This window comes from Lates calcarifer, linkage group LG7_2 (assembly GCF_001640805.2).
Source record: "Lates calcarifer isolate ASB-BC8 linkage group LG7_2, TLL_Latcal_v3, whole genome shotgun sequence".
Classification (NCBI taxonomy): domain Eukaryota; kingdom Metazoa; phylum Chordata; class Actinopteri; family Centropomidae; genus Lates; species Lates calcarifer.
Window position 1 is genome coordinate 9,458,195 of NC_066854.1, and position 144,179 is coordinate 9,602,373.

Genomic DNA, 144,179 nt, shown 5'->3' on the forward strand with positions numbered 1-144,179 from the left:
TGTGTTCCCTCTACTGTCTTGTTGCAAGTGTGTTATGTTCATGTGATCTTCCCAACTGTTTTAATGCGTTGTTCCTCTCAAGTGTCTTAATTGTGTTCCCTCTACTGTCTTGTTGCAAGTGTGTTATGTTCATGTGATCTTCCCAACTGTTTTAATGCGTTGTTCCTCTCAACTGTCTTAATTGTGTGCTTCCTAGTGTGTTATGTTCATGTGTTCTTCCCAACTGTCTTAATTGTGTGCTCCCTAGTGTCTTATGTTCATGTGTTCTTCCCAACTGTTTTAATGTGTTGTTAATCTCAACTGTCTTAATTGTGTTCCCTCTACTGTCTTGTTGCAAGTGTGTTATGTTCATGTGATCTTCCCAACTGTTTTAATGTGTTGTTCCCCTCAAGTGTCTTAATTGTGTGCTCCCTAGTGTGTTATGTTCATGTGATCTTCCCAACTGTTTTAATGCGTTGTTCCTCTCAAGTGTCTTAATTGTGTGCTTCCTAGTGTGTTATGTTCATGTGTTCTTCCCAACTGTTTTAATGTGTTGTTCATCTCAACTGTCTTAATTGTGTTCCCTCTACTGTCTTGTTGCAAGTGTGTTATGTTCATGTGATCTTCCCAACTGTTTTAATGCGTTGTTCCTCTCAAGTGTCTTAATTGTGTTCCCTCTACTGTCTTGTTGCAAGTGTGTTATGTTCATGTGATCTTCCCAACTGTTTTAATGCGTTGTTCCTCTCAACTGTCTTAATTGTGTGCTCCCTAGTGTGTTATGTTCATGTGATCTTCCCAACTGTTTTAATGCGTTGTTCCTCTCAAGTGTCTTAATTGTGTTCCCTCTACTGTCTTGTTGCAAGTGTGTTATGTTCATGTGATCTTCCCAACTGTTTTAATGCGTTGTTCCTCTCAACTGTCTTAATTGTGTGCTTCCTAGTGTGTTATGTTCATGTGTTCTTCCCAACTGTTTTAATGCGTTGTTCCTCTCAACTGTCTTAATTGTGTGCTCCCTAGTGTGTTATGTTCATGTGATCTTCCCAACTGTTTTAATGCGTTGTTCCTCTCAAGTGTCTTAATTGTGTTCCCTCTACTGTCTTGTTGCAAGTGTGTTATGTTCATGTGATCTTCCCAACTGTTTTAATGCGTTGTTCCTCTCAAGTGTCTTAATTGTGTGCTCCCTAGTGTGTTATGTTCATGTGATCTTCCCAACTGTTTTAATGCGTTGTTCCTCTCAAGTGTCTTAATTGTGTTCCCTCTACTGTCTTGTTGCAAGTGTGTTATGTTCATGTGATCTTCCCAACTGTTTTAATGCGTTGTTCCTCTCAAGTGTCTTAATTGTGTGCTCCCTAGTGTGTTATGTTCATGTGATCTTCCCAACTGTTTTAATGCGTTGTTCCTCTCAAGTGTCTTAATTGTGTTCCCTCTACTGTCTTGTTGCAAGTGTGTTATGTTCATGTGATTTTCCCAACTGTTTTAATGCGTTGTTCCTCTCAAGTGTCTTAATTGTGTTCCCTCTACTGTCTTGTTGCAAGTGTGTTATGTTCATGTGATCTTCCCAACTGTTTTAATGCGTTGTTCCTCTCAAGTGTCTTAATTGTGTGCTTCCTAGTGTGTTATGTTCATGTGTTCTTCCCAACTGTCTTAATTGTGTGCTCCCTAGTGTCTTATGTTCATGTGTTCTTCCCAACTGTTTTAATGTGTTGTTCATCTCAACTGTCTTAATTGTGTTCCCTCTACTGTCTTGTTGCAAGTGTGTTATGTTCATGTGATCTTCCCAACTGTTTTAATGTGTTGTTCCCCTCAAGTGTCTTAATTGTGTGCTCCCTAGTGTGTTATGTTCATGTGATCTTCCCAACTGTTTTAATGCGTTGTTCCTCTCAAGTGTGTTAATTGTGTGCTTCCTAGTGTGTTATGTTCATGTGTTCTTCCCAACTGTTTTAATGTGTTGTTCATCTCAACTGTCTTAATTGTGTTCCCTCTACTGTCTTGTTGCAAGTGTGTTATGTTCATGTGATCTTCCCAACTGTTTTAATGCGTTGTTCCTCTCAAGTGTCTTAATTGTGTTCCCTCTACTGTCTTGTTGCAAGTGTGTTATGTTCATGTGATCTTCCCAACTGTTTTAATGCGTTGTTCCTCTCAAGTGTCTTAATTGTGTGCTCCCTAGTGTCTTATGTTCATGTGTTCTTCCCAACTGTTTTAATGTGTTGTTCATCTCAACTGTCTTAATTGTGTGCTCCCTAGTGTGTTATGTTCATGTGATCTTCCCAACTGTTTTAATGCGTTGTTCCTCTCAAGTGTCTTAATTGTGTTCCCTCTACTGTCTTGTTGCAAGTGTGTTATGTTCATGTGATCTTCCCAACTGTTTTAATGCGTTGTTCCTCTCAAGTGTCTTAATTGTGTGCTCCCTAGTGTCTTATGTTCATGTGTTCTTCCCAACTGTCTTAATTGTGTTCCCTCTACTGTGTTGTTGCAAGTGTGTTATGTTCATGTGATCTTCCCAACTGTTTTAATGCGTTGTTCCTCTCAAGTGTCTTAATTGTGTTCCCTCTACTGTCTTGTTGCAAGTGTGTTATGTTCATGTGATCTTCCCAACTGTTTTAATGCGTTGTTCCTCTCAAGTGTCTTAATTGTGTGCTTCCTAGTGTGTTATGTTCATGTGTTCTTCCTCTCAAGTGTCTTAATTGTGTGCTCCCTAGTGTGTTATGTTCATGTGATCTTCCCAACTGTTTTAATGCGTTGTTCCTCTCAACTGTCTTAATTGTGTTTTCTGTATTGTTTTGTTGGTTTGAAGTGCATCAATAAAATAATTTTTTCATGGTCCGACTTGCAATATGGTCTGAGTTCCAGTCACTCAACGAGCTGGGTGGTGATGGGTGGGTTCAGGGTAAAAAAAATTTTGATATGCAAATTAGTGTATAAATTAATATCATTTGCATAAAAGGGGGTGTGGTTTAGAGTGTGTAATTACATGCAATTTTTGTATAGAAAACAATAGAAATTTTGGAGGAAAAGTTTTATTCTTAAGTGTTACATTGAAAAAAGAAAAATGTCAAAAATTTGAATGGAAAAATTAAAAAAATGTCAATGGGAAAAAAAACAGAAAAAAATAAAATAAAAAAAAAAACGGGGCGCCCATATAGGCTCATGTGCCCCAGCTAAGTGTTTATTGCATGTTATTCCCATGCTCATCTACACTGTCCTATCTGAGTAAAGGGCTGGGCCAAAGCGTGTCCCATCCCTTTACTCTCATTCCTCTGCTATCTCTTCCTAACAGGAAACACAATACACACACACAATTTATTGTCACACAATAAAAAGACATACAAAACAGTGAACAAATGTCAGTACAACAAGGCAAACAGTAAAACATGGAAAACTGTCAAAAACACTCAAGGCATGAACAACATTCAAAAATGTCATAATACAGTAAAGCATAACAAACAATCATAAACACTTAAAAATACTCAATGTCACAGTAGAGTTGAGTCGTGTTGATTTCAGTGGGAGGAGGGTCAGTCGGACACAGAAGTGATTCTGGATGAAAGAAAACAACAGTATTTAGATGGACAGACTGACAACATGATACTAAGACGACTACTACTGATGAGCTTGGACACTTAAAGATCACCTTTGGCAGTAAATTTTGAGGCTATACAAACAAATGCAAACACTAAAAGAAAAGGAAAAGGAAAAGGTAAAGGGACTGCGACTTGTAATCTTACCTGAAGCAGACAAAGTGTGAACGCCTGTCCGAGCGCTCTTGACTCCCTGGCGTTAGGAGATATGCGACAGCACTGGTGGCGTTTCAGAGACCTGTATGTAGGGTGTTATGAAACAGAGAAAACTTAATTAATAAGAGACAAGAAGAACACTAAACTACACTACACTATATGACACCAGATTATATTCTCTTACACTAATAAATTTTGTAAGTTTCTATTCTGTTCTAAATGACAGAGTCAGACTACAAAGAATAAACACTGACCTTCTGGAAACATCTTCATGTCTGTCTCTTCTCTCTGTGATTGAATGGTTGAAGTTTGAATTCTGTGGAGAAAAACACAACAAACATGTAACTTTTAACACATCAACATAAAAGCGTTTCTGGGTATTGAACGCTCGATAGAAGTAAAAGACACTAAATTCTTCTTGTTCTGGATTCATCAGTTACATTTGTTTTCTACACAAACACAGAAGAAGCTGCTCTGACTGGAGAAGTCACAACAGCAGTGGATTGAAATGTTTATTTCTCCATCGTAAGATAAATTTTAACTAAATTTGGTCAAGAGATGCAGACAAAACGAGAGACACATAACCAAGATGATATATAATTTAATGGCAGTGCTCTGTGTTGGACAGGTGATGAAGATGTTTGTGAATTACCTGGAGGCCTCTGTCCTGGTCTAAACAATTCCTTCATTGTTCAAAGATTCTCTGATCGTGGACGTGAAGTGGAGACACCTGGAGGACATAAAGAGAGAAACATACAAAGCACAATGATCAATACACTGTGACCTGTTCATCAACACTTTAACCATGAAAACACAGAAAAGTATTCAACATTACATTTTCAAAACATAAGAAAACTGTCTCATAAAATGAGCTGTCACATATGACAAGACAAAGCATCACATCTTTGAGAACCAATCACAAGAACTATTTGGGAAATCATGTGGAATCATGTACATTACTGTGAACTTTGTTTTTCATGCTCTGCATTCTCCACTTTTAATTTTTCAAATTTGTAATTTTTCTTTCTCACACTCAAGCAGCAGAATTTAGCATCATTACTGTTGCATATTATCGATTTCAATAATCCTTTAAATGTGGCTGGGGGTACTATTGTCCTGAGAGACAATATAATGCAGCAGGCTGTTGTAAATGTAGCACAAAGGTGAGTCAGAGGTTTACAGTTGATAATGAAGCACGGTAAGCTTTGTGGAACACACTGGCAGAGAGATGCAAGACAGCAGAGGACGTGAGACTATTACACGACACTACGATTGTATTAGACGACTACAACAGCAGCAGAACTGACTAGACTAGACTACTGGATGACAGTACTATAATAGACTACTATTATATTAGACTACTTCAACAACAACAACAACAGCAGAACAGACTAGACAAGACTACTGGATAATAGTACTATATTAAATGACGCTACTACAACTACAACAGACTAGATGACAATACTGTGGTAAACACCACTACTATATTAGACTACTACTACATCAACAACAACAGCAAAACAGACTAGACAAGACAACTAGATAATAGTACTATATTAAATGACACTACTACTATATCATACCAACACATGCAGTATTAATGATGGGAAATATGAATGTGTACCACTTTATAGAATCTTGTTACATACTGTTAACATGAAGTTCATACGTATACAGCCAGAGTGTTCCAGGCAGATCGTCATTCACAGTGAGTAACAGCTCATTCTCAAACATGTGACCCACGTGTTGACTGTAATCCAAGTATCTGAAAAACCATCTCATATTTTCCGTGTCCTTACAGCTCATATTACAGATTAAGAATCCAGAGAACGTGTGACCAGTCTCCCTGGCTTTGTTGACAGCTGCGGTTTTACATTGTGTCGTTAGAGTCTCTTTAAATTCCTCGTAAACCGACAGAATTAACGTGCGCTCGTCATCTGACAATTACGAGAATTAGGTCGACACTGACTCAACTTACTGACATCTTCACCGTCGCCGTAGTTAACGCAGATCGAGGCAGCCGACGTCTGTCAACCCCGATGTTCCTTGATAACCCGAGTTAAATCACAGTGGGTTAAACTCCCTTCGTAGTCCAGGCCTCTGTTTGGTTTTTAAGGTGGGAGCTGGTGTTTGTGTCCAGGCTGCAGCAGCTGAACCAGTAAACCTGGAAAACACAAGTCCAAAAAAAAAAAAAACAGTTCACCTCCAACACCTGAACAATGTAGAAGAATACAACACTGAAAACTAAACACTGCAACCAACAATCACACTTTGACTTTTGACGTGAATAAATTCATCATGTTACTACAATAGTACTTCATTGATCTCAGAGAGGAAAGCCATTTTTAAAATCTTTTTTATAATAATTTCAGTCACGACAAACAAATGGTGAGGGGATCGATCAATGGCTATGGATAGATTACTACCACAAAGCTATAAAGACACACAAACGCCAAAGAGGCAAAAAACTAAATTGCAAAATGATCAATGCCACACTGAAAACCGCTAGACCCGCAACTAGAAGAAACGTGACGACGATAATCCACCATAAACTGACTTAAAATGACCAAGCTGGAGCTACAAACTACAAAGAAGCAGTAAAATGCTACGGTATGCTAATGGCGTGCTAGTAATGGTACAGAGATGCAAACAGTTGTAGACAAACACACTAAAACAGTTTGCAACGACGTGGCAGGGACGCATTAGCCACAGAAACACAAACACACTTTAACCCAAACAAACAACAACACGCCAAAAAGGGAGCATCGCCAAAAACATCCTCAAACGATAAGGCTAATGCTAACACCCATGCCACGTGTTAGCATAGTAATGCTAACACCCAGGTGTTAGCCTCACCTCGTCGCCGCAGAACAGCTCCACAAAAAACAGCTCCACAGTTTGTTTTAGCATCCCACCTGTGCTCGACAAAAAGTTTAGGCATCTGGAGGTTCGGCGGTGACGTTCGCTCGCACTACTGGCAAACGGAGGCGACGTTTCGAACGTGGTTCATATCTGACTCGCCTCTCTGAACAGCTCCTCCCAGAAGCTCGTGACCAATGACGACATACGTCAGACACGGAAGGAGCCTCATTCCCCTCTGTGTCACTCAGTTCGGCTTCCGGCTCTACCTCCCGGCGGCACATAGCCCGGGTCACCGCACAGGTTGTAAAAACACCAGGAAAACACTGCGCACTTTCATCGGGTGTCTCTGCAACAGAAGGAGAGGAGGTTACCACTGGAAGCGGAGGACCCTCGGCCCACACCCGGCGACCAGCCAGGTCATTCCCCAGAATGACATCCACGCCTGGGATTGGCAGCGCAGGACGTACGCCCATCACCGCGTCGCCCTGGACCAGTCCACAGTCCAACTCCAGTTTGTACACAGGAGTAGGTACTATGTTTAACCCCACTCCCCGCATTAGGATGTAATCACCAGTATCAGTGCAGTGAGAAAAAGGCAGAACAGAGCTAACAATAAAGGAATCGAAAGCCCCTGTGTCTCTTGACAATGACACGTGACCATCAGACACAAACGCTGAGAAATCCCGCTGCCCAGGGCTGCAATTCACTGCAGTTTCTACCTGTGTATCGAAAGGAAGGCGAGAGAGAGAAACGGAACAGGGAGAGATGACACTAGAGGAAATACTACCAGGCGACTCGACCGCACTGAAATACCTGACCGGAGCAGCAAGTGCCACAGGCTTCACCTGCGCATTACTGAACCCGCCTTTAGGTCCAGCCTTTGCGGGACACTCATTTTTCCAGTGCCCTCTGCCTTTGCAGTAATTACATCTCTTACTGGAATCATAATACAATTGACTCCGGGCGGCCTTTTCTGACGTAGTATGGCGACGACCGGCCGTCTCCTCCCACCGTTTACCAGCTGGCCGAAACTTACTACTATCGCCCCTGAAACCAAATTCAGTCCGCACCCTGTGCTCATGGTCCACACGGTGAGTCAGCACATACTCATCTGCCAGCGCAGCAGCCTCAGCAGAGGTCTTCACCTTGTGTTCCGCAACAAATGTAGCAATATTACTAGGCAATGAGTTTTTAAACTGCTCCAGCACAACCAGGTCACACAATGCTTCATAAGTATGAACACCAAGCGAAGTACACCAACGATCAACGATCCCGAAACAACTGCTCCAACCACTTTCGTCACCACACTACAAATCCCCCCCCAAAATTCTCTTTCCGCTGAATCAACAGCTTAAGGATGTGATGGAAACATTCGTTCATGTTTTTTTTCTTTTTAATGTGTTTTTAAATGATTTCATACTTAATTTATAGAACTATTTATTTAAAAAGCAAAATTTTGAAGGTTGATTTTATACTTGATATTTTAAGGCTTTCAATTTATCAATTTATTAAAAGGTTTCAATTCTGTTCTAAAGTTTTATATTTTCTGTCAAACTGCAGCTGAGATAATGACAGAGTCAGACTAAAAAATCAACACTGACCTTCTGGAAACATCTTCATGTCTGTCTCTTCTCTCTGTGATTTAATGGTTGAAGTTTGAATTCCGTGGAGAAAAATGCAATAAACATGTAACTTTTAACACATCAAAATAAAGTGTTTCTGGGTATTGAACTTCAAACTGTACAGATAGAGATAGAAGGACACTAAATTTACAAAGAAACCAGACAAGACTGCTGGATGACATTACTATATTAAATGACACTACTACTGTATCAGACCAAAACATACAGTATTAATGATGGGAAATATGAATGTGTACCACTTTATAGAATATTTCTATTTCATCCAGGTTCAGATTTCCACTGAGGCTGAAATACTGTTAACATGAAGTTCACACTCAACATAACAGCATTACATTCATACATACATTTTCTGTGTCCTTACAGCTCATATTACAGATTAAGAATCCAGAGAACGTGTGACCAGTCTCCCTGGCTTTGTTGACAGCTGCGGTTTTACATTGTGTCGTTAAGAGTCTCTTTAAATTCCTCGTAAACCCACAGAATTAACGTGCGCTCTTCATCGGAGAATTGAGTCGACACTGACTCAACTTACTGACATCTTCACCGTCGCCGTAGTTAACGCAGATCGAGGCAGCCGACGTCTGTCAACCCCGACGTTCCTTGATAACCCGCGTTAAATCAGAGTGGCTTAAACTCCCTTCGTAGTCCAGGCCTCTGTTTGCTTTTTAAGGTGGGAGCTGGTGTTTGTGTCCAGGCTGCAGCATCTGAACCTGGAAAACACAAGTACAAGGCATGAAAAACAAAGAACCTTATTAATAAAGAATAGTTCATCTCCAAAACCTGAACAGTATAGAAAAATACAACACTGAAAAGTAAACACTACAACCAACAATCACACTTTGACTTTTGAGGTGAATAAATTCATCATGTTACTACAATATGACTTCATTGATCTCAGAGAGGAAAGCCATTTTTAAAATCGTTTTTATAATAATTTCAGTCACAGTCACCACAAACAAATGGTGAGGGGATCGATGAATGGCTGTGGATAGATTACTACTACAAAGACACGCCAACGAGGCAAAAAACTAAATTGCAAAATGATCAATGCCACACTGAAAACCGCTAGACCCGCAACTAGAAGAAACGTGACTACGATAATCCACCATAAACTGACTTACAATGACCAAGCTGGAGCTACAAACTACAAAGAAGCAGTAAAATGCTACGGTATGCTAATGGCGTGCTACTGATGGTACAGAGATGCAAACAGACGAACAGACTAAAAACAGTTGGCAACAACGTGGCAGGGACGCCTTAGCCACAGAAACACAAACACACTTTAACCCAAATAAACAAAAACGACGCCAAGAAGGAAACCCCACCAAAAAACATCGTTAAATGATAAGGCTAATGCTAACGCTCCACGTTTATGCTAACGTTAACATTAACGCTTGCTACTAATGCTAATTGCCTCGGAGCCGCAGGTGTGCCCACCGTTCAATCTCACCCGTGTTCGACAAAAACAGCTCCAGAATTTGTTTTAGCATCTCACCCGTGTTTGAAAAAAAGTTTAAGCATCCGGACCTAGCAGTACTGGCAAACAGAGGTAATGCTACAAACATGGTTCATATCTGTCTCTCCTCTCTGAACAGCTCCTCCCAGAAGCACGTGACCAATGACGACATACACTTTGTGCCTCTTATTTTGAAACGCCGTCAAAACGGAAGTCGTCTCGTCACTCTCTCTAACTTGACGCAGCTTCGCTGGGTCACGCTGCAATCCAGCCAGTATTCCGTGCAGAAAAATGCAATAAACATTAATATAAAGATGTAACTTTTAACACATCAAAATAAAGTGTTTCTGGGTATTGAACTTCAAACTGTAGAAATAGAAGTAAAGGACACTAAATTTACAAAGAAACCAGACAAGACTACTGGATGACAGTACTATATTAAATGACACTACTACTGTATCAGACCAAAACATGCAGTATTAATGATGGGAAATACGAATGTGTACCACTTTATAGAATCTTTATATTTCATCCAGATTCAGATTTCCACTGAGGCTGAAATACTGTTAACATGAAGTTCATACTCAACATAACAGCATTACATTCATACATATACAGCCAGAGTGTTCCAGGCAGATCATCATTCACAGTGAGTAACAGCTCAATTTCAGACATATGACCCACGTGTTGACACTAATCCAAGTATCTGAAAAACCATCACAATGCCACACTGAAAACTGCTAGACCCGCAACTAGAAGAAACGTGACGACGATAATCCACCATAAACTGATTTAAAATGACCAAGCTGGAGCTACAAACTACAACGAAGCAGTAAAATGCTACGGTATGCTAATGGCGTGCTACTGATGGTACAGAGATGCAAACAGACGAACAGACTAAAAACAGTTGGCAACAACGTGGCACGCACGCCTTAGCCACATAAACACAAACACACTTTAACCCAAACAAACAAAAACGACGCCAAGAAGGAAACCCCACCAAAAAACATTGTTAAATGATAAGGCTAATGCTAACGCTCCACGTTGATGCTAACGTTAACATTAACGCTTGCTACTAATGCTAATTGCCTCGCAGCATCTCACCCGTGTTTGACAAAAAACAGCTCCAGACTTTGTTTTAGCATCTCACCTGTGTTCGACAAAAAGTTTAAGCATGCAGACCTAGCACTACTGGCAAACAGAAGCAATGCTACAAACGTGGTTCATATCTGCCTCTCCTCTCTGAACAGCTCCTCCCAGAAGCTCGTGACCAATGACGAGCCACGTCGTGACCAATGATGACATACACTTTCTGCCTCTTATTTTGAAACTCCGTCAAAACGGAAGTCGTCTCGTCACTCTCTCTAACTTGACGGCGGCGGCGCTGGCCAGGTGAATACCTGCGTACCGCGTTAACCGAGTGGACTTGTTCGCCGGAGGAGCTGCAGGTTGGTGTAGGGGAAAGCTGCAGGGAGGTCGTGACGATGTTGGTTTGCAGTGACCGTGCACGCCCCTGCGCGCTCCCCCCAACATCTATAATATAGTATTGTGTACATTGTGGCTCCTTCAATGCTCGATGCTCTTGGCTTGTTTGTTATCTTACGGAGACGAAATACTGTTGGGAAATGTTTTTAAGCGAGAGGAGAGGCAGTTTGCTTTGGAGTGAAGGAGGCCTGAGCAAAACGCAAGCTCCCACTAGTTGTCGGTTCTCTGGTGAATCCATGAAGACAGGGAGACAGTGGAGACTCTGTGTGTGAGCACGAGCCACAGCAGCTGTCCCCATCCCATGAGGGTTTTATTTCATCCTCTGCTTTAACTTCTGTCCTTTTTTCCTGACCCCCAAACTTACAGATCCGCCTGCTTCTCCTTTGCAAAAACCCTTTAAACTGCACCTTTCAAAGCCTAATATAAGTCAAATAACCTCTTTTATAAATCCACAAACTCATTCATAAGGTTCACTCGCAGAGATAAAAAATCTCACCCTTCATTTCATTGTGGTGGCGGTGTCTCGGCTCTTTGGCTCTCCACAAAGGCTTCATCTGTTTAGTTTTTCCATGGCATAAATATTGATTTGAATGACAGGCGCGTGCAGCGCACACACACTTCGAGTTGGTGAGTGTTGCCACGATTATCCTAACTTAATCTGCTCTGGCTGTTTCGTGTGTGTTGTCAGTACCGAGGTCACAAGTCAGGTCAAGAGGGCAGAGGGTCTCTCTCTGTTGCTGTGAGAGACCTGGGGCGGATGGTGCACGCAAATCGTTTTTAGTGTTTGTTTTAACCTCCCAGATCAATCTGTTACAGACAGATTATTTTGATAACTGTGGAATTGTTAAGTACTTTTTCGAGCTTCAGTTTTGAGGATTTGCATATTCTTGCTTTTTTAAGTGACTGTAAACAAATACACCCTCTACTGTATGTCTCTCTATGTGCTCTTTAGCTTAGCTTTGTTGTACGTGCATTCAGCGTTACCAGTCTCCAAACAGAAAAAGCATCATCCTGTTGCTGCTGCAGTTGCCGGGAAGCATGACACACACCTGTTTGCTGCGACAGATGGTCTACAGAGCGCTCCTCTGTCCGTGTGTTTGGATACGGTCAGCTGCTGTATCTTCTCCACCTCGTCGTCGTTATCTGACTCGTCAAGCAGACACAGAACACATTCTTATTTAATCAGGCAGTTGTTTCCCTATTGAGCCACTAAGCTGGAAGAACTCTTATTTTACTTGGCAACTGAGAACACACGCTAAAGCACACCTCTGTTGCTCTTTATTACACACTAACCTGTTTGTGCCGAGATCAATTCTGCTGGATATTAAGCCTCATCTTTTTATCCTCTGGTGTTATTTATAACTTGGTGGTGGGACTGTACCCCTTCTGATTTATTCACATTTTTATTCATCTTTGATGAATTCTTTACTAAATAAAAATGGCCTGTAAACTTTTTCAGAACCTAAGGTGTCATTTTTAAATATTTAAATTGGAGCTGTAATGATCTGTTAATCTGCAGGTTTTCATTCATTCATTTTGGCTGTGGGGCTTTTTATGAACAAAATGATTCAATGATTAATTGAGAAAATAATTAGCAGTAATCAATAACCATTACATTTGATTTGCAGAGCTGTCTATCGCAGAGCTGACATATAGAAACTAACAGCTATTCACACCCACCTTTACAAAGTAACCTAACCTGGAGAAGGCCAGAGTACTCAGGGAGACTGCAGACTCCACACACAAAATACCTGGGTGAACCAGGGTTCCAACCTCCATCTTGCTGCACCGCCGTGCCGCCCCAAAACAAGAAATGATTATTGATTGGTTAATTGATTTCTGTTAAATGATCACCACTACCTGCACACCATCATGTGAGCTAATATTACTTACAAAAATACATTTCTTGTGTTTTTATAAAAGCTTTTTCTCACTGTGCATCAATATCATCATCATAAAAATGCTTAAACCACCTCAACTGGCTTCTTGCAGCATGAAGCCCCTCACTCCTATCCTCCTTTCTAATTACAACTCACCTGATTATGCACAATGTGTCCAGCTACTCTGAACATGGTGTCTTTCTTTCCCTGTCACTAGTGAAACCTTGTGACTGCAGCTGTGGGTGGGAAAAAAAGATCAGCAGTGACAATGAGAGGTTTGTTTTCTGGCTAAGCTTGGTGCCATATGACACCAACATTACTCGAGCTGAAAACATTAATGCACATTTATTGTATAATGTGCATAGAACTATGAGATTCCTCTTGCACAAGTTAGGTTTTAGATTTGCTGTTAGATTTTCTACCTCAGGTTTGTAAAAACGTCTACTTTTTGGCAAGTGTTTGTCATGTTCTGACCATAAACACAGACATTTATTGTGATAATTACTGAAAATTTTTTAGTGAGAAAACATTTGTCACCGCTTTAAAATCAACTCTTAACATGTGAGCAAAAGCAAAAGCACAAATACATTGCTGCATTACTTTGGATTCATACCAATGAAGATGTGGTCGTTTTATTTTGTTAAATTTATTCAAATTCTTAAAATAAGGGCACGGGCTGCATAATGACATAAAAGACAGAAAGGTGAAGATTTGTGCTTGTGTGTGTTGGTGCACGTTCAGTACGCATGCCTTAGGGAAACTAGGTGTTGCATGAAAAACAATGGAAAAACAGTCAAACACTCAAATACTGTAATAGTACAGTAAGGCATGACAAACAGTAATAAACAGTCAAAAAATGTCATAGTACAGTAAAGCATGAAAAACAGTGGAAAAACAGTCATAAACACTCAAATACTGTAATAGTACAGTAATGCATGAAAAACACTCAAAAAAGGTCATAGTAGACTAAGGCATAACCAACAGTAATAGTACAGTAAGGCATGAAACACAGTCATAAACAGTCAAAAAAAATGTCATAGTACAATAATGCAGGAAAAACAGTGGAAAAACACTCAAATACTGTAATAGTACAGCAAGGCATAACAAACAGTGGAAAAACACCCAACAACACTTAAATAATGTCATAGTATAATAACGCATGGAAAACAGTTAAAAATACTCAATGTCACAGTAAAGTGTCAAAAGTTTTCTCCTTTGAGATCAGTAGAGTCGGGTTGATTTCAGTGGAGTGTCAGTTAGAGACAGAAGTGATTCTGTCTGTTGGACATGATACTACTATATAAGACAACTACTGCTGAGCTTGGACACTTAAAGATCACCTTTGGCAGTACATTTTGACGCTGTACAAACAAATGCAAACACTAAAACAAAAGGGACTGCCAGTTGTAATCTTACCTGAGGCAGACAAAGTGCGAGAGCCCCAGCTTTGGTTTACAGGTTCTGTGAACGCCTGTCCAAGCACTCTTGACTCCGTGACGTTACGGGATAACCGTCGATACGCGACGTCAGAAGCTGTTCTTGTGAAACTGACGGCACTGGTGGCGTTTCAGAGACCTGTACGTAGGGCGTTATGAAACAGAGAAAAATCAACAGCTTAAATTTTACAAAAAATAATTAATAAGAGACAAGAAGAAGACTAAACTACACTATATGAGACCAGATAGACACAATTATATTCTCTTTGACTAATAAATTTTGAAGTTTCTATTCTGTTCTAAAGTTTTATATTTTGTGTCAAACTGCAGCTGAGATAATGACAGAGTCAGACTAAAAAGAATAAACACTGACCTTCTGGAAACATCTTCATGTCTGTCTCTTCTCTCTGTGATTTAATGGTTGCAGTTTGAATTCTGTGGAGAAAAACACAACAAACATTCATATAAAGATGTAACTTTTAACACATCAACATAAAAGCGTTGCTGAATGTTGAACGCTCAAACTGTACAGATAGAGACAGAAGTAAAAGACACTAAATTCTTCTTGTTCTGGATTCATCACTTAAATTTGTTTTCTACACAAACACAGAAGAAGCTGCTCTGACTGGAGAAGTGACTCCACCAGCTGCTCATATTCACACAACAGCAGTGGATGGAAATGTTTGTTTCTCCATCGTAACATAAATTTCTACTAAACTTGGTCAAGAGATGCAGACAAAATGAGAGACACATAACCAAGATGATATATAATTTAATGGCAGTGCTCTGTGTTGGACAGGTGACGAAGCTTTTTGTGAATTACCTGGAGGCCTCTGTCCTGGTCTAAACAATTCCTTCATTGTTCAAAGATTCTCTGATCGTGGACGTGAAGTGGAGACACCTGGAGGAAATAAAGAGAGAAACATACAAAGCACAATGATCAATACACCGTGACCTGTTCATCAACACTTTAACCATGAAAACACAGGAAAATATTCAACATTACAGCTGAACCACAACATTTTCCAAACATTAGAGGAGTGTCTCAGAAAATGAGCTGTCACATATGACAAGACAAAGTATTACATCTTTAAGAACCAATCACAATAAATATTTGGGAAATAATGTGGAATCTTTAAAGACTTTCATTTAAGTACATTTTTGAAAGCAGGGTTTTAACTTGTGGGATTTTTAATTATACTTCACACACAGAAAATTACCTCACAACTATTTAGAGTTTTTATGTATTATTATAACTGCTACTATTTTCTGACACGATTATCAGTCATTATTCAACACTAATCGCATGAAATACAGAGCAGAGGCCTGTACTACGAAGCGAAGTTACTGGGTTAACAGGGTGACGTCAGGTGTACCATCCCAGTTAATCTGTACCACAAAAGGTGGATAGCTTTTACCCGGGGTAATTAACACTGCATCTCTAAACAGCTACTTCTACCTAAGTACCGCACAACAGAGAGAGGCTGACTCTGAAGGACAGGGATTGTCTAAAGACCGTCACTCCCCTCACCCACCAATAAATGGTGATTTTTATGCTCCGCATTTTCCACTTTCAATTTTTCAAATTTGTAATTTTTCTTTCTCACAGTCAAGCAGCAGAATTTAGCATTATTAGTGTTGCATATTATCGACTTCAATAATCCTTTACGTGTGGGTATTATTGTCCTGAGAGACAATATAATGCAGCAGGCTGTTGTAAATGTAGTACAAAGGTGAGTCAGAGCTTTACAGTTGATAATGAAGCACAGTAAGCTTTGTGGAACACACTGGCAGAGAGATGCAAGACAGCAGAGGACATGAGACTATTAGACAACTACAACAGCAGCAGAACTGACTAGACTAGACTACTGGATGACTACTATATTAAATGACACTACAACAACAGATTAGATGAAGCTACTATATTAGACTACTACTACAACATTAGATGAGACTACTGGATGACAGTACTATATTAAGACTACTATTATATTAGACTACTTCAGCAACAACAACACCACAACAGACTAGACAAGACTACTAGATAATAGTACTATATTAAATGACAGTACTACTATATCAAACCAACACATGCAGTATTAATGATAGCGAATGTGTACCATTTTATAGAATCTTTATATTTCATTCAGATTTCCACTGAGGCTGAAATACTGTTACCATGAAGTTCATACTCAACATAACAGCATTACATTCATACATATACAGCCAGAGTGTTCCAGGCAGATCATCATTCACAGTGAGTAACAGCTCATTCTCAAACATGTGACCCACGTGTTGACTGTAATCCAAGTATCTGAAAAATCATCACATATTTTCCGTGTCCTTGCAACTCATATTACAGATTAAGAATCCAGAGAACATGTGACCAGTGTCCCTGGCTTTGTTGACAGCTGCGCTTTTACTGCGGTGTCGTTAGAGTCTCTTTAAATTCCTCGTAAACCCACAGAATTAACGTGCGCTCTTCATCTGAGAATTACGAGAATTAAGTCAACACTGACTCAACTTACTGACATCTTAACCGTCGCTGTAGTTAACGCAGATCGAGGCAGCCGACGTCTGTCAACCCCGACGTTCCTTGATAACCCGAGTTAAATCAGAGTGGCTTAAACTCCCTTCGTAGTCCAGGCCTCTGTTTGCTTTTTAAGGTGGGAGCTGGTGTTTGTGTCCAGGCTGCAGCAGCTGAACCAGTAAACCTGGAAAACACAAGTCCAACAAATAACCTCATTAATAAAGAACAGTTTACCTCCAACACCTGAACAATGTAGAAGAATACAACACTGAAAACTAAACACTGCAACCAACAATCACACTTTGACTTTTGAGGTGAATAAATTCATCATGTTACTATAATATGACTTCATTGATCTCAGAGAGGAAAGCCATTTTTAAAATCGTTTTTATAATAATTTCAGTCACGACAAACAAATGCTGAGGGGATCAATGAATGGCCGTGGATAGATTACTACCACAAAGCTATAAAGACACACAAACGCCAACGAGGCAAAAAACAAAACTGCAAAATGATCGCAATGCCACACTGAAAACTGCTACACCGACAACCAGACGACGAGAATCCACCATAAACTGACTTAAAATGACCAAGCTGGAGCTACAAACTACAAAGAAGCAGTAAAATGCTACGGTATGCTAATGGCGTGCTAGTGATGGTACAGAGATGCAAACAGTTGTAGACAAACAGACTAATAAACGCTTGGCAACAACGTGGCAGGGACGCATTAGCCACAGTAACACAATTACACTTCAACTCAAACAAACAAAAACATGCCAAAAAGGGAGCAACGCCAAAAACATCCTCAAACGATAAGGCTAATGCTAACGCTCTATGTTAATGTTAACGCTTGCTACTAATGCTAATGCTAACATCCATGCCATGTGTTAGCATGGTAATGCAACACCATGGTAATGCTAACACCCATGTGTTAGCATTAGCATTATGCTAACACCATCGGTAATGCTAACACCCAGGTGTTAGCATTAGCATTAGCCTTACCTCGCCGCCGCCGCAGAACAGCTCCAAAGTTTGTTTTAGCATCTCACCTGTGTTCGACAAAAAACAGCTCCAGAGTTTGTTTTAGCATCTCACCTGTGTTCGACAAAAAAACAGCTCCAGAGTTTGTTTTAGCATCTTACCTGTGTTCGACAAAAAGTTTAAGCATTCGGACCTCGGTAACGACGTTCCCTCGCACTACTGGCAAACAGAGGCAATGATTCGAACGTGGTTCATATCTGATTCGCCTCTCTGAACAGCTCCTCCCAGAAGCTCGTGACCAATGACGAACCACGTCGTGACCAATGACGACATACGTCAGCTAACAGGAAGATGCTCTACTACTATTGCGAATCTGAGACTGAGACGGTAAACACATTTAAGCACCAAAACACTTTAAGACACGGTTAAAGGTGCGTTTTCACAAAATGTTAAATATCGAACCATTTTTTTAAATTATAGGAGGTTAATTTAAAGAAGATGTAAAAATCGAGAATATAGCATCAGACCCCCAAGGGTTAATGATAAACTCTGCAATATATCTCGAGGTTAGAACCCATATATACATTATAAAGAGAGGTTAAAAATCCATCACATGTACCCGTGAGACTCATATATTGTGGAGAGGTAGGGGACTTGGAATGCCAAGCTCAGCATTTTCTTAAGTCATTATGCATAAATAGTGTGTGATATAGCCAATATATATTTTCCCTACCTGAGATGAAGGGGAGGTGTTCACGCTTCTAAAGGGATTCAGAATCAGTGCTACATACATCTAATGGAGTATTTCGTCAAACCACTGCTACATTTTCCCCCCAAAACTGACATTTTGTTTACGGGTGGCTCATCCACATTAAATTACTGAGTAATTTAGCTGTTATAGTGTGACAGGCTTTTCTTCCATAACTTGAGAAATGAGCTTGAGTTTGTGCATTTTTAAATTGTCCCTCCAGATATTGACTTTTTCCATAAAGTTTACAGACTTGTTAGAGACAGATTAGAGATAATGAGTTTTAGCCTCTTGATTTCCAGAAACCCTGCTCCTACACTTCCCATAATGCTACTGGATGGTGTCTTTCATGATGCCATCGTTCAAACCGTGATTACAGTTCCCGTTCCCGACCTGCAGATTTTACCATCTTGGAATAATGTGAATTCTCCCAAATCCCATTTTGATGATTTTGTGTGAAGGCAGCATTAGATCTTTGAAACTCCACATACCCAGGCCTTTGTTAAAAATGAACCTAACGTTATGATTTGTCAAAGCAGTGAAATCACAGTGGCTGACTTCTGTTGAGTGCCTCAGTCAGCCATGTGTACTGAGAAACAAGTCTGCAGCTTGTTGTCAGTGAGACTTTTCCTGACGATGCCAGCACTGCAGCTGTTTGAATGGCTGCCTCTTCTTTGAGCTCCCTGCTCAGTAGGTGCTGAATTTGCTTAGAAAACATGTTTTACTGTTTCGCTGCTGTCACCCACATGTAAGGCAAATCCCACCACAGTGGTTCCCATCTGTATCTTTTTACAAGTGATTCCTTAGAGACTGCACTACAGGAGACACTCATCCTTAATGAATTGCATTGCTCAGATTACCTATGTACACCCAGCTGGTGCTTAAAGTTAATGAAATGCAATGTATTATTTACAGTTACTAGTTAACCCCGGGTTGGTTTCTGTGTATCAGCAGGATTGGCAGCGCTGTTAGAATAATCACGTTGAGATATAGATTTAGGTGTCTGAGCTGTGATGGAGTTGGTTTAGAGGGGGGTCTATTCAGTAATAACATTTTATCTTTCCTGGGTACGGCTACATGATAGGCGTGGTCTACGTAATGTTTCTGTTGAGTTCTGGTGCTGCAATAGCTGAAGAACTAATATTACCTCCTGACCTAGGCTGTCAGGGACGAACGCGGTCTGAACGTATAGACAAAGAGGCAGACAACTTTAGCGTTCACAAGCGTTAAACTGCAGGATTCACTCTGCAGTTTCTGCCTCCTGGGTTATCATGCTCCTTACAGGAGCAAGGCGCCCTCTGTTGGCATGTAAGAGTATAGCGCTAACAAAGTAACAAGCAGTGCAATGACAAACATGCATTTTAATGGTTTTTAAGACACAATGAAATAAAAAATATTTGGGCGGTGTTTTTAAAAAATCACATTTAACCTTTCCTCTCAACCAATAATGAATTATTCAAATGATTCAAATTCAAATATCCAAAATTTCTGGTATACCCTTAATCTTTTAGTTCCTTTATAACATCTTTTAACCCTTTTACACTAACACCCAAAATGACATTAGAACACCTTTTTTTTCTACGCTCTGTGTAAATGTGCTGTTGTGTATTGATGCTATCAAAATAGCTCTGTGTGGGTCCCTTTGGTGGCTCTGACCTCCTTCTAATGCCCTAATTATAATCATTAACTCTCTCGCTTTAAACTTTCTTTGTAAATACACATTACACTCTATAGTTGTGGAACTCTGGTATAGCTTCCTCTCGCTAATCTGCTGTTTGAAATAGTGATCTTTAGTGATCTTTGCAGGATTCTTCCAGTAGGGATGCCCAAAACTTTGCATTTCCTTCTCAGCAGTCACACTGATTTTAACAATTAAGCTGAGAGAGAATCATTCAGTGAAATCACATCTTACAGTGATTAGCGGGAAGACACTGACGTAGCGTAGCATGATGGTACTCCACTGATTAGGAGGTTCATCAGCTGAACCTCTTCATCTTGATCAAGGTAGCTGGTGGCTGAATGAAGATTTTCATGAGGTATTCATCTTTTTGAGAGCATTTCCAAAGGACTGTATCTGTACCTACCTACCTAGTTTTGATTAGTTTTCTGTAATTATATAACATAAACGTGAGTATAATGAAAGCAAAATGAACTCCTCCTCCTGACTAAAAGTTAAGCTAATGTTAAAATCAGCATTAAATCACGTGGTTGTAACTTTAGTTAGTTACTCTTCAGTCGTCAGTTTTCGTGTTTATATTGACGGATTCAGAATGAATGCTAGAGTAATGTCAGCTGTTGAATATCTAAATGTTAAAACAAAGAGGTACAAGAAGAGTTGAACCCTTGATATTAACTGAAAAGAAAGCCCCCTGAGCAAAAATAAAAAACTTTCTCATAGTTAAACACTACTTTTTTACCACTTGTACAGACAAGCCGCCAAGGGAATCATGAGCTATGTGGCACCTGAGTAGGATGAAAACCTGACAGGTTACGATGCCCAATAATAACCTGCTCCTACACATTGTCTTTCACTCGCAGTCTGCAGTACACTTACACAGCAACACTCTGGCACACATTCATAAAGTTCCCTTCATAAATAAGATACTGTATCCAACTGGGAGTTGCAAACTACAATAAAAAGTCTTCTACTGTCAGTCACTGGGATAGATGGGGATTAAGTGTCTTGCTCAAGAGTACCTGAGCGGCTGAAGATGAGATATTTACAACAAGTCTTGGGATTTGCACAAGCAAGCGTTTAATAGCATTTCAAACTTCTCAAGCTTTATTAAAATATGTCTTATGATTTATTGGATGTTTGAAACTGCAGTTCATTGTATTGTATTATCTTACTATACATGTACAGTAGTCTTTGTGGAGTGTTATGCATGCTTGCAATATCAAATACACAGGTACAATGTATATCCTTTATTTGATGGCTTAACATGATAATCTAATGAAAAAGGAGGAGAAACATACAAATCTAAGCCTAAATACATTTTGTGGCAGCACAGAACATTTCACATTCCATTATGGGACCAAGGCCATACAACACCTGAAGTCTTTGATTACTTTTTTTGTGACTTTTTTTTCTTTTTAATGTAGGCTCACATGGCATAATGTCATCTCTAAAGTGAGCAGTTGGCAGCTCTTGTATGTGAGTTTGCAAAATATCTTTTTTTTAATCTTCCCAAGTTACGAATTGTAGTTGCATGCACGATAAACAAATATCTAGAGTTTGTAACAGTTGCCTTCTCTTTCACTTTTCAACCGCACTCTGTAATGTGGTAATTAAAAAAAAAAGAATCATACATTGACCAACTGCAAGAACTCCTTTAAATCAAAGTGAACCAGTAAGCCACGAAGATCTTATGACTTGCGCCGTAAATCAGTTATTTTCTAGCTTTAGTGTTCTTTATCTGTCTTTTTAAATCTTATTTACACAACACCGAAGCTCCAGCAATCATTTAGACAAAGCACCTTGAAACATCTTTGGACAAACTGGTTCCGAGACTTTAACAATGCTTTACCTTGAATGCATGAGATCACGAAACATTTCTTTGTGCCCAAAACTGGAGCCAAGACATCCTGTGAGTGTTCGGACAGAACGCCAAGAGAAGTTTAGCTGAGAGATGTGATTAGATGCAAATTTGCCGAGGGCAGCATCTCAAATTTCATGAATTCACTCATGAAATGCAAGGAAAAGGAAGAAACTGGAGACGCCGCTGCTAGCTAGCTTACAGCTAACAAACATTTGGTACGATGATCGTTTCGGAATGTTGCGAATAATGCAATCTAGCAGATAAGATGAAAATTCACTTCACGTTCTGGCTTAACACACTTTTGGCAGGATGTTTTGAGTCATTTTATATATATATATCTAACTTGAGCTTTCTTCTTTGTTGGACCCAGTCATTTTTGCACTTTGCCCCGTCTACACAGTAGAAAACAGGACAAAAAAAACCCAGCAAGACTCAGGGTCACTTGAATGTGGAATCAACTAGAGCCCTATATTAATCAGGGTTGAGGTCAATCCTGTTTTCCAGAAAGTAAATTGCATTTGTGCAGCAACAATCCCAGTACAATACATTCATTTCTTAAGTCATACATCAGACTGTACACATAAAACTTTACAATTTTTCATTTCAAAGTTAAATTGATCCCAACTCTGTCAGTGACTCTTGTATATACCAAGCTTCTCAATCACAACAACCTTGCTTCTCAATCACAACAGCACCCACTGTTATCAAGTAGTCATTTTTTTTTCTACATGTATTCTTGTACATGCACAAATAGTGGCTGTATGTCATGTTTCTATGACAAGAATGCTTCAGATTTACATCATTGTCCGTGAGTTGTAACCAGTTGATTGCTCTGCGACCTTAGGGTGGAGTGGCACAGTTTATCAGAAGAGTCAAACAGGAGAGCTATTTTTATCCACAAAACTATTACACGTTGACATTTGTCCATAGTCGAGCAAGCAGCACAGAAAAATAATGGTCTACCCGTGCCCTTCCTCTCTCGAGCTCTCCTTATCCATTTCCCATCTCTCTCACACGCACATGCACATGCACACACTCGTATAACACCATCCCTTCTCTCTCTTTCCTCATCACTGGCAATGTAAGAATGGGTGTGTTACATTCTGATGGAGAAATGATGACCATGGCTCATTATCCTCTCCCTGAAGAATGGATCTGATACATTCAATGCTAGTATGTGCTTATTAGTCAGCGGGCCGGTTACCGGGGTCCGTCTGCAGAATCAGTGAAATCCATTTGCGTCACTTGCTGCTGAATGGCAGAGCATACAGTAGCTCTAAAATGCAGAACTGAACGTACATACAGTGTCTAGAGTAGAACTTCAACATGGTTGGATGTTTGAGGAGAAATTACTCAGAGTGCCCCACAAATGTTCAAAAACTAAACTGATGTGTGAAACTGACCTGTTGGTTCGTTTGTTTAGTCCTCGTCTCTTTTTTTCTTCTTCTTCTTTTTTTCTTTTTTTGCACTAAATAGTCTGACAGTTAATAGCCAGTATGACAATCACAAAATGCTCAATATTTGATCATTTTCATTTTGGGTTGTACACACAGTATATATATATACATTTATGTATATACACACCTATGTACTTATGTACAAAAAATGGGTTTCATTCCTCCACTCTATCTCCACAGCAGAGTTAGTGTTGAGCAAAAGAAAACAAGACAGATTAGGAAATCAAATGAATACCTGAAGACACAGAGTACAAAAATATTAGAATATTCCATGGGTTGAGTAACCGTGTCGCCCAAAAGGCCCTTGGCAGTTGTTTTAAATTAAAGTAAGACAGTTTTTAGAGGAAGTTTGAGAAATTTGAGTGCAATTCTGTCATGCTATCACTTGAAGCGCTGTTGTGAGAAGTTAGAGGTGAAAAAAAATGGCAGTCGTATTAGTATTTGTGCTTTTTTTTCCATATCAAATTACCAAAAAGGAAACTTCAGTGACACTTTTCTTTGTCAAGAAAAAGATGCCAAATAGTAAAACATTCAGAACCTGAGTCGCAGTCATCCTGAACAGAGGACAAAGTCCTCGACTTTAAATTATTGTGTTTGGGTAAAGGTTTACCAGATCAATGCATGATATAGTTAATAGCAAGTATATTGTATATTATCAACACTATAAACAAATACACATCAGCAGCCTTTCTTCTGTAAGGTTGTGCCATAACCCAAGGAGTCATTACTTTTCCACAATGGCTGATCATTACATGCATTAACAGTGCATAGGGTACCAGTCAAACATACATTAGTTTGTCTAATGGATTTTTAAAAATTGCCTGCACTTATCTGACCACCTGTGTAGTATAAAGTTTTCTTAATTATTTTTTGATTAGAAAAATCTTTGCATCAACTGCTTTCATGTTTGTTTGTTTTTTGCAAATACTGTATTATTTATTCAATTGCTGGCTTTGTATCTCTCTATTTACACGTTACCGAGAGGGAAAATGTTGGGAAATGACTTTCACAAGTCCCAAATACAGTACAGACTTCAGAAAATAAAAAGACCTCAATACTAAGGATTCAATGACTTCAAATATAAAAACAATTTTAACGAGAACGTGGTCCAAAACTCTGTAGTCTTTCTCAGTCTTTTTTTTTTTTTTGTCGTATTGTTGCAGTCTTTAACCTGACATATTCCAGACATATTCCATCATGTATAAAAGCAACAGAAAAAGGAAGAAAAAGAAAAGAAAAAAAAGTCAAACAACATCAAACACCTCAACAAAACAGTCCAATCAGACATAGTAGAGCCAGTAGACAAGGTTGAACAGTGAGAAAACAGAGGGGAAGATGATCCGTGACCAGCGGTCGATGGCGTTCACATCCGTCAGGTCGGGGATTTTGATTTTGAGCTGCGAGGACCGCCTCCGCAGGCGGCTGCGTTTCATCTGGGCCGAGCGGTCCAGAGAGTGGCGGCTGGTGGAGCGCGGGCCGATTCCGCCGCTCTGCTTGCGGTACTGGATGTGCGATGAGGCCGTGCTGTCCAACTGCACCATGGACTGAGAGTTCCTAATGTCCGCCACGCTGGTGGTGATCTCCCCTCCTGCCACTTCATTATGGATCTCCAGGGTGGTTAGCAGGATGTTCCCATGGCCGTGTGGTTCTGCCTGAATGGATAAAGAAATGAGGAAACTAATTAACAACATTATGGGCAAATAAAAGGAACAGCTAAAGAGGGCACTACCTGAAGTTTTAAGGCACTCTCCCTGCAGTACGCTCAAGATAATGAAATGTGGATGTCACCCAGGAAGGATTACTGAAAGGGTCCCCACGGGGTCAGAGGGCCAGAGTTTGAGATGACTGCTAACAGTTCTTGTTGAAAAGTCACACAGCTACAAAGAGACTCAAAATGGCAACAAAGGAAACACAAACCAAATACAAAGAGACTGGAAATGATAAAGAAGAGACTCAAAATGATAACATAAGTGTCTCAAAATGGCAGCTGAGACACATCAGGTTACATTTTGTGTCTATTTCAGTCTGGGTGTTTACTAGCTGTTACTATGCAGGAGGTGTTTTTACACATTCACATTCAAAAACTTGATCAAATTATAATTATGGAATTGATGTTTTTTTGTAATTGCTTCCAATGCAATGAAACACTGACATTTTTCTGCAATATCAATGTGTGCTGAGCCTTTGCTCCTGACATGTAAATTACAGTTATATGACAGATACACGCTTGCGCCTTTACATGATTACCTGTCTGTAATTTGACATTAATTACATTTAAAATTATTTTGCGTCATCTCCAAGAAAAACCTTTTTGGGTGTGTTTTTCTGTATTAAAAAGTAAAACTAGAATAGTAGGCACAGTCTGTCACTCAAGTCCATGAAGGCATTGTGTCAGTGGCAGTTGTTAATGGCAATCATTCTTAGTACGTTGTCAAGAAGACAATTTGAGATTGGTTTTACTACAGGTCTGCTGCTTTGTACAACTGAGGAACAGGTGGTCAATTACCATCGATAGGAAATTTTCTTTTCCTCTGAATGATTAAAATAATCCAGAATGGCAGGGTGAGAGACACAGAACAAGTCACAGTAATGGCAGACCTGTCAAAATATCTACTGACTGAACTAGGTTGTCTACTGTTACAACCTGTGGACCTCCCCCATGAAGATTTTTTTTCCCCTTGACTGAAGCAATATGAACTCACATCATCACTTTCAGCAATTTAATCAAACACAGGAAATCCATCATACTCCATGCCTAAGATGTGTGCGTCACAAAACAAATCAACACTAATGGTCAATGACGATCATTCATGCAAATGGAGCAACTGGGAAGTCCCACATTTCCCTTTTAAAGTGGTAGATTTTGCACAAAAGCAAAGCAAATTTTTGCCTTGCGTTATATGCACTGGATTTGTGCAGCATGTGTGTGGTTGGTGCATGCCTCTGTATGTGCGGCAGCCCAGACTCTGACTGATCTCAAAAAAATGATTTCAATTTACATCCTAGATGCGCCCATTCGCATCTTCCCATTAACTTTGAATTTACAGACTGTCCCTGAAAGTGTGATGTCGAACAATACAAATAAAACTGACTGACTCAACTATATCCACTCGTGCTGCATCTTCAATGTGCTTCACTTTCTGTCTGAACACACATTTAGAGGGAAAGCGGTACTTGTGGTAAGATTTGTGGCATGTTATTCCGTGTGTTTCATTTCAAAATACTAAAATATATACACATTTTTTGAGAATTGTTACTTGACAAATGACAAAGTCCTCTAAAATGTAAATATTACTTATATTCCATTAAATATTTTCAGAATATATCACACTTTTCAAATAAAAATGTCCATTTTAAAAAGAATCCTGGGGGACCTCTGCAGTAACTACCCACTCACAGTCAGACTGATTTGCAGCATCCTGACATGCACAATGTCACTTTATGAAAGCTGTGTGAGAAAATGTGGCTTTTAATGATGATTTCAATGAGAAAAGATCCACAGACAGCATGCATTCAGGATGAGCTCTGAAAGGAGAAACAAGTTTATATCTGCAACACCAATATTACAATGTAAGATCAAGCATGAGCATCATTTCAATGCAGCGGAAACTGCAATGAAAAAGTCAAAGTCAAAATGAATTCTCCCGAGAATATGGCAATGTCATGGAAATGTCTGTTGCTGCTTGATTCATTGCATGGATGGAGAAATATTTTGCATTAAGGCAAAACAAAATAAAAAAAAAACAAAAAACATCCATGTCAGCGAATGACAATGACTCGAGGATATTGAAGAGTCTCACTGAACAAACAACTCACCGAGCGTGAGTGGCGAAGACCTTTAACCTGATTGGACCGTTTTAGGGACGCGGTCCTACTACCTGCCTCCTGAGGAGATGAAGATATTCAGCCACATGTGGGGAACAAATACCTGAAATGTTCTTTTTTTAAACCATCATTTTTTGGCTACTGCAGCCTCCACTGGGGATACAGATGCCTATGAATAATGCGATAATGTAATACAGTTCAATTATGCAGAACATTTTTCTGTTGCTGCTTCTGCTGTCAAGAGCTGACAAAAAAGTTAATTTTAGAATAATTGCAGTGTCAAGGTTGTTTTATCATTCGTGTCCTGTTGGGAAGAAGGAAAATTAAGGTTTTTGAAACTTTGTCCACTCAGAGAGTCCTTTCTAAAGTGCTGCACTGCTGCATTTTCTGTGGAAGTGACCAAGAGTCAGTCTTGATTCAAAATAAATCTGACACACCACTGTAAAAGGATATGTCCGCTAAAATATTTCTACAAAAATCAGAAACAATAAGCTCAACATTCTCACCTTGAACTGTTTATTTATTGATCTACTATTGATACTGTTTAATTCTGTCTTCTGCCCCGAAAAAATCACCTCACACATGGCCACTCGTCAAACCCCAACTCACCCTCGCAGCGTCGTACTTGGCCGCTTTCTCGTTGTTGGCCTTCTCTGCCTTCTCCGCTAGCTTCTTTTGCATCTGAGGGCCCCGCCCGAAGAAGATGTAGTTCACGAAGGCGTACTCGAGCAGGGCCAGGAAGACCATGACGAAGCAGCCCATTAGGTACATGTCAATGGCCTTGACGTAGGGGATCTTGGGCAGCGTCTCCCTCAGATGGGTGTTGATAGTTGTCATGGTCAGCACCGTGGTGATCCCTTTGAAGAGGGGAAAGAGATAAATATGGTGTTGTTAATCATATGTATCGCTATTACTAAAAAATGCTAATTATGTCCACGGGTGCTGGAGCTGCCATGAATGTGTCTGGATGTCTGGAGCACATGGAGTCTGCATGGAGGAGCATATGCACAATTTGGATCCACTGATAATGACATTTATATCACTCTGACCCTAACGGACACTCGTACAAGTATAACCACATTAAATAAGTAACTGTTTTCTAACACATTTTGTAATTAAGTGTTTGATGCCAAAACTACATGAAATTGTAATATATGTATTTTATTGTATTATTATATTGTATAAGTACTAATTTATAATGAAAATAATTAGCAGTTGCTTAGATGCTAAGGTCAGAATCAATAGGTTATATCAGTATCCATTGAAAGCACTAGTATTGGAGTCAGGTTTTGTAATATGATTATTAGTATGAGAACTGGTACAATATTTGTATTAAAATTCATGTTTGTACCAGTACCGGCATATTTCAGCGCTAGCTGCTCTAAACCTCCTGAAAACTTTATTTTGAATCCAAACTCTCTACAACCTTAAATATATATGACAAAGTTCGAAACAAGGTAAGTTAAAGTTTGGTGGAAAAACACCCTTATGTATTATTAATCTAGAGTTTAATAGTCAAAAACTTTTTTCCACCTGAGCCTCCTCCATCTTACACCAGCGAGAAAAGCTCAGACAAATACACAAATACAGAAAGTTCGCAGTTAAAATTAAGAAAACGTAACATTTTAAATTCATGTCGAACCCCATCGCTCATTGTAAAATGCTGCTTAAAAAAACAGGTATTCACAGGCCTGTTTCTATTTTACAGGTAGGATAATATAAGCGTCTCCACACAAAGAGATGACATTATAGCTATGATATAATGTCCACTGACCCTTCCAACCTCACAACATAAAGGGCACACTACTTCCAGGAGTGGACATACATCTGAACGTGGTTCCCTCTGTGCTGTTTTCACTGCCATAGTAAATGGGCTGCACTTGTATATGCCGCTCTCATCTAAAGTGCTGTATTTTTACATTATATGGTATAATATAACATGAATATCAGAGCATAAGTACTTATGTTGTCTTCCTCTTAAGGTAAGCTCAGAGTTAAGACAAACTCTTACATCCTTGCATCCTGTCCAGTTCTTTCATCTGCCTCTCAACTGATGCTTTTCAACAAAAGTGTGATAAATTCTACCCTGTTTGGATCATTCAGCCTCATTTAAAGGATAAAATGTGAAACTAACAGTTTTTTCTCTCATCACCAGTCTTGGCAGTCTATCCTGGATGGTAAATTTGATGCTTAATTAGTTCAAACCTGTCATAGCATAAGCTCATCTTTAAGGAGTGCCCCACCACTCTAAGCAGATGCTGCTATCTCGTCAGTAACCTCAAGGTTATGTTGGAGAAAACTCCAACAGATGTCTTAGGTGTTACTATAGAAACAAGGATATTTTTATAGAAAACATGTTTCTTCTGTGGCTATTTCCTCTGCTAGTTAAGAGGAGGATTGACCCAGCGGAGAAAAAATAATTATGTTCCTGTGGGATTGCCTTGTTTAAGTGTCATAGAAACAGTGAGGGGGAAATAAAGTAAACACTGTATGTATTTTGCTTGAGCACTCTTACGAAACAATTTTCTGATCGATCTCATGTCTGATCTTACTTTACTTGCATGAACACACATAGTGGTAGGTGAGTGCATAACCTCTGCTTCATTTAAATTCAAAGGTCTGCCTTGAAACCTCCAACTGCCCCTTAGCCATCAAGCAGAAATAACTCATTAGAATAGTGCTGCATGTATCTTGCCCCCAGCTCTTAGTAACCTTAACCACTAGGGGTACAGAGTGGCGTGGTTATTTGCTATCAGCCAGTAAAGGCACCTTCACACCTTGTGTGGTTCAGCGTAACAGAAGGAGAAAGAGACATTAAGTGAGACTCATAACATTACAGACAAATAGATGAGGGGGAAATTGAATTGGCTGCAGGGTCTACTGCGGCCTTGAGAGCTTGACGCACTGCAACTTAAACACATGCAAATAGGCAAAACACAAGCGAATAAAAAAACATCCTCGCCAAATTAACAGCATGCGGTGCATTTAGAAAAAAAGCTGCAAAATGAGGAAACACAACCACATACTGAAACAAACAGAAAGTAGAAAACTAAAGAACAGGGACGCACTGTGAAAACAGATACGATGCACTATAAAACATTTTAAAAACTATAAAAAACATTAAACACAGACAAAGAACTGCACTACAAAAACAGGAAAATGCTCCAAAAAGGAATCACAACCAAACACAGAAAGTCGCACAAAAAAGAATGTGAATTGGCTACAAAACAAAAGAAGTTTCCAACGCTCAAAAGTGATGACTACACATGGACTAAACTTCTGTTGTTTTGTAGCTCATTTCCATTGTGTCTTGTGTGACTTGCAGCATTTCTGTATTTGCTTTTTTTTGCAGTGCCATTCTGTATTTGCAGCTCCATGTATTTTCCAGGGCCACTGTACATTTACCATGTTGCAGCAAATAAACAAATGCATCAGCAATATTCATGCTAATCCTGACCTACGATGCAATAACACCATATCTTATCTCATTACAGACATATGGGAGATATATCTCTACTACTTTGTCTGTCCGTGTTGCGAGTAAATGGAGCCTATCAGTGGCCGGGCTGCTCACAGAACACACACGGGCAAGGCTTTTGGAGTGTGCGTGCGTGCGCATGTGTGTGTGTGTATCATAAAGAACAGTGAGGAGACAGGGAACAGTCAGGGGCTCGGGAAGAAGGATAGGGATAGCTAAGGTCAATCTAGCCCTTAGTGTGATTTATTGGCACATTACAAGGCTAACACCACTCATGTGTGTGAATGTATGTGTGTTGTCAGAGGCGGCGCAAGGAGCGGGTGTGAACGTGCATGAGCTTGCCGGCACGTGCACATGCTCCGTGTCACTGCCCCTATTGGATGGTGCAATCTCTGGGCTCTTTTTCTCTCTCTCTCTCTCTCTGGCTTAACGACAGCCTTGTTCTTTATAGGTGTTCTCTCAGCTGTGCCATTACTCTCTGTCCTTTACTCCCTCTCCCTCCCTCCATCGCTCCTTCCCTCCCTCTCTTTTGCTCCCTCTCTCGCTCCCTTTTCGGACAATTTAATCAAGGGGCCGCGCGCCCATGGGCCTCCCTCCTTTTTCATCACGCTGTTACGCTCTCCGGGGAGAAATATAGTTTTATGGGGTTTCTCTTGCTCTCTGTCTTTTTCTGTCTCTCTCACCCTCCCTCTCTCTCTCTCTCTCTGTCTCATCCTATTGTTCTCTTCTTCCTCCTCTTTTCTCTGCCTCAATGTCTCCCCCTCTCCCTCTTCATTTATCCTTTATCTCTTTTTTTCCCTTGGATCTCACCATCATTTAGTGGTGGTTTCCCTCTTTGCTCGCACTGTACCTCTTTCCGTCCCCTCCCCCTACTCTCTCTTGTTATATGTCCCTGAGTCTCTTTTCCACCTTAACAGCTGGAACAAAGGCACACAGCAATCAAATCTCCTCTAATCACAAGCCAATAGGCCATTAGCAACACGGCTCAACATTAGAAAAAGGAAAAGGTATCATGTAGGATGCACTAAAGCGCGTGAATGTTAACTGTGAGAACAGAGGCACGGCCAGTAAATCAAAGAAGTGTTAATTGAACACTTCCATTCATCACTTGCAGACGGCACAAATTGTCAGCTATCTAGTTAACATGTACATGTTTCACCACTTGTCATTTTGGGAGTCTGTAATTGAACAAAAACGTGGTGTCCGCGGGCGGGAGGAACGTACAGCGAACTCCAACTTGTGTGTCTGCCATTACGCTCAAAGTGCCCCCGTACCAATTACAGCTAATGCCCACACCTTGACTGCTCATATAATATGGTTATGAACGAAGGCCATGACTGTGGGAAATGGCTTGCAACCAGATTAGGATGCGAGCGGTGTCGTTTGTAACTTTGCAATCCTTCGAAATTGCTCAGGAAAATGAGATTCTCCTTCAAACAATTCAATTGTTTGCCTGCTGCCTCCTTGAATTGATTTCTCCCTGATCATTACACTGCTCTTACTGGCAGGTTTGCACACACAAAGGGGAACGACGCACACGCGCGCACACACACGCCCATATCCACACGCACGCACTCTTCCACCATCAAGGTACCTGCTGAAAACTCATAATGATCCATCAAGACGAGTGAATGGACCTCCGGTTGCCTCTCGGCTGAGGAGGCTCATGGCGGATATTGCAGTTAGAAGGCCTTCGCACATATACATCCATGCACGCTACACACACACATACACGCAAGCAGACATCCACTTGAGGGTGCCTTAACGAAAGAAAGCCAACCAGTTTGAGCAGATAAATGATATGAGGTGGATGTAAAACAAATGAAAGTATGTGCACACACATGCTCACACACACACACACATGCTGATCCACTCCAGTCTCAATAAGCTTTATGTGTCTGTGGATAACAGGGGAAGAGATGGAGATAACAGACAGGTAATGGATCAAAGCATGTTTCCAGAAAGCATTATGATGTGTTAAGGTCATTACTGTCCCATCTAACATATAAAGATGATCAACACAGCAATCAATTGGCAGGGCCAGATTAAAATGTTAGACACATGAGAACAAAGAACAGACATTTCGACATGCTAAGCTGTGTTTCAAGTACTCCTTTACTTGGCATCAATAGTTTGGTGTAACTTAACTTGGAATATGGTGTTTTGGGAAAGGTTTGCCAGTTGCGGGGGCCGTGCTGCATGAATGACTGGATTGTTGCCAGTTCAGAAACAGCCTTCTCTATTCAGTGGACAACTATTGTGAATTAGTCTCTGAAGGAAATCTGATAATATAAGGTTGTTCTAAACTCCTACAATATCCTCGGCAATGAGAAATACTACTGACGTAAAGCACACTTCAGGTGCAGAAGTGTCAACGTGTTACTTGGCTTAGCTTGTAGTGGAGTGCAGCACTGTAAAATAAATACTGACAATTTATTTATTATTATCATGTTAATATAGTTAATGATGTGCTCCTTTATAGTAATATTTCATTACTACCGTAGCTAGTCAGCTAGTTAGCTGGAATTGCTAACAGTTGTAGTTTGCATTAAAAGTAACCGACAAGCACACTCAATCATTTATGAGTGTGTTTATTTTACTTGTGTTTTTGATTTTTGAGAACCTACTAAAAGAAAACATCCTCCAAACCCTCCAGGTGGTGAAATACAAAGCTTGGCCATCTTGCTGTGCCTAGTTACAGTTGCTAAGCTTTTACTGAACCATCGCTGTTCAGAGAAAGGGTTTAGTGAACTGTCAATTACCAATTTAATGTGGTTTAATTACAACTGCAGCAGAAAGTACACTGTCTAAATTGCATTTTTAGTTACTGTCTTGACAACCCTCATATTATGACTATTACTCCTGCCTGATATGTCATCTAGGACTAGCCGCCTCAATATTCAACACAGGCAATACAGTGCTGCAGCCTCCTGTGAGGAATCACAATGATTACAACAGAGTGACCTGCTGCTTCCATCTCTGCCTTGTTTACTGCTCACTGGAGCCCCACAGTGTGTGGGCCTTTGCACCCACACAAGCACTCCTCAATAAGAAGTGAAATTATGCTCATTAGAGACGTGATGTATTTATAGCTCCTGGAGGCCTGTACGTGACCACAGCAACTACAGACACAAGGTTTGACCTAGTTTGGTCCAAGTCAAGGTCGTGGATTCATGATTTTACCCTACGGAGAGGCACGATGGACATCACCATGGACAAAAAATGCTTGCTGCAATATCTCAGCAACAGCTAATTCCAAATTGATTAGCCTATGTCCGAAACAGGGACCTAATTTCTTTTTTTTCTGACTACAGCAGACACAATACAAATGGTCTTCAAATTCATTTCATTTCATTTTGCCCACCAATTTCCAAGCCATTCCCTACAGCCCCCACTAATCCCACATCAGTATGAGGAGTTCAGACTCTCACTCTGTTAATACAAACACATCGCCTTTGGGAATCCATCAGGGACGGAGGGAGTTTGTGGCTCATTTTGTCCCCTGACCTCATCTACAAAAAAAACGAATACCTGCTCGCTCCTGCCTCTTACCTAGAGCCACTCTGGCTGCGGACGCATCATAGTTTATCCAGAAGGAGACCCAGGAGAGGATGGTAATCAGGATCGATGGCATGTACGTCTGCAGGATGAAGTAGCCGATGTTCCTCTTCAGCTTGAAGCTCAGAGACAGTCGAGGGTAGGCACCTAAGAAGACAAGCAGCGCAATTTTAAATCTTCAGGTTGCGAAAAGAAATGTTTAAGGTAGCGTTAATGGTCTATTTAAAAAACAGAAACATAAAATATATAATGTTGACAGTGAAAACAACATCTAACTTATATTATTCCAAGGAGCACGCAGGGACACCTTGTGTTTTTGTTTCAGTTTCCATGACAACTCTGACAGCATGGGTTGGATTTATTGCCATGGTAACAAGTATCCCTTTCACTAGCTTAAACACCCCCCCCCCCCACACACACACACACACAAAACTGTAACCCTATTTCGCGATGATGTGACACAATATTCAGCATGGTGATAAAAATTTCAGCACATTTTGATTTATCAATTCTCCACATCTCATCCACCTCCATAATTCATAAGATGATTCGGAGGGATTCAGCATTACTGCAGGAATAATAGCTGTATAAATGCATGTAGCAGCGCCTCTGATGCTTCATAACTCAAGAATTTGAAATACTGTTCCTCAACATGATTTGCTATGAGAGAGCATTTCCAGCATTACTTTTCCATGACCTGAAATATAAACAGTATCTGTACATGAAACTCCGACATAAGGGCGTTGTGGGACTTCTCATCAGTCTCCCAGCGTATGTCTCTTTATGGATTGAATGTATGGTTCGTTACTCCCACTATTCTTAGCTATTTTTCCATTTTCGTTTTATATTGGAGGAGAAATGGGGGCCATTACGCTGTAATTTCCAATCCGTGGGTTTCAGCCAAAGCTACTTGTGGCAAGCGTGGGTCCAATTGACTGCACACTCGTGTGCAGAGTTGGCTAGAGAGTCACTCTGAAATAACACGCCATCTCATTAAGATTCAGTGCCTACTGTATGTCAGACTGCAATAAAAATCCCAATATGTTATTTTAAAGCTTGACTGTTCGTCAAATGTTATCATCTACGGTAACTGCTATTGACTGCTATTGACACTGATTTATATTTAGAGGACCCAATTTGAGCAAATATATGCATCTATATGGGAATCATATTAGTAAATGTTATTTAATTCATCAGGCACATGGACTTTTCTTCAGGGAAACCTGTTTCTGTAGTGAACCACAATGTACTTGAGTGTCACTGTGCATATGCAGTTCTTTTCTTTTTGGTTAAATTCTGCTTTGCATAAAGCTCTAAACTGTACTAATACACCGCCGTTTACTGAGAAAAATATATGCATAATTAAAGCCTGTACCAAACATCAACAAACACTCTTGTGTCACAGTTTGTGTTGAGCATCATGAATATTATACTGTATCCTGTAATCATGCAAGATAAAGATTTCACCTTATTAATCCAGAGATGTCTTTGCTGGATGTGGCGTGATGTGTATGCATGTGCATGACAGATGTCACAAATACATAAATGTAATATCAGTAGTGTTATAACCCAATAATTTATCCAATAACTGATTGCCTTCAAATGTCGTTTTCAAATGTCCAACCAACAGAACAAAATCTAAACAGATAGAAAAGATAAAAGCAGAAAATTTTTGCCATCTTTGCTTCAACAATTACTGAGTAACAAAAAACTGCTGTCGATTAATTTCCCGTTGAATTGACACGTTGTTTTTGGCTAATGAGCTTGACAGTTTTTGTGTTTGGCTCACTAAAAGTCCAAACAGCTAAAAGACAGACAAGAACTTTGCAGAACGTCAAACATTGTAAAACTAGCATAAAGAGATCAGCTCACAGTCAAGCATATTATAAAGCTGGCTGGTAGAAACACTTATATAAACACACAAACAATTCCACACTTATCACACTTTTATGATCCTCCTATATTTGGCTCATGTTTGCTGTCAACACCCAGCTCTGGCAGCCGTGAGCACACTCCCCACACGCTGAACATACACTTCATTACAGTGAATATGGGAACAGACTGTCACAGGTCTTAAAATATCCCATTAACTTCGTTTGATGCATCCTAAACGGTAGCTCTTCCAGCCCTAAATCTGAACTGGGTGTCTTTGCAGTAACAGATGCAGAAGTGGTTTAAGAAAAGAGGAGGCTGAGGTTCACTCGTGTGTGGGTGTAGAACTGCACTGGCTGTAACTGCTACACCAAACAACATCCGCGAGTGGGAGGAACACCATGTGTGAGGCTGAGGAGGAGAGGGAGGAAGAAGAGGAGACGGGATGCAGGGGTGATAATAAAAAGTTGATTTGATAATGACAGTGCAACAATAGAGTCTGGGAGGGCGGCTGGGTAGACGGGAGCGCCGAGGAGTGGGAGGTCTGCTCTCTCTTTTTTTGTCTCTTTTGTCAACCTCATGACAGGGGTGTTGCAGTCAAGTTTTGCATGCAATGACAGACTGTGCTCTAACCAGTGGCAGCTTTCATCTCGCAACAAAACGGGTCTTCGACGGAGCCACCGACCCCATGTGTGCTCAATGTGAGGCTCTCTGGTTCAGCTGGTTAGGGTTTTTGGTTTTTATTATTAGCTTTTCTGAAACCAAAAACTCTAGAGCAAAAGTACAAGGAAGAGATTCAAAGCCTTAGTCTGCTCCAACGTAGCTACAACTGTTAGCATATTTAAGACCTGTTTTACAAGATTCTTTTTTGTAAACTAGGTCAATTTGAAACATTAAAAAGTCACCTGCAGACAGTGTTTTCAACCAACTGATGAGAATAACATTAGCTTAATTGGTTAGCCAGCTACAGTTGCCAGCAACGTTGTAGACAAAATCTACAGTTACCACGTTTGTGGTCAAAATCACAAACATCAAAATCAGTGACATTTCCACTGTTTGGAAAAGTAGTAGTAGTTATGGACTGTGGGCTTTGACAGGCATAGCACATGACTGAACTTAAGCTAAGGAGTACGCAAGGTTCTGTGCTGACTTCTGTGTACTACGGTTGCTGTGGTAGTCGGTGTTACACCATGTTACAAGGTGTTCAGGCGCACAGTGATTACATAACTTGTCCACCGGCCCCACCCATTTGTTTCATTTTCATGTATCAATGGTAGCGTCCAGGTTCATCAAACTGAAAACTCTTACTTATTTGGACGGCTTCAGACGCAGTGTCTGCTGCATGCAATTGTAAAATGTCAGTGTAATCCATAGAACTGACGTTGTCAAAGGTTTATTACTATTACTACCCTGGCATCATTACCCCGTACCCTCCAATTTGTCACTGCGGCTACTGTTCTGCAAGGGCACCAACTGTGCATACGCTCCTGCAAGCAAACTCCTGGGACTAGAGAGAAATATAATTAAAACAACTACACGCCCGTGGTGTCTGCAGCAGGTTGCACATCTGCAAGTGAGTATAACTGAGGCCTTAGTGAGTGGTCAGTTACTGACATTGTCAAAGCCAAAGAAAATACATTCTTTATAATCATTTCCTCAGAATCTATTAGATGGCCATTTGGATTATTGATTGATATATTGATAACTGTCCTATCCCAATCATGAACTCAAGAAGACATGGTTAAATTCATAACACTGTTGCTTTATCATTACCTTTAGGAAGTAAGGTATTCATCTTTATGTGCAGAGGGGACAAGAGTCTAACGGCATATTGATGAATTCTACAGCTATATTAATTAAAGATTTTGCACTTTCGGGGCTATTTTCAGAAGCTGTTAACGAAGCTTTTCATGTTTTCTAAAACCCACAAACTTGATGGAAATTCAAGGCCCGCAATGTCAAATTACAGCAAAAACATGAAATATGGATGTTATTGAATATTTAAAGCTGTTATTATCACAGCTATCTTGACACAACAAGGATGACAATGAGGATGAAGACAGTAAAGATGATGAATGTGCACAATGCACAAAGAACACACACTTAAATGTCACCTAACATAGCCATGTTAACTGGTCATGCATGCATTTGCATACGGGAATGTGTACTGTATGCACACACAAACAGGCAGTGTTTGTATGTGTGCTTAGAGAAGAATAATTGATGTTGTGGGCCTCATACCACATGAATATATAATGTCCTGAATCCTGGGATGTTTTTCTGTCAGAGAGCAGGATAATTGGCATCCAACCACACCTCTTACAAGAGGGAGGAAAAGATATACTAAAGAAGGTTGGGGAGTAAAAGAAGCAGCAGGGGGTGAGAGAGATACCAAGACCGAGCAGAAAGGAGGGATAGGAAGGGAGAGAAAGGGGGAGGGAATTAAAGCTGGCTAGTGGCACATGTAATGGAGGGAACCTGGTCATTAGCCAGCCTTGCTGGGAGCCTTTGATGTGCTTCACACATCCTGCCAAGAGCACGGGAGCAGACCACTGGACACTAAACTTTAATAGTCGCCACCCACAGGGGACATGCTGCTTCTCGCAAACAAGTGCACTCCAGTGTGCTTGCCTTAGCACATTCACATGATTCACAGATGAAGACAGAGACGCGCAGATACTGTACACAGCCAAGGATGACGGTAAACGCAGTGCAGCACATGACAGTGAAAATGAGGACGAAAGGATGAAATATCTCGAGCAGCGACTCAGGCACTTGTGGGAGAGGGATCAAATTCTTTGCTGTGTATCTGCACTCAAAATGTTAAAAAAAAAAGAAAAGAATGATTTACTGTTCATGTCCTTTTCAGACCGGTTGAGGCTCTTCCTCATGAGCATCATGAGCAACTTCTGTGAGAAACGATGTTATTATTAAATGTCACAGAGCTTTTATTTCCCCACTACGGCTGTGGAGAAGCCGCCTCTCTGAATGTGTCTCCACTGACCAGATTATATGGCAGTTGGTTAGGGAGCGTCAATAAAGTTCTGTATCTAGGCCTAAATGTGCACATAAAAATCTGATTAATTTAGGACCCTGGCATACCATACATAAAAACCAAAGTTCACAGAATATATTAGAATACCCCTGCGGGCAATGAGGATTGTTAAATTAGTTTTGTGCACTTCTCCAAGTTAGCAACACAGATTAATTACAACATTAAATATGATACTGCAAATGTTTTTCTTATACAGTGGTTTGACAAATTGCCTTAAGGCGTTGCCCTGTCTTCTAATTATCTGCCACGAGAGATGAAATGCTCTAAAGAAAACAGCCATTGTGAATCTATAAACAACACTTGATTGATGTCTTTCACAACACCAGTTAATGACGACGCCAACGTCAAAGGATTTACAAGCCATTTACACCTCTTCCTTGTGTTTGCATTTATGTTTCATTTTTGACCAATTAATATTCATTTGAAGTAGTTTAAGGTATTGGATTTATAAATTTACCATTAAATGTATCATCTAAACACAATATATAATATAATATAATTAATTATGATGCCAAACTTAAGTTGAAGACAACTGGACTTCTTTTAGCTTCTTGAAGACGTTTCACCTCTCATTCAAAAGGCTTCCTCAGTTCTCAAAAATGGTCGGGGAATCGCAGTATTTAACTTTGAGGAGGTGGTCCTGAGGGGCCATCTGGAACGTCCATCTTTAAACAGAGGTGGTGGCCTACGGTGGCCAGTTGCGTACCAATTTGAATGGAGCAACAACAAAATCAAAATCTGACATTTATGTGGTTATTTCCTTGACTTGCCAGTGCTATTAATCAAATCTGATCGAACCACACTCAGATCAGATCAGCACATCAGCTAACTGCTATCTAACTGACTATTAAATTCGGCATAAATAATACATAAGGATGCTTTAAGATCAACTCCTTACTGTCACACTGATTGATTGTATTGACTGACTGAATTGACCGAGGTCTTCAGCTACTTTCTGTTAACGTCAGCATGTTGGCTGAAAACAATAACCATTAATTCCAACGTCATCTCTCAGAGTCAAGAACCACCTGACATGGCCATGATTTGTTCTGTAAATCACACCGTTTACGGCATGTTTAGGCAAAGTACCGTTCCAACATCCTTGCATCAGCTGCTGTTTGTTGAGGGATACTTCAAAGGCAGTGCATTTCCTCACTTCAACCCAATTAGAAGCACTGACAAACACAACTTTGGCTCTGAGGATTTAAGATCAACAGATCAAGCTTTGGCATGGATATGTTTGCTACAGAAATTGATTAAATAATCAGCTTGAAAATAGGCCAGCGTTTGATATGAACAATATCATCTGAAATGTAATATCCACTCGTCAGCCTGTCATGTATTATTCCCAAAGGAAATCTAGTGTGTGATGGCCAAAGGCCAGAAAACACATACACAACACGTTACAGTACATTATTTACCTGTGGAAAAGACAACGTTTCTGGACACCAACTTGTAATCGACAATGGAGAACTGAGGCAACTCGATCCGTGTCACCCCCGTTACAGCCGACTCGCCTCCTTTCCAGTAGAACTCAATGTCGTCCGTGGTGTAGCCATCTGCACAAGAAGGAACACACATACACCAAGGTGTAACCATCTGTCTAACCATCACTGGAGACCAAGATATTCAGTGTTGCTGATCATCCAACTGGGCTGTCATTTGGGACGAAAAAAAAAAACATGTTTGAAGTTGTTTCCAAGAACCAGACGTTGCTTTGAAAAGAAAGTCAGTTAATAGGTTCATTTGAGTTCACGAAAATGTCAAAAGAATTCAAAAATAGCTGACATTTCCTCTGTCCTTGGTAGCTCTTGCTTCACTTTCTGGATTTTTTACTTTTCTTTTCATTATTCCAAAATAAAGCTATTTACAAAACAACTTAATAGATCGTATACTGTATGTAAGAAATTGGCCTACAAGAACGGCAACAGGATTCATGTGTCCCTGATAATCTTAATCCCTGTTTCCTAACCTACTATATAATTGGTGTACCCTGGTATGTCAGGTTTAAATCAGTTCCTGATTAGGAGGCTAAAAACCCAGCAGCGTTCTTGAGGTGTCTTCAGGACATTCACTCACACTATGCTGGTAGATAGTGGTGCATTGGCATTATGCAAACTTAGAGGAGAGCTTTCCTACGTGAAAACTAAACTTGATATCTCAAACTTCAAGCTGCTCTGAATATTTTTATATTAACAATGGATTGAATCACTATGTGTAATGTGAAAGGTGTTACTCGTAGCGAACTCCCCGAAAATCACCAGCTATCTCTCTGGTTTTAGCATCTTTCAGATAATTGTTTTGGTTTTACAGTAGGCAGCTTTAATGTTTTGATTTACTCAGTGTAATCTTTGTATTATTCTGCATAACATTTATTAGATGAAATCTTGATGTAGGGCTGCTCTCACTCAGTACCAGTAGAGTTAACAATGAGAACCAGAACCAATGATCTACCAGGGACACATGGATGATGGATGGAAATTTCTCAATTCATAAATTTGCACAGGAGACAGTTGTATAATTTCCTCTGTGGCTATGGAGGGAGGTTTCTGAAAAAAATAACCTTTATGATGTCATCAGGGTCATCTCTGCAAGTCCCCAACCTATCAAATCAACGGGATACCCCTTTATGATTTACGTCATTAGTCATAGTATTGTCATGTCAAGTAAACCCCATCCTTCCTGTACAGATTTAAAAGAAATACTACAACACTTAATAGAAAAAAAAACATGAGCCTGGTTTGATACTGCTCCTCTCAAACTGTAACACTTCACACATGAGGCCGTGTTGGTTTTCTTCTCAGCCTGCGCAATGTGCTGGATGTCAGCCCTGAAGGCATTCGGCCTTTCTACTCACAGCTCTCTATCTCCAGAGTGCAGTTCTGTTCATCCAGGGGATACCTCCTGAGATCCATCATACATGCTGCTGTTGTAGTTATCCTACAAAAGACGAGACAAATGGGGGAAGAGGGGAAGCAAGAGAGAATATATTTTAGATACTATATGTGATTTACACAAATTGTATTAAAAGAAGCTGGATGGGAAGGGAATAAGGAAGGAATGCATTACTATAATTTTTCTGGTCCATTTGAATTGTTAATGTAAAAACAGCAATGCAGTAAGTAGTTGCTTAACAGAGACGCATAAGGGACTGAGGGAATACAATTAGATTACAGCATTGAGGTGATAGCACTTGACTTGGTCTTATCGTCTTTAAAGGAAACTAAATGTCCATTTGTCTTAACACTAAGTTCCTTGGTTGGCTTCATATTACTGGAAACTACTGGCATTGTCATGTTAAAATAAGATTATGACATTGCCTCCACAGTAAAATGCTGACTGTGAAACTGTATATATGATTATACTATAGATCCCTGACAGACAAGCTGTCCTCACTCTTGTTTTTAATCAATTCATGCCCCTCTCACCTAAACTGGCTGCCCTCCATCCTGAAATCAAGTGAAAATTTGTGCAAATAAATATCACATTAAGGCAACCCATTTTGGCAGAGTTTAGTGCCTGCTCATCTGAACTGGGTCATGAGGAGGTATCCCTTTGTTTATCAGATGTGTGAGCTCAAACGGCTGATAATCAGACAGTTAAAATAAGCAGCAAAGCGAAATGCAAATTCAAAATGATTTAGGCTAAGTCTGGCCTGATTAAAAGCCGGCTGCTTGGCAGTTAGCCACTGAATGTCTTCATTCAGTTAAGACTCAGATGAGGCTGTGGAAACCCATTAGATGATATTATTATACAGCAAATTTACAATAACACAACATCAGGTCTAGAAAATGTAAACATATGGTGATGCACTGCAGTTTTCTGTTTTGGGTTTTTATTGTATGATGTAACATTTTATATATGATAGTATCTGTGAAGATGGAAGCCAGCTTCACCTTCTGATTCTGAGCACCATCAAAGTACACTTAAAGATGTGTATATTTCATATTTTGAATCATAAGAAACAGTAGAGTTGAAATGATTAGCCGATTAATCAGTTATCAAAAATGCCCCAAGATTCTCTTGTTCCATCTTTTCAAATGTGAATATCAAGTGTTTATCTTAGTCTTCTGTTACAGTAAATTGACTATCTTTCAATTTTGTAAAATATATAAATAATAATTCTAAAACTCAACTAATGATTTGTTGTTTCCCAGTCCTTATTTTCATAATAACTGAGCTTTGGAGTTCATTTTTATTTCATTAAATAAACTTTTATTCAAAAATCCTCTTTCAAAAGTCTGTTTTTGATGTTATTTTTCAGTGACATTTTTATTTCAGGCTTCTATTTGTTTCATTTTTGTCAATTTTCATAACGTCATCTTTTATTTTGTAATGTCACTTTCATTATGTTGTCAGAAGTTGCCTCTTTTAAGCTAGCAGGCTCAACAACTGCTACAAAATTTAGCCTGTTATTTCCTGTTAACAAAAACAAGAACAATATCAAAGTAATTCTAAACTGATGGTTGTTGCTGTAAACAAACCAAAGGTACAGTCACAGACACATAAACTAACCTCTCTTTTTATTTAGCCTAACAAGGCTGCACATGCTACATACCAAGAAAGCTAAGTGGTTAGGCTGAGTTTTGAGATTGGTTTATTGCTCAGCATCACAGTGAAGAGCCAGTGCTAACAGCAGCAGCTAACGTTAGCTAGTATATTCAGACTTCAGTTAATTAATGATGTTCCCGAGAGCAAAGAGACAGGCATTCTTTACGGTTGCTCTTGCTAACTGAAGCTAGCTGGCAGTTAATGAAATAACTAGCTGCTCTTGCACAGCAAGCACCTAGCTGACAATTACACATTAAAAGTGACATTATGAAATAAAAAGTTACATGAATTAATAGTGCCACTGGGAAAATATAAACTACAACAGACCTGTGGAAAGTCTGTCATAAAAACTGTAGTGAAATAACAATGCTCTTGGGACATTTTATAGAATAAATGATTAACTGACAAAGAAAAGAATCATTAGCTGCTGCCCTAACAAACAACACGCATCATTTTAAAGAGTGCATTCTTTGATGCCATGATAGGAATCTGTATTCAGCATGTTACTCAGCCTTACCTGACATACATTTATGTAACAGCTCATATCACAAACACCACGTCACACATCTCCTTCTCCCTTTGATCTCTTGAAAGCATTGAGAGGTCTATAAGTAGCCCACAAGGCTAAGTGCTATGAACTCCACTTGCATAATCAACCATGGCTGTATGACTGTAAAGTATGAACACTGACAGATACAAACACAAGCATGCAAGTACACATGCAAACACACAGACAGACACACACACACACACACACACACAGCACACACTTTTCGCTTTGCACTCTAATAATTCAAAGCATGCATCCATATTCATAGGTCACACTAACTCTTCTGAACCTGCCTGTCGAAAAGATCAATGGAAATTCAAAACAAGGGCTTTATGAAACAAATATCAAACAACAGCTGCAAGCTTAGCATTGCATTAATGCACCTTCAAACCTGTTCATACTTCTTTCCGTGAATGATCTCTGACTGGCCCCTCCCTCACTTAAAAATCAAGTGCTGAGGTGCCCTTGAGCATGCTACATAATCCACTGCTGCTCGTCAGCCAGCTGCAGAGAACTGCCAAGTTCTCGGCTTGGGCAACCACAGTCCTGTAATAGTGCTTTAAACACACAGAATTAACTTGACACTAGGAAACATCTGAAAACAGTTTTGACCCTGAGATTCACTTTGTTGCCTGTTTGTGAGGAGTGCTGCTCATTTGCATGGCCCAGAAATTGCACTCACAACATAAATAACCTCAGTTGTGCCACAGTTCTGGGAAACATAGCAAATGATTAAATCTAGAGTGAGTTTATATAGATATATTTTAAAGGATAAGGCTGGTGTTATTCTATATTATTCTTATTGTCAATAAAACCTGTGAAAAGACCAAAATCAACAATGCATTAATATGTCTTTTGTTATTTTCACATTTCTCTAAGTTGTCTGTGGCTGTCAACACAAAGCTGACTTTTTCTAAAAATGGGTCCCAAACATATAGTTTTTTTTATATCAAAATAAATCTAAATATTGTCATTAAAAAAAGCTGGGCACTGTAGTATTTAGGAAACACTACTAAAACAACAGTAAACAGCGTATTGTCAGGGACAGTTTTCAGTGGTGGACTAATACACGTTTTGTTTTTTAGGAAGCAGGAGAGTGTATGTGGAATTCAAAATAAACTGCAGTGGCCAGGTATAACATGTAATCTGTACATTTTTAAAGAGACATTTAAAATTCTGAGGCTACTACTCACTCACATTCTGATTTTGGAGGTAGAAAATCTAAATTTGGGCTGATAAAAGGAAGGAGAAGACTGACTTATAGCTATCAAGATAGTGGTAAAAAGTAGAATGACAACACATACAAGAGCTACAAAAAATTTAATATGTTGTGCAAAGTAGATATTACCTGAGGCCGTAGAGAACGGTTCCGTCAGGATGTAGGCGGATCATGCGGTTTTTCACTGTGACTCCGTGGACGAAAGACTTCTTGTCATTGAGGAAGTAGGTGTCGGGTACCCAGAGCTGGTCAGCAACCCTGTTATCCAGGGTCAAGTTGAGGGGGATTCCTACATAGGCTAGACGCTTGTCCCTCCAGTACTGCTGGAAATACATGGTCAACGTGTAGTCCTGTGGATACAAACAGAGGAGACGAGACAATGAGAAAAGGTCACACTTGATTAATTCTAAATCTTTTATTCTAATTACTTTAATTAAACAGACAAGCTCGAACAAGCTGCTGCAGACCTAAAAAGCAAACATTAACAGCTTTGAAATGTTTGCTCTGCCCATTCCCCACTGTTAGTGCTCCTAATATTTATGTGACATGACATAGCGTCCTACAAGCTGGAGGGAAAGTGGGCCAACTGGTTCACATGCGACAGCCAAATTCTCCGAACTGCCTTTGCCGTCCCTTCTGGAATACAGTAACCCATACAGTAATGTGCCATTGTACAACAACGTGTGGGCAGGGCTGACTCATGTAGCTGCAGCTTCAGAGGAAAATTTCATATAAAATTTCACCTATTATATCAACAAAATTCTCTCCCTTTGTAGTATATTCCCAGTATAGGCACCGTGATTCACAAAGCCCCAGAGTTGAACTCTAATGGTGCCCAAAAGCTTTTTAAACATATGCTGCCTTTCACTTAATTCAAATAGGCTGCCTCTTGGGCTTAATGGGACATTTTGTTCCTTTCAAAATACAGTAAATTACTGTCAATTCTATCTGAATGCCTGTTTTTATTTTTTATACAGTTTTGTTTTATGCCAAGCTGTAATTTGCACTGTACTGTTATTTTCCCTCCATAGGGGACCAAAATGGAAATATGTGATTTAAGTAACACTTTATTGTGCTATCCTCTGAGGTCAAACCTAATTTGTTAGTCTAATAGTCTATTCCCATTTCCCAAACAAAATCAAAAAGACTGAGTCTCAAAGGCTGTATTGCAGTATACAAGAGTTTTGGAGTTCTACCTTCCTGTAAACACAACCTTAGCTGTATTTGCTGGTCAAGCTAGTTGTTAAAGTTAGACTGTGTAACTTTTGAAAGAAAAATAACACATTCCTAATTCTAAGATGAAAACCAACTAAATTCTGTCATAGTTTTACTGCTGCAGTCTTACTTGGTCTGGATCATTTCCATTATTGATCAATCTACCAATGACTTTTAGGCATACTAGTGGCATGGCTCTAGGCTGGTAATATTGGTCTGTTGGTCCTGAGTAAGTAATGATATTCCCCTCAGCTGTACTTAAACTAGCAGCTGAGGTACCTACCAGCTCAAATTGCATTTTACAAAGGGCTTCACGCCTGAGTTAATTATTGGTCTTCTTTTAAATCAATTAATTGTTTGCAAATATCAAAGTGTTTATGTAAGTATCTTTCTGCGTAACCAACTTTCACCATCTGGCACTGAAGCCAAATGAGTATTGGCATGAGTATTTAAAAGTCCAGCCATGAGGATGCTATTAGTTCAGTGCAAATCGAACATTTTTAGGACAGTTGTGTGAGATTAAAAAATAGGATGGTGAGAAACCAATGTTTTTGTTTCGCCTTGATTTGAGTCGAATTTGACCAGAGCACAAACGTCAGCGGCGATAGAGCACGGAGCCTCTCCCTCCTTCCTCCACATCACATAATCCACTTACCCAAGCTAACAGTCTCCCCCCTCTATTTCTGTCTCTTCTCTCAGTCTGTTTGCACCTCTCTATCTCTCTCTCTCTCTCTCCTCTCTTGCTCTCTCTTCCTCTCTCTCGGGGCAATGCCATGATCTCCCCTCTGCCCTGCTGTGGTGTTGAAATGAAACCAGCCTGCACCAAGCTGGCACTGGCAAAGGCACACATGTCTGTTGGTGCTGCAATTTTCAGGTGCACACCAAACGGGAATAAAGATGAAGATTAAAACGGCCACTGCAATGAGCATGGCTTTCCAAAAAAATAAATAAAAAAAAAATAAACATTCATGTGCGTTACGTAACTGAAATAGTTATTTGTCTGTTGCTCTGTCTCAGCACTGTTACTAATGCTTCCAAAACACTTGAGGTTTTGCATTTTCATGAGGTAACTAAAGAATAGAATGAAATAAAGCTATGCAAATTCAGGCAATTGACTGAGAGTTAATAATTCCATTATTTTTACTAATACTTCATACAGTCATTATGGTTTCCAGGTTTGGTTAGCACACAGTGAACAGGAAGATCTTAGTCAGCACAGGATACAGATTGGTCACACAGCATGCAAAGGAAAGGAAAGGAAAGCTCATTGGCACTGAGCCGGAAATGTATAGTGGTAAAGCCATGGCCTGTTTGGTATCAGCAATCTCCAAACATTGGACAGTTCTGGCTGTGAGGCTCAGAATTCATTCCAATAATGTGGGAAGGAAGGAAATATATTTAAAATGTTAGGTAATAATGTAACCATGACCTACTGTGGCACTACTGTCACCTCTCAGTGACAAAAACAAGCAATGTGAAGATGCTACTGTGGGTTGAAATTGTGATGATCATTCTCTACTATTTGCTATTTATTTAGACATTAAACATGTAATCAATAGATCAATAAGTATTTAATATATTAATCAATGATGAAAATGAGTGTTAGTTGCAGCCCTAGAGGTATGTGTGGCAGATGTGTGTTCTGAAAATAATGGGCTAATATCCCACTGGTCATTTTACTCATTAATAATAAGTAGACCTAATCAGTGTGGTCCAAGCAGCTCATGTTGTGAAGCTCCACATTAACACTTAAGTATACACCATAAGAGCCTTGTATCTGCTAAAAGTGAGTAGTCTGAAAAAGTGGAAAGCCAAGTTAGGAAATGTTATATTCTATTTATAGAAAAAATATGACCAAAAACAAAGTACACTTGGTATAGACACTTTAACACTGCCCATGTTGACATCTTGTCTTGCCTAAAATCCAAATCTATTTGTTTAAAAAATGACTGACGCTGACATATGATTATCAAAATATTTGCTGATTAATTTTCTCCTGTGACATCACTTGAGGCAGTTTATTAGATTTCACACGGCAGAGTTCCCCTTTAATCTGGTAATGACATGGCAGGGACTACTTTGTCTGATTCCAAAGGATATACAGCTCTGGTGGATGAATACTTTGGATTAACTTGGGTTTTCTAGGTGTTAAAAAAACACTAACAACTAATTACAAAGATTAATTTTCTCCCTTTCAAAAACCTGCTCCAAAGTACTGAAGCTGATAATCTACTAGCAATAGCATTGAGTTAACCATTCCTCTGCTCTGTTAAGGGATAGGAAAATAAATCCTTGTCAGTTTCCAGGATTTTGTGACATACAGGGCAATAAGTGTTATCAGTCATGGTCCCATTAAAGTAGCCGATGTGGATTGATCCCAGCATGTGGTGGAAATTAAATTTGCTGTATGAATAAGTACTGTAGACTTGCCCTCCCCCTTTCCTCCATTACCACTGTAACTGTACTCTCCATCAAGCCCTACAAATGACTAATGTCTCTTTCACGCTGCCTTCTTTTGACCCTTATCACATCACCCCCTCCAACCCTTTCCTCCTCCCTCTCCCCAAGTGGTATCGCACTTTGGTTATGCATTTCCATCTCCTGCCAGTTTGTCAGCAGGTGGGCAGCCCAGTGAGCGGCTATAGCGCGCACACAAACACACATACACACACACACACACACACACACACGCCTCGTAAGACATAAATGATTTAAATTAACCATGTAGCCTGTACAAACACACAGCCAAGGAATCCTTATCAATCTTGCATGGAGACAATCAAAATGAATTTCAGATGAGGATGAGTTCAACTTTGCAGTACCTGCCCTGAAACTATTATTTTCTTTAGGGAGGGGGGCTCAGATTTTCTATAAACTAGGACTATGGATTATGAATTATTGACAACTCTCCCATTTCCCACAACACATGAATTCCCAGTACACGCCGCTGTTCAGTTATTAGCATATGTTTTCAGCAGAGATAATAACAGTGACCAGTGGAAGCGATTTCTAGCAAGCCTCAATTATTCAATTAACTCGCCTGGATATTCACTTTCATTCAGGGTGTGTGAGAATTCAGATAAGGAGAGTTTTGGCTGTGAACTGACCCACATTCAATTTAATCTCTCTCTCTCATACTGACTGTTATGTCGTGATACCAGCAGAATCTAGGAAAAAATCCTACTAACATTGTTTGTCACATGGCATGTGCTCTCTGGCCCTAGCATATGCTGCGACCGGTTCATCATCATGCGCTGCGGCACAATGGGACCGAGCAGGAAATGTGTTAATAAACTGAAAAATAAAGAATCGTCGCCATTACATCTGACTGAGGCCGCTCTGCTCAACGGGCAAACATGAAAAATAAATGACCGCAGCTCTGCAAGCCCCCCCCCCCACCGACTTAAGTTCACACAAGAAAAACGATGATATGATATGTAATCACCGTGTACTCCATATGAACCCCCGTTCAGTAAAGCAATTTGAGTCACTTCAATGTAATTTCGGGAGCGTTCCCTCGGGATGGCCCTGAGGTGTATATCACCGCAGTGCGGGGGAATCCCTCAATGACTTCCTGCCCCCCCATTCTTCCTCTGCTGCTATAGACGAGTAAAAATAGCACTGTCCCTTATTGGGAGCAAACACGGGGAGGTGATTGAATTGGGCTTTTCCCGTTAAATGACAGCGTTGGACTTCAATATATAGGATAATTTCCTCACTGTCTAATATTTTATGATGTATTGCTTCATAACAAGGAAAGAGGGAGAGAAAGACAGGGAACAACCAGTGGTAAATGTACAAATAGAACATTTTTCTCTTATATGAGCAGAGCTGTGACACTGCAGTACACACAACTGCAGACAATCCTTCTTTTTTTTAGTCACTGGCATATATCATGTTCTATCCCTTGAAGATTTTGCTTTCTTTAAAGACTGTACTTTTTCAGTGGAAAGCTGATTCCCTATCTTTTACAAATTGATGGATTCTTCAATGAAATCTGTCATGTTTGAAGTATTGTATAGCACTATTTCTAAACTGGCAGTCACCTTTGGGGTTTTAGGGCAAGTGCACAATGTGAATGTAGGTTGTTTTTTTTTAATTTAATGAGGTCCCAAAAGTGTGTCATATGCTTAAATAACAGATGCAGTTAGAGAAGGCAGTACCCAGGGGCGAAACAGGTTTTCAGCAGCCAAAGATTAGGTATCATGTAACCCAGGCCTCAAAAGAAAAAGAACAGTAGATGAGTATGTGCTGGTTCAATCTGTGGCACAATGTAATGCGTAGGGCTTCATGCAAGAACCACTCGTATGACTAATTTAAAGTAACAAGATGTAACTTTGCTGAGCAGCGGTGGCCTCTGCAGCCACGAGTGGTAATTAATTCTATTGGGTTCCATGTCAGAGCGGTTAAGTGGTTTTCATGTACAGAAAACAAAGCCTCAATCACTTGACTGGAGCTTTGACTGCGTAGTCCCACTCAGTGAACTGAAACATGGTCCAGCGGTGTATATTACCCATGATCCTGCGCCAAACTCCATCTAGAATTCTTTTTTTTCTGGATATCAGAGATGAACGCTGGTTTTTAATGACTTTAACTGATCTGCAGTTCAGCATTACTCTTGAACTTGCTGGGCCTGATTTAAGCTGCTCAATATCACTCAGTTAGCAGGAGATCGTATCTGCTCACCAAAGTTACATTGAGCAAGAAGTTTTCAAGGAAGTTGTCGCATTCACCAATTTTCTTGTATTTACAGTTTTCTATTAGGTACAAATGAAATTCTTACTTGTCTTGAGAATTAAAGCCAATTTCATATGTTACCAAAATCAACTTTATATATATATATTTACAAAGAAGGTTGACAACATTTGCTCTTTGATTTGTTTTTTTTCAAAGTTAAAAGTCAAAGTCAACTTTATTGTCAAACCTGCTATATGTTCAGTACATACAGAGGATCGAATCAATGTTTGGACATGGGAAACTACAGTATGCAGTTCTGTACAGCAGCCTCAGGGTCTGTGTGCAAGACGATGTATGGGTGAATATTCTGTTATAAAACCTGACAGGGTAACATCACTACTCTTACCAAGGGTATACGTTTTGTGTCACAGCCAGAGAGGGGAGACAAAAGTTTGGAGTAGGTCACTTTTTTAAGACTTAAGTAGTGTTTGTAGTCTGGACTACTATGGCTGGACAGTAAGAGAATAATGTTCAGAAAGACTTTAATGAGAACATCAACCTGAAACTGTAAAAGTGAAGGAGGTAAAAATAGGATTTTTAAAAGTGAGTGGGACATGTCCCCTTTATCCCCAGTGGAAAGTATACACTAAACCATTATACATACTATAACATCTCTTATCCACCACATCATTTTAACTGTCTGCCATCATGGACACATTTTCTTCAGCAAGACTGTTTTTAGCATCTGACTTCATGTCAAATCATTCACTCTTTATTTCTGTCAGGGTACAGATAATTTCTAATTTTGTTGGGTCCCTTTATACCCATTACTGCCTTGCTAAGTTTGTTACATTTTTGTCTGCTGATATAAAGCAGCAGGGCTTGAAGCTCCAAGGTGTGAAATTCTTCTTTTTACTCATATTGTGAATGAACTTTGCCACAAATGAAGCAGAACAGGCAGCCTTATGTAGCAATTTAGGGCGGTCGTTTATGCTAATGATGAAATCTCTCCAACACACACGTCCTCATGAACAGGTCACATTCATCAGGTTGAGACAAGCAATTTATGACAATTTTGTGCAGTAGAGAGAGTTTAGTGAATCTGACCTGGAAGGAAAGCTCACACGAGTGAGATTTAAGATAAGGGCATGAAAATGATCTTGCATAATCAGATTGCTATATTTAAATAGTTTTCATAGGCTTGAAGAGGTAACATCACCCAAAAATTCACACAAAAGGAAGAGATTAGAAAAAAATTGCTGTAGAAATGCATTTTTTTCCCTTCCCATTCTGCTAATCAGCTTGAGGCGCCTAAGATTTATCTTACGACCCCTTTGGGGCATTTAGACCCCAGCACTGGGCACCACTCCTTTATACTGTAATTAATCCAATTTATAAGCTATTATAATATGCATAGCAAGTATATGAGGATCCTGAATATGACTGTGGCTATTACAGTTATTATTATTTTGACTCAGGGGGACACTGGTGGCCTAGGGGTTTAAGGGGCCAACCATAAATGCAAGGACGCATGTCATTCCCGTTCTCCCTACCTTACTTCCTGTCATATCTCTACCGATAACTCTTTTAACAAAATGCTAAAAAAATAACATATCAATAGGACAGTTATCAACCCAATTCTGTGAGGTTTGATTTCTCCTGACCTTTTAATCGATTAAAAAACAAGGGTGTAGTGTTCCTCTGTTCCACTTCTACAGGGGTATTTACTCTCCTTCTCAAACCTCATATATCTGTTGTATCTATTACAGTAAGTGGAATCAGACTGTTGACTGGTGACCTTTGCAATGACACCCATCATAAATCCAGTTCATAGTTTACCTGCCCCTTTTTATTTGCCAGAGCATAACAGCTGCTTGAGTGGCACAGAGGAAGGAAATGAGGCCAGCGCCTGTCAATTTGAAATTCCCCAAGCCAATAGTACATGCAGTGTCTTAAAGGTGTATTCAAGTGAGAGCTGGGCCATTGTTGTGAAGGGACTGTAGAGTTAGAATCAGTAGAATGGGCAATACTCCACCTCCCACCCCCCATTTCCCCTTCAAATGATAAGTCCTTTCAGTCGGCTCGCACTGCAAACCAGGAAGTACCCGCTCTGCTTATTCTAGATCTCAGTGATCATCACTTCATCCTACAGCGTGCTCTCTCCTGAGGCCAATTACATTCCATCAGACAGGAAGCTGGATGCCGGATAAAAGACATGGGGGTATATTAAGCCACTCTCAGAGCACAGAGAAAAGATATGCTCTTTTTGCATAGCTGGAAGACCTATATAGATTAATTAGGGTGACATAGTTGGCAATTTCTGATTCCAAGATTTATCTTATGCAGGAGGACATACAGTGTATGGATGGTGTTGCTGACTGTGACAGGTATTAACCTTAGAGCCTAATAAAATCATCCTGATGTCACTCAGCAGAAATCTAGATGCATACATGCATGTAAATTACCTGAGACATGAAAAACCACTAGAAATCAAAGGAAAGCTAGTTCACAGGCTTGTTGTATTACTGGTGCTAAAACCTAAAAAACAAACCAGGCAGCAGGAACATTTGGAGAGATGGAGAGAGAGATCTTTTCACCCCTCCATAATGACAGATATTTTTTTTTCTTCTTTCTGACACCCACACGCAGCCGTGGGTGTACGGATGACTAGCTTGTTCAGCCTGTTACTGCAACTACATTGACAGTGCAGGCTCTGACCATTTCTCCGTGTGAGTAGCTCTACCTTCATTGTGTCGTAATTTAATTTCCCAAAATTATGATGACTTTCACGAGGCACAGATAATGGGCTCGGATAAAGGGCCTTGATGGCTCTTACTGCAACAGAGAATCATGCCTGTTTGTCCATTTCTGCAAGGGAAGGTCGTGATAATGAAAACACACCTACACACAGTGCCCTTATTTTGCACTTAAACTTTCTTAATAACAGTATTTCATAAAATTTTAAATGCAGGCAAACACTACACTTGTTTCCACTTCCAAACCTTACATTAAACCAAATTTCTAATATCAAAAAACCTTTTAAAAAAAACTAATTTCTCTGATTAGCATTCCAAAACAGCAGTAACAAGTGACACATTTTTCAGGTGATCCATTCTGAAGTCTACAACTTGTTTCCAAGTAAGCAAGTAATCTATTTTGCCTCGCTCTGATCTTGTCCTAGTATGTGTTCCTCATCAGCGGAGGCCCCCGGCACACTACAAACAAACCTCAGAGGTAATTAGTGCGCCCTTCTCAGACGCTTTAGCATCTGCTGATGCGGGGAGCTTGCGCTCTGCGAAGGCGTCGGAGTGGCAGAAACTGACTTTGTCGACCTGCCCTGCCAGGTGGGTTCTTGGACGAGCCAGATGCTATATTCGCTTGCTGTCTCGCAAGCTCGTGGGGTGTTTCGATCAGCTCCCACCTCCACTCTCTGCCTCTCTCCTTTCCCTTGGATTTCTAAGCTCTTCGATCCCTCATTTTCTCTGCTCTTTTCTGTTTGTTTCGGCCATTCAATAAATCTTTAGATCTTATAGTTCTCCTCTCCCCCCATTTCTTTCCAAGTCTCTTGATCTGCCCCAGTGTTATGTCCAGCAAAATTCCCAGAGCTAATAGCACTGCAAAGACCACCTTAGGCTCTGGCATGGATTGATGAGATGAACTCCCACTCCACATCAAATAAAACCAGAGTGGAGGTGGGTGTAAGAGTCAGGAGAATATATTATGTGAAGCAGCGAATACCAAAAACAGGTCCACTTTGGCAGTTTTAGTCAATACAACGTATTTAGGGACTGCCCCCCCCATCATCAAACTGTAATTAATACTTCTTATTAATAACCAAAAGAGGTAAAGCATAAAAAATTTAAGATGGAGTAATTAAATTTGAAGTTTAACATATTGAAGGGGAACTTAACCGATTTTACACTTCAAAGTTTGTTTACAGGCCTTGCAGAGCATTAATGCATATGTGGAAAAAAGTTGTATACAGCCTTTTGCAGCTCCAGCTGTGTGAAGTTAAATTGCCTCAAGTGATGTCACTTGGGTCAGTGTCACTTGGGTCTAAAGACTACAAGTCTGAAAAGGCTGGATTTAGAAAGAAGAGAGTTTAGCAGACCTCTGTACCTCTGTCTCCCCATCTGCAGTGGCTAGTACCTCAAGGCTACATTAGCTGTACAACTGTACAGCTAGCATTTAATCAAAAATGTTTGTGAAGATTCAGGGTAAACTGAAACTGACATATTAGTCATTTAATCTAGTTAGAGGTAATGGGAAAAATAAGGTTATATGGAGATAGGATGCAAATCTTTTTTTTTCCTTTATCAATTCCATAAGGGAATCCCTAAATATAAATTTAGGGTGAGAATAAATTAGTCCCTCCTGTCTTGTTGAAAAAAAGACTACCATCACTAGACCAAAAAGATAAATTGCACAAGCCTTTCTGTTTTCTATGCTTTTTTTCACCCCAATAATGTGTTTACAGTCCCTAATAAACCCTAATTAAGCACCATAAAGCATCTGAAGATGGTAATGTGTTTGTAGTCCATTACAAGAAATCAGTCAGTCTTTTACATTCTCTCTAATGCAAATTTCCACATTAACAAGCACTCAGATATTACCTCGGAATATCTGTGAGAACATTCTATTGACTTGCACTCATTTGTTACTCCTTCACCTCAACCTTAACCCCACAGTCAGTGCCTAACTGTAACCTTTCCAGTCATTTATCTGCAACTTTATTAACCTCTAATTCTCTTTGATTTTATCATTAAATCTCAATACAACCTTTAGAAATGACCCTTTTCTTAATAAGGACATGAGAGTGAAGATCGTGAGAAGATTCACAAGCCCATGCTAAAACCGCAGGAACATTTACTTACAAACTGCATTCTACATGCATTGCTTGTGTTGCATTTTGCAGCACTGTAACATTCCCCATTCCTCTTCTTATAGGAGAGAGAGTCACATCAAGCCTAAAAGTTGGCAGTATTGTTTCTTTCTTCATCTGCAGAGTAGGATCCAGGCTTCATTTCAGCACAGCAAGCAGTCCTTGTCCCAATAAACCTCCAACTTTTAAGACTAGTTTCCCAATTATGCCTGTGGGTCGTTCCACTAGGCCGGCAAAGTGGATTTAGTAGCTGAAATTTTATTGAAATGAATGCAGGACCGAACCTAACAACTTGGAAACTGTCTTATTCGCAAAAGAAACAGAGAGAGCAGCATTTATCTGGGCTGTGCTGTTTAGTGTTGCCGAATGGATGAAGCATGGCACTGTCACTGTCAGGACAAAAGCGCTCATTATCCATTTCACTGCGGAGCAACCCCCATGCTAAAACCGCAGACGGTCCCAGCATTGGATGAAAAGGATCCACCAAATGTCAAATGCTGCTGCAAAAAACAAACAGCTTGACCGGTCTTGTTTTGACTTCAACGCTGGATGACGTCCAGGAATTGTCCATCTAACAAGCACAGATCCACAGATGCACATGTGCGGTCCCTCAGTGCTTTGGTGGCAATGAGAAATAGACCTAATTAATTATCAGTTTAAGCATGATCTCAGCTGTCTGACTCCCTGGTTGATCAACTGCTTTCATCTGCTCCGTGGAGAATAGGCTGCTTGGCGTGCTAGCTAATGTTAGCAACTGAACTGTGGGCAAACAAAGCTTCTACCATGGATTATAACTGGAACAACAGAACAAAACAAATGTATGCTTTACTTTTTAACCTTGTATCTCTGCATGACAGCATTCCATGCAGACTAAGAGCAGTCAGTCTCTCCTTATGTCATATCCCATGGATTTCATTTGAATTCAACAGAAAGGTATTCTAATTTGTTTTTGTTAGCAATGTTATGGTTATCTTTAGGCACTTACAGTGCTTGGTCAAAGTTATGGAAGGATCACGGTCGTTGACTAGTGAAAAAGTCAAAAGCTGGGTTGCAGCCAATGAACTGGATGAATGTGAAGGACAACATGGATCTATCTGAGTTTCCACTGAAACATTAAGTTACTAATAATTAAGTATTATGTTCATTTTAGTGGTTATTTGTTGAGTTGTACTTAACGTGACCGCTGTATTAGTTGAAGCTCTCATTTCTTGCTCTCTTTTGATGATGTTCAATTTGACCATGCATGTTAGTTTCAAGTGTCATTTCTTCGCAGATGCTCTTACAAACATGTCTGTACACTAGAAAGATTAAAAACTGGCTGAATATGAACAAAACATGTTAGAAGCGGCATATGTTCATTTTAGCACTTAATTTCAACACTACATTAGTTCAAGCTTTTTATTATCAATTAACCTGACATGTATTTTCCTGATTAATTGATTAATTGTTTTTCTTTAATATACTTACATACATATATGTAACTTTATTTTACCAGGAAGGCACTTCTTCTATACTAGTGTCTTGTTAAATGATTAATCAATCCTTAATGGATAAAACAGTTAATTAATCGATAATGAAAATAATCGCTAATTGCGTCCTTAAAGCAAGAGATCACAAAAAAAGAAAAATGAGATGTAATAAATTAAATAAAATACCAGTTTCATTAAGCCCAAGTTGATGTTATCAAATGGCTTATTTTGTCCAATCAACAGTCCCAAACTTCAAAATGAGTAATTGACTGTCTCAAACAGCAAATCCTTACATTTGAGAAGCTGGAACTAGGAGATATTTGGTATTTTTGCCTGAAAAATTACGACAGTGATTAATCGATTTTCAAAATAGTTGCGAATTTCGGATGCTAGAAAAAGGTGGCACTTCTCCACTCAAAAAAGTTACTACTAAACAGTCAAAGCCAGGAGCCACCTGGTGAAGTAATCATTGAGTCATTAATATTGATCAGCATCCACCCACACACCACCCACAATATACATAATAATCATTTTCTGATGTGGTGCAGTAAAAGTGTAGCCTTATTCCTCTTTAGTTGACCTGGTCAATAAGGACCAGACATTCTATGCACTGAGTGGATGGTGTGCACACACAGAAGTCCAGGTGTAAACTGCTTCACCCCTGACTGACCTGAATTTGACTCCTTATGACTGTATTTCTTTGGTGACTATTGTTGTAAAAGCACATGGGTTCAGCAGCCAGCACCTCTAATAAAAGTCATAATGGTTACTCCTGCACAATCAATGGCCCGTGAAATGTGTCAGGGTAGAGGTGTTGATCTGCAATCAGTGATTGTGGGTCTTGAAGCCTGGATCCAAACCAATTCCAAGCAATGTCCACTACTGAATCTGGAGCTGGAGCCTTAAAACCCTATTTTTCTGCTAAAGAACTGAAAATGCACCCAATGGGGCGAGACGGTGTCGCTTGTTTCCGGTGTAATTTGGGTCATCGTTGGCTGATATTTTAAGATATAATAGCCTGAAGTTACTTTCCTGCATGTGGGTACACGTGTCAACACGGGGGCAAACAGCCATCCTGCTCACAAATTAGCAAATCCAATCAGAGTTCCCTGATAGCTGTCTGCTCAGACGGCCTCCTGGGTAGACACCTCTGAAACACTGTTAACTGTGGCTCCAGAGGTTAACGAGCAGAGCCAAGTGAGAGCTAAGGTTTCTTCTGGCTGTCGATTTGGAGAGCCCAGCATTACTAGTGCGTGTTCTCCTCTGTCTGTGATGTGCATACGCATTGTATGTGGACTGTATTGATCGTAAAATCACCGCTCCGGCTTTAATCTATCCTCTAAGTGAGTCGGGTGCTGCTGTCTGAGGATCAGCATTGTTGGGAACAGGAGCAGGAGGCTGTATTATGTTTATTTTTTTACACCCAGGCTTCTGTGCATGTATGGCAACCCTGTGTGTTGGCAGATAAAGATGTTTTATTGCTTACAGGAAACCCAGCCCTCCATCTCAGCAATCACATAATGGTTTCAGAGGAAAAAACTGGATTTACATCAGCACTTCCTAGCAAGTAAGCAATGAAATCATGTTGTATGAATGCCAGTATCAGCACAGAGACAGAGACAGAGACAGGACTGCATGCATTATGTGGTTGAGTAAACACCATTTATGTGATGTAAATTGAACTCACCATGTTGACTTCTGACACCATGTCTATGCTGGCCACGTCTATGCTCATTCCGACTGCAACAGGGGCCCCTGGAAGAGGTTAAAGCAGCAGAATATGTATATAGGCCTACACCTCTACACCTGACCACAACACTGTGAATGGCGCCAAAAATAAAGCTGCCTGCCTACGGCGTGAAGGAAGATTAAAAATGTGGGGGTAAACAGCGGCACATACCTCCAAAGTCCGGCCTCAGTCGGATATCATAACCCTTCAGTAGTTTATCCACCGTCTCCTTCACGAAAGACATGTTGCTCGGTTCATTGACGCTGAAATGACAGCAAAAAACATGAGGGAAACATCACCTTCAGTCAGCGCCGGGCTATAACCTTGACTTCTCAAAATGACAAAAGCACTCACCTTTTCGCGCAACACACAATCGAACCGACAACCAGTGCGGACAAGACGCGAAATTGACGAACACCGTGCAAAGAAAACATCACCCTTTTCCTGTTTTTCCTGTTTTTCTTTTTTTTTTCGTTGTTTACAGCCACAACAACAGCAAAGAACCCCCCCGATCAACAGACGGTTCCGGACGCTCTTCAAATCAGAGTAAATCCATTGATCGCCCTCCAAAAAGGAGAAAGTCGACTCAAGGGGTGGGAAAAAGTCAGCAGCTCGCTGTGGATGGAGTCAGATATGAAATATGGGCTGACATCGCCTCCCTGGCGTGAATTACTGGCTCCGCTTTTCTTTGCCGTCTCTGACTGTGCGAGAGGGCTCTTACATTCAGGAGCTGAAGCGCATATTGATGAGCAGGGCGTACAGGGATGCTGCTGCTGGTGGCGGTGAAGGCACTCGGCTTGTTCAAATGAGAGACGAAGCCCAACACTTACACACTGTAAAAAAGTAGCCACCAGTAGCTGCAGCATAGTCTGTATACTCAAGATTTTTTTCTTTATGTGGTTAAATATTCCAACAGGGAAAGTGTCGAGCCCAGTTGCCCTTCTTTCTAATGCAAATGAACTTCTTTCTAATCCTTGAACTGTTTTAATTGAGCTGCTAATAAGTTCTCTTTCTATTTTCAGAGCAGTAAATTAGTAGGATATGGGTGTTAAAGGTCAGTCCAGCAATTTTATCAATGCATTTTCAATAAGTTGTGGAATTCATAAAAGAGAGATTAAAAAAGGAACAGTCGAAATTGAAGCAGCAGACCCAGAGATCCTTACTTTTCATCCGTATGGGTCAAGCTATGAAAATGTTGAATCCTACAATTCCCAAAATGCAACTCTGTAGCATCTTTTCATTAGACTCTAACTGAATTGGTAAATGCCCATATCTTTCAAACTCCACATCCCAAGATTGTAACATAGGTTTGAAGTCTGAAGCCCTGTTTCAAAATAACTCTGATGACATCATCAGGGTCATTTTTAAAATAACATCATCAGGGTCATTTTCTCAGATTGTAAAAAGTTCCCTTCAGAGCCACAGAAGACATTAAACAACTGTTTTCACATGCTGAGTAATTCCCAATTATTCAATGAAGCTTTTTTGTCTCAGTTAAGATAACTTCACTTCCCTCCAGGACACAGTGTCGTTTTCAGATAGTGTTCTAAATGGTTTAATCGTTAGTTTTGACCTTCTCCACTTTGCCATATTATTTCATTTATGGTAGAAAGTAGTTGAAAAAAAGGACTAAATGAATTAGAATCGAGTTTAAGCAAGTATTTTTTTCAAATGTAAAGCTTCATTACTACAGCAAATAGCCTTGTTAAAAGAGACATTTTTTACAGTGCTCCTCACACCATCTGCGCCAATCCTCTTCCCCTGTGTTTCCTATAAAAATGGCGGGACCTGAACAATACAGAGTAGGAACAGGCTGCATTTATCAAACCATTAATCGATGCTCGTGATTGATTAGCCTGTTGATCGCCTATAATGGGCTCCTTTCCTTATCTAAAATGAAGGGGTCTACTATCAATTATTTAGGTTAAGAATATATTGAAGTCGCTGTCAGAAATTCCGTAGATAATTGGGAGCGCGTGCGTGTGCGCGTGACATACAGACACACTGTGTATGTCTCCTTAATAAATAATGTGTGTGGGTTTGTGTGTGGTTGTGACATTTCCTACCTCGTGTCATAGATGGCGAACAATTTCTTGTTTCCGTCAACAGCATTCCTGAAAGAAAAGGGTGATGACATCATTAATGATAAAATAGCTTTTAGCCAATGGAGACAGTGATGGTAAATTAAAAGGCGGATGATTATTCATCAGATACAATCACTGACATAAACACACATCTGTTAGCGGAAGAGATGCCCTTTCAAGCTTCATGTTCTCGTGTCTCTTAAGTTTATTAAATGGATTTATTACATACAGACTTTAATTTGTTTGAACAGCCCTGATTTGTTATGCGGGTTAATTGATCGGTGTGGTCTGTGCAGCCTGTTTCTTCCCGGTTTAGTAGCCTGCAGCAAAGCAGGAATCTAAAACAGTGGGATGCCTGCAGGGCAAATATTGAAAGGCACTGTATTTCCTCTGGGAGACCCCCCGTCACCCCCACCCTCTCATCCACACACACACACACACACACACACCTCTGAATCTGTTTTTTTCCCTTTCTCTTACAACTAACCACCACTCTGCGGGAGCTGTCCGCACCACGTGTGGCTGCTGAAATCAGGCTCCTGAGGGGACAGACTGGTGTTTTTTTTTTTTTTTTTTTTTTTTTTTTAACATTTCCTGGCTGAAGCTCCCGTTCACAGACTCCAGACCGGTTAAAGAAAGTGGAGGGAGGTTAAATATCACACACTAATTACCGTCTACGAAACATGGAACTCGGCTACCCTCTTATGGCAACCGTCAGGATGATAACGACTTTGGTTTACAGACTTTATTGAGGAGGCACACTTGTTTTGACGGCACCGACAGTATACAGATACATACCAAGAAACACTGAGTAGACTAAGCATAAATAAAAGCAGTTTCTTGCAGGTGTTTTATTATTTCCCTCACTAACTCCTCAGAGTCTCACTTTTTGTGAGACATTGCTGCAATGTTAAATAACACCCAGTATAAAACCAATTCAACTACACACATTTTGAATATGACAGGTGTGAAGGGTTGCTTGAGTTCATCAAACAGGGCTGACAAAAAGGCTGGGAACCACTTCTTTGCCTCACTTATCGATAAATGGTCATTTTGCTGTTTAATTCAGTGATACGTTTTAAAAACCTGCACCTGAATTTGTCCACATCTGACACCCCCCCACCCCACCCCCCCAGTTACACTGCCCGCGCGCCTCCTCCTCGCAACCCACCAATGGGGATCATCTATTATAAAATTATTAGCCTCCGTTGCAGCACTTCATTCTCTTGCACCGGCAGTAGGCGGTATAACAAAAGAGACCGGGGGGGGAAAAATGTGGAGTGCATTCGCTGTCCTCGCAGGCTGGCGGACAAGACCGAGGAGGCAGCCCGTGTGATGCTCCTGCTGCTGCTGCCGCTGCAACACCTCTGGAGGCGATGCAGGAGACGCGGTGCAGCAGACGCTGAAGGAGGAAGGCGGTGTAGCCTATAGGAGGAGAAGACCAGACAGACTACTACAACACCGCCTGATGGGGGACCGCTGATTGAGAGAGAAAGCGAGAAAGCGAGAGAGAGAGAGAGAGAGAGAGAGAGAGAGCAGAAGCAGCCCGTGGTGGAGAAGCTAAAGAGAAAGAGGGGAGACAACCGACAAGCACCGGGATTAGGTGACTGAGCCCGTGATCGTTCAGCTTCAACACCGCCGACGGAGACCCCCAGCATCCGGTCGCTGTTTTTTGGGGGGGTGGCAAAAAAAAGAGCCAAAAATAAACCTTGGTGGTGATGGATCTGCATTCAGGTAGCCCCCGTTTCCCCCTCTGGCTTTTGTATAATTAGACACAGCATGGCTAAACAGGAATGGGGATGGGGATCAGTTTCATGTTTTTGGTGATGGAGAGAGTGGAGAAAGGTGATGGTGGAGGAGAAGATAGGGGAAGGAGAAAGGGAAGGGGGGGGGGGGGGTTGGCCCGGTATGAATTGTAATGCGCTTGATTCAAACGCAGTAGAAGCTTTAAACAATGGGGATCATACTGCAGAAACAACTGCCTTATTTCTATTCTTTTCTTTATGATTTATGATTTACAGCAGCCTTTATAATGCTGGTAAAGACTGTGATGTAGGTGTTTCTGGATGTTTTGGAGTTGCATATTGCAGCCTCACTGAGCAGAGACTGTCCCACTGTTTGATTTAGTGATTCCTGTAATAGTCTGCCTGTGTATGCAGCGGGGTGAAGAGTTTCTTTGTTTAAGTTAGATCTCCTTTTTGACATTTTGTGATGCAAATTTCCTCTTATTTTGTTTTTGTCTTTTTCTGTATGTGGATGCAGTGTCCCAGCTCTGAACAACAAAGTGAACAGGATTTCAGTCATGGCGAGGCTCTTCCTTTCCCTCCTGCTCCTGTGTGGATGCCAAAACAGGTAAAGTAACCATATAATGTTAAACAGTTGCTGAAAACATGACAGGATGTCAAGAGGAATGCTTTTTATCTGTCGACGTAAAGCTACTTAAACTACATATCTTTGCAGTGGTAGACTTATTATGAAGAGGAAAATGTCTTAAAGTTGTCCTTTATTTAATAACATTCAATCATAAGTTTCTTTTTGAGTTGCAGTCAGCAGTGCTGTCACAGTTTTTGACTATTTCATCTGCAATTTAGTAAATGAAACTCTTGGATATTCATATATTTTTGTGCTGAGGATTCCTGCCAGCTCTGCCCTCCTTGCTGTTGATTGATCATATATCCCAGCTGCACTCTGCTACAGCACTGCTTAAGTGGCTGTCCTGCACTTAAAAAAAAAAAAAAAGAAAAAGATCTTGCCAATGCTGTCAGTAAATCACCAGAATAGTCCACTCTCATCTGACTAGATCAATGGCTTTTACAGTAGATCACATGTTCATATCAAGCTTGTAACCTTTGTGCATGTCTCTCTCCTCTGGTGCCTCTTGTGCATGAACACAGTGTTCTTGCTTAAGTGTAATTTCCCTCCACAAAGACTGCTCATCCTCACGACACAATGCCTTGCTTCATGACATATTTTAGAAGGGGAGCTCATTTGTTTGTATTTGGATCACATGTCAAAGCCTTAATTATCTCTACTGGTAGTTGTGAGCAGTACTTATGTTCAATAATTAATCACAACAAGCCTGTCCTTAATGCGGCAAGCTAATTAATCACAATAACCGTGTTGTGTTTGACGTTGTGCAGTGTAACAAACACCAAAAAAACGCTGTTTCTCCTCATTTCCTTCCTCCCTCTTCTCATCTCCTAGCCTCTGCCTGTCCTCCTCAGAGGCTCAGAAGGAGACAGCCACCAATGACAACAGCACAGTTTTCACTAGGATCCTGGACGGGCTCCTTGATGGTTACGACAACAGGCTCCGGCCGGGGCTCGGAGGTTTGCTGGGGGACACTTTTCCTTTTCTCATTTCTCATTTTAGCGATGCAAATGCAACATTCAGAGCCCTTCAATTAGAAAAACAAGAGAGTCATTTTACATTCTAATATCATAATGCCACAGTCCAGCCTTGACCGCTAACCCAAACTCTGCGAGCAGATGTGGAATTCGTGCTCATATTCAGCTAAGTTGAACGCACACATGGTTGTCAGATGCTGTGTTTCTTTCTGAAGGATAACGAACATGTGCAATCTTTTCTTGTACGCCACCATTGGAAGAAGGGGAGTATATCAATCAAGCCATCTCCAAACACAGCCTGAATTCAGTGTGCTGTGGTGTTTTATTCACGCTCCTCACCCTGGCAACAGGAGATAACCTTGAGAGCCGACAAACTGCCATTCAAAAAGAGGGATTTTTTTTTTCTTCTGAGTGGCTATTGAAATGAAAGCTTTTCATTTTTCATTTTCGCCATCCCTGACTCCTTCTCTACTTCTTTCTTTTGTGCCACCGATTTCCTTTATTCCATTCTCATGACACTGGTCCTCGTTTCACTTTGTTTCCCATGTACATACAGCACTTCTCCCATAATAGGTAGAAACAAGGCCTTTTCATGCCGAATGCCTGATGTGTCATGGCAAAAGCCTGCTCTCACATCCTGGTAACGGTTGCTACCCTTGACAAGAGAGCCTATAAATACATACCAGAAAAACATTCAGGCCTTCATTCGGCATTCAACAAGCTGCTCTCCACAGCACGACCAATCCCATCTCGCCAGGACCAAATTTATATGCATGGAGGAGATTTTGTTGGATTCGCTGGTACAAATGACAGAAATAAGGTGCTACCTTTTAAAAATCATCTTCAGAGGAAATGCATCATGAAAGAAATTCACAGAGATGGACAAATACTGAGAGAACACTGGTTTGTCTGGGTTTTAAATGGCAGTTTCTCTATGTCACAGTTATGAGCAACCAGTATTTTCTTTATAGTGTCATATTTGTTTTAACAGAGTTTTAACAGCGATTTTACATATGGAAGAATGTCCCAAATACGAGGAGAGGATACAAACTCGCAGAAAATATCTAAGATAAAAATAGCCAATTTCTTTCCTGTATTGCTCCAGTTACAATTTACAAAGATTATAATGCTTTTCATTGCTTTTCTTTGACCTCCCCACACCTCATACATTCTTAACTGTGCTCTTTCAACAGAGAATGTCACTGAGATCACGACAAATATTTTTGTCACCAGCTTTGGCCCGGTGTCTGACACGGAGATGGTGAGTTCATCTGCTGTAAACATTATAGATACACAGACGGAGATTGACTAAGCTGGACAAACACACACATACACGTCTCCAAAGCCCATCCAGACTATTGTTGGTATTTTTAGATTGAAAACATATATTTACATTTCATGAGACTCCCTGGAAATACATTCATGTCCTAGTTGTGTCTTTGAAGATTGGCTCTTTTTGGCTACTTGTAAATGAAATGAATGTGGATGACTTCAACTTTTACGATTTAATGCAATGTGGCTGGGCCATTCCAACTTGTTCCAAATGATTCATCTCTTCATTAGTTTCTTATGAACTATAAGGTTCCACCTGGATAGCAAAATGCATTAACTCTCCTCTTTCATTAAATCTTCTATTACGCCCTGCCATTTCCCTGGCACACTTTGAAACAGCAGTGATCAAACTTGCCACTTTCCTATAACTGACTTGAAAAAAAAGGTATTGACAGAGGAGCATGATTGATTAATGAAATGTGGCAAGAGACTTGAATTGTTCTGCAGTCCATAAAAGCGCATATGTCAGTCTCCTAACGGCACTATTATTCTGTGGGATGGAGTATAGTATTTGTTTCTTGTTCATTTGTTTTTTGTGTGAGTCGATATTTCACACACCAGCAAGTTTATGATGGATTTCTACACCGCAGTGTTTAATCACCATATCTGTAAGATCTTATGAAGGCATAAAGACGAAACTGCTGTAGTGGTAAGCACATTGTTTGACCATTTTGTGCTGATTGGCAGTCGACTGTAAAGAAGTTAAATTAGCTTTTCTTTCTCAATGCACTTATTCTCTCTGTAACTCTATCTAAGCCTTTAAAGCCCCATTAGGAAACAATTTTGTGTAGAAGTATGACAATCTTATGAAGCTAGGACAGAAAATTATGCCGCATTGGAGTCAAAAAACAGAAACTGAGACTTGACATAACTTTAAATTCTTATTTTGGGTAAATAAACACCACAGGAAGTAATGTTCTGAGGCTTAAGAGTGAAATAGACAGTCATCTCTTAAAAAAGAGCAAACACCCAATCTTCTCCATCAACATCTTTTGGTATAAACTGATCACAAGCCAGTCAGAGTAGTAAACATGAGAGCAGTTTAAAGTTTACTGGCATCACATTAAACGGCTTCTTGGCCCAAAAAGTTAGCTCTCAACTGCACAACAGGTCGTCGGTCATATTTTCTAAAACCTCAATCTGTCTTTTGCCGTTCGTCTCAGGAGTACACCATAGACGTCTTCTTCCGTCAGAGCTGGAAGGACGAGCGCCTGTGCTTCAAAGGGCCCATGGAGATGCTGCCGTTAAACAACCTGCTGGCCAGCAACATCTGGACGCCAGACACCTTTTTCCTTAACGGCAAGAAGTCTATCGCTCATAACATGACCACGCCCAACAAGCTGCTGAGGCTGAAGGATGACGGCACTTTGCTTTACACCATGAGGTTAGTCATAACGCAGATGTTCTTCGTCCTCTGGCAAACTCAGACACAGGTGTGCTCCCTTGCACTGAATAATGAACTATGGCAGATTTGCTTCACAAGAAACCTGATTACAAACCTTTTTATTGTCCAAGGTTGGTGATACTTGACAATTTAGAGATGTCATTAATTTGTAGTCTCTGGAAAGTACACTTGTTTGCTCAGTACTGGGGTTGAAGGTGCAGTGATTCTATGCAAGAATTGATTCTTAAGTGAACTGAGGACATCTCCCATTGACGTATCTTACAACTTTTATGAAAGCATAACAGAAAAATGAAGAAATCAGGCAGCAAGGCCAACACAGCTTTGAAAAATACAGTGATAGAAAACCCTCAGTATGTGAGTCAGACTGCAGGAGAACAGTGACACCTAGTGGCCAATCAGGGGTACTTGCTTTATCCTAGAAAAGTCCATTTTACAGTAAGTAGTGCTTCTTTAAATTCTTGTATTCCTCCAGTTTCTTCTAATACTTTATGATTGTTGATTGCTTTCTGACACGTTGAGATATTTTCAAATATAAATAACAGAGTGATGTGTCTTTTTAAATGTACAATTTTGAGAAACACTGCAGAGGGAGATCATCCATTATGAAAAGCAGCCTCATTGTGAACTGTAGTTTTTGGCAGTGATGTTGCGGTAAATAAAGAAAAGAAATAGGCCAAGAATGAACTCCAGATGGCGTTCTCCATAAACTAAACCACCAGTATTTAAACAAAAGCACTGAACATTCTCTGCTTAAAAATTGAGGATGAGCCCTTTTAGTTGAACGTGAGTGTAAGCACCAGGACTCACTCTGACCTTTGGACCAGAGAATTAGAATAATTCTGTGCTTATCCTCAGGAGTTACTGTAGCTGCAGGACTTAAGAGTGACAGTATCACGGATGAGAGCACTCTATCTGATACCAGTCCCACCCACAGGGAGAATAATGCTGGATGGAGGGCAGATTATCCATCCTGACATATATACATATCCAAAGAAGTGCGTATTTATAGTCACCTCTTTGTCGCACACTCAAAACGCACACATGAATGCACACACACCGCGGGTGTCAAGCATGTTAATCAGTTGTAGTGACGCTGAACTTTGACCTCAAGGCTTAACGAGTGAGGGATTGCGTCAACGTGTGTGTGTGTTCCTTCCATATGTGTAATTTTATGGAAATCTATGCATACGTGTATTCATATCTGAATGCAAAGATGTATATATGAGTGTGTGAGTGTGTGCGTGTGTATAGGAGCTTGTGTCCACAATCTAAAAACAGCTCCAGATTCCCTGCCACAGTTGAAATGAAGCAGCAGTAGGTTGCTTTTAATCGTCTGATTGTTACAGTACTGTGCTTGTCATTACCAGCAGAGCTTAACCACAGGCAGCGCTGATGTTATTTGCTACATAAACACACATTGACACACATACACACACACACATAGGCCATCTGGGTACTTGCAGGTTACAGCTAACTCAACAACAGTGGATTCTCTTTATGCCCATTTGCACTACATGCCAGTTATTCTTCATACTTTTCATACCATTCACACTTGATTTTCATGGGAAAAAGGCAAATACATGCACTTGTGACAATTGTGTTCTATCTGCCTGTTCCTAGTGATGTTATTTACACTTGTGTTGGCCTTTGCTGTACTTCTGCATCACTTAATCAAACAATGTTGCCTTTCTTTTCTTAAAATCCAGCATATAAGTGGTAACCTTTCTTGTTGCCACAGCTGGGCTTGACAAAGTTAACAAAATACAGAATGATCATAAAGCTTTGGTATTACACCAAATAAGTAAATATTTAATGTCAATGAATGAACAGTATGTTGCTCTAATCAGTGACATTACTCATGTTTGACCCCACAGAGGTCTAACTCCAACTTAGAACGAACAAACTGTCATAACCCTCCAATATCAGACTATGTTGAAAGTTCTGTCACCATACACAGTTTTACACCAGAGACCCCAAATACAACTGAAATGTTTCAGTAGTTCAAAATCATACAATAAACATTTAACTGATAAAACAGTTAATTGGCAACTACAGAAATTCCAGAGTACACTGTTGGAATATTATGACATTATTCATGCATTAAATAACATATTTATAGTTTGTGAAGCTGGAGCTAATTTTAATGATTTTCTATATTATTATGTAGATTAATCTGTAGCTATATAACAAGATGGAAGATCATCATATGTTTTGTATGTAAAATCTTAATCTGACAAGTAAACTATAGCTGTCAGATAACTGTAGCAGAGTCACAATATCTCCCTCTGAATTGTAGTGGGGTAGAAGTACAAAGTGGCATAAAATAGTACCTCAGATTTGCTCTTAAGTACAGTACTTGAATAAATGTACTTAGTTACATTCCACTGCTGCTACTGCACAAATAAACCAGCGGGTTTGCACACGCACAGAAGAGTAGAAACACATACACATTTTCTCCTAGCTTACAGCACCCATGTACTGTGTAGTGTATGGACTTAGAGCACCATATGTTCACATGCCCATGGGATCTACACAAACAATGTACACTTACACTCTCAATGTGTTCATACAATCCCTTCGAACACATACTTAAAACATGTAGTAAACAGACACTGCCATCTGAGTGCACATTACAGATATTACATCCACGATCACACACCTACATACTCCCTTACATCATGTATGGGTTCCAGTGAAAGCTCCCCTCTCTTCCCTCCCCTCACTAAATGTGGCTGTGGTGCTGGCACATTTGAAAACCATTACTCTGCTGAGCAGCAGTTGCTTTTATAGAGCAAATTTCTATGCATTTGTCTCCATGGATAATTCATAAAATGCCTCTTTTCACAACACTCTGCAATCTTAATGCATACAGGCTTGATGGCGGCCCATTATAGCCAGATACCAGATAGGCTGCAATATATACAGCTTTATCAGCTGCTTGAAACCTCTACATTACCACATAGTGAGTGCATTACACTCCATTATCATTAGGCACAGTTGGGTTGCCACTCTCATTCATGTTCCTAGTGTCGCCTCTAGACTGATGAGCTGCTATCTAGACGCTGGAACATGCTATCATGCTATGAATTACTACAGGAAATCTGAAATCTTGAAAAGACATTGAATTCTGTTCTCTCAGAATGATTTCATTTACAAAGGTCTTGAATATTTTTTACTATTTGGCATTAAAAGTAATGTTAGTTATAATCTTTGATTGACTTCAATTGTTAGGAAGCTCATCAACTCACAATGAATGAGTGTTGATTTTAGGCAAAGACTTAAACAGAACTCCTCAGGCACAGCCAGCATTAACGATTAGGTGGTAATAATAATATTATCTTATTCTTTCAAAAAATGTTGAAATACTGTCACGTGACCCATGTGACTGCTCATGTCATTTCGCTGAGTGAACCTAAAGGCAAAGAAGCTACAGGCAAAATGCATCATTTGCTCCTAATAAAGTCACAGTGAAGTCATTTCACTGTGCAGCAGTTATTTGGTATCTTCATTTGAATTAACAAATTAATAATTTATTTTTTCATTGTTTAATCTTTCTATCAGTTTTCTGCCCCCTGGCCCCCCCTGTTCAATAATCCATACATGGGTCACTACTAATTGATTCATTACATTACTTGGAATTATTATTACATACAGTACTGACAAAAATGTGATATAAGCATCAATAATCTTCTGTGAATTACATTCTGTGTTTAAAAGTCTTAGATTTAATTTGTTGAACACTGCAGAAACGCTGTATCACAACTGCTCCTTATTTAACCTCATTTTGTGCAGCGGATAACCCCAACTCCCATGAAACTGACTGTATGTAATACAAGTTGGGCGATTTCAGAAGAACGGTGCTTGTTAGGGTGAAAAGACAGATGGTGCAGCATGGTGGCTCAGTGGTTAATACAGCACAAAGCTCCTGGACTCAAGACTCAGCCCTTTCTGTTTCGTTGTGTCGTCCAAGTTTTTGACTTTTCTGCAAGGTCAGGCGAATTGAAAACTTTAGATTTCCCATAGGTGTGGCGGCCTGTATGCCGGACTGTTTCTCGGCTTTCACCACTGTGATGTACTGTTTTCCACTCAGTAGACTAACAGAATCATGGGAATTATTCTAATCTGCTAGTTCACCCCAAAATTTAAATTAGAACTGCAATAGGATACACAGATTCTAACTCCAAAGAGACTGATTTAGGTTTCTGGCCTAAAACAGCAGCTATCTTTGCAGGCATTCCTCCTAATGGGGCAAGGCCACATGAATAATTAGAACATGGTATAACAGCCAACAGCCATGTTCTCATTTATTTATCCAACAGACACTCTTTCCTGTCCTCCATACAAAGTCCTTCAGCTGTTTTCAACACAATAATGCAATTGGATAATCCTGCGCTGATGTGGAAAGCAAGCTGAGCCCCAAAACAGTCATCCCTATAGGGTCTTATCCCATTTTATTATGCTTCGACGTTTGTTATGATATAATTGGGAACCCTCCTGCTGTAGATACATACTTTACGTGCAGGAGGTTTTAGAGCATAAAAAACATGTCCCAAGTGGATTTTGCCCCATCTTGACAACACAGTTGTCATTAAGATTACAATGAGAAAAATCATTTACCTTATTCTGTAACTAATGCTGAGGTTGCTCATATGCCTGGGTGGTTAAAACAAAGATCCAAACCCCATGCAGGAGAAGCTTTAATGCAATGAATGTATGTTTTGGTGCACTGGTTTCCACACCACTTAATTTTCCTTAATGCAGTCCATTAAGTTCAGTGAATACACATCATCATATCACTGCTACTACTATTTATCATCATGCAAGGAGCAAGAATACCCAGAGGGATCTGATTCAATCTAGGGCAGATAGCTAAAAAAAAAAAGAATGATTGTGATCTGTGTATGCTTGAGTTAATGCTGTGGTTCTTTTAGGGCACTGAGAGGCAGCAACATGGGGACTAAAATGATAACACCATGTCTTAAATGATTGTGAATGAGTAATGGAATGCAAATAAGGTTCATTAGAAGATAAAGGTTTAAGATTATGACTGGGAAGAACAAAAAGAAAAGGGACATGTTCCAAGGCTCATTTGGAAAAATGAAATGATGAACACAGTAACTCTGTGACCACCAGGTGGCAGTATTGCCACTGTAATGCTAGTGTTGCTGATGGAGAGAAATGCAGCACTTGCAGGTGTTATGCATGAAACTGTACCACGGTTTTACTGTAATGAGAGGAAAATATCATGGTAGCACTTTCTGATATGGTGCTATATACAGTACAAGGGGATTATAAGTTGTAATCAGTGGTTAATAAATCTTTTACAAATGCTTCAGCCATGAAGCATTGTTCTTTCTACAGTTGGACTACATTAAGTTTTACACATATCAACAGCTCATCAAACTATATAAAAATAGTTAAGTCTGCAGCTGTAAATGTTAATAATCTGTTAATAAATAGATTTTGGTCCACATGTCCTGCAGCCCTTTTCCAGAGGATAAGGTCAGCAGTACACTGGAGGGCTCTAAAGGGGTTAAAAAACAAGTGTGAAGCTAGAGGAGAATTTTCCACAACCTGGCAACCAAAAAAATGTTCTTATTAATGGCTTACAACTGATCTAGAAAGCCAACAATGTCATAAACTACAGAATATCCTGAAGTGGTACCAATATGAATAACACAGTTTCCTTGTAATTCTAAATCAGTCGACGAAAGCAAAGTAATAATCTGAACTCTAATGCATGTTTTTTGTATGTTAATGTATGTAGGTATTTTATAAATGACCTCCATTATGTCTTTTTTTTCTGCATTATATCCTTTTAGAGGAGCTTTAATAGTTCTTTAATAGTCCTAATTGTTTTTTCTACCCTGTAATTTTAGTGAACCAGCAATTGTAGCTGTCCCTGTAATTGTACGATACCCTGAATAAGAGGTCTACAGTATATGCTCATTTAAATGCTTAAAGGTTAAATAGAAGGTGAAAAGAAACTAAATTCAAAATAAGATACTAACATAAATTGCACATTCCCATGTTGCTCATCTCGCAATGTGTTAATTACTACATCTAAAAGCAAATAACTGTTGAAAGGTTAATGGATATTATTGTATATTTTGTCTTAGACTGACCATATCAGCAGAATGCCCCATGCAGCTGGAGGATTTCCCCATGGACGCACACGCCTGCCCTCTCAAGTTTGGCAGCTGTGAGTAAAATCATGTCTATTTCTGTATTTATTTTGCTTCTTTACTATATACTAATCCCAGCCTGTAGTTGTTTTCACTCCAATGTCATAGAAAAATTTAATCTAGATTTAGAGAACAATAACAGCTTATATTTTATCAATGTTGGGTAATTAATGCATTTCCTCTGTGGCAGCCATTATCTGGGACTGCTGAGTCTGCTACATCAAATTCATGATTGTCGAGACTGTGCAGCTTTTACTGAACAGCGACCACTGTCATCACCAGTTTTTCTTTGTAAGAGGGAAATGTGTTATTTCTTCTCTCAAAAGTTACACAGTCTCACTTTAACTTGTTTTTAATCACAAAAACTGTTCCAGGAAATAACATATAAGTTGACACATGTACAGTCACTGGCAGTAAAAGGAAGATGGCTAGAGGATTCTTCTCAAGCAAGACCTAAACTGTATCCAGACTGTGATCCTAAATAACAGTAGCATGTTATAGTATGCTTTACTTTATGGTCCTCCCTCGCAACAAGTATTAAAAACTTAGGAAGAGATAGAGAGGAAAGAAGAGAAGATTACTGCATGTTCCCTAAGACATAATTAGGCCAATGATCGGAAGGGTTTTCCCCAATGCCTTCTTAACAGGAGAGCTTGTCTGTGTGTCCTATCAATGAGGACATGTATAGAAACTTGAGTGGCCCTGGGTGTATTTAAAGACAGATCTGGCCAAATGCCACACCTTGGAGCCTCTTGGGCTAAAGGGATGAGGCTCTTATCCCCAGATTTCTGCGAGTCGTGGTCCACCCACACTCACCATGTAAGAGAAGCACTTTTGACTGCAATCCAATTATGGTGTAAGGAGCTGCTGGGCCTTCCTATGGCAAACTCTAACCTCATCGCTGCAGTGAAATGCCCTGCAGGTGAATGGTGTAAGTGTATAATAGGAATAATGTGTTGATGGCGACACTGCATCGACACATAGTAGGAATAATGTATTGATGGCAGTCCTCTTTTTTTTACAAGGTGGAGTGTCCTAATATGTAGAACATTTTTGCTTCCCTTGTTTTTTCCTGCAGCTCTGACCTCTTTGTCTGACCTGACCACCTCCTGATTTAGTTTTTGACCTCAGGGGGCCTCAACGCTAACACATGCTAAACCTATTTCACAGTGCTGGACGTCCACTATCATGGAAAGGATACAAAAGATGCAATGTAATGAAAAATGGACAAAATCTATTCCCCAAGAAAAAAAAGCCACCTAGTCTCCACCTGCTAAGTAAACTTTATCATTATTATTTACGGTCCATGGTGTGCAATTAAATATATCTCTGTTCTGCCAGGTGTCTGTCTTGCCATTATTATATACATATTTGAATTATAGAAAAATCAATTCATTATTTTAGAGATTTAAGTTTGTGATTTAAAGGTAGCTTAACCACACCAAACTAATACCAGCTCCATTAGAGCCCATGCTGTAATGGCAGTTATAATAATAATAAAAATAAACTTACCAAGATTTTGTTTCATAGATATTTTTCAATTATAGACACAGCTATGACTCCAAAATATAATATAAATAAAATATGAGCATTTTTGGCTTTATAGGGCAGAATGAGTTGCTGAAATTTTAAACCAATACTAGTCATTTGATTGAAAGAGCATGTTGTACAGAATAAGCGCAGTCCCAAGCCACATTTATGAAGGTCAAAATGAAGTATACATTAATACACCATCTTCTGTAGCTCCTTATATCCACCCAGTGGTGACAGAATAGTGATTTATTGTGCAATTAAAGCAGGAGAGTCCACTCTAAAGTTGGCCTAGGTAAAGGGCAACTAATCCCTTATTCTGGCCCACAGTACCTGTGTCTTTATTTAGCTGCTGGTCCTCAGCCATACAGTTCTAAAATATAAACTGAGGAGTTAGAGTAATACTCTATAGTATTCAGTTAATGTTGAGCCCAGTGGTATGTAACATTTAATTTAAGATGCAATCCCTTTTCTTAGACAAACCAAATGGTAGCTAAAAGTGCTGCACTTTCTTATTTTACCACACATCTTTGGGAGTTAGAAACATTAGAAACTAGCTGAGCTAAGTTGAACCACGACGTGCAGTGACTAACAAATTTTCAGAGGCTCAGCAGTGAGAGTCAGAGTTGTTGGTGCATCAGACACAAAACAGTAAAACTCTGATGAACATTCAAACAGTGACAACTGTGACAATCACATAAAATTTGCATCAGTAAAAGACCACAGGTTGAAACAAACTCATACAGACAGAGGAACAGTTGCTAAAGAAAACTACTCCCTCAGAAATTACCATATGATGATGATTACCATAATCGACAGCTCTGTGAAAAAAAGCTGGTGTTCATGGCGAGGCGGGTGACTAGAAACAGTTTGTTTCCCCGAATCAGCGCATAAAAATGCAGATGATGGTGTGAGGTACGCAAAACCTGGTCCCCTGAGCAGTAGGAAAACAATAAACTATGGTCTAATGAGTCATGTCTCTGCCTGACTGCCTTCAACCCACAATGATCCCACTGAACATATGTAGTGAATCACTCACTGATTGCTCCTCTTCTTGCAGCCTTTCATATTGTAAGATCTGAATGTCTGAATTACTTCTGCAACCCCATTCACCAGATCTGAACATCAGTGAACCTTCAGGATAAGGACATTTTCTCTTTAATAACAGTCTAACATCAGCTCAGGGGATCAAAGGGAGGACTGAAGCTGCTTTAAAACCAAAAGATGAACCAAATTCTTGTTGAATCCTTTGTGTACAGATATTGTGAATTTGTCTGCCATCTGCAAATTTTCAAACAGTATATTCCACTATCAATGTTACATCAGAAAAAGCTTGTATAATTAGGACTAACTGGTGTGTTTAAGGAATGTAACGCTATCTTGGATCTCCATCTTTTAAAATTCCAGACAGCTTCACTCAAAGTGCAAAGACCTACTTTATAGTAAGTGATGAGTTTGACTGAGTTGCAGCTCCCTTGGCCTCATACACAAGGCGGAAGCAGCAAAGCATTAAGTGTGAACTGTTGAAAAGTTGGCACAGGTACACCGTCTCGCCTGCCAAAGTCTTTAGCTCTTCCTCTGCATAATGAAATTCACCAATAATCCCTTATTCCAATCTAACTACCCTCCAATTAAGGTCCTGGCCTTTGGCCTGATAGTGCCCAAATTTAAACACCATGTATATTGTACACCAGTGTTCAGCTGCCAAGTGAGCACTCAGAATGGAAATACTCAAGTTAAGATGTTATCTGCTGGCCAGAAATAAACAATGCCATCCCTGTTACACAAGGCCAAGCCAGGGGTTTAATCAGTGTTTGTAACAGTCAGCGAAATAAGAAGTCAAAATATTTCAAAGCATTTTTGGCTTCTCCCGTGTTCTGTTTAGATATTTAATGCACATAAACATCTACTTCACACCTCCAAAAATTTCCAGCTGAGGAAACAACACTTGGCTGTGCAAATGTCACTGTGCGTACACTGAAGTGTTTTTCTCTTAAACTCCTAAAAGTAGCGCTTGTCAGTGCAGAAGAAATTACAGCTACTTTATATCCACAGAATTAAACTGTAGCCTTTAGAGAATATCCAAATTAAAAAATATCAAATGAAATTGCGCATCTACCAGAAGTGGGCTGACGCAGCCCTCCTCTCTCATTATTTTTCCTCTCAGTTAATTTCTTTTCCCATTTTCCCCGCAGCCTGTCTGTTTTTCAAATCCTAATATGGTTTTTAAAGATCTTCATCAGTATTTTTCCAAATCTAATGTAAGTTGACATGATCACAAATAGCTTTTCAGTGCCTGCTTCCTCCTTGTTCTCATCCTTAAAGTTTGAGCTAACTTTACTTGTAAATATGTCAAAACACCTTGATACGAGGATGCTTTGGAAACAGGTGACAATAATCCCAATCAACAGTGAATAAATGACATAAATTATCATCTTTTTTCCTAAATAGTGCACTTGGATTGCATGTCACAGATACAGACAACAAACACACTATTCAAGATTTAAAAAATCCAGAGAGATTTTCTCCTTATGCGTGTTACAATTTTCATCTCTCTATATTTCAGTCCTCACAAGAGAGCAGATAGATCGATGTCCAGCGCTTGCACAGGATACAACATGAATAAATGAAATAGCAGCCTCAGAGTTTGTGTTGAGATTTTCATCTCAAGTGTGATGCAACACATTATGGTTAATCTGACTCAGTCTGGTTTGCTGCTGACAGTGGAGCTCACCTCTGACCCAGAAGTGTGGTTTAAACAAACATACACTCAAATATTCACCCACACACACACAAACAGGCACGCAAAGCAAAAATCTGTTTTTGGCCTCGAGCCTGCGGTCTCATCAAAAAGTGCTAGAAAGACTCAGCATCAGCATTCACTCAAATACACACTCTAGCACATGGGCAGCTACACATACTATGATTGACTGCCTTTATAATATGTTACTAACCTACTGTGGTAAAAACAAAACTGTTTTTGGGATGTTCTTATGTAAAAAATAAACATGCTGAATTCTAAATTCACAAATTAATTTCAGTCAACCCCCCCCCTCTCTCAGATGCCTATCCAGTATCAGAGGTGGTCTACACTTGGACTCAGGGAGCTGCTAAGTCTGTGGTGGTGGCAGAGGACGGCTCCAGGCTCAACCAGTACCACCTTATTGGGCAAACTGCTGGCACGGAGAACATACACACAAGCAGAGGTGAGTGCGTTTCTGAGTGTATGTGTGTATATACACAGGTAAAGAACCCGCTTGAATGTATAAAAAAAGAAAAGAGAAATGCAGGTCTACAACTAATTTAAAGAGAGGAAGTGAAAATCCAATTGTAATAGTGGTGTTGAAATTGTAGTAATAGTAATGTAGATGCTGTGGTTGTGGTAGTAGTAGTAGTAAAGTACATCAGGTGGAAATCTTTTGATCATTTCAAAAGCAAGAGATGCAAGATGATACAAGAAAAATGAAGAATATGTAACAAGTACCAGTGACAGAATTATAATTCCAACATACAGCTACTGTATGACATAAACTGCAGCATACATAGTAGAAATATACCCATGTAAAAGACTAAACGATACACACTGTGAAGGCAGGTATAGGGGAGGACAGTATGGACTGTGAATACAAGCATCAAGCTCATATGGATTCATTTAATGAAGTGGGTCAGTCAGTATTGTCTGATCCAAGCATTATTAGCTTTCAAGTTATTTTATTTTGAAATCTAAGAAAGAGACAAGGTAGAGGTGTAGAAAAGTAATTCAATATATATTCTATATATTAGAAAATATATAGAATAAAGTCTTATCTTCTAACCTTTTTAAATATAATATGATTCACATTCTGTATATAAAACATTAAGATATAATTCTAGGATCACTTTGCATTTTTAAATATTCTTATACACAACACTGCACTGATTTTCACTGTGTTTGATTGACTTCACCGACTCACTCATCAAATCACTTTTACTGTATCATCCCACAGCCATCTCACTGACAATAGGTTCCTCCCAGCAAGTAACAGGTTTACAAGGCAAAGACAGAGTCACAACAGATTCCTGTTAATTTAAAAAAGGCTGACTCAGCTGCTGCACAACAGGGCCCTATTTGTTGCTTTTACAACCTCTCATTTTTTAATTAACTGAAGGAACCTCAAGCAGAAAGATCCAGACCCTGTCAAAAGTATGCCTGGTGCACTGACAGTTATCCTTATTTTACTTAACCTTCTTCACTTTTCTTGTGTACCTCTTTCATGATTAATTTCTTACTTTATGTGATGCATGATAAGTGTAATACCAAATAACGGGATGTAAGTAATTCTAGATTAGAAAAGATAAACGCTGTGAGGAGAGATGGGCGTGCGAGGCCGAGAGTAAATGTGGGAAACATTATCAGGAGATCAGAGTCAATGAGTGAGGGCTAGTGGAGGAGAGTAGCCTATCCCTCACACAACCAGCTGTCTACAGGCCCGGACAGCCCTGTCAAACAACACTTATCCCTGCATGAGCTCATGCGCGCGCGCACATACACAAACACACACACATAGAGCTAGAGAGACCTGAGACCTAGGGTTAATCCTCCCCCATCCAACCACCCATCAGCTTTTGCATAAGAAGATGACATCACAGATCAGAGAGGGATTGGTTGGTTGGCGGTCTCTGAGTGTATCTGTGTGTTTGTGGGTATGTACTCTTATACATTTATCTACGTGAGTACAGCTGTCCTCATAATGATGGTAAAAATCCTACAAAGCGAGGGCTTTTTTATGGTATGCACAATGACCTGGTTAAATCAGGGTTATTTCTGGGCTGTGAGATAGGTTTAAGGCTGGTATTAAAGTAAGACATTCATTTCACAGGATACGATAGAGTCCTAATTGAAAACTAAAGTTTAAAAATTTGAAATTTGTTTCACTGAAATTTTAATTTGGGTCCTCACAAAGATAGAAGAAATGTGTGTGTCTGTTTGTGTGTTGGAATTGGACAGCCTTGCTCTGACACGTGGGTGGGGTGGGTGGGGTGGGGGCGTTGAAAGGCATCTGCTTAATACTCTTATGTAAAACGGAACTGTATTACACTTCCCTCCAGTTTCTAGTAGAATCATTATTAAAAGTGTGGATTTCCCCTGTTTTTTATTCACGCACCACAACAGAAACCTTGCCTTGACTTAGTGGTTTAGGTGGAGGGTTAAAGGGTTCGTTGGTTGGCTGCCTGGCTTGGAGGCAGAATTGCTGGTTCACTGGCTGGGTGGTTGATCAGGTGGCTTGTTGACAGGTTTTGCATGAATCTTGTTAAGACTATACTGAAAATTAAAGCGGAAGGTTTTATTGTAAACAAAAACAGTTATGTTTACCCACTAAAATGCGCAGTGTGTATCCTGACAACTTGCGTGCTTCCCCGTCATGCATTGTTGACATCAATGTTTGCTAGCTAGCAGTCCTTTTCTTCCCTGCCTTTGTTGGCCCTTTGCTCTGCTTCTTTGTGTATTATCGTTACCAATTAGTGAAATAGCTGATCACTGAAACTGGTGCACATGAATTTTTGTGCACAATCAAAACAAAACACGGACAAACACCTGCTTGTGAAAACAATGCTACTTAGCACTAGTAGTGACTGAAAACTGCACAAGGTACCTTTTAAAACGGAATGTTTTCCCTTCATTTTTCTTTGTAATCAGCATCTTTCTTGTCTTTCTTGCCCAGTACCATTGAAAACATTATATTTAGGCATAGTATTCTGCATTTTGTTCAATTAATTAAATACTAAGGCCACATCACTCTGCCATATCTGGCCTCCTTTGATATTGTTTAATGACACCAACTACTACTTCCTGTGCATATGGGTGATCAGGCAAAGACGAGGCATAAATAATATTTTATCTTGAATACTATTTTGTATTTCTGTCCAGAAATAAATCATTATCTGTGATTTATTTCAACATTTAATCAATTCAAGGTCATGTTCTATGTATTAATAGGCCTGTGTCTGACAGTTTACTTAACATTACCTTGTTTGCCCTAACTTATCAAACTGCCATCCTGGTGTTCTCACTATTACAACAAAATGTTAAACGATATCTAAGAATTCCATTTAGCCAAAGGACTAAAGGCAGAAAATCATCATTCATGCAGCTCAAAGCTTCTGTCTGGAAACTGTCATCAAATCATTGGTGGAGATGGCTGATGAGTCTGAGCTCAGGAGTCACATTCAGTCCAGTAGGTTAATTTACTTCCTGTGTGTCTTTGACTTTCTTGCTAATGACTTTCACACACCAAATATGACACTTTCAGATGTGCCAGAACAGCGCTATGTGTTTTGATCTTAGTCTTACATATTAAAAAATCATCTTGGATGCAGACGACAGGAGTTACTGGAGGTGTAATAACAGATGTGAAAATAGATTCCACTTTTATCTTTTTGTGTCTAGCTGTAGAAGTAATTTTTACAACTTTAGCAGCAACTTCTGGCAGCTGTCTTGGTTACACATCCCTGCAACATGACTATATATGATAAATTATATTGTGTATATACAAGCCTGAGGAGATTCTTGCTCTCTCATTTTAATAATGTAACGTGTATCCTAGACATCGACCATGGCTGGGCTTTCCAAAAATAATGTTATATATTCAGGACAATAAATGCAACCAAAATAGGTGCATTTGGAGTGAAGGCCGGGAGATTTATCTTTGCTCTGATAAAAGGTGAGACGGAGGCGAGCTGTCACCTGGAGGCAACTCTTGTTTTCCTGCCTGATTAAAAGAAGTCTGACAGTCAACCACCGTTTTATTGGGTCTAGACAAAGTAATGAAGCACTTGTAAAACCTGAAATTCAAAACAGCAGTTAATTAATGATTGTCTGGCCTTTCTTGTGTTGTTACTCTTAGCAGTAACAACTAGTCTCCTAGCTCTGGATGCATGGCCTCAACAGAAACAGTGGACATCCATGCCTCTTCCTTGGATCAAATTTGTATAGATACTGGTTGATAACGAACATACATCTTGAAACCTCATGTATGGAGTTCCATAGCGCATTAAATGAGATAGTTATGATGTTGTGATATAATCTTCGAAATACTCCCATTTGAAGACATGGAGGAGGAGATTAGTCCACACGTTTTTCTTGGCATCTTTAAGGACATGACTTCTGTCTCAGACAGCAGGATCTTTCCTAAAATAACTCCCTGACTCTAAAAGTAGATAAGGTGCACAGTTCTATCCACTCTTTGACTTGTACGACTTGTAAACAATGGTATGCCTTGGAATATAGTTTTTTAAAATCATCTTTGCAAATCACCAGAGATAAGTCACTTCCAGAGGATAATCACTCGTGGACTTTCTGAAGTCAATAAGAGACAGTCAAAAGGCAAAAACTATCTTTTTTTTGTACTCACCAGTTGACCAGCATGGCGGCATTATTCCCTGATATAAATGGAAGTTCCCCTCGGACGTCGCGAAATACAAATCCTTGGGAGAAAAGCAGTAAGATCCACCAGGGGAACATGTTCCTCCTCATTCCTCTGCCCCCAGTCCTGTCGGGATCCATGCATCAAGGGCAAAGGTGACCCTGGGGTGTCCCAGGATGGCAGCGCTCGGATGTGTCCGGATGTTTCCGACAGCGGTAGAAGTCAACAGGGTAGCTGTGAGCCAGACGGCCTGGAGTCATGAGGGCGTCAGAGGGCCCAGGTGATGGGGTCGCAGTGAGAACTAGTGGTGCTGGGGATCTCCTGATCGAGGCATGGCAGTGGCAGGTCTTGTGGTGTTGGATCTCAGCGGGGAGCGCCTGCAAAATAAACAAATTTACCTCACTTTCAGGCTGCTGTCAGTTGATGCCAACAATGCATTTTCTTCTTCCCTTTGCGTGCCAGCCTGTCCCATCAAGAATCTCTGATCATTATTCCACAAACAGCTGCCAAACAACAGAAAAACAACGTAAAAAGGAAATGAAAGAAAATGTCCACACGGTTACCCCCCCTCCATCCCACCAGTGATTAGCAGCAGTGACAGGAGTGTCCCTCTCTGTGGCTTAGAGTGTGTGCTGAGGTGTGTGTGTGTGTGTGTATGTGTGGTGGCTTGTCAGCAGTCAGAAATCATGCTTCATGTGTGTTCCAGTGTGTCTATGTGTGCGTGTCGGCGCCTGGATTGGCAGGGGTGGAGTAGGCGGGGCGTAAAGCTTGTGAGGATCCCAGGACAGGAAGCCTCACTCACCCCACCCTCACCCCTCCTTCTCCCTCCCCTCCCTTTACTCCCTCTCTTTCTCTCACTGATGGCAGGATGCAGATTGTAACCAGGGATTAGGGAGGTTCAGAAATCCGATTTTGCCTGGAGAAAGCCTCGTGTATTACTCTGAGTGTGTATGTGTGTGTGTGTGTGTGTGAGAGAGAGAGAGAGGAGAGAGAGAGAGAGAGAGAGAGAGAGAGAGAGAGAGAGAGAGAGAGCTTGTGTACATGTGCTCTAGTGTGTGGAATATAGTCATTGGATTTTTCATAGTTTACCAGCGCCTGCAGTTGCAAACTGCTGCTGGCGAGAGGATTTTTTAAAGCCTCAAATGCAATCTTCAGTTGTTTAACTGAATATTGTGTCCCCTCTCTTTCTATCTCTCTGTCCCTACACTTTCTCTGTCTCTGGATTTACCTCCAACTGCCGTCGCCCCATTGTTGAAACCCAGACATTAACTGCATAATAACCTATTGTCATGTTCTTGCAATAATTAATACTGCTTCGTGCTCGTTTTTCAGTTTAATAATGGATTTTGCCGTTACGTTCAACTGAATATGAAATGTTCTCTTTATCCTGGCCTCATTTTTTAACTGTTCCACCTCCGCTTCTTTCCATTCTGCCGTTTCCAACACCTCTGATTATTCCATTACTGAAATGGCAGGAAGGAGGAGAGGTACATTAGCTGGGGGAGAAGCGTGAGAAGAGTTTATGGGCACTTTTGTGCCTGTTTTATTCAGTGATTGAATACCATCAGGCAATTAGACTGTCTGATAAGTTTTCGGTCATAAAAAGTAAGCCTGTAATGATTTTGTTGTGCTGTGTGGTAAACCTGATATCTTTTGTGCTATAAGGAGGTCAAATCATACATCAATAATCACTCTATGTACAAACAATATTTACCCTAGTGTGGTTCGGTTTAAAGCAGATATCACCATCATTAGGAAATATACCTTGTTTATTGTCTCTGTCTAACATTATATCCTTTTTATTTCCTTGTCTCCCCTCAGGACAATATACAGTGATGATGGCCCACTTTTACCTGAAGAGGAAGATTGGATATTTTGTCATCCAGACATATATGCCCTGTTTCATGACTGTAATCCTGTCCCAGGTGTCATTTTGGCTAAACAGAGAATCAGTTCCTGCGAGGACTGTCTTTGGTGAGTGAAGCTGTTTATTTACTCTCTTTTTTAAAAAAAACTTTTTATTTATCTGTGTAATATTCCTGTCATGCACATTCACACCAGGGAGAATAATAACATATGCCCACTGAGCAGCAGCACTGCAGTAGCTGGTGGTGAAGAGTTATTAAAGCGCCCACTTTTGTAGGGTGAGGGCAGACTGTTGCTTGTTTCCAGACAGCTTGTAAAAACTCAATTTCAACTTGCCGTGGCCTTTGTTTGCACCCAGGGGTGACCACTGTGCTGACCATGACCACCCTCAGCATCAGTGCCAGGAACTCGCTCCCTAAAGTGGCCTACGCTACAGCCATGGACTGGTTCATTGCCGTCTGCTACGCTTTCGTCTTTTCTGCCCTCATTGAGTTTGCCACAGTGAACTACTTCACCAAGAGGAGCTGGGCCTGGGATGGCAAGAAGGCTTTGGAAGCACAGCACCCTAAGGTACAACTTGTGGACACAAAGTTACATATTTAATAGGCACAAAACATCAAACCATTTTCCACAGGATACTGTGCTTTCTACCTTTCAAACGATGTTGAACTTGGTTAAAATAGGTCATCATTTACAGATAATAATTTCATCACCTTTACTTTTCAGTGCTTACATTATCATTTCATGGTGATGCAGTTGTCTGCGGGGACTGTTTTTGTTTCTGGTGGTGTGTTTGAGAAAATCATCTGTAGAATGTAAGCAAGCACAGATGTCTTGAAAGGAGTAATGTGAATTTAGCAGTTTCTTGTATTTAAGACGTTAGTTTGACAAACGAAAACTGGCAATGAGCAGCATTGTGAAATTGGCTAAATCATGAAAAAAAAAAACATTATAAAAATGGCAAATATACTTATTAAAGACTGGAAGCAGTCAGTGAGAGTGGTATTAATCTTCTTGTCTAACAAAAGAACAAATATGTGTATTTCCATTCACGTCTATTTTATTTCTTGAAGGAGCCTCTTTAGTATCCATGTTAAAGTGGTATTTCTAAATGGCAGATATGTTAAAGCCAGTTTTCAATGTGTGATTCACACTGAAAACTATGTAAAAGAAAGTTGTGTTTTGGATTCCAGATAAATTTCATCCTGAGGATGGATACTGATACGACTTCACAGTATTGATTATCATACAGATCTTTAACTTCACCAAAGATGCCATGCATCTGTTAGGAGCTGCACATAAACATATACCTGTATATTGCAATCATCATAAATACAAATGAAAAAAGTGCCAGAACACCAGTGGGAGTCATGCTGCTACCTGTGAAATTCAATTACACAGCAGCCCACATTTTACAAGGATGTTTTCCCAGAAATGTTTTACCTCTGTAAAATCACTAATCATTCCAGACAGAATGAAACACACTGATTATCTCAGCCCAGAAACAGTGGTAATGGCAGAGCAAATAGCATCTGTAAAGGACTTGAACTAATTCACTGCTCAATGTAATCTGCCCCGCTGTAGAAACGAGACCCCATGGTGCTGTCGAAAAAGCCCAACAACGTTTGCTCGGCGGGTGTGAACTATACCCCGAACCTCACCAAGGACGTGTCCATCTCCACAATCTCCAATACAACGTCGGTGCAGCTACGAACCTCTGAGACCAAGATGGTGGACCCCAAGAAGACCTACAACAGCGTCAGCAAGATCGACAAGATGTCGCGGATAGTGTTCCCTGTCCTCTTTGGAACCTTCAACCTCGTCTACTGGGCCACGTACCTTAACAGAGAACCAGTGGTGAAAGGAGCTGTCACCTCAACGTAATCACTCTCTTTTTTCTTATTTCTTTTTGGAAACAGAGTTTGTGTAAGGAAGGAAGTTTGAGCCTGGTTGGAGAGTGGGTGGACTAAAAGGAAAGGGGTTGTTGTAAAGTCTCTGCCCTAGACAAAAAAATAAATAAAAAAGAAATATCTGCGCTTGAAGAACAAAAACAAACTATACTCAGCTATCTTATTCAAGCACTTTGAATGGATGCAAGGCTGCAACAGAATCCCTTTCCTGTTTTTCATGGCCTAAAAAACTGCTTGATCACAAACAAACTGCTTTTCAGACTATGTCGATGAGAGAGTGGGTGCTTTGCTTCTTTCTCATTATCCTGCTGCAGTTTGCATGACGCTCTCCTCAAAAGGAAACCATGAACTCCTCTTTGTCTTGAATACCGACATATATATGTCAATCACTGCTTAAAGTACGAGAGCACACTTCATTGCTACAATTCCAGGAAGGGTTTTAATTGAACTGATGTAGACATTCTGAACAAATTTAAACGCTTCATATTCTTACCATGGAGGCTTGAAATGCACTGAGCTTAGGCTATGAAAACACTGTAATACAACATGCATTTGAATTTGAAAAACTGATTTTAAAAAATGTACCTAATTCCACTCTGTGTGGAAGAAACATCTCTTGAGATTAATGCTGCAAGTGCATTAATAATTTAGTTTTATGCCTCTTTTTAAAAAACCTTTGCGATTTATTTTTCTCCTATTGCAGTGAGTGCTTGCCTATCTCTTTGTACGTCTTTACTTGGAGATTCAAAGCCTACTGCTGCAGGCCTGGTTTCCCAAAAGCATTTGCAGTTGAAGTCACAATGAAGAATTACAAAAAAAAAAAGGCTACCTGAAGGTGAAAAAATGGATTTGGAAGATCAGCAGGGGTTTCTAAATAAAGAGGCTCTTCTTCATTCATAAAAAATTAAAAAGTCGTAATTTAGGGCAGCACACCAACAAGAATATAAGAAAATCGTCTGTGGCCCACTTACACTGAGTGACTGGACAGCTGTGGATGGTGGGATCAGACAAACTTGGGATTGGATATATGTACTATAACAGAATTTTGAGTCTGGGTCACTCAGCTAGGAAACTAATATTCACAGTTGAGAGACCAGTGCACGAGTGTGTCACATACAAATCAGCAGAGTAATGCTGAGAGTTTTGAGACTGTCATTAAGTGAGATGGCAAGAGTTCACACCACAATTTAGGTGAGCATCCATGCTGCTGACATGTCCTTGGGCAAAACATTGCAACACTAACAGCTCCAGGGGCCAGTTACACAGAGACAGACTTTAACTATGGTGCAGATCAAATTAATAGACTTCAGATAGACGTCTAAATAAGTCTATACTGTAGTAAGGCTAAGTAGAACAAATTTGCCTTGAATTGTGGGTAAATGAAGACTTTTTTCAAACTTATAAACATGACTGACCTTGCAACTGTTTTGTTATTGCAGAAAATGTTTGCCTTCTGGAAGACTGCACATGTTAAAAAGATATTTTAGGGAAAGGGAAATTCAACCAAGAGAGCAACAATACAAAAATCCGCCAGTATTATAAAATCAGATGGACAAAAATTCCTCAAGAGAGAGTGAATACAGGTCAGCAAACCAACAACGTAAAGCCCTGGTCACACCGGAAAGCAAGCTCAGTAGGTCAGTTAATGGGTGATTAAGTTCATACAGTGTAGTACCATCAACCATCAAACATCTCTTTTGTGGAGCAGTTTTTCTCCAACAAAGGAGGGTTAATAAAGGTGGATGGTGCAAAACAGCTAATAAGCTGTTCTAGCTTTTTCCATTTTAGTCCCTGACTTTCTGTTCCTTCAGAGGTTAGCACTGTCAAGACGGCTTATTCATGAATCAAAAGTGCAAATTTATAGTGTAAATTTCACTAAAATTGAAACTGACACAAAAACTTTGCACAGATATACTTTGCCCATGCAAGTAAATTTCATGAGGATGGATTCATTTAGCCGCAAAATGTTGCCATTTTAAAAATTAGTGTGACCAGACCTTTAAGCTACAAAGATTTTGGGAAATTACAAGGGACTCATGTAAATAGACTTTATTTTCTCTTTGCTTTGATGCAAAAAAGGCGATATTAAGATTTTCACATTTGTGTTTTAAGCCCTTAGAAGAAAAAAAAAGCCAAAGTCTAATGGTGACTTTCAATTTTCTTAATGTTTTTGTGTACATGTGTAAGATTCTTTTCTTCTTGTTGCTTGTAGAAGAGCTTACATCTGACCAAACTTGGCTTTTAATGTTTGAATTGAATCAGATTTTTATGTATTTATTTCTACATTGACTTAATTAAACTCGAAGCAATGAGCACATGTTATGGCATTATGGCTCGAGCCCACCGTAGCACAGCATGTGTGACTTGTTGAACTATGGTGAGACATACTCAGGAACAAAAGGACCCATGCTTCCAGCGGAAGAGTTGCATCAGAGACACTGTGTCTTTAATCACATGGATTTTAAACAGTGTAATTCACTCTGTCACCTGCTGCTGAGAGCAGTGTCCCTGATAACTTTTTGGCGCTGAATGGCTTGATGAAAAATCATGTAAATAAAGATGACATCAGCTGCTACTGTACCTGCTTTCATTTGTGAAATCTGGACCTTGAGTAACTATCTTTAAGGTATCAGTTTAAAATTCTTTCCAAAGCACTTTTATTTTGAATTTTTGCGTCATAATATCCTGTAGTGTCTTTGTGCTGGTTTGGATTGATGTTGAATCTGACATTTATGTAAATCTAAGGTGTTGTTATCTGTCAAATGCTTGGTGGGTGCCTATCAGCGAAGCTAAGACTACTGTATGTTTCTAGTGCTTGTTAAAGCGCAGCAGTGTAAAAGGAGGTCCAATGAAATGCAGCTGAAAGGCAATCTATACATCTGTCAGTCTAGGGTCACCATGGCAGCCAAGTGCAGACGAAGAGACCAGACATCCCTTTCCCCATTAACAATCTCCAACCTCAATATCTCTCCTCCACTCTGCTGCATATGCACAGTATTTAGAAAGAGTGACTATTTTCCTTTTGTTTCTGATTATGCCTGCAAAGTCCTTTCACAAAGTTTGGGATCATTTGTTTGTCATGTCAGAGCTGAACTGCTCCAGTGCAGCTTTATTTAAGTTGCCTAAGACTTATTTTGAGTTCTGTTACCAAAGAAACCAAAACTGTAATAAGCATTTTGGTCCCTAATTGTCTCTAAGAGTATTCAGACACCATTTTCTCCAAGAAAGCCAATGTCTTTCTGTTAGTGGGTCTACCACTTGCAAGTGCATTTCCATTATCAGCCTCAAGTAAACTTTTTATGCTAATATAGGTTAATGTCTTAGCATGCAGCATGTTAGTCGGTTGCTAATTAGCACTAAGACTGAAGACATGCTAAACATTATACCTGTGTAACATCAGCATGATTGCTGTTAGCATGCTGACGTTAGCTATGAATTCAAAGTACTGCTGTGCCTGTTAGCATGGCTGCAGACCCATGCTAGGCAAATAGCAGCCTGTGGGCTAAATCTAATCATCCAACAAAACAATTTAGCCCCCTGATAAAAACCTGAAGTTTTCCCTTTTAAAGTTTACATCAAAACTTTAGCATTATTTTGCTGAATCGGCTATAGATAAACTCAACAGTGTAACTGTTAGCCCAAACTAACTAGTTCAATAAATCTGTTTTATTCTTAAATAAATAAAAGCAGCAATAGAAGCAGCCCTACAAAACTATTACTGGAGATACAAAGAGAGAGTAAGGTGGAGTTAGTGTTTTCACTAGTGTTGACCAAACATTCCTCACTGTAGCAAGGCATCGAGGGGCAAATATTTCAGTTAAATCACAACAGCCATCATTTCACTGCAGGTCAGAAGATCTCCATTGTGCAGACTTGGTAGACTACATCCTTTCTATATCATACATCTATCTTGCCATCCAAGAAACGAGCGACCCTATCTACTCGTCCATCCATCCATCCATTTAACCAACCCTCTCTTCTCTGTTGCCAGCCAAGAAACGATTGCCCACCCCACCCTCCTTCCTCCAGCCACTGTGACAGACTCATCTGCCATACATCTGTTAGAAAAGGGATTTAGTTCCGCTTAAGTTGCTTTCGCCCGTTCAGGGGGGCCCCTAACAGCAAAACGTTTCACTCCAATTTAAGCCGCGACTGGCCCGGCCCGATGACAAATGCTTGTTTTTCTCTATGTGGTGTCTGGACAGATGTGGCTGGTGTATGGGACAAATTTAGGATTGATTATATGTACTTTATCCACAGCTAGCTCATGGGCAGTGAAGCAGACTGAAGTTTTGAAGTTGGGCCTTTCAACTAGGGAACGTAATACACATGCAGCAGTCAGCTTAAGGAGACTCACAGTACACAGGGCTGTGATAGCAACAGTTTATCTGTCCCAGGAGAGCTACAGACAGCCATTACACATACACGAGATCTTTACTGTTTTTGACCATCAATAAAGAACTTTGTTTCATTTTGTTTTGGAGGAAACATTAAACTGAAACCTTTGCTTAAAATTTGCAAAAATGCAGCAGAGCCATTGTAGCTATAGCTGGGCTTAACAAAGTATTTGTGTTATTCATTCTTTGTTTTATGTCCTGTATTTGTTTTATGTATTATATTGAAGATGATCAAATAAAAAGGATGAACAAAGACGGTATTCAGGAATTATTTTAAAACATGGAGCAAAGCTGCTGTATATTACAGAATCATAAATCATTTAATCAAATACTGCACATAAGTACAGTGTTGTGGTATTTCCATTTTCTTCAGTGTAATTATCACTCAACTACATTTATTTGACAGCCACTCTTCAGATTGTCAAATACAATAAGCTTATAAAATACACTGCGTGTAACATGAAACCAGTGGTTCCCAACCTTTTCAAAAGGCTACTTAGAGCTCCTTGTCACGATTCCTATGAGTTGTTAGTAGTTCCTCCAAAGACACATTTCCCCTCTAAACTTCTCAGATTGTCCTATCAAAAATAATAGATTGAAGCCGAAAGGTGTGAAATTAGCCAATATCTCACACAAAGATACAGAAATTTGAAATTTAAAAATTTAAAAATTTTAAAAAGAAAAAAGAAAAGAACACACATTAGTACAGAAAACCTCTGTACTACACATCTAACTGTATATAAAGTTGTTAAAACTAGCTCCACAAAGAGCAGCTGTAACAGTAAAATTCTGCTTACAAACTGATGCATCAGTAATAACAATCCTGTAATAGGACATATCTGTCTCTGGGTCATTTTTCTGCAGAACAAGTATTTTTACTTCAAGTACATCTTCATGGTAACACTTCTGTACCTTTACTTAAGAATGATTTTGAGGGAATTCCTCTCATAATAATATAATAATAATAATATTTTACACAATGCTACTTTTACTTGAGGAAACTCTTTCTCTCTTTCTTGCAGTTTTAGTTTCTTTGGTTTGCAGCTAAGTTGCAGCACTGCAGTGAAAATCTAAATCTAACACTGCTGCTTGTTTTATTTTTTAATCTGTCGCATTTCCAGCCACCAGGGGGCAGTGAAGCCTCTCGACACGCACTGTGCTGCTGCTGCCTCACAGGTTTGTAAGCTGAACACTGGGGCTGCCCTACTGAGCTGTGCGCCTATTCAGAAATGACTTATTTTGAGTGTGGAAGAGAGCTTGCTGTGTGACTCTGTGGTACGTAAACTGGTGCGTAAAGCCTGAATATGACTTCCAGTGGCGATCATCATCAGGCAAACAGCAAACATCAATATAAACAAAAATCAAGTACATTCACTTAAACTGATATCCCACTGTTTTTATGACTTTCTCAGAAGTATTTGAAAGAGTACAGAAGTCAGAGCTTTGTGGGCACAATTCAACCCCCACAAAAAATAGATGGTTAGATGATTAATTGGACCAATTTCAAAAGCACGTACAGATGTTTAAATATGTAGAAAATGGAGTGAAATAAATAAATATTGCTCACGACTTAGCCTGCAAATAAAAAAGAGGGTGTTTGCTTTTGTATTTTCATCCAGATAATGCCATTCAGTTGTGATCCAGGTATTGTATGTAGCCTGTGCACGGTGTATGAGTCACGCAAGATGCTCATCTCCTAAGGTTCACCACCACCACCACCACCACCAGCAGCAGCAGCAGCAGCAGCAGACAGCGTCACCCAACCACTCCGTTGCCCACACAGGCGTTAGAGAGGGAGGAGGGCGCCGCTGGATCCCGTCGATCCGACTCCACCGTCCGCCGGTGGCCGATCACATTGATTGATCGTCGGGTGCGTCCCCGGAGGAACCCCCCCCCCTCCTCTCCTAGCCCCCTACTCCACCCCACCCCCCTCCGACCCCAACACCCCCACCCCCACCCCCCTTTTTCGCGAGGAGTACGGGAGGATTCGAGGAGGGGTGGTGGGGGGGGAGAGACCGCCGTTGTTGTGTGGCCGCAGATGACACGCAGAAGAAAGTGTGTGGGCGGATGAGGAAGTTCAGAGCTCGGATTGATGGTTACACACCTACTGTATACTGGCACTTTATCGCAGCAGCGAGCAGCAGCACAAGTCGGGATCTCCAGTCACTAATTCCTGTGATCAGAGGGTGATCCGCGCATGGGAAAATGACAATCAAGTTTGTGGTCATCCTCTTCACACTTCTGCTCGTTCAAGGTGCTCGGTGAGTCTGATTTACGCCTTTTATAACTGCATGATCAACAGCTGGAAGGTGTTTCCCCCCTTTCTTTTCTCGAAGCTTTAAAAGTTGAGGATATAAAGGCAATTACGCATTTTATGTGAATGAGTCTGGCTGATACTGCATGTTTTTTTGGGGTTTTTTTTTCTGAGGGCTTTCCCCGCTCATACACACAAACACACACTCACACAGGCACAAAAAATGACAGCAACCATTTACTGCTCTGCCTAAATACAGAGTCTGGGGTCTGACAGTCATTTACAGTGGGATTCAGTTCAAATAAAACCCGCATACATCATTGCTTGGCTGCTGCGACAAAGTTTTTATGACAATGGTGTTTATTAAAGGGGAGCTAACATGATTAACGACTCCCCTCCCTCCCCCCTTTTTCTTTCTTTTCACCGCCAACCCCCCCCCCCCCCAGTTCTGATCTACTGGAATATGGCGACGACGATGAAGATCACCATGATACCACTGTCAATCAAATGCTGGTCCCCAGGTCGCACCAGGAGGATGCCACACTTATACTGAACAACCTGCTCAAGGAATATGACAAGACGCTTCGGCCAGACATAGGAGGTAGGATTAGATTACACTGATAAGTTTGAAGCCTGTGCAGTGGACCAAACACTTCAGTTTTTTAGAGTTCGGTGTTGCTGCGCTGTCCCTGGTGCTGAATGTGGCTGGGTTCGCAGTGAAGCTGTCCATGGTGCTGAAACTAGTGACGCTGCAGCACTGCATGGGTCCACCTCCACAGCCCCCACCCCCACCCCGCCCCCAAACCACATTAGTAGCTTTAAGGCAGAAATACCTCATGTCTTAAATTCTGTATCAGCTTGTTCCAGATCTCCACTGAAGGTTTATAACGTTTACACTGAGTAAAATGTTCAAAGCCTAACCTTTATGGCTGCAGCATTCCATCACATGAGAATGTATTTAGATCTATTATCCATTTTATACACATTTTCCTTAAAATACAACCTGACGTATTTGAAATGATCACTAGAATGTTTTTGAATGTGGTCTCAGCACCTGCAGAATGATTGTGCCTAAGGTGCGATGGCAACTAACAATTATTTTCATTATCAAGTGATCCAATTATTTTCTGGATTAATCAATTTATTGTTTTGTCTGTAAAATCCAGAAAATGAGATGACACCTTCAGGTGTCTCATTTTAATCCTCAAACAGCCTAAAACCCAAATATTACCATCAAAGATGACAAAGAGAAGCAGCAAATTCTAAGATTTGATGAAATGAATGAGGAGAATATTTGGCTTTTTTGCAGGAAATGTGACTGAAATGATTCATTGACTACTAAAATCACTTTAGATTAATGTTCTGCTGCTAATTGATTAATTAACAAATTGTTGCAACTCAATAAACCAACCTAATTTAAGGGTATGAGGCCCCCAGAGATGTTAGGTATCTAGAGATTTAATAATTTACACAATAAATATCATCTCCTCAGGAACAACATTTTAAAAACTGATTTCTCATTAACATTGAGTAAAATTCCACCTCATTAAAAGGTTGAGTTAATATGAATAGGCTACCTAAAAACCTTAAGTGGTGGAAGATGTTTTCAGATCCTTCCCTGTACTGAAATATCTCACAATTGTACTAAAGCAGAGCACCTGAATATATGCACAAAGTTACATTCCTCCACTGAAAAGCCTTTTAGTCCAAGTGACTGTATTCTTTCCCGACTTAGGCTGTTGTGCCTCTCAAAGTCTCTCAGCTTCAAATTTGGATGTCTTGAACTTTTTCTTTATTGCATTTATGTTTGTCTAGGAAAATGAATTTTATTAGAGTTGTGAAGGGGGCAAATATGAGAACTCATTACAGAACTTTAACACGGCTAACCAGAATAATCTGTAAGGTGAAACTGACAGGAACTATGAGCTTACAACTGCCTCATTACTCATACATAACACAGTTAACTATTTAGTGACATCTGTACAGACTCAGTTTCCGTTATGGAGAATGGAACCAACAGATGCTGAAGTGTTGTAAGGACCAGGGCTATTGATACTTTAACTGACAATGAGATAGTTCACTTGGTTCATATGTCATTGGTGTTCCACTGGGACCAATAGGGTTAAGGAGGTTTAGGCCTCAAACAAAACAAGACTTATTTCAGTTCACTGTTGCTATGTTTTAAAGAAAGTCTATGTTCTAGTAGTTCCTCCTATGTTCTTCACATGAGTCTTTGCACTGGATTACTAAAATGTCTATTATGTAATAGCAAATGGGTGCATCTAGATAAATGGTTCGTGGCGCTAATTCCGCAGTTCAGTGCCTTTAAACACTTGCAGAAGAAGAAGCTGAAACAAGCTGATGTAACTAAGTAACCTGAGTCCGGTTCTGCCTCTTAAAAGGAAGTTTTTCCTTGCCACTGTCGCCTAGTGCTGCTCATGGTGGGAACTGTTGGGTCTCTCTCTGTAAATACCTATTTTAAAGTGTATGGTCTAGTGCCTTGAGATGACTTTTGTTGTGATATGGTGCTATAGAAATAAAATTGAACTGAAAAATTAATTGAATTAAAAGAGCAACAGTCCTTCAAACCTCAAATGAACTAAAAAGGAGGTGGAAAACATGACATCATCGATTCACCTCAGTCAAATATAAAAACTTTTTTTGTGGTATTTTGACTTTTAAAAAAAATCTGTCATTTCCTCTGAGGTTGAGGAAAATGCTCATAGAAACAGGGGGATGGAAATGGAGGCATACAAGGGTGTGTGTGTGTGTGTGTGTGTGTGTGGTGTGTGTGTGTGTGTGTGTGAGGGTGGTAGCTTGAGTTCAAATCCTTCTCTGATTGCAGCCACATTATTTCCGCTATTATTATGGTGCAATCAAAACTCCAAGCTCCTTGGAGTTGGAGGGGAATATGCTTCTATAGAGAGGCAGGGAGGCTTGCTGCTAATCAAATGGTTACTGGTTTGATCCCCAGAGTGTTCTCGTCTCGCCAGTGGGCCGCTGACTGGAAAAGTTCCCTGTGCTAAGCAACTAGTCATTACAGTCCCCTCTATTGTCACTGCAGCATTTCAAGAGTCATTTGGAGAAATCAAGGCAGTCTGTCTTTGACAGTGGCTGGTGAGGTGGTGACTAGTGAGGTGATAATCACTTGGGTTTAGTATGATGGTGGTGAGAGGTTTGTATTATGACTCTATATCTGACTGAATCAAATCAGTAAAGTTCTGAATGTCAATTGGCCTTGACCTCTGATTTCTCTGGTTAAACAGCATTACTCTAAATGCAGACACTCCAGTTTCTGTCAGCATATCCATGATACACACATTTTTATATTTACAGTTTATATTACAGTTACAGTTTCTACAGTTTCCAAAGATATAATTATCATCGATGTCCACTGTCGATAAAAGTCCACAAATCTGCTTCGAAATCATACAAAAAGACAAGAATCATCAAGTTTTCCTTTTTTTCCAGAACCAAAGTAACCCTGTGATAACTGTCTGTACATCAGTGGGTACATTGCAAACACTTACTGCTAATAGTTAATTCAGCATGATTTTCCCCAAAGCTCTTAAATGATGGGAACTGTTTTTCCAAAACTTAGAGCATGAATAAGACTAACAATAACAATAGGAGTTAATTAATATAAACTTTTTCAAGTTGCACTGTCAATATTTTTTGATATTGCTAAAGCTCAAAATATCCCATCAACACGTGTCTTATATTTCTTATATGATACAGTTGATCTTCTGATATGTGGAAATCATTTGGGAACTGCTCTGCTCTAAATTCTGGAATAAACACAACATTTTTTCTTTTCTTTTTTACATTTTAGGCGCTGTTTTGTTTCCTGCAGCTCACTCTGACATTTTCTTCCCCTCTCTTCACCTAAATCCTGACACGCATGTACATTAATACATCTAGAAGCAGAGTTTAAGTATTCCAAAAGGTAATTTCCCCCCAAAATATTCCATGTTTTCCCTGTAGGTTTGGCTGACAGAAAGGGGATATATACTGGACTCCAACAAAACACCACCAAAGCTCTTCATCTCTGCTTGACGCTAGAGGCTCAGGGCTACATTAACTGCTATTAGCGTAACACACTTTGCCTTGTGGGTAATGTAGGCACCAGGTTTTGACATCTCTGGTTCTGCTGCATTCATTTTGATACCCTTTTTTGTCTAGCAGCGTTATGGAAGTGCAATGCAATTGCTGGGGAACTGTTTCAAGTAAAAGTACCAATACAACGACGTAAAAATATTCATGTTAAAGTCCTGCGTTCAAAATCCTACTGAAGTAAGAAGTGTTATTAACAAGAGGCACTTAAAGTAATGAAGTGAGCACTGGTTCTGAAGAAAAATGTCCCCTGTATCTGACACTATTAGATTGTTAATACTGATGCAATAATGTGTAAGCAGCACCCGACCTTTAAGTTTGATTCCCAACCTAGAGGTCAAGTCCTTTGAAAGGGCTGCATGATAAATTTTAGGGGGTTGTGAGATGATTAATGAGGTAGGGAAAAAACAAGTTCTGCCGCACAAATTTCTGCTCATGTTTTTGGGATCTTTTCTAATTCTTGCTTTTTGTGAAATATTGTACATTTTTTAAATCTTTGAGCCTCATGCTGGTATTTAATTGAAATCATCTGAGAAGTTTGGCAGGGAAATGTCTCTGTGGAAATGTCTCAGGGGGCTCCAACTATATATGGCTTATTTGTAATGCGTCACAGGCCAAAAAATTTCGAAAAAATGCATTGCTTTTTTAATAATCTAATCATGCTTTTTTAAAATGTAAAATCTGAATTCTTAATCTTAATAATTAGGATTGGAATCTGTTTGCTACTAATCCCTGTCTCTCAGCTGCAGGACTCATGGGTTTCAAGTCATTTTAAGGTTCATTAAGACTCAGTCAGAGTCTAAACTCCTGCACCTTGAAGCTGCTACCACCAAGCCTGAAAGACTTTCACTTGTAATGGTTTCAGTTGGGATTTTCAGCAGCTCAGAGTGAAGTTTCAACGGACAAAGACTCTAAAGGGAACACTTATCTCCAGATCATTAAGAGTGTTTATTTGTGGTCTTAGGTTATTTAAAATGACCAAACACCCAGCTTTCACAGGCAATAACCTGATGGGAATTGTTTTTTTTTTTTTTTTTTGCCTCAGCTCAGTTCAGTCTAGTAGTTCACCTTGTGGAGGGGGAATCTCCCTCCAGCTCTGCTTCCATAATTAAGGATGAAATTTTGATGAGATCCAGTTGACAAACCTCAGTATCGTCCATGAAATGTTAATATCTTAGCAGGATAATGTAGCAGGCAGTGGAAACACATGTGCGCGTGTGAAAAAAGACACACACACACACAGAAATACACACAAAAAGGAACACACTTGGAGATGGCGCTGAGTCAAAGACAGATCTGGGACATTTAAGTCATTGTAAAAAAAGAGTGGGTTCAGTTGAGAGCTGCTGCAGTGAATTTCTCAGAAACACACACACACACTCTCACACACTCTCACAATAACAAGTACACTCACACAGACAACCAGCCACTGAAGTCAGAGCATTGTGGCTCATTTCCGAGATACACCTGGATTTTGTCTAAATCAAAGTCATCCTCTTCACACACACATGCACGCACACACATACACACACGCACACACACACAGTATCAAACAGTGCTTTTCCATTTGCCTCCTTCTTAAATGTGAGCTCCTCCCTAGTTGCACTTGTTTATATGCTGCTGGCTGTGGAACCAGAATACATAGTTTTTTGTGTTTGTTCTTAGTTGTTTTAAGGATATCTGAGATTTCTGTATTGATTGGTCATTAATTTAACAGGTAGAAGTGTACTTGTATCTCTTCTTTGAAAAAGCTAAAAACAAGTAAGAGAGACTGAGGTTGTGGCTGTCTCTATTGTCCTATTTGTATTAGACATTCGTATAAAATTCTAACATGTATGTGTTAAAAACGTGATTCATTTCAGCATGTTAAACAGTACATGGAAAATAAACTCCTGTAAAATATCAGATATCTAAAGGTGCTATATGCACATCTTTGTTATTGCTATATAGCCAACATTAGCATTAAAAGCTGCTTATTTAACAGAAACAACATCATACTTCAGAGCAACATCAATGTTGCAGTCCGTTCCGTCTTGTAATACTACTTTGCGATAAGGAGTCAGTGTGGCGTCCATGAAGAAGCAGCGCTGCCCACAGGAAGTATTCTGACCTCTTATCTTGCAAACACAACGGGCTGAAGCTCATGGTAGGTACGCTGTTAATGCTAATATTGTAGCAAAAACGTACATATAGCACCTTTAGATAATTCCTGATTACAATAATATAAGTCTCTAATGTAACACTTATCACATACACCATATTACATCATATTCTATTGAAATTTTGGGGCTGTAGATTAGAGAGAGTTGCAGTTGTGAGGTGGACAAAATATCAGAAACATTACAGCACAACAAAGTGCATTCTAAAGCGGGAGTATCAACAAAAACTGAATGTTAATGAATATGGTAACTACTGTTCCATTTGAATTGCATAACATTGTACAGCTATTAATATTTTTCACATTATAATAGAGGTAGTAGTTTAAGTAGGTACAGCTATCTTGTCGCATGCTCCCCTACCTTTAGCATTTAGCATGATCATCAGTGACAGTGACATCAGTGTCCTTATTGTTAAAAATTTATACTTATTTATGTCACTTACATTCATGTTACTTAGACTCTTTAAAACAGGCAAAAAGTGCAACTCAGTTCTACAGCAGTTTGAAAAAAATAACAGTAGAAATCCAAAATCCAACATAACAGGGTCATTATCTTAGTTCCTGTGTTTGTTTTCCTCCTGTCTCTTCCAGTCTTGTGAAGTCAGCACTGAGCCTAATCTTCATATAAAGTGGGTGACTGGTCCACTTGTGAAAAAAGCGACCCACATTTCCCCCGAGCAGAACAAGTGTTGAGTCTCACCTTAACTGATAAGAAGCAGTTCGCCTTGGATGAAGATGAGATGCTTTTGTGTCCCTATTGTGTCACTTTCCTTTTGGATTCAGAGTGTGATCACTGTGTGCGATCTGCGTGATCCTTGTGTACTGTGCGAAGGCGTGCGCGTGTGTATGTGTGTCGGTGTTTGCGTGGTTGCTCACCAGGGAATCGAGGACAAAGCAGGGCTGGAGTGTAGCTTTGCATGCTGCGGGGGCTCTGCAGCCATGCACATTTAGAGTTTGGAAGCCAGGATGAGTTGAGTAGTTTGATTAAAGTTAGGTCTGAGCCACGCTCTAAAAATACACCAGTCCTCCAACAAATTAAAAGGTACATTTAAGACAGATTCAAGTCTCTGCGCCCACGAGAATTGACTCTACTGCCTACAGACAGAGGCTTTAAAGCATGTGTCCAAAAACACATCAATGAGCCACACTGCTGGACTGGGTGACATGTTCCTTCATTATCATAAATACACACACTGTAGTTTATTTTGAGTCAGTGCCACATACACCGTCCTGCTGCTGGAAATACTCACAAGAGCACTAAATGTGTATTAATCCACCTATTAATCCATCTTTTCATGTGACAGTGACAAAAATATAGACTATAACCAGCCTTTTCAAGTCCACTGAGCCGCCTGAGGGATTGTTGAAGCCCACATGCCAGACTAGTTTAAGTGTGCATCCCAAGCATGCAAGTTCACGGTGTGTGCAAGTTTGACCAGACAGATGTGCACGGTTGGATAACAGAAACACTAATGCACTGTGTTTGGAAATGGATAAGTTGATATTCTAGTTTGTTTAATACAATATGTCTCCATCAGACTATAAACAACAGCCCCTCAGTACATGACGCAACATGAAGTTGCGTAAGTCATGAGAAAGTTACACAATGGGTTACAAGTTGAGCCCCATTATTTTAGCCTATATTTGTTTACATTTTTATTAGTATGGCAGAAATATGCCAAATAAGCTGTTAGTAGTTCCTGTTTGCAATGTACCCATGGATGTACAGACAACTATCACTAGATTAGTCTGATACTGAAGAAAACTTAAAAGAGTGATGGTTCTCAGGCAAGTTCTGCATTTCTGAGAAGAATATTTTCACTATGATTTCCAAGCACATTTATGAACAGTTATTTAAGATGGATAATATTGATACAATAATAATTATGTTCTCAGTATAAGTCAAACTGGATCTACAAATATGTCTGTGTGTTCTGAGTTTCAAAGTACCTTAACTCCCTCCATGAGCGGTGTGTCCCAGCCACCACTGCTGCTCCACCTGCTGACCATGTTGATCCTCATAGATTTGCCACATTCTACGTTGGGTCTTTCCAGGAAAAAGCCTGTGACACACGAGAAATGGTGCATTTTTAACAACAGTTATGTATTTTGATATAAGCAATGATAACCACTGTACTGAAAAGACAAAGAAATTAGTCCCATCTGCAGAAATGCAACAGAAAATGCAAAAAACACAGAACTGACCTCGAGAGAAATACCTGCTTAGAAAGATCAGAATATAGATCTATTGTATAGATACAATATATGATTAAGTTATTACCACTTTAAGAAAGTGTCCTTATTTTAAACCCCTCAACTTTTTAGAAACAGTTGAAACATGAAAGTAAAATAACTCAACCATATCCGATTTAAACTCAGGAGAAGTCGCTCTGATTAAGGTACGGTTCAGTTTCAGCCTCCATGCAAATACAGTCAACCTGACAGCTTTTCAATATAGCCAGGTAGCTAATCCAGTTGCAGCTTGTGTGTGATCACAGCCTGCAACTGTGACTGAAGGCTGTAATTGTCCATAGCTAACAAGCTATTGATCTACACCGACTGACCAATTCGCTGCAATCATATCCGCCATTATTGCCTCACTGAATATGTCTGGAGCTTACAATTAAGTCTGTGGGTGGGGTGAAGAGGGGAGGAATGTGTGTGCATTTCAACAGGAGGTGTGTGTTTCTGTGTGTGTGTGTTTAACTGTATACTGTCCATCTATATCTGCTTTAATAAGATTTGTGATCACTGATTTGGCCTTCCTTACACATTTTCATGTGTGCATGAGCTAAATGTGTGTGTGTGTGTGTGTGTATTTGTGTGTGTGTCACTAAAGAGAAAGACTTTGATTCAGATAAAAGCCAGGTGTGTGTCAGAAATAGAAACCAAAGCAGCTCAGACATCATTGGTTTGCAGCTGTTTCCTGTCTGTCTCCCTCTCTATCTGTTTCTCTCTATTCCTCTCTCTTTACTCCCCCTTTACTTCCCCTTTAAACCTCCCCCTGCTTACTATCAATTACTGTAAGTTGCTACATAATTTATACCCGCATTTGCGGTCCAGATTTTAGAGTTTTTGAAATCCAAAGAATAGTTTGACCCACTTTGCATCCTATATTAAAATGCTATAAATCCAATTCAGAAGTCATGTCAGATTCACTCACTCTGGAGCAAGGCGTAAGAGTGGAGGATGGGATGTAGACACTGCAACATTTGGTCTCAGTGTATTCCTCTCATACCCTTGTACAGTATACGACAGCAGCTCTACATTTGCCTCGGTGTTTGATGAAAGATTTAGATGTATCCTTTGTTTTATTAAAGCACAGAACCAGTGGAAATCAGATTTGAGGAATCTTAGCATTATTTGCTAAGGAAGTGCAGACTGGGTTTATGTTCTCTTCTGTCTCTCATAGCCTGAAACTGTTTGACATGCAGAGCTAACTGAAAATGAATAGGAGAAGATGGAAGGTGATGCAACCGTATCACATATCACACTTTTCAGCTCAGAAATAATAGGAAGAGTGTGCTAACTTTACTTAAACAGCCAACTAGGTATTCGATTACCAAGAGAACTAAATGTAAAGAAGAATTTGTTCACAATGACGGGAGGAATTAACATTTTTAGCTATGCCAGTTCAGTTGCTTGGTATCAGGGGTGACAGTAATTGGTTGGTTGGTCCATCACTTTGGTCCAGAATGAAATATTTAATCAAATATTAGATGGAATTGGCATGAACTTGGTACAAGGTCCCCTGAGGATAATTCCCATGCTATATTTACTAAGCATGCTAACTGAGCATACTATGCTGCATTTACTAATTTGTACAGATGGGCATACGAAGCCCTCTGAAGTTTTAGGCAGTCTTAGGGTGTACTCAACACTCTCAGCGCTCTGGACCATGCCCAAGTCCAGTTTGTTTGGCAAGTGAGATTGCTCTGCTCAGACACAGTACACATCTAGTGTGAACACTACCTGTGACTGAGAACCAGTGCAATGTGAACACAGGCCAGCAGGGAAGTGAGGAGAGGCGACCATCATGCTCAGTCATGGTACAAGGTAATCAGCCATAGTGTGAATACCCCCTTACTTTATGTCTCAGTGTATATAGCATATACTTTCCTTCCACAGATAATCAAACAGATCAGATACTTATAGCTTTACCCATGAGTCAAGCTTCTTGAGTCAAATGTTGCTATTTGTTGCGAACTTATTTTGAAATCTGTGTGTTGGAGGTGTGGCATCCTTAGAGGCCATCCATCTGTTGCCTCATTACTGGATCACTGCACTGATACAGACTCAGCCATCTTATTGTGTGTACATACCTATAATGGTAGTGATTTAGTTTCTTCTGGAGCTAACACTGTGCTTAAAGGTGTGGTCGGATAAAGTACAGAATGTTCCTGGAAGTCAGTCAGTGTAAGATAGTTCTCATATTCAGCCCAGAAATAATTTAATCCCATATATGAAGCATATATCAGGGACTTTTTCGTCCTTTGTCAATGGTGTTTATACTGAGCTGTGGGTCAGTATGACTTCCAATTAGTCTTGGCACTCAACAAACTCCTCAGTGTGTTTCTGTGACTGTGACTGGAAACCATGAAGTACCGCTATTGTGTGCAAAAGACACATGAAAGACATGAATTGTATTTTTCTCATATCCTCGAATAACTTCCATCAGTTGATGCACCTCTGATGCGCTTTGATCTTTGAATGTAAAGATGTATGTCTGCCTGAAAAGGTGGTAAATCACAAACAGAAGTTGAGTTGCCCTTCACTAATGAACAGAAGTGCAAGCAGCTTCTTTAAAAGATCACACGATTACTGGATCTACCAATGTGCAATCTTACCTCTTCATTTTGAACTCACTGTCTTTTTATTTTTCTAGTCTGCATTTGAATTTCTAACAGTGACACAATCAACAACCTAGAAAAGGCACATTCAAATAACTATTAAAGGTAGCCGAAAGCTAATTTAAAATGTAAAAACATGCATGCAAGCTCATTCTGAAAAAACTGTGTGTGGTCCTCTTAGCTAATTGTCAATTTTCCGATTGAAAGCATAACATTCATATCATTAGATACAGTTGATGAATTGGCTTAATATTTTCTTAACAGGGCATCATTTTCATCATGTAACTACTCAGCTGGATCACAATCAGCTAGAGAATGTGGGGAGGTATTTAAAATAAACTAATATCTGTAGTAATTTGAATTAAATAAAACTTTCGACTTGGATGGACAGATTAAAATCCCGTTGACGAGCCCTGACCCATACCTATAAAATTCAATTAACCATGCATTAACCTCTAAAGTTAATAGTAGAATACTGTAGTTTTAATGGAGCTAGATGTTAATTGCACATATACATGTTAAGAACAAATTTCCACCGGAAGTGAGATTTATTTTCTTATTAAATTGCCTATTGTTGTTGGGTTGGTACACCACTTTGGTCCAGGCTGAAATATCTCAACAACCATTGAATGTATTGTCTTGAAATTTTGTATGGTCATTCATGGTCTCCAATCATATGATTTTAATGATCCCCTGAATCTTCCTCTGGCACCACCAGCAGGCCAAAGGATTTGCTTCTAGTTAAATATCTCAATGCCTACACAGGGGATTGGCTCAAAAGATGATAGATGCTCATCATTGTGGTGAACCTTAAACTTTTCATCTAGCACCATCATCACTCAAGCTTCAGTGCAGTAGGAGACCTTGAAGTAAGTATTAAGTACTAAATCCAAAAGTGCATAATAGGCACTAGTCAGGTCTGCTCTGCTCTCAGAAGAGGTGAGTCAAGAGATTCTTGAAGATAGGGAGGGATGCTCCTGCTCTGATTGGGAGCTCGTTCCACCATTGTGGATCCACAAACAAGAGCAGTCTGGACTGTGAATGCCATGTAGTGTGTGCAGAGATGGCAGTGCCAGACAATGATCCTTGGAGTCAAACAGTGTCCGAGAAAGGCCATAGGCCTGTATGATTAAGTTCAAGTAGTTCAGTACAGGTACTCTATAGACAAGCATTAGTGGGTAGCCAGTGGAGTTTAACGAGCAGCAGAGTAGCTAACCCTTTTATGCTATCACCAGATGGGGTGTTTAGCACTAAACTAAGATGGTCAACATGATAAACATTTTACCTACTAAACATCAGCAAGTTAACATTGTCATTGTGAGCTGGTTAACACGTTGTCATGATGATTTCCATGTGTGGCCACATGGGCCCACATGATGGAAATTTCATTATCCGCCCAAGACCTTGAATGTCTGCACAGACCCCTGTAGATGTCTGCATGCATCTTGACACTCCTTTCCACATCTTTGGTCCTTGGGTTCACTTGTTTCCCAACTTTTTCATGTTGTCCAGCTAGAGACAACAAACAAAGGACCTTCTCTTCTTGTCCTGAGGTCATGATTATGTTTTGCAATGCGCATGTGTGGAACGTGTCTGAACATGCGTTGCCCTGATTGTGTGACTGTCAAACTGTCACCTCCGCTGCAGTAGGTGGGAGTTCACCACTTCCAGCTTGGGTGGAGGAACTAACACCCCCTGCCAGAAATGTATTTGGACAAATAGAGCATTACTGGATGTTCTGTGATCCCATCTTATACGCCACTACGATGTAATCTTACATAACATTTAGTCTGGTGCTTCTTTAAGGAAGAGCCACTCAAAACGACAGCATTTCCGCTGTAGTAAAATAGTTACTCTTTCCACCTCCGGCTCAGATCTCTGCTGGCTTTGAGGCTGACTTGGTCCTGGCAGGCCTCTTCTCCTTGATTCTCACAGAGCTGACATTTGGCACAGCAGTGACACCTCACCAGCTGAAAGCACAATTCTCAGATGAGCCTCCTCAATATTTCAAGTCCAGTGACATTTCATTAGATGAAGAGGAGTTTAGAGTCCTGGCAAATGCCTCTCCTCACATCTTGGGTAGCCAGGTTAGCTGACCTGACAATCACCTGCGGGAAGGAGGTGCAGGAGCTCCTCAAACGCACAGACGCACAGAGGTGCACATGCATGGATGAAGCAGATGTGAATGGGAGCACACTTTTTTTGCAACACCCTTTTATGAACTGTCTCTTCAACTCTGTGTGTGCATGTGTATGTATTCTTAATCTATCTGGATTAATAACATTTTTCTTGAGTTCTACACATAAGGTTGTTTACAAAAGAACGTATTAACTGCATTATTAAATCTTTTTGGCTGACATTTTGTCTTGTATAAAACACTCCACTTTCCATCAAATGTCAATGTCAATGACACTGAATTCCTCAGCTACTGATTGAACTTCAGTTTTGAACAAGCAGCAAATTAAATGCTGGAAGCATTTTTCATGTTGATAGCCGTATCATGTCATGTATTGTCATTTGCCACCATGGTACATTGCATGTGAGCCATTATGTTGCCATGGTGACATCTGCCTGTGTGTTGACAGGCATTGTGATCTCATAATAACTTGTACTTACAGATAAGATGATCTCATTATATTTTGGGGCACCTCACTGCATAAATTAGCAAATTAATTAGGATTCTATACTTCCTTAATGCTTAAAAATATGGAGCTAACTGGCAAGTATGCTGACAGAAATGTTTGCAAATTAATGCAGTTTCCTGAACTATTATTTTAAATAAAAACACACTCTGGGAAGGCAAACTGAAGGCCTTGACCAGGAATTTAGCTTCTCTTAAAATGTTTAACACATCTCCAAAGAGAGGCTGTGGAGCTCACCTCTCATTCCTTCAGCGTTCCCGAGTTAATGAGAAACCACAAAGGAATGGCCAAGCAATCATGTAGAGCTTTAAAGTGGAGGGCTGATACCAAAGTGAAGTGCATTAGGTGGTAATAAGACCAACCTGGGTCTGGATCATGGCTGACACGTTTCCCATCCCTGTGAGCTCTAACCATTTAATCGATTTCCATCTGTGTCTCCCATGTCCCCTCCAGCCAAAGCTACGGTGGTTATCCAGGGATTTGGGAGGAGTGAATAGACTTTGAAAATGTAGAAAGGGATGGGGGGGGGGCTTGCACCTGTGTGGTTTGTTTTTCCAGTTAAGCCTAGTCATTTAATGGAGCTCCAGTGGAGAACAAATGAGAAAATTCTGTCTGATCTAATGGAAGATTTAAAATGCCTAACAACAAATCAAAAGGTAAAGTACAGACTTTTACCCCAGTTTGCACAAGGTTAACTCAAATCTAGAGCAATCCAGTACTGCATTTTACTTGCTTAATTATTTTTTATTTAGACATTCTAAATCTTTTGTACAATTTGAGTTAACCTTGTGCAATCAGAAAAACAGAGGTATTACCTGCATGTATTTGTCACCCACCAGACAGATGTGTCATCTTTTCTGAAAGTCTAAAACTGCTAAAGTCACATCCTCCACATTAGCTTGTTTTGGTATGAGGCATTTTCCATTGTTGTGATTGCACCATGGGAGCAAAATAATGCATAATTCATTGTTTACCTGATGGACACAAAGTCTAATTAATCTTGAAATTGCCAGCTGTGACGGGTGTCTCTGATTTTAGTTTCCTTACGTTTAAGTGACACAAGGAAACAAAAAGTGCTTGTGGAAAAGTTGCAGTACTAGTCACCAGGGGCTTCATTCCTCTACCAATCATATGTCAGTTTAACAATATGGTTTGGTGTGAGTGACTAAAGCAACTAATATTCTGTCCCCGCCCCATCAAAGAGATTATAGCATTAACCTCTGTCATGGCAGACGTCCAAGCCCTATTAGCATTATTATAAATAGATGCCGTTGTGATTCTTAACACAGTATCCTGGGATTAGCCTGAACTGAGCCAAAAAGCTTTCCATTTGCATCTGTTTGCACCATAATCTTCAACAGTGTGGGAACAAAGTCCTAAAGTCAGTTTTAATGTCCACATAGTAGCTGGTGAGTCACATTCACTTTCAGTTCAGTCAGTTCACAAAGTAATTAATACAATAAATGGATGACATGGTATTAATTTACCGATGATAGCAGGTAGAAGTGGTTGTTGAGATTATTTCATTTTTAGTATTAAAAGAAATTGAATTGAGAGATAATTTACAAAACACCCTCCTCGGTCACAGGCATTAAGGTGTGTGGTTGTGTGTTATAAGCATCCCCTCCCCTGTTTTGCTGAGTGATTGCTTGGTGTTAGCTGTGCGTTTGCCTGGTGGCGATTCATAAGCAGTGAAACCTTTCCCTTCGCCTGGTTCTCATTAAAACTCCTAGAGAAAAGAAAATGCCTTCCTTTCCCAGATCTATTATATTTGATTCAGGGAGCTGAATACAATCTGGTACAGTACAGTCTGTGCTTGCTCGATCCCCCACACACCTACATACTCAAACCACAAACACACAAGCGCTGTATACACACCTACACAGCAGGTCAATATCTGTCTGATGGGAAAGTCTTTTCATTAATACTTACATGACTTTTTTTATGCGTTCATAAAAGGAATATATGAGTTTTTTACCAAATCCTCGGAGCACCTAATGTCATCTTTTATCTCTGTCCAATGAAATGAACTAGACGAGTATTTCTATTACATGTTAGCCAGCTTGGTGCAATAAAACACACTCTGGAGGGTCACCCAGTGAAGCTACACTCCTCAATTTAAATACCCTAATATTTGTTTATACAGGGAAGATTTGCTGAGCAAACATGCAGCACAAATAACCTGCTTTAAATTTATTCAAGTAGATATACAGTCTCCACAGCTAGCAGCCCAGTACAGCTGCAGTTAGCTGGATATTGAGCATCCTTACTTAAAGGCAGCAGACAAACATAACAGAGAAAGGATAGAGAAGGGTATTAAATGACAATGTAAAAACAATGTAAAAGGTGGTGTTTGTGGTGATGAACCTACAGAATATTATCACCTCAGCCAACTTTAGCAAGTGTCAGCTCATTGACAGCTGTCTAGCCAACAGCTTTCATAGAGTTGTTTTTGGCCACAGCTGGCAGCTGTTTTCAGTGAATAAGCTCCAAAAGCCTACCATACGCTACCTGCTCAGCACCAAACAACACAACAGTTAGCGACTAAATGAAGCATTTAGCAGCTAAGGAGCCAGATATGTCCCTCATGAGTTAAAAAAAAAAAACATAGCCAAAAGATGAATAATGGTGAATCTTTGATTTATGTTCAACATGAGGCCAGAAACATGATACCAAATGAATCTGAATGTTACTCTGGATCTACTGGATGTATGCCTAATTGTTAGCTAACAAGTTAGCCATGTCCACCTGTGTTGTGTTTGTAACTTGTTTCTGCTGAGGCTAAAAAAATTAGTAACTGAAGTTTTAATAAGAATGTTCAATATTTTGGGAAATACACTTATTTTCTTGCTTGCTGAGAGTAATATGAGAAGACTGAAATCATGCTCATGTCTGTACACTAACAGAGACCTGCAACCAGCTAACTTACCTTAGCACAAAAACCTGGAAACAAAGGTAAACAGCTGACCTGGCTCTGTCAAAACTCTGAAACAAAATCCTGTCAGCACCTGTAAAGCTCACTAATTAACACACTGTATTGTTTGTTTAATTGATTCAAAAACCAAAGTGTAAAAATGAGAAACTGCAGTTTTACAGAGGGCTATGTGCTGGACTACTTCCTGAGCGGGATCAGTTCTGGAAGTTGCCTAGCAACTGCTTAAAGCCAAGAAATTGGCTGATTACTGAGCTTTGGAGCTTTGGGTGGATTTTGTTACCTTTTATACAGAGTCTGGCTGGCTGTTTCCCCATTCCCAGTCTTTATGCTAAGCTAAGCTAACCAGCTGCGGGCTCTAGATTTACATTTAGCATATAGACTTTCTTTTCACACAGTGCAGTGAAGATCAACAACAACAAAAAAGGAGTGGGAAAATGTAAAGGGAAGGGTTTCATTTATAAAAGCTGTGTGTGTGCACTTGACTGATAAAAATGACTATAGCTGAATAAGTGTAATAAAGCTTAAATCAATACTCTACTGTACAGGTTCAGGCACAGAAAATGGATCCCACGTTTTCAGAAATATATATCATTTTAGATAACTTATAAAGATTATAGTTAGCTTCTCTGATCCTACTGTTGGACCTGTAGTATTTGCCAGAGGTAAGGCTGCTAAATGACAGGCTACAGCTTTTTTGGGCATTATAGTTCAGCATTAAACATCACCTGCGTTTGAAGGATGACAGTGTCCCAGTAGTCGGGTGATTGCAGCTGGTGTCCCTCACAGCGGTGCAGATGGCTTGCTACAGCTTGCCCTTGCAGTGAGGGGCTGCTCAAATGTACAGATGTGGGTCAAATAGCATTTGCAAATAATTTTTAGCCTGTGATTCTTCCTTCTTGGGAGAACCAGATGGCTGCTGTTCACCACATGCAGTTTGCACTTTTAGTTATTTAAACATTTCTTGGAGGCAGAAATAGTTTCACTGGTTAAATCCTGATGGGATAAACCAAAGAACTACAGTTTGTGTTTTTAGACTGGAGCCAAGTGAAAATGACAAAGAAGAAAAACTGTGCTATTTATATTTATAATCTTTTTTTTTTTTTTTAACTTTGTACACAAGTTTTAATGCTAATGAACACTTGTTCTTAAAATTTGTCACTTTAATCTCTGTAGTCTTGATGTTATAATGAGGATGAGGATTTCATTTTCTTGAACAAGTAATATGGATTATCTGTTCATCCTCACTTACTTTTAATCACTTTTCACCACATTTGTTGTGCAGTGTGAGATAAATCTGAACTGATGTTAGTGAGTTATTTTTACCTCATGATCTGATACTGAAGCCTGCATGACTTGACAGTAGACTGGATAGTGATGAGCTGGAGGTAGGAAAAGTGCCAAAATAACCAAGAGAGCCTTTGTTTTTTCAGTATCGCTGCGTCTTCACTAAACATTTCTTGTCATTAAATACACACCCACTCTTTATTTTTTATATACTATGCAATATGGTCTGCTGTCCTAGTTGAAAATGGTGTTGAATTGGATAATATTATATAGATAAGTATTTTTGTACTACAGATTTATGCGTATACACACACACACACACACACACACACACACACACACACACACACACACACACAGTGCATTACAATAATGTATTGTATTGCAAAGGCATTGTTAAATTGAAGAAATTAAACCTGTGTCTACCCACCCATTTTTTCTATCCCTGCATCTCTATTTAATTGTGAAGCGGTTTTCAGGCAGTGTGAGAAGAACCTTTGTGAAATGGTGTGAGCTGAGGTGTGCCCTGACATTTTGCTCAAATGTTAAGTAAATAAATCCATTATCTAACAAATTCATTGGATCGTTAAAACTTGGTTTAGAGCGCTTCTCCACTAAATCAGTCAAGTCCTTTAGCTCTGTTTGTGTTTTCTGGCGCTCCTCAACAGTTTTGACATTTTTCTGTAATCAACAATTTGTGTGTATGTGTGTGTTGTGTGTGCGCCTGCTGTGGAAAAATTTGTTGTTTTGCCAATGTGTGGTGCAGTGCCATGCAGGCTGAGGAGTACTGGAACAGACAGCAAAGAGAGGTTTCTTCCCAAGTGGAGCTGGTGCAGTCACATACATAAAGATTAGATGCTGTGCTACCCCTCACTACATGTAGGCCTATGACACTTATGATGACTCAGTTTTAGTACCATGCTTATTACATGTTGTTTAATGCCATATTCATATTAGAAGTAAATAAAATGGCGTTCATTATTGTCTCTCTATGGAAGCGTCCACTTGTTTAACTGAGTGCCCACATCAAACCTAACATTTTGGACTCTTCTCCTTATTGTCTAATGTTTTCTTCTCCTTAAAGACTTTGAAGCGAAAAGGAAACCAACATCAGTTAACTCACTGCCAAGTTTGCACTTGTGTTGACATGTTTCAGTCATGCCAAAAGGGAGTTTTGGGAGCCTACAGAAAAGGGCTTCATGGCCTACTTGTGATTACCACTAGGGGGCCTGACACCAGAGGGCTGACACCAATATTCCCGTTGTCAGGTCATATTTACATGTGCTCTGTTATGACAAACGTGGCTGTAATTACAGCACCAACTGATGACTATAGGCCTGCAGCAGCCAGCAGAAAGTTTTTTTTTTTTTGACACAGCAGCTTGATGTAAATGTACACTTACTGAAATCAGCTAAGAATGGACACTGATTGAAATAGCTGGCAAACTTGCACCTAGCTTGGCCAGGTCGGAGACAATTGGCAGGGATCAGCGGTGGGAAGCCGTTGAGGGATCTGGTCCATGTTCTGGGGGAGTTCTAGTTGTAACTATACTATCTCCTGTCTGCAGCTTTCTGAAGCCAACAGTGATGTTTAAAGGACTAGTTGGATATTTTTGGGAAATTTACTTATTAGCTGTCTCGCTAAGAGTTAGATGAAACAATTTCTACCACTTCCATGTCTGTTCTCTAAATATGAAACTACAGCCACATGATGGCTACACAGTTACTGTCTCTTTGCCTGACGCAATCACTCCCTTGGGTCTTGTTTGCCAGGCAACCTGTGGAGACTCCAGGAAGTCACTGGACCTTGTCAGGAAGCAGTCTGTTACATAACAGCCATATTACCACAACTTGTTATTGTTACACTTTGGTTTTTGCATTGATTTAACACAAATGAGCTTTAAAAGTACTGGAAATGTGATTTTATTCTACTTTTCTCAACTTTTGGACAGAGCCAGGCTAGCTCTTTACAGCTGCTTCCAGCCTTTATGCTGAGTAAGCTAACTTAACCTTAACTTGCTGTAGGCAAGACTTCTGGCTACATAACTGTACTTTTGATGGGACCAATGGTAGGGATACAAATACTGACTGTACATGTCTATGGCCCTAGCAACAAGACGAAGATCATATTAGAAGTAAATATGCAAAACACTTTGTGTGCAATAGTAGACCATACTTTGTTTTACCTCTCAAGATAACTTATTACTAAACCAGAAAATTTAATCCTGCATGTCCCACAGTTCTATAATATAACATAATGTTTTTTACATACGAAGGAAACTAACTAGTTCTCTTCTTCACAATGAAATCTGTACCAGCTAATTAATTGAACAATTATTTTCTCCCTTTAGTATCTCACAGCTACTCATTAGCCTGATTCGGGTGTTAACATTTCAAGGGAATGCAGAAAGACTTTGTGATCTAGTCACAATGTAACCATTCACTGAAAATCTATGCAGCAGAGTTTCAACATCTTTTCAGTTAAACTATATAGTGACTGGGACAGTGCAGTATGTTAACCATTGGTTTGACTATAGAGGCAGCAGTGACAGCACTAACATGCAAACGCAAACTAAAGGCAACATGGGCTGGAGGGCTTTACACATACTAACAAGGGAACAGAGAGGTCATGCATGACATGATGTTTGATTACTGTGGATGACATGGACTGTACTGGAGTATGGAGTGTTGGACTACTACTGACTTGAACTATGTGACCAATAACTGTGACTTAAAGGGGATAAATGAGCAGAGGCTGTAGTTACATTCAGACTGTTTTGTTTCCACTGGAATAATCCAAATGATAATACCTAAAAAAAGACAGAGAGAGAGACACTGCACTCTGCCTCTGGACAATCTTCAGGGAGTATGAGGCAGAAACACAATATATACAAAATAAGTTCTTTCAGTCTTTTCATCCATTTGAAATAGCTTGTTTAGGAAAATAAACTTTCTTTAGATTATTTGTTGTTGAATAGGTGATTTAGACGAAGCTTAACAAAACTAAACTGCAAGCTGAGACACTAAGAGGCCAACCCTGGTGCCTCTGTTTTGTTTTACAACATAATTTAATTTAGCTACTGTTTCATTTAGTTATGGAGGGCAACAAACTGATTTGAAGTGTGACGACAGGACAGCCATTACAGCCCACAGATTGTAAAGTAGAGTTATGAAGTTGGAGGGTATAAAAATCAAAATCAAAATAAGCACTTCTTCTTTGGTGTGAAATTCTCCTGCTTAATTCATCGGTACAAAAGATAGTGTTAGATAATACATGGCTCATTGACATGAAATCAAAGCTACAAGCACGTGAACATAAATAACTACAATTCCCAAGGTGCATTCACTATCCAACATCCAATCACAGAGCTTGAAAATATATCACGTGCACTGTTAATTGTAAGCAGAAGATTATGCAGGGTCAGTTTTTTCCACACATTCAACAACAGTGCGTTTTGAATTTGCAAACACCTCTTAAAACTCTGACTGGCTTTCTTCTCAATTGTAATGGCAGTCGAGACTCATGGGTATTGCAGTATTTAGAGGTTTTTGCCATGAAGATGAGCTAGATAAAACTGGCAGTCATGATAGCTAGGATTGTTAAATTATCCCAAGAGTCACATATTTCTATGTAGAGTTATATTGAAGATATTTAAAGAAAATTACCATGCAACTCTATGTAGTCTGTATTTTGTAGATGGTAAAAACTCAGATTCTTGGTCTCAACTGAATTTTGGCTTCCACAATTTGATAATTGTAGGCAGTTGCCAAACAATGTTTTTCTGATGAAATCATTTCAGGCAAATAGCTTGGAGGCGTAAAGTACTGTAGATGACTTTTAGTAAGCATGTGATGAAGTATTTTATGGCACATTACTTTTGAAAGTGAGACTGAAGATGTGAGGCCAACCCTTGGGATAGTACTTGACAGCCCATTGGGCCCTGCAGTACTCCCAGTACAGCACTCCTTGGACAATGAACATATGGGAGTTGAATGGTCAGCTGGGATACGTGCGTCTTGCATGTACACACGTGTGTGTTTGCCAGGGCTGACGATGCGTAATGCATTTGTCATGCCAGCCGGGCCAAGCCGGCATAAAAGCCATTTCTTCTTAATCGAGGCCCACAGGGTAATTTGGTAATACAGATGGGGCCTGTCATGCTTTTTTGAAAAGCAAGACGAGGAGGAGGAGGATGAGCAACATGAAGAGGAGGAAGATGAATTCATCTGGCCTCTGTGGATTGTGGTCTGTCCGTTAGAAGTGGAAAATTGGGTTAACAGACAGATAGATAGATAGATAGGTAGGCTGATGTTTAGTTTCTTTCAATATTGATTAGAAGTTGGTTTCTTTTCAACTTTATTTTGCCATTTGAGAGATGAAAGAGAGCAAAACAAGCTCTCAAAACAGAAGTATAAAAATACATCAACAATACAGATGATAGAAAAATATGTCCTGAATATTCTCTTTTACAGCAGCATCATCATTACCTATGCATCATCGCACATGAGTCTGCCATGTGTTGTTTGGACATATGTCAGGTTGACTTAGCTTTTGTGATGGTTGCGTTTGTTCAAACACTCATCTGCACTTCCAAAGAAAAAAAAAAGATCGAAGGAGGGCCAGAAACACTGGACTGTGGTTGGTTCTGTCTGTATTGTGCTAATGTCTGTGTAAAACACATCCTATGATGATATAGAGTGTCATCATTCGCCGTGATTATCCACTGTGGTGTAAATTAAGGACACTTCCCTTCAGGTTGTCCCAGTTTCCCAACGCAGCAGACCTCCTTAGCTGTAACAGATCGGCTCCCCATCCCATGCATCCACTTCTGTGGTCTTTCAATTTTCTACATTTCCACTGTAAATGGGTCTCACAGGAGGGACAGTAGTTCTCATGGTCACCTAGGATTCCTCCAGGTGTTTCTGCCGCATTATCCAAAGACATTCAGATGAGCTGGACTTGTCTATGTCGCCAAAATGTGTGAGTATTGTTTATCTCTGTCTGTCTTTGTCCAGTATTCAGACTGGCAGTGTGTCCTGGGGTTTCCCAATGCATGCTGGAATATGCTCTAGCCCCTGGTTACCCTGAATGAACAATGAATGCATCTTATGTATTTCTCTGTAATTTGTACAATGAGTGTGTATTGTCCTGTTTGCCTGCAATGCCAGATTTCCCCAAATGGACAATAAAGATTTGATTGTGAGCCTGAATTTGGGCTTAATGCCCAGTAATGGTGCCAGACAGTACTCAAAAGAAGGCTGGAGATGCTAGCCAGTGACCAGGAGGAAGCCAACAGGAGATCCTGCAGTGACATGAAAATGATTAAGAACAGAAATGAACAGAAATACTTTTCTTCCAGGTGCAAGGATTGCGGAGGTTCAAAATTCTTGTCTTCCACTAAAGAGAACTTGATTTACCAGTCACAACCACTTATCATCTGAGGCTAATGGGAATGTCGTTAATTTTGCAGGGTTTCATTGTAAACCAAACTAAACATCACCAAAAAAAAAAAAAAAAAAAACACAAAGGTCTGCACCAATTTTTCTAGACATTTCATCCAATAGTTGCAGAGACATTTCACTAAAAACCAAAACATTAAATTGTGCCATTAGAGGAAGGGAAAGGGGTCAAAGTCAGTAGGCTTCATCCTCTGGGAACCATGAAAATTTGACCTCCTGATGGTGCAAAAGTAAAAGGGTTGGAGAAATCATTAGACTCTATCCCCTGTACACCATGACTGCAATCTCTTGACCATCCATCCAATATTGTCATGACACTTCATTAAAAAACAAAACTGTCAACTTCATGGTGGCTCTAGAAGATCAAAAACGTTAACAGGATTCATCCTCTGGGCACCATGAATGCCTGTACACAGGGCTTGACATTAGCACCTGTCCACCTGCCAAATGTGTGTAGAAATCAGCAGTGGCAGGAGGCACAGTCACTCTTACTAGCCACTTTGGTGGGTGGCATACTGTAGTCTTCTCAAAAGGCAACTGAAGTAATAACCCTATTGCATCTGTGACACTGCAATATTATAAATTCCACTGTTATGCGTCGGTGACCAGCAGCATAAACAAGTCAAGAAGCCCCATGATGTGGCGGCATTTAGCAGGTGTAAACAAACCAGGAGAGCAAGGGGGTGCCGTAGTGCTTTAAACAGCATGGTGTCTCTAGACTGGGCTCCTACAGTTAACCTTTATTATCAGAAAGGTAAACCCATGTCAGATGCATCGCGTCTATGAGAGGAGAGGCTGAAATCCACAGATGATCAACAAAGACACACAGATGGCGCAGAGGCCTCTGATGCAGGCATGACAGTTGAAACATGTCAAGTAAAAAACATCTGTCTGTACACAAGAATATGCAGTAAAAAAAAAAATCTGACAAAATCATCTCATCAGTCTGGAGAGAGCGAAATCAAGTTTATCAGCACCTGTGTGTTGGAGACAAGAGATTCTGCCTCATTAATGATGGAGATGGTCTTTCACTGGACAGGAGTCATGTTTACATCCACATCCAGGCACAGTTTCATGGTGTGGATGCTGAGTATTACAACTTTGTGGTTTGGAACTATAACGACAGTTTTGTTTAAAGAATTCTGCCAGATAGGGAAATTTGGGATGATTCCCAAAGTTGAGAGTTTTTTTCAGGAACATTATACTCTCAGAAATGCTAGGACAGCCAGTTACAAAGTAATATTGCTAGTGAGCAAAAAGATTAATGTCAAGCCCTGCCCCCATAATGTATCTGTAGTTACAGCACAAGCTGAATTGCAGAAAAAAATTTCAAAAGCACAACTGCATTGTTGTTCCTCATTGTCCAGTTGGTGGAGCAGAACATGCTGCTGGAACTGAATCAACGCCTCCCAGCAGGCCTTCACCAACCAAAACTGTTTGCATCAGTGGCCCGCCACAGCAGGTGCCGGGGGACATAACACGCAGATATGCACACATGAACACATGAACACACCCACATGCACTTCAGGACTGTTACTCATATTTACATCACAGGGTACTCATAATCACATGACTGTGAGCATACTGATAATTTAACAATATAGAAAGGCTTCAATGTCAATGAACCATAATGAACAGTTGAAATTAATGTATTGTGGGTCATGGATTCACTAAGTAGCTCTTTCCCGACATGTAACAACAACATCAATAGATTACATGCAAACTGCTGTGTGTTTAGTGCTTTCAATTGACAATGCTGCTGTTTGTAGACATCTAAATACTAACAGCAATAGCTTCAAATTAAAGTGAATTTCTTCTGCAATTACAGTGCTCTTACTTCTATTTCCACCTTTTTATCAACCTCTATTTCTGCTCAAAATCCACTTTGGTAATATTTTTTCTTTGTCAGCATCAACCTGCATCATAATCATTCTGGCCTCAACATTCACACTTGGAAGCTGTTCTTCTTGTTGGATAACAAACAAACTGATCAAGGTTTGGGGTTAAGTATGCTGCTAAAGGCACCTCTTCTTCAGGAAAGAAAGTGAGTTAATCATAATTGTTTGGCCTTTGAAGTTTTTGTAATCAGTGCTACAGTGAGGCTGATATTTAATAAGAACAAGGCAGCAACAAGGCTTCAGTGTAACACCATGGAAACCTTAATAATTTAATTGTACTGTTCTGATGAAAGAGGAAATGGAAGATCTTCTCCATCCACAAGTGGATCTGTATAATACGTGTGCAAACAATGCAGTGCAACACCCTTGAGTTAACTTATTTTTGGTATTTTCCAAAAAGACTCCAGTTCCCACAGAGATTTTTGACACATCACACAGAGATTTTTATACCACTTAGCAGGACTTCTAACCTTTGGCACAAAATAAGAGTATATGGCGACTCGCCCTGCTCACTTCACCCAAACATATTTTTCCAGCCAAGCAGCAGATTCCAGGCACGTCCGACATGCTGGTCACAATCCTGCGAAATAACACAAACCAGCTACTACAACATCTCACAGGGGTCAGACGTACAAGAGCTCTCACACACACTCTGTGCTTAACCTCATAATGTGTTGTAACCAAAACAGCTCAACCTGCATTTACACTATTGTCTGAAAGAGGCTCTGCAGTTGTTAGATTCAATTGCACTCAAAAGGGAGAAAATTGTGTTTGTGTATGTGTGAGACAGAATGTGTGTGTGTGTGTCTGTCTAGTCTATGCACCATTTAAGAAGTAAATAGTTGCAGTTAGGCTTCAGCATGATGTAAAGAGTGATGGTGAAATGGCGCATGGGAAAACTTTTTAAGCTTGTTTCAGTGGATTGAAGGATATCATGAAACATGTTAACCTGCTTGGGCCACTTTATGATAACATCATGTGAAATATGAAAACAAATATGAAACATTCATGAATTGAAAATTCATAACGGAAAGAGTAATAACTGACCATGTTTGCAATAACTGTACAATAACTAACTGGCCTCGTGTCGATACGAGACAAAAAATTAGGACATTGCCACCAGGAGTTTAGGAGTGGTACATACTTCGTCAGCTGATTTGGAACGCATAGTGCAAAACCCTGTTTTTCTGCTGAATGTGAGTATGACCCAAGAGCCTTCAACCAAGACATTTGCTAATTTCAGCTGAATTAAAAAAGTACCACTGAACCTAGTTTTGTGGTGGAACTACTGTCAGACTGACATCCACAGAACCAAGCTAGCATGGATAAATATGATCACAGATGATGTTGTAGCCATGCAGGCCTCACATCATGTTACACACGACCTATCGGATATCAGCGTTTGTGTGTGTGTGTGTGTGTGGGTATGAGGGTGTGTTACCTATACATTTTAAGAGCGATAATAAGAAGAAAATCCACCAGCTGTGGTGAAAAAACCCCCAAAAACATCCCAAGTCAAATTGATCTGGTTTTGTAGGGGTGGTACAGCATGTGTAGTCTGAGAAAATAAGTTGCTTATAGGAAAGAAGCCAAGGTCATAGATTTTCATTACGAAGAACCAACTTTTTGTGTAGATTTTCATTTAATAAAAATTTTATAAGGGGCACCACATATGGGTTAACCACAACATAAAAACAGCGGCCAGAATGATGCAAGAAACTCATGATATGAATTTTTGATGAAATGTTTGTTCAGTAACATCAAACATTGGTTCTTCCTATAATCATCTTCACATTTAGTGTTGTCAGACACAATTTGCCCTTTTTTTCTGTTTTACAGTCATGAAAAAAAGAAAGAAAAATGGGCTTGGTACTGTTCCACATTTCTGATGTTCCAATTTTTGCTTCCTAGAACCGAGTCAAATGTTGGTGCCAAGGAAAATTAGCCAAGATCCTACATACTGACTGGAAATGCTATTAATTGCCATGGTAACACAGTAACTGCTCCAGGAAGCACAATGAAGGTTTTCTTATTTCAAAAGCGTAAATCTTCCATCTCTGGGAGGATGGATGGACTCTGCCTTCATTGGAAAGGAAATGGATTCATTTTATTTGTCAAGGTGACATTGTGAATGATGGTAATCATTGTTTAAACTTGATTAGTGATTTGATTTTTGGCCATGGACACGCTGTGGGCTCAGCCACACGTAACTGCAGGATGAAAACACTGACAAATGACAAATAAAACAGAAAGACTGCATGTGTAAATCTCACGTGTCCCTCCTACAATATGTGCAGCTACCATCATTCACTCTTCTTCCTTCTGGCTCTTACAGTGAAACCAACAGTCATCGATGTGGGCATATATGTCAACAGCATCGGGCCTGTGTCATCCATCGATATGGTGAGTTAAAGCATTCTCTCTCACCTGCTTTTCTTCACACACACTCACACACATTTGTCCATTGTCTGACATTAGCATCATCACACATGAGTGCTGCCATTCCTCACGTTGTATTTGGAGGTCATGTGGGCTGCCACAGCTGTTTCTATGGCAGAGGAAGCCAGGAAAGACAGGTGTGGACGCTTTGTTCACGTCCCGTGGATCAGCTTGGATTAAGCAAATGAGTGAGTTAAAAAAAAAAAAAAAAAAAAAAAACCTCAGAAGATCCATAGAAATTCTGCTATGAAAGCTCTCTGCTATCGAGTTAGACAGCAGCCAGTGTCTCTGTGGAGAGGAGAAGACCTCCTCTCACAGTATTATTTTCTCTATTTAGTAACTGGATCTTTTGCACCAGCATGAAAATTCCCAGAACAAAGTTTGACTTGAAGGCAAAAATGGTTCTGGAAAGAGACCAGCGCATAAATCAATGTATATTTAGTTATACAAGTCCTGATCAGATGCCATAAAATATATGAAAAGCTGAAACAGGAGGAGTGGTAATGAGAAAACAGCTACTTTTCAGACAACTTAAGAAATAAGCAGACTGTTGTTTGGCCTTGAGTGAAGTGCATTAGACTAAATTGATGCAGTCTTTCATTATGTATAATGCAAAGGGCCTATTCAATCGCTGTCAATATGCTTAAATGTGATATTTACTTTCTGCTTGAAAGTTCCCTCTCAAAACATGATAAATGTATTGCTTTGCAAATATTAACTGAGCTAGACATGATAATGAAAGCGTTTTATCTGTGAACTTACCAGATCACCAGATGCTGAATTGAAACTGTTGCCTGGCAACATTAAATATTTCCAGATATAAAAGCAATTTAGCCTTTTTTCTTTTAGCACTAGCCTGCAACTTATATTATATAAGATTGGATCTTCACATTCACAATATTTAATTATTACATGACCAGTGTGCTGCACTCATTCCTGTGCATTATGTGCCATGCCGAGCACATCTTTGCTATCTGATGCTACTGTCGCTGTTAATATATTTTGTATGTAAAATAATGCAAATTAATATCTACTGGAAAGTAACAAAACCTGTTTATCATGTTATTCAGGTAAAGGTTTGGCACAGTTGAACACATTCTAAATAAATGCAACTGTACACAGTTATCTCAAGTTAATATGCAGTCATTTAACAGTTGGAATTTAGGGTTCCTCCCAAAGTGCAGTTGGGCAAATTCAATTTGGGATGCCAAATGATGTAGTTGAACTCATAGTTGTTTTTGTACTCTGGACATTGAGGAGCCAACAGCACTTATGTAAATACTGTTAACTTTGTAGTCACTGTACGTAGACTGTGTGATTGGTTGTATTTTCCTTAACTATTATTTATTCATTTACATGAGGGTGAGAGAGACAGAAAGAGAAAAGTGGTGGAACATAATCAAGTACATTTACTCGAGTGTTGTACTTAAGTACAACTTTGATATACTGTGATATAATATAAATTATTCTAAAATGGGCTATAATGGTCTTACTTTTGGTACTTAAAGTATATTTCCAAAACAGTACTTTCGTACTACGAGAGGTATTTCTACGAGAGATATTTCTACGAGAGGTATTTCTACACTGAGGTATTTGTACTCAAAAACAGTAATATATCCCACACTGATGGCAACATGAAAGCCAACCATCACTGACACTAAAAGTCATTATCGTAACAGAGAGGTTTATCTGGCCATTCTTATGGTTACCATGGTAACAACAACACTCACTGAGTAGCTACTCTGTTAGAAATACAGCAGAAGAGCAACCAGTGTATCTGTTTACACGGCACCCAAACAGTAGTCAGACAGTCACTTTGAACTCTTCATCTAACACCTCACTGCAGCTGCTGCTTATTGTTCTATTACCCCTCATCATATTTAAAACTGGTCTGCTGTCAGAAAAAAATGCAAAAGAGCTACAGTTTTCTCTTTTTCATGAACATGTTTTTGATTAACACTTGATAACTGCGGTGACAAATCCATTTCTTTTTCCTGCAGCATCTTTACAATTAACACAATTCTGTGGTTGCAGTAATTTAATATGGCTCTGACACAGTATAAAGAGAGTGGACAATAAACAGTAAGGCTGACATCAGTGGATAAAATCAAATTGAATTACATAATAATGATTTCCTGTAAATGCACCATGGATGTTAAGGCAACCTGAACCCAGTGCAAGAACGGCAGACCCTGCCACTAACAATTAAAAACTACTGTAAAGAGATGCAGTTATTGAATGACAAAACATTGAGCAAGTTGTGATCTGTATAGGATCTGCAGGAATCTATATAGTGAAATTCTTGTACCAGGGCACTCTGGCTATTACTGAAAAAGCTCAAAAATGGATTGTGATTTTATGAAAATCTGAAGGATTATAACTACATGAAATGACAACAAAATGAATTTTGTCACACACAGTAAATATCTCCACACTTCAAAATATAGACAAAGACACAATCTGTCTCAGAGCTATTGTATTGGATAGCATAACATTGCACAGGTGTTGTTTTTATTCTGTCCACCCCCTGTGTGTTGTGATTTGCACAATGAAAGAGTAATGTATAGCAAACTGGTCATTATTCCCACTGAGGCCCCTGCAGGGTGATTCAGCAATTAACTAGGAGGCTCTTGATGAAACTGAAGGGGCTTATTTTACCACGATGACTTCCTTCCTGCAGGATACTTACTATATGGGTGCTCACAAAAGACATTAATCAGTTGAAACTACTGATAAAACCAACGAAATGCTCCAGTTACAAACTAAAACCACAGAGAAGCTGGACTGTGTGCACCACAAAGCAACAGCTTTGCGATGGAAGTGAGCTGATTTGAAGAGAAATCATCAAACGCACATGGCTGAATATGAAAGAGAAGTCTGAGCAGAACCTTAGATTATCTTTTACTGGCCAACGAGAAGTGCAAACTCAACAAAGCTGTGTAATAGTACCACGGTATGCTGTACTTGGCAGAGGTGCAGTACAGGGACCAGGTTACATGTAATCTGAGTTAGTTTTCAGTAGCATCAAATAATGAAGCAGTATATATTTTGCAGTTCAACTTAATCTGGCTCTAATGAAAGGGTGAAAATAAAAACAACATCCAGGCTGCAGACAGAAGTGGGCCATGTGGAGCAGTCATCTTAGATGCCACAGCATGGTCTGTTGCTCTGTTGGTGAGACAGAGGGTGTGGTGTAAAGTGTGATCTGAAGGCACAGTTGTGTATCATCAACATAACAATGAGATCTAAGTCCATGAGGTCTAATTATGGGATCAAAAGGAAGAAAAAAATAGAGGTCAGAGCATCGAGGCGTGGGGTATCCCTTGGTTGACAAAGGTATGGTAAGACTTAGAGTCCTCGATTTTAACAAGTCACTTTCTTCAGCAGTTTAGAGACCCTGACAACATATTTCCTTAGTCATCCTTTGACTCTAAGCAATGGATTCCTACATAAACACAAAATTTAAATTCAAACAGTTCTCATGGTTTCACTTCAGAGATTTCAGTATTTGCATTTTTGATCTCTCTGATTTCAGTTGGGTGGGTTGGAAAAGGGTGATGTCACAGACAATCATATCAATATCTATATCTATATTGTTTGGCCACTGTCAATTAAATCTCATCAAACGATACCCACGCAGTCCAGATGAAACAGATTAACTGAGTTTTTTAAACTCCTAACAAACAATCCAATCTTTTTCCCCCTAAACTTTTACTTTTAATGTTACTCGTCTAATCTATACATACTCCTGCCGCAACATTGCAGCTTAAAAGATACAGCATCAATTACAACAGGAAAGTAGGGGCACTTATGGAACATAACGCCTGGAAATACATGCTTTGGTAATAAAAACTGTATCTTACATGCTATTTTAAATAAGCCCCCATTTCTAAATGCAAACCCTTTGAAACTGCAGAGATGAGCTTTTTCAGGATGCCCTTGTTTCTATTTATAACTGAAACTAGCTATGCAAATGATGTTTATTCATGCCTTTTTTAAATTAGAAACTCTTATAATTTTACAGTGTTCTTTTGTACTGCAAATGTACGTCTTTGCAAATCACATACTTATTGCCTGTGTTAAAATATTTTTTAAGTTTAAATTGAAGAGGAAGAGAGTGCAGCCTCTATAAAATAGGACAACTACACACAGTAATAAGTAATATAGTTGTTGTGAATTAAAAAGTCCTGCAGCCTGGAGTGGGTCAGTAGGGCATGGCTGGGCACGGCTCGCTGTGGGAGCCCAAACTTTGTTTCAGTGGCGAACGAGGCCCTGCTGTGACATTCCAGCGATTTTCCTGTGTGTAAGCCCTGATTGGCTTTGCCCTGTCAGGGACGATGGACGGTGGTCAGTGGATTGTGAATCCCCGGCCACCCCCGGGGCTGACTGCACTGGAATTAGTGCAAAGTCACAACTCTTTTATCTCTCCCTCTCTGTCTGTCTCTGCGTTTCTTCCCTTTTTTTTATCCATGTCTCAGTGGAAATGTTAGCAATGTCAGAGAGAAAACAACTGATTTCTTTAGCATGGCCTGGCATGGCTTGGTTTGGCCTTGCTTTTTTTTTTTTTTTTAAAGCTCCACATTCACACTACACTGCTCTTTTCCTCCCACTTGAGTCCAATCCATCATGTGTCCTGAGACCTCCATTTATTGTGCTTGTTCTCTCTGAGCTTTGAGTGTGTGTGTGAATGCCAGTGTGTGTGGGGGTGGGGGGGTGGGTGGTGGGACGACTTCCACATTAAAAACCAGGTCAAATCCCCAGGGTGTATTAGAATCATGATCCATATTGATCATGCACACACAAAAAGTGACTGTCTCCAGTACTGCCACATAGTCGGCGACCAAACTCTAGGAAGCTTTTCATCTGCGTTTGAACAAAACACATTATCTTTCCTCATTTGCACCGATGGTAATGGGCACTGGCTGGGATGATGCAATGCCAAATGAAGCTGATAGTAATTTAGGACATACTGTGATGAATGGTTGAGTGATTAAACGGCATTAGCGGCGTTAAAGTCAAGCAAAAGCGCTGGGCTTTTATAGCTGGTGCTGGGAGAGCCAGATAACACAGTCAGTAAATTAACTGACAAAGATGGACGCACTTTGACATCGACACTATGTTCTTGTCATCTGTGCTTGAGCCAGTGCGTGGGTAGCATCTTGAATTTGCCGCTTTACTATTGAGCATGCCAGTATGCATCAACCTGGCGTAGCATTATTGAGACCACCTGCTCTGTTCATGAAATAGACTGATTACATCAAAACAAGTGGAAGCTATGGTCCCCTTCTGATGTGACTAAACCCACTTGAGAAATGTGTCATTGCTGATCCTGCAACAAACTTGTCTGGGTTTCAGACACCTGGATACATCCTCATCCTGGCTTTGAGCAACCAGGATACTGTGGCATGAAAACATGTAAATATCCAGGTTTCTGAACCATCTCATAATGGTGAAAAATAAAGACACACCATCAGAAACCTGGATACTGCTCCAGTTATGTATACAAGGATATGTACGTGCCATATTCTGAATATAATCAAAAACAGGATAAGTCTCAAAACTCTGAATATTAATGCATATTAATGTAAACGTTATCTATGGTGTTAGAAAACAGCAAAACATATTTCCTAGGTTCCTGGGTGGCATCTTCAGATGTCCTTTCTTTGACAACCAACTAACTGTTCACAACCCAAAGACATTCAGTTTACACTGATATAAAGCAGAAAGAGGCAGCACACAAGTAAAAAAGGTAATTTCAGCTCTGGCAATCTGTGTAATTACAGAATGTAAATCCCTCCTTAAGTCCCTAAATCTAAAAAGCAGGGTTAGGATGGATAGTTGGTGTAAAAAGCTCGGGACTCAGTGACCAGGGTTTACACACTGCATTCCTCACGTTTTTGGTTTGCTAATAAAACACTGACAATAAAAAACTCTATTGAAAAAGTCATGTCTCGTGTTTAAAGCCAGCATTCACTTCTTCAGTATTTAACCACGTAGATCCTTTCCGAACCTTTAAGAATAAATGGTGATAATCCATATTTCAATCCCACATACACCATCCTGCTGCTAAATACTCACTAAAGCACCAGATGTGGATTAATCCACAGCTGAAAATAGTCCCCAACAAATGCACTGTTTCCTCTGGTTTGTGTAACGTTTGCTAAAAACTACAGTGACCAGCTGTTTTAGGAAATGACTAAGCCTTCTTAAAAATGAAAGAATATATCCTGTGATCTACAGTATTATCCTCAATGCAGCCACTGGCCATGAGTTTGATGCTAGCAGCCAGAGAGGAAATACTCTCTTTAAACATCAGTGAAAGCTCTTTGCTGCTCACATCTGACTGAAGTGTCAAAGCAAATAATTTTCACCTACGTGTAAGTGTCGGTCTGCTATTTGTGGCTGCACGACAGTTGTGCCACAGCTCAGCTTTTTATCACATTTACTGAGAAAACATACTATATCTTTTTATATAGATCGTGAAAAGCGCTCAAAGTCTGATTGGTCATCATGTGGATGGCTTTATTTAGTGCTCCTCTCCAACAGCAAATTAAAGGTTTAATGGTGTAAAGATGTGCTACGACCCTCCTCTCAGAGGCGAGATGGCCACGTTTGATGAAGTACATGAAAACCAGTGTTGGGAAAAAAGCTGACAGTATGCGTGGACACACAGAATGAAAAGCTCATCTAAATGCAAGGAGACAGCCAAACTAATTAAACAGAATGTGTTGTGCAATGGGTTCACTGGGTTCCCATAAATAGGTGATATTGTCAACATATCTTATAGTTTTTTCATTGTAAATGAATGTAACAGAAGCCTGTGAATAACCAAAATACATTAAATCCATGTTTATTGCTTTTAAATTATGTGTAGAATGAGGGTGGTTTAATATTCTTCACTTTTCATTTTAATATTTTCTGGCTTATTCTAATGGATCATAACAGAATGCAGATCCTTTCTTTACTGTACTCCACTGTCCACTACAGGCAGCGCTGCTAAACAACTGGGCCTCACAGTGGAAGCATTTTGTAGCATATGTGAGTGAAAATTATGGTGTGTGGATGTGAAGGCTCTGATGCTGTTTTTCTTTCTTCTTAGCAAATAGTGGTGTTACAAAACGTTCAGGTAGCAGCTTCTCATTTTTAGTCGGCATTAACTGTCTCTTTGCCTGGTTGAAATGAATTGTCACTGGTGGTGGTTCAAATTAACTTTTGCTAATTAATCACTATTTAAAGGAGCTATTTGTATGTTAAGTGTTGTTATTGCTACAAAGCCTGCATGTGTCCCAACTCCCAAACTTCATTCCTTTACTCGCCAAGAGTTGTCTCTAGTGGTGGAGAGCAACAGTAATGTTTTACCTCTAGTTCTATCACTTCTTCTCCTCTACTTAAGTTAGCATGCTAACACATGCCAGCACCTGCCTGGCAAGCCTGTCTCGTCACTTTCAGCGGCAGAGAAAACTTTTCTAGGATAGGACTGATGATAAAGTCATTTATAATCATTAATAAACCCCATTAAAAAAACAGAAAACAACAATGCATTATAAATAAAACAACTACTGAAAACATAATGTGCCACAAATAAATAGTTACATTTTCAACAGGTAGATTATTTCCTGAAACAGCTGGGCATTGTAGTTCTTACAAAATGTTACTCAAACAGGGGTAAATAGTACATTTGTTTGGTCTAGTGGGTATTTATGGCAGCAGAGAGGTGTAAGCAGGATCAAAAGTAAGCTACCAGTGTGCTTTTAATAGTTTTTGGACAACAACGGCACTCTCTGACACAGGAATAAGATATACCAAGCTGCTGTCTGTATGACCAAAGATCCTTTTTTAGGGAAGAAGCTCCACTCAAACTCTAACACCACTGCACAATTACTAGTGTAGTTCCAACATCTCCATGTCACATTCTCTCACTCTCCTAACATGTCAGTTCAAATTCGTCTGTAGAGTAGAAAGGGATTGATACATCCAGTACAGACAGCCATCTACATTAGTCCAGATAAATGTGTTTACATGAATAATCTTTGAAGAGATGTCATCCCGAGCCAAGAGAAAACGTCCCTGTTTGACAGATGCAATATTTCAAAGCTGCTGTGTGTGTGTGTGTGTGTGTGTGTGTCTCGGCTGTGAGATTTTACAGTCTGTGTTTTTGGTCTGAGATAAAGGAGCAGTCTATACGTGCACACATTCTGGCTGTGTGTGCGCAGACTGTATTTGTGCCTTTTATTGTTTTGAATGATAAACCCACTGAAGTACAAGTTCTGTGTGAGTGATTCCAGACACTGTTTTCTGCCTGTTTTCCCTCCTCTTTGATCACTTCTGCTTATTGAGATTCGTCTATTTATTTATTTATCTATTTCCCTACTTTCATTTTGTGCTGCTGGTGCAGGCTCTGCTGATGAAGACATTTTCATTTATTATTTTCACAAATCCTTACTCATCCAGGTTCCAGATCAAGGTCGTCCTCAGCAAAGACAAGCTAACCAAATTAGCCAATGCTTGAGTCCCCGACATATCGACAATGAACACATTTATCATTCTATAATGAAAAGAAAAAGAAAGACAAAGAGAAGGGACAGTGAGTCAGAGATGGAGAGGACAGATTATTATTCTCATTGGCACGCCATCAATCTAGCACAGCCCTCAGTCTTCTTGGCACACGGATCCTGCATCTATTAGTCAGCATGCACATTTTAAAGATGTTATTAGTAACCCAAAACACGGAGCAGGTCACAGTAATACAGCACAGCCATGCTTTTGATTTGCTTTGATCGAGTGCTGTCACTTCATGGGGCATTTTTATTTTGTTTACAGTTTTCTCCAAATGGTGAACAAGAAATCAACACTGTAATTATTGTGACAGTCTCTTTTGTGGCTGTGTTGGGGATTGGGACAACAGCAGCATGAGAACAAGTTGTTTTTATTTAAAAAAAAGATATGTTTTTTTTTTCTTGATAATGCTGCAACATTAAGCTTTTTGTTGTCTGTATTCACTGATGGCAATCTTTTGTCCAGACTGAAATATTTCAATAATTATTGGTTGGACTGCCATGAAATTTTGCACAGGCATTTACTGTGCACAGAAGATTAATTGTATTACCATCATCAGTTTGTTTGGCATGTCATTAAAGGTGCTATATGTCAGGGTTTTTTTCCCACTACAGCCAGTGTTGACTTTATATAACAGGAGGTTAGAAAATGCCCTGTGGGCAGTGCTACTTCTTCTTCCTCTGATGTTGGACTGAGAGCAGACTGAGACGACTCACTGTCACAAAGTGACAGTTACCGGACGGGAGAGCCAGGGCTAGCTGGCTAGCATGCTAACTTCGGTACAAGAAAAGAGATAATAGAAATATAGGCAAAACAAGAGTTAACATTGGTGTTGCCTTCCACTGCTGGAGACAGCTCTTGGCGAGTGCAGGAATGAAGAATCCCTAAAACTATTGCAGAAATGTTTTTACACTGCAATGAGGTGGAGCGTTAGTGTGTTGAATGTCAAAATGAAATGGAAACACACAGCAAATTAATCATGATGTAGGAAAAAAAATGAGGTTTGACTGGCATTCTTCATTCTTCTGCAGCACCTGACTGGAGAATTACTGCCACAAACTGTTTATCTCTATGAACAAATTCCTAATATTTGTATATAACCTTGGATATATACAAATTGTGCTACATATGGATGGAAACTATGTTAACAGTACATACATTAGCTTTTAGCTCAAAGCACTAATGTTCCCTGGTACAGTCTCACAGGGTGGCTAACATGGTTGTAGACTTCTTTTTCCTATCAATTTATTTCTAAGATTGTTGCAAAATTAAGCTTTTATCCTCTTGGTAACTGAAAATTACTAGTATATGTACATTGATTCATAGGTTGCTGAACTGACAGGAGGTGAAATTAAAATCTTGGCTTGATGATGAAGAAAAAAAAAAAAACACTATTAGAGCAAAAATATCTCACAGTTCCAAAGTAATATGATTGTAAAGGAAAGTCTCTCCATTTCTTTTTTTTTTTTTTGACCAGAGACCAAAGCAACTGAATTTATTCTATATGTTTCACTCTTGAGTTACAAGCTCTTCTCTGAATGCAGACATTTCCTGGATCTAATTTTGCTAGATAGATTGAACTCCTGGAGTCTCAATCAGTGGTGATGGGATGCTTTATATCCTGCAGCTCCACTTGTGTGATTAAGGTTGATAAAACAGGTGTGTTTTTGCATAAAATCTATCTTAATGCCACTTTAAAATACATGTCAAAGCCAGTTAGTGCATGTTAATGGTAACTAGTTGAAAAACTGGGTGTAAATATGAATGGGAGAGTCTGAAAACACGGAGGGGGTAAAGTGTAGTGCATGCTGGACCCTTGACCTGATTCTCATGTCTATTCTTGTTTAATTTATCCCCTGTAATTTTGGCTTCCCAACAAACTGACTAAACCTGTGTGTGCACTTAAACCTTTTCAGAATGAAAGAAAGTGTGCACCCTCAGAACAACAGCAACAGGGTCTCACTGAATAATTGAGTCCATCGAGATTGAAGGACATCCTGACCCTCCACTCTGAAAAGACAGATGAAGCTATTTTTGCACAGGGACACTTACTTACAAGGAACACAAACAAGCACACGCACTGATTCACCAAAACAGAAACACACACACACACACACACACACACTTGTATGACTATTTGTCTATCTATTATGTGTAAATACACATGTATGCACACACATGCAGGCAACACACATCAAAGGCTACATCCCTCTTCAGAGGAGAGTCTTAAACTTGAAAAGGATCATTGCGTTTCCCTCCCTCTGCTTTTCCTTTCATTTCTGTCCAATATTTGCTGCTCAATTTTGCTTTATGCACTGTTGATAATGTTTGTAAATCTGTTACGGGATACTTAGCGAGTCATAGTGGTAAAGAATCAGTTTGATTCCAGGGTGGAGATGCATTTAACATCAGTGGATTGGTTTTAATCTTCATTTATCCAGGAAATCACAATAAGATCTTGTATTTGTGCCCAGAAAAAAACTGCAAAAACTGAAGCTAAAGATAAACTGTGTACAATGATGAGGCTGCTAAAGGATTTTCACTTTGTTTGTCATTTGTAAATGGTTCCAAACTGATATGAATCTGTTATATTATGACTTTCATTTTTGTATATTTCTGTTGTGAGGCCTAACTTTTTTACATCAACAGTATGTAACTTTTCCTACTATATTTTTGTTATATTTTGTTAAACTATATTGAAAACATATCTTAATGTGGAGGTGCTGTCAAAGGCCTCTGTGAGCCATTCTTATATCTGCTTATAACTATCAAAAGTTTAGATAAACATCTCGTGGAAGGACTTAAAGGTGCTAGAGGTACATTTTTTGTCTGCCGCTAGATAGGTAATGTTAGCATTAATAGCTGTTTACTCAGATGTTTTGAGGAAACATTGGTGGAGCTACACCAATCATAACTCTTTTTTTGTGTATGTTTCTATCATCTCTTTTCTTCTCCTGAATTTGTCGCATCTTGTAATACCATTTTGCGATAGTGAATTACTGTAGAGTCCAGTCTGCCCTCAGTCCAACATGAAGGGATGAAGAAGTAGCCCTGCCCAGAGAGTGTACCATAACCTCTTGTCTTGTAAACACAACAATGGTTAAAGCTCTTGGTAAATAAACAGTTAAAGCTAATGTTGGCTATGTAGCTCTAACAGAAAACCTAATGTATCACCAGCAAAGTCTTATCTTGCATTTGGTTGAGGTAGAGTAAATGTGAACTACTCTATATACTGTTGGGTAGTTTAATGAAAACTTTCCATTTCATGTAGACATCTTTGTATATAATTACATCTAATAAACCATCTTTTCCTAAAACAAACGAAAAAGAAATATGTCAGTCAATGAGATAAGAATGCCCTTTTCAATTTCATTTGTTTAAAAGATGTTACAGAAAAGGAGTGTCTGGAGCTTGAAACAACAGCAAAAGCAGCAGGCTGGCTACACTAGAATTATTAAAAATTTAACTTTGTTTTAGAAAAAAATTGAAACAAAGGAATCTGCCTTGAAAATAGGTTGGAATATTCTTACTGCACTGTCAGACTATTTCACTTTTTTAACGTATGTAAAACTTTAATGACTCAATTACAAACTACAGTGACATTATAAGAAGGAGATTATGTGCATTGAATAGTATTATGTTTTAAAAGCAGATAAGAAATGTGATGTAGACGTATAAAGCAGAAAAACTAGAGCTTATTATATAAATGATCTTCTAGATAATCTTAATAACTCCTTGAACTTAATGAGGCTGAGATCTGGTTATATAAAACGAGTGTAAAAACAGGTACAATATGTTCTGCCCATGTTTATGCAGGTTCTACTGGTCGCAGAAGGGGGTTGATTCAGGTTGATTACTTGATACCTTGTTCCGGCATATATATTCAATAAAAGGTATATGCAAAGTGATAAACATAACTACAAGTATAGGGCCAACTGTGAACAAGCTAAACAAAGCACAGACACTTTCTTAATCAGTTCGCCTCAAGTCCTCAGACACTGTAATCATTTTAACATCACTGAGAGAATAAATCAATTCAGGACACAATGACAAGGAGTTTCAAGATGGGTAAAGACGTCCATGTATTTATGTAATGATACTCTACACACAGAAGAACTATAATATGTGACACTCAGGACTCACTTAAAGGTCCTTAAATTTCTGCTCTGAATATTCTGATCTAGTCTGTGCTTACTGGAAAATAAAGAACTCAGTTATAGGGTTTTGAGAATCAATCCAGATAAACATTGCTTTACTGTCCATCAATCCAACCACAGAAGACTGCCCTCTCCATTGAGCTTTGACTAGGTTTAACAGTATAGTTGCATGAGAAATGCTAAGCGTGCAGTTGATATGACTCTGAACAAAAGAACAACTCAGGCAGACAATTCTTTGTAGACTTATACGGCAGAGAAATTTGTGCTTTCTCCAGATGTCAAACGTCACTTTAAAGTGCCTTTTAATGTAGTCTCAGTGCGTGGGTTGTGCATGTGAAAGTGTATGCGCTCAGACTCGTGTTTTTTCCAGCTTTTCTGTGCTTGACCTTCATTGGTGTGACTCATTTAGGTGCTGGGAGAGTGAGGCTGAAAATTCATAAGAAAAGGTTATCTGATTGCAGTGCAGAAGGTCGCCCTTCTTTGCCTCTTCCACCAAGACAACATTAAGACGGCTTCATGAGTTAATTCAGAAAAATGAAACGGCATTCACTGTGCTTAATTACATTCTCTGAGGTGGATGAGAAACCTCTGTGGCCTGATAACAGTCGGAATGAAATTTAAAAAGATTTTTTTCTTACACAACTGTCACATGTGACCTTTTTAAAAGGGTGACACCTGTTCAAACTAGAGTGCACTCAGACAAGTCAAACCTCCGCCAATATTGCTCCACTTGTTACACCAATTTTTTGAGCTTGCAAACACACCTTTAGGATTTGAAATAAAATCTTTTTCTGTTGTATGCTTGTTTCATAGAAACCCCTGGTATACAGCCTGATGACACCAAATGGCATACAGCTTTTTAGGACCCACCTGGTCTCTAGCTGAACTGGGAAGGGGTTAAGGGTCATTTTAAGTAATTTCATGTGTATCACTTTTTTGCTCTTCATCAGTTGTCATTTTATGACATTTAGTTTCTACTGACTAACCCTCTAAACCCCACAATCAGCTAACCATCTCACTACCATTTCAATAAGCTGTGTTGTCAGTAAAGGTTTGGTTGTATGCCATCTCTTCACATGGAAGTCTATGGGGACTAAACAGTGTTAACCCCTTAGCCCACCTCCCAACCCCTAACCCTAATTCTGCAAGCAACCAGGTGGGTGCTAAGAGCTTCAATGACACACAAAAAGCTTCAAAAGCATTGACATGACAGGTGAAATGTCCTTATATGTGCTATTTATATGCCATCCCATGAAATCATGTTAGCAAATATGTGCTGTGAATTTACAGCTGCAATCTGTGAGTGAAGACAAAATCATAGACCTACTCTGTTTCCTGGAAATTACATTTATATGCATCTAAACAGCAACAGCAAATACATTTGGAGGATATGTAATTGTAGCTGACTGTTACACAAGGGACAGGGATTTGCAACCAGAGTCCTGCCTGTGGTTAGGTTCCAGTGACAAAAGCACTCAAGTTAGATGTAAATAAACCCAGTGTGGCTGAAGTCACTGTCAACTTTTTTCTGTATTAAACCATACCACAGTCTTTCCCTATCCTTAACCAAGATCTGTGAGAGCCGAAACATAACCATTAAAAAGTTGACTAGTGAAAACAAACAATAATGGTGGCATCATGACTCCACAGTATTTACTTATGATCATGACTCCATGTTGGAAAGTTAAAAGTAAAAGAACATCATAGCTAAGATCCTTAGGAATGCCTATGTCATTGATGCATTAAGAGATATTACAAACTGATAGAACAAGATGCTCAAAATTCATGTACAAGGAAGAAAAGGGACAGGGCAGCTTAGAGTGGAGGTGGAGGGGGAGGTGCAGCTGATGTTTCACTAGAATACTGCAGTAAATACCACCAAATACATTATACAAATGTCTTATCAAAAGACATAACAGTACTATTGCAGCCTGCAGTGGTTTTATAACACAGTCGGCACATATACATTAATAATTGTGGCTTTATGTATGCACTTCTAGATAACATCTCTCTGAATATAGTATTTCTGTAGTGCAACTACATAAAATTTTGAGATTTTTGTAGAATAAAGGTAAAGACAAATTTCTTTTTACACTATTTTCACACATGGTCCTCAGAAGCAGAGAAATAGTGGTCCCTGTATGTAGTGAGGTAGAAAGTAAAGGTGTAGAGGTTGGGTGTGTAGGTAGTCTGATCTGTCTATAGGTAACCTGTTTGCATCCTGTCAGACCTGCAATTGATATTTACCTCTTTATGAACCTAAACCATGATCTTCCTCTATCCCTAACCAAGTGTTTTAAGATGCTTTCACATGTTATCTGTTTGCTTTGGCTCAAATGCCAGTTTGGTGTGGTTCATTTAGGTTAGTGTGAAAGCTGATGACTGAACTCTTATGCAACTGGCCTAGGATCTGAAAAGGAGTGGACTCTGGTGCAGTTTGTTTGGAGAGTGAAAGCAAATCAGACCAACAGACAGACAACTAATATTAAACATTATTATTAGAACTAGGATTAAGTATCTATCATTAAATCTGCTGACTGTGAACTGCCAAGGACGCAATCTGTGTAGAAAGCTTATACAGTACATTTATGCCAGGCTTTAATCCTTAAATCCAGATTCTTTATTATTTGTTAGATGGTAACCATGGTGAGACATATGTGTGTCAATATGCGAATACTGGGATTTTCCTGGACCAGTCAGAAAGTGAAAGAATTCAAACAGAGGTGTGCTGAGCTTTTGCCCTGCTGTGATTTTTGGCAGTTCCCATTAAAAGGTGAGTTAAATGCCAGTGATACCAAAATCACTACGCTTTCTCCTGCTTCTACCTGTTTGTCATTATTCATAAAAAAGGTTTAGGTGCTGTCTTGACTGATAATGCTACAATCAGTTATTTTGTCATGAACTCTTTGCAACACCAGAGAAAATAATAAGGCTCAAGTGCAAGTTCAACATAACCTGCTGTCAGTCACCAGAATTTGATTTCCTCACATGGATCCTGATGACGTGCTGATGACGCAGAATGACATCAACTGTCTGATCAGTGCGTTACCTGTGAGTCCAGAAGCTTTCAGCTTTTAGTTTGTCAGGGTGAACTTTAATCAGACCGGAACGAAAGGCAAGAAGACGTCTTTTCTTATCCTTTTTTTCCTGGTATCTCTCCCTAACCTTATCTGGTTGCCATGGTGAGATATTATAGAAAGCGCCAATTTTTAAACACTGGCACTGGACGTTAAAAAGCAATGAATGTAATCCAGGGTATTTCAGAATCGCTCAGTTTTACGATTCTTGTGGAATATGTGTACACTGAAGGATGCTCCCCAATGAATCTAAGCTGGAGTGAGCAGTGAAAGCATTAAAAATCCCTCCGGGGTTTTGCAGTAAAGAGCCCAACAGATACATAAAATGCAACAAGGCAAGAGATGCCATCGTCATGTATGATAATAAGTACAAAGAACAGGTGGAGCTGGGTGTACATATCAATCATTGGAGCCTGTATACAGCATGTAGCAGGTGGAACAAAGCATGACCAGCTGCTGCAGGATTATGTGAGCATGAAATTATAAAGACTGACTCATGGTCTTGATTAAAAGTGACTGGTGACTTGTTTGAATAGGATTTTGACTCAAATGATATTGATTAGCTGACATAGCAATAACTGCAGTATCACTAAATCCTCTTCTGTCTTCTTCCTGCTCCTGCATGTCTTTCATGTTCATGATTGCCCCTCATCACTTTCCTTGCCCTTATTAGATTCCATTACCTTCTCCTGTTTCCTCTCTAATTTAATTCCTCTTCTTCCGCCTCCACTTGTTTTTTTTTTCTCTCAGAATCAATATATACAGAAATTTTGTGTTTGAAGTGGTACTCTTTTATCAGCATATAAATTAATGATGAGCCGTTTGTGTTTGATGGACTATTCCCAAAGCCTGGGAAAAAAGATCACTTTTTAAAACTGACTAAAAAAAAGCTGGAGGTATGAACACAGGTTTAAGGGCATTTTACTCTTTTGAGATAGATTAAGAAGAAGAGGTGCATGTTCTGCATTAAACCACTGCTGCTGCTGATATTAGTTTTGTTACTTCTGTTCTGACTGCATTTTATTTTATTAAGACAATTTTGTTGACAAAAACATTAGCATGAACAGCTGTTTGCTTACCAAAAGCTTCAACCATCATTGTGTTTTAAAGACAAAAGTTTAGAATAGGCCCTCTGGGTGGTACTATGAGACCAGATGGGCCGAGGCTAGATAGTTAGCATGCTAACTTCAGTTGAAGGGAAAAAGTGATCAAAATAAAAGCTTGACAAAAATTTGATGCTGAATTCACAATGTTTCTTCAGGACTGGTAAGTAAACAATGGTTATGCTAATGTTGGCTATGTAGTGGCGGCAAAACTTACATATAACGCCCTTAAAAATTGGTGAGATTAAATCAAGATCCTGCGTGAGGTGAAAGCAACAGGTACGTCAAAAATCACATCCCTTCTCAAAGTCATAACACAATTAGATTATTTGCATCCATATGTAATAATTCTGCAACTCAAACTGTACCACCACTGGAGTATACTACTGCCAGATCCACAGTACTGCTGCAACTACAACATCTAGTGAACCTCCTTGACTATTGTTATAACTGTTACCATTGCAAACAAAAGTAAATCATTTGTCTTAGAGTTGGACAAAGAAACACAGGTGTTGAGATTGTACCTCGGGCCAGAAGCTCAGTGAAGCACAGCTGACAGTTTACGTCATTTTCCATTTAGTGTTTCTTCCTTCTTCACAAACAGGCTTCAAGTAAAAAGCCAGGTATGCAAATGATTTCCTTTTGTTTCTTTCAAAGGTCTTTTTTATTTGATTCTTAGGAATGAACCAGACAAAAGCATGTTTATGAAATTAGCTCCAGACACACACACACCAAAGCAATCTTTAAAATGCCACTCATATCCGCCGGTACCGCACAGTTTTGTTTATTACACATGTGACAGAAGTTCATCATCACCCCTAAGCAGTGGTTGAATGGTCGTGTTTACCGTTATTTCTACTCATCACACACGAGGAGCATCACTGAGAGGCTGCCTGCAGGACAAAGCAACAGCAAAGCATTCTGGGGGAATGTGTTTATTTGTGGAGGAGGGGAGTGGCGATGTGGATGAGAGGGCTCTGAGAATAAAACTGAATATTTTAATATCATTCATGATGATGAAGTATCACCAGAGCCAGCACAGAGCTGGACACATGACTTGAAGAAGAACACTTCCCTATGTTAATCTTTTTTCTTCTTATTGCTGGATTGAAAATGTAGTCCAGCGACCAATTTTCCAAGGTCTGGGAGATATAAATATTTCACTTATAAATATTTATACCAACTATGCTGCATTCGGTTTCGCCTGAAGAAATACATTAGTCAGTGATCTGTGCTTAAGTTTGATATTCTCTTCACTGCAAAGCATAATATAATAAAGTGCAAGACAGAGTTTTAGAGCTCACTGGATTCTACTTGATCAGCAATGAAGCAGAGCAGAGTTTATATGAGTGAGTTGTAAGGGTCAAGTATTTGTGGCAGACTGGATTGACTTTTTGTCAATTCATTACAAAAACCGGCATAAGAGAAGAAAACCCATCACCCGTGGTGGAAGAAGTACTCAAATCCTGAACTAAAAGTAGCAAAATCACAGTGTACAAATACTCCATTACAATCAATAGTCCATTCAAGATTATTAAAGTATTTACAGTAAAAGTACTCATCAAGCTGCTTATTATTAGACATAAACCTTATGGACACAACAACTATAACATATTTGATAAGTTCCCTCAAGTCTAGGCCTGCTATTTTGAAAGCCATGTGGCTGTGCTGGGGAACAGAAATCGGCTTGGTTGAGTTCCCACTATAGCCTGTATCATGTTAACAAATACAGAGCTGGGGAACATCTCCTTAAGGTTCTCATTATGTGCTGGGGACCTTGTAACCTCTGCCACGATCCCATTATGTAGCATTTAAATCTGGGAAACACAGGAGCATGTGTTTTTTCTGTAAAAATGAATTAATAAATAATAAATTAATTTGTAGTTTTATTTACAGTTACTATTCTCCAAAACAAAACAAAGGTTAACCAAAGTTAAGGTGGTGCAAAAGCATCCAAAATGGAGCAATCTATTGTAGCTTATAAGCCTCGTTGCCCCTTTCATTTTTATTTAACCTCTGTCAGACAATCAACTGCTCCACAAAAGAGGAATGGTTTGCAGACAGTTATGAGACAGGAGTCGATGCTATGAACACATCTTTTGAATAAAATGTGTGAACTTTTTGTCCCATTAGTGACCAAGCTAATGAGCTAAATAACTTAAAATTAGCAAGCAGTTAGCAAGCTCATTATCTCAAAGAGCATGTTTCCCCCTTCACTACAACTCCATTTAATTAAAAGCCTGAGAACAGCAGAGTTAACAGAGCACAGTGAAAAAAGTTCAGGGATCCATTTCAAGTAACTATCACTAGTATTTTTATGGCTGGCTAGTGTTTGCAGTAGTTCACTTACTGTGTGAGCGTAGTCACTACATCATCAAGTCTCCAGAACTCTCCAGATTATGCAAACACATGCTGATTAATTTTACTGAGCTGCTCTCATTATCAGTATCAGTGAACAGTGATCAAAAAATTGTAAAATGGAGGCTGCTGGACATAACTGAAGACAGTCTTTCTGGTTGATCTAACTTTCACTGCTTTGTACTTAATAAGCTGTTTGCCAAGGCTGGATTACCAACTGGGCAAAGCGACAAAAAAAAGATGCATGATTGCATTCTTATGTGATCTGTAGCTCTGTCTTTCAGGGAAATACACTTAAGTATATTTGAGTAGTACAATGCAGTAAGCATCACACACACACACTCACAAAGAAAACAAACTATTTAAATTCTGTGGACTTTTCCCCCCGCTTTTCTACTTTTTCCTGCTCTCTACATGACCTCCCAACAGGTGATGAATGGTGGAATCAGGGGGAAACAATGAATGACTAATTTTAATTACTGATTTGAAAATGTTGATACTTGGGAACCCTGTCATTGCCAATTGAGAGACTTGTATTATTGAAAGTTTGTAGTCTCAAAGTTTCAGACAAAAACAACATTTCTGGCTCAATTAAAGATTTCAGTTAGGCTCCAGCAAAACACAGTGTTATAAGGAGAGTATATCTGCCCTCTTGGGAAACATGTTTTAGTACATGGCTGTAGAAAAAGTAGCTGAGCAATGTGTGTAATTGGTGAAGAGTGAGCAGCCTCCATGTAAAAATGATGAGGCTGGATAAGGAGGAAGCTATTTGTTCTGATGCTGTTCTAGTCGAGCTAATTAATTTCAGATAGATGTGCTTTGCTGTCAACATCCTGTGGCTTTAATAATGGATTCCATATTATCAGATTCTGACTGGTATTTGCATTCCCAAGAGAGAGGAGGGCCACATTTGTTGATTTGTGCCCAGATTGGCAACAGCAAGTTTATTTGCTGATATCTACTGTGTGCTGAAAGAAAATGACATCCTTTACAATCTCACTTGATAAGTCAAAATATATTGTAAGTGGTTACATATCATATATAGAGAGGGATTTAATGTGTAGTGCTACAGTTCTGCAAACGTCTTGCATGGAAGACAGTCATCTGTATCTTCACTGTCTTCCATGTTAGCAAATGTAATTCACAACCCACGTGAGAAGTGATTCATTTTTGATCATGTGAGGGTTTCCTAACGCTTCCTGTACCTATAGCCTGTTGTGTGAAACTTAGTTAAGCACAGGTAGTTTATCACATTCTGAATATTTTAAAACCTAAAATAAAATATTTATGCCCCAAATAATGAACTTGCAACTCCCAGACTTTTTACGTTGGATTTTCCCAGCAGAGAATATACAATGTAAGTCACCGCTGATTATCTCACTTGCAAGTCTTTGCCTCATTGTTTTTTGTCAATAGCCATGAGTAATGGACTCCTTTAACACCTTCATTTTCTGACTTTGAAATGGATCCCCAGGGGAATAATGCAAGCCTCCGTAGTTAATTTCTGTCCGATACCTCCAAACACTCGGCTTCATTGTTTTGCATAATGTCCATGAATAATGGACCTGCTTCCGTGCCTTGTCTTGTAGGTGTAGTCACCAAAAGGACCCAGTGGAAGCAGAAAATCCCATTTGGGGATTGCTGTGAGGGTTCATCTCCGCCAGGCGTAACATGTTGTGGTCTGCTGTTGCTGTCTGAATTATGGGCACATCACAGTCAGCGTGTGTCTCCCTATCATTATCCTCCAAAGGTCATGCAGGCCGACAGTAACAATGGGGATTCTGGTGACAGATGTATTAGGAAGGTCAGGTCTCGTCTGCCTGATTTTTGCAAAAGGGCAAAAAAGTCAGACCTTGAATGACAGTGAGCATGAAGTCGTGATGTTTGTGGTGAGTTATTGCATGTGTACTTCACTTACTTTAGTCTTATATGTGCTATGGTTGAAGGGCACTGGATTTAAAAATCCATGATATATTTGTTGGGTCACCTTACAAACTTTTGTGAAGGATGATTATGACAAAAGTGTAAAAATCTAAAAATGAAACTCTATCCTTAACAGAAAATCCTCCTGTAATTGCAAACTTGCCCCTTAAACCTAGATCAGCTTTTTGCCAAACAGGATCACTCAGAGACAGTCTTACATAATAGACTCTGGAATGCCAATATTTTTTCCAAAGAGTTCTCACTGTCTGACCTTATCATTGAAGTATCAGTCAGCCTTGTTTATATTCTACAGAGGATGTCCAGCTGATGTACTGACCTTCTGCTGGCCTTGTTGGAGGTCCTCAGAAGGAAAGCTGTGAACAGCTTGTCATTTCTAAAGTGTCTGCCTAAATGGTATTAAAATGTGTTTAATCTCTGGCCTGTTTTTGGTTTATCATACAGAGTAAACTATAATCAATCTTGTTTTCAAATATGATCTTTTTCTCCAAATAATAAATGGCACCCTGGAATATCTTTCTTCTTTACCTTATTGTTTTTTTATGTATTCAGGTCACCCTTGAAAATGGAATATCGATCTCAGTGGGACTTAATTTACCTGATTAACTAAAGGTTGATATATATCAGCAATTAAAAGTGGTGTTCCATATGGTAACCATAAAAACAACATTCAAAATACTTTTTTTTTCCTTATAGGGCAAATTGTGGCAGGCTGGTGTACAAACATTAAAACTTCAAATTATATGTAAATGTACTAAATTGTTCATAATGCATCCATCCATCAATTATCTATACCACTTAACCTTAAGGGTTGCGGAGAGGCTGGAGCCTATCCCAGCTAACATCAGGCGAGAGGCGCCCTGGACAGGTCGATAATGCAGTATATTTTTGCAAATCAACATCAGCATTAGTTCATTTGCATGGAATGAGTTATTATCTGAATGAAGAAATGTACTGTGTTATCATTTAGTTCTCTTGGCTCTGACCTGGTCACTCCCCACTCCCTGTCCTTACTTTTTTGTGGGGAGTGAGGGTAGATTGTGACCTTGTCTCTCTCCACTCTCCTGAGGCTCTGACTTTGTTGTTTATCATTGCTACACCCAGGAGAGTGGCCAGTGACAAGGTCGGTCTGGACTCACTACCAACTCTGTCAATCCCAGGGAGTGGGGCAATGACAATGACAACTTAATAACACAGGTTGATCACTGAGCCACTCTAAATGATTTAACTCCCAGGCTGAAAGTGAGTTCTACCCTCTTTATAACATCACAAAATGGATATACACCTTTTCATACATTTAATCGCTATTTTTAACCGCAACTGCAACCAGAATACTTTTATGTTAAGTACACAATATCACTTTACTAATATAAAAGCAATAGTGGCCATCAAGGTTAAAAGCTAAAATCTGGATAGGTGAGCTAATCAAAGAAAGTTTTGTAGCCAGCTGTCAGCAGAGCCCACATCTGTCCAAATTCAAGATAAATGCCATTAATTAAAGATTCAAACACAGTGAAGATCAATGAATGGTGCTCTTTGTCAGCTATATTTTGCTCAGTTATATTTAGACATTGTTTGGATGCAAGTTCTCTAGAGGAATGTGAAGGCTCCAGTCGTGGTCAATTTGACATTTGTGCTGAAACCAAAGTCTCTGAGTTGGATGGTCACATTAGTAACTTGTCACAT

The 144,179-nt window shown here is 39.7% G+C and overlaps 3 protein-coding genes and 1 long non-coding RNA gene across 19 annotated transcripts in view; 2 read left to right on the plus strand and 2 right to left on the minus strand.

The window, feature by feature from the left end:
• Positions 1-2,987: 2,987 nt before the first annotated feature.
• On the minus strand, positions 2,988-18,173 carry LOC108891893 (uncharacterized). Of its 13 annotated transcripts, none has more exons than XR_007809117.1 (8): positions 18,148-18,173; positions 8,563-8,928; positions 8,177-8,210; positions 5,692-5,877; positions 4,366-4,443; positions 3,968-4,029; positions 3,705-3,795; positions 2,988-3,516 (listed from the first exon to the last, which is right to left on the minus strand). It is a non-coding gene; the product is annotated as an uncharacterized LOC108891893 (long non-coding RNA). The 13 variants fall into 13 exon arrangements; XR_007809115.1 differs by lacking the exon at positions 18,148-18,173 and adding an exon at positions 12,209-12,484; XR_007809114.1 differs by lacking the exon at positions 18,148-18,173 and adding an exon at positions 10,779-10,950 and having other exon boundaries at positions 5,683-5,877.
• A 3,293-nt stretch (positions 18,174-21,466) lies between these two features.
• On the minus strand, positions 21,467-60,624 carry LOC108891880 (gamma-aminobutyric acid receptor subunit beta-3). Of its 2 annotated transcripts, XM_018689220.1 has the most exons (10): positions 60,165-60,624; positions 59,982-60,073; positions 59,769-59,836; positions 45,968-46,188; positions 42,376-42,458; positions 40,940-41,077; positions 34,586-34,738; positions 28,165-28,412; positions 27,547-27,615; positions 21,467-25,382 (listed from the first exon to the last, which is right to left on the minus strand). In XM_018689220.1, exons 1-10 carry the CDS (start codon positions 60,242-60,244, stop codon positions 25,011-25,013), a joined length of 1,524 nt encoding a protein of 507 aa, XP_018544736.1. In that variant the 5' UTR covers positions 60,245-60,624; the 3' UTR covers positions 21,467-25,010. The 2 variants fall into 2 exon arrangements, with proteins under 2 accessions (XP_018544736.1, XP_050921999.1); XM_051066042.1 differs by lacking the exon at positions 27,547-27,615 and having other exon boundaries at positions 60,165-60,623.
• A 2,506-nt stretch (positions 60,625-63,130) lies between these two features.
• Positions 63,131-89,171, plus strand: LOC108891881 (gamma-aminobutyric acid receptor subunit alpha-5). 3 transcript variants are annotated; one of them, XM_018689221.2, is made up of 10 exons: positions 63,131-63,628; positions 64,165-64,246; positions 65,099-65,223; positions 66,435-66,502; positions 67,737-67,957; positions 74,098-74,180; positions 78,756-78,899; positions 84,918-85,070; positions 85,321-85,532; positions 86,547-89,171. In XM_018689221.2, exons 1-10 carry the CDS (start codon positions 63,613-63,615, stop codon positions 86,844-86,846), a joined length of 1,404 nt encoding a protein of 467 aa, XP_018544737.1. In that variant the 5' UTR covers positions 63,131-63,612; the 3' UTR covers positions 86,847-89,171. The 3 variants fall into 3 exon arrangements, with proteins under 3 accessions (XP_018544737.1, XP_050922000.1, XP_050922001.1); XM_051066043.1 differs by lacking the exons at positions 63,131-63,628; positions 64,165-64,246; positions 65,099-65,223 and adding an exon at positions 65,954-66,144; XM_051066044.1 differs by lacking the exons at positions 63,131-63,628; positions 64,165-64,246; positions 65,099-65,223 and adding an exon at positions 65,954-66,061.
• A 4,063-nt stretch (positions 89,172-93,234) lies between these two features.
• Positions 93,235-144,179, plus strand: part of LOC108891882 (gamma-aminobutyric acid receptor subunit gamma-3) — an 83,843-nt gene continuing 32,898 nt past the window's right edge. The window contains exons 1-3 of the mRNA XM_018689222.2: positions 93,235-93,530; positions 93,970-94,124; positions 121,198-121,265. Of these exons, the coding sequence (XP_018544738.1) occupies positions 93,475-93,530; positions 93,970-94,124; positions 121,198-121,265 (279 nt within the window). The 5' untranslated portion in view covers positions 93,235-93,474. The remainder of the gene's footprint in view (positions 93,531-93,969; positions 94,125-121,197; positions 121,266-144,179) is intronic.

Coding starts and splice junctions, on each gene's coding strand:
- LOC108891880 (XM_018689220.1), bottom strand. CDS start 60,244: ATGTTTTCTTTGCACGGTGTTCGTCAATTTCGCGTCTTGTCCGCACTG. Junction 60,074..60,164: donor ATTGTGTGTTGCGCGAAAAG/GTGAGTGCTTTT, acceptor CTGTCATTTCAG/CGTCAATGAACCGAGCAACA. Junction 41,078..42,375: donor CACTCTGGAGATAGAGAGCT/GTGAGTAGAAAG, acceptor CTTCTTGTGCAG/ATGGCTACACCACGGACGAC.
- LOC108891881 (XM_018689221.2), top strand. Junction 64,247..65,098: donor CTGTGTGGATGCCAAAACAG/GTAAAGTAACCA, acceptor CTCATCTCCTAG/CCTCTGCCTGTCCTCCTCAG. Junction 66,503..67,736: donor CGGTGTCTGACACGGAGATG/GTGAGTTCATCT, acceptor CGTTCGTCTCAG/GAGTACACCATAGACGTCTT.